At 42.9% G+C, this 144,179-nt stretch overlaps 2 protein-coding genes across 3 annotated transcripts; both read left to right on the forward strand.

Moving 5' to 3' along the window:
• The first annotated feature begins 3,974 nt into the window (after positions 1-3,974).
• On the forward strand, positions 3,975-62,092 carry LOC141131537 (proto-oncogene Mas-like). 2 transcript variants are annotated; one of them, XM_073618919.1, is made up of 3 exons: positions 3,975-4,337; positions 28,648-28,719; positions 46,846-62,092. In XM_073618919.1, exon 3 carries the CDS (start codon positions 46,919-46,921, stop codon positions 47,864-47,866), a length of 948 nt encoding a protein of 315 aa, XP_073475020.1. In that variant the 5' UTR covers positions 3,975-4,337; positions 28,648-28,719; positions 46,846-46,918; the 3' UTR covers positions 47,867-62,092. The 2 variants fall into 2 exon arrangements, with proteins under 2 accessions (XP_073475020.1, XP_073475021.1); XM_073618920.1 differs by lacking the exon at positions 28,648-28,719.
• A 36,935-nt stretch (positions 62,093-99,027) lies between these two features.
• LOC141131538 (cathepsin S-like) lies at positions 99,028-130,594 on the forward strand. The gene is made up of 8 exons (XM_073618921.1): positions 99,028-99,149; positions 102,322-102,425; positions 107,278-107,420; positions 110,568-110,747; positions 115,268-115,450; positions 125,558-125,717; positions 126,600-126,714; positions 130,341-130,594. Exons 2-8 carry the CDS (start codon positions 102,323-102,325, stop codon positions 130,441-130,443), a joined length of 987 nt encoding a protein of 328 aa, XP_073475022.1. The 5' UTR covers positions 99,028-99,149; position 102,322; the 3' UTR covers positions 130,444-130,594.
• Positions 130,595-144,179: the final 13,585 nt, after the last annotated feature.

Genomic DNA, 144,179 nt, shown 5'->3' on the forward strand with positions numbered 1-144,179 from the left:
GGCTTACTATTGGGGGCACTGATCAAGGGGGAGGAGCACCAGCAGGGGACCCGAGAAGAAGAGGATCAGGGTGGCTCTGTGCAAAACTACAGAACAGGTAAGTATGACGTGTTTGTTATTTAAAAAAAAAAAAGCCAAACTTTTAATACCACTTTAACCACTTGCCGACCGGCTCACGCCAATATATGTCGGCTGAATGGCACATACAGGCATATTAACGTAGCTTTAAGACGCGGCATTGTGGGCGCGTGCGCGTTGCGAGCTCCGTGAGTATGATCGGGGGTCCCGCGGACTTGATGTCTGCAGGGATACCCGCGATCGTCTCACGGAGAGGAAGAACGGGGAAATGCTGATGTAAACAAGCATTTCCCCATTCTGTCTAGTGACAGGACACTGATCACAACTCCCTGTGATCGGGAGCGATGATCAGTGTCGTGACACACGTAGCCCCTCCCCTCCTACAGTTAGAACACATCCCTAGGACACACTTAACCCCTTCAGCGCCCCCTAGTGGTTAACCCCTTCACTGCCAGTCACATTTACACAGTAATCAATGCATTTTTAATCGCATTGATCGCTGTATAAATGTGAATGGTCCCAAAATAGCACCAAAAGTGTCCGATCTGTCCGCCATAATATCGCAGTCTTTTTTTACCAAAGATATGTAGAAGAATACGTATCGGCCTAAACTGAGGAAAAAAACGTTTTTTATATATTTTTTGGGGATATTTACAAAAAGTAAAAAAAAATGCGTTTTTTTCAAAATTGTCGCTAATTTTTTTGTTTATAGCGCAAAAAATAAAAACCGTAGAGGTAATCAAATACCACCAAAAGAAAGCTCTATTTGTGGGAAAAAAAGGACATCAATTTTGTTTGGGAGCCACGCCGCACGACCGCGCAATTGTCAGCTAAAGCGACGCAGTGCCGAATCGCAAAAAGTGCTCTGGTCTTTGGCCAGCCAAATGGTCTGGGGCTTAAGTGGTTAAACCCAAAATGAAAAATGTAATCTATTGAAGCTTATCAATCATCAGATGTGGGGGCTCCACTAGTCTTCTTTTTTTAGAAAACCACAAAGTGTTAACTAAATAGCTTTCATTAACATCTACATATAAAAGTATGCATCATGCACACGTTTATATGTAGATGTTAATGAACTATATTTTCAAAATTGTATACTCTTTTGATAATAAATACTTTTTGACCTTTTAAAAAACAAGTATACTTGAACACTATTTGAGCCTCTAAGGTCCCATTGTTACAAGGGGGAAATTTCTTTTTCTATGATTCCAAAGGATGTGGCCACACTAAGCAGGTATATTAAACCTCCATTTTTCTTGTGCTTGTCTTCTTTTTTTAAGCTTTTTCCCCTCTGATTTCCACTGGTGATCTGGACAGTAACGCACTCCTTGTAATAGAATGCCTCCACTCCAGATGAAGGAGCCCAGGGAGTACCTTTGGGAGCCGCCTTGTCAGTATGGGGGAAAGGGAGTGTTAGATATACTAGCAGATTTAAATACACTAACAAATTGGGGCCAAACTCAAGCTAACACTTTTTTAAGAAGTTTCAGCAAACAGTTTTCTTTTCCTTTTGGGATAAAGGTTTTACATAAATAAATAAAAGCTGATCATTGCAAGCACCCCTGTCAGTGGTAAATTGTTTGTCTCAACACTGCTACATTTGCAGGACAGGTTGTTCTTTTGAAAAACAACTGACTTACTGACAGGATCACCAGATGAATATTGAAGATAGAAAGCCTAAACAAGAAAACTGATGTAGCCATTACATCTAAGAATCGGTAAACAGCAATATATTAAGTGTTTGCTTTTGGGTTTAAAGTGTGTTATGATTAAGCATATTTTATTCTGTGAGATGCGTTAACTGTCCTTTGTGCATTTTTTGATGTGAAAGAAGATTTCAATAAACTAAAAACTTCTTTAACTAGGACATTGTTGAAGTGCAGTTAACCTTTATCTCTTTAACCTCTTCCTGCCTGCGCTATAGCCGAAAGACGGTTACAGCACGGGCTGAAATTCCCAGGAGGGCGTCCGTGTACGTCCTCCCGTGCATGAGCAGCCTGCACATCCCCTGCGGGGCGCACGCGGCTCGCTCTGTGATCAGCGAGTCAATGAGACTCAGCTGATCACAGATCGAAATAAGGGCCCGATCTCAGCCCTTTACCACGTGATCAGCTGTCAGCCAATGTAAGCTGATCACAGGATGAAAACAGAGCTTGTAATTGGCTTTTTTCCCCCTCAGGCTGACAGCGTGATGGGAAAAAAAAGCTGATTACCGTGTGGAGTAAACGGGACAACGGTCCCATACACTCCACTGACCCACTGCTGCTAAGCAGTGCCACCTACCAGTGCCCACCAGTGCCACCTACCAGTGCATATCAGCACTGCTAAGCAGTGCCCACCAGTGCCACCTATCAATGCCCACCAGTGCCTCCTACCAGTGCATATCAGCACTGCTAAGCAATTCCCACCAGTGCCACCTATCATTGCCCACCAGTGCCACCTATCATTGCCCACCAGTGCCACCTATCAGTGCCCATCAGTGCTGCCAATCAATGCCCATCAGTGCCTCATCATCAGTGCCACCTACCAGTGCCCACCTATCAGTGCCCATTAGTGCAGCCCCATCAGCGCACATCAATGGAGGAGAAAAACAAACAATGAAAAATGTTTTTTTCTAAATTTTCTGTCTTTTTTTGTTTGTTTAGCAAAAGATAAAAACCCAGTAGTGATTAAATACCACCAAATGAAAGCTCTATTTGTGTGAAAAAAAGCTGAAAATTGGCCTGGGCAGGAAGGGGGTATAAGTGCCCAGTAAGCAAGTGGTTAAAGTATAACGAAAGGAAAAACTTTGTTTTAGTTTTAGATAGAATGGAGAGGGATTAGAACCCCTGTCATGTTTTAATTGTTGTCTGTGTCCCCATTAGGGAGATTCACCCTCTCTATTTGTCCTGCTTAAGTGCCCAGTAAGCAAGTGGTTAACTGGATGCTGTGGTCACGGATTGGACCAGCACCTGTTGATGTCCAGAGGGGTGGATGGGTCACACACTCACCTGGAGCAGTTTATCTGTTTCTTAAAGTGGTTGTGGACCTCAGACATGAAATCTGAACAAACCACATATTTCTATAGTGTTTATTCGCCTCTCTCAAAAGCATTAAGTATAATTTCTCTCTGCTGTCTCGTTCCTCTGCTATCTGTACGTGTCACTTCTGACAAGTTTTCCCGACACCAAGAGATAAAAAGTTGACAGGGGAGGGAGCTCCAGCACACAGCCTGTGACTGACAGCCTCAGCCCTGTCTCTGTGTGCTGTGTCCTTTCCCTCCAATCAGCTCTCAGAGCTCCTGTACAGTTTGTAACTGTGGCTCCCCATCCCTTGCTTTAGTCAATAGACGCCAAAAGGGCAGCTCAGGAGCGAGCCCGCACAGGTGCCCCCAGGGAAGGCAAAGAGGAGGAGCCTGGAGTGCCAATGGGAGACAAAGAAGAGGATTGGGACTGCTCTGTGTAAAACCATTGCACAGAGCAGGTAAGTATGACATGTTTGTTATTTACATTTTTAAAAAATTAAGGTTTATTGTCGGTTTAATCTGAAACGAGATAATACAAACTCAAGGAAGCACCTAACCTGTACATAAAGTTTTTATGGGATTTGTAATTTTCTTGGGACTGGTTCCACAAACCAGGGACAATGGACACCATTCTACCCTTTTAGAGTGTACAGTATTAGATTAATCGGGCATATTTTACAACTTTCATCAATACTCTCTAACCTGACATATCCCATGAGCCGTGCACTTTATACGTAATACTGAAGGAGTCAGACGCAGAGCTGATAATCCCCTCTAAGTCTTTCAGTGCTGTATCTATTGCATTAAATTGGGTGGAATTCCCTTTGTACATAAATGCATCTGCAGACTACATGTGATACAAACAAACAGATGTCGTAATAGTACTGAATATGAGATGAACGATTTAGAGTGAAAGGGTATAAGCCTCTACAGTAGACACAGGAAGGAGGGGACATGGAACACATGCTATGTCATTCCAGCCACAGGGGTTGTGTAATACCTGAATAGCATTAAGGGTATTAATTTTGTTTTAGTAAGAGTGGGCGTGATATAACTTTACCAACAGAGCACTGTGTACACCATTGTAAACTAAAAGCACTGATACATGGACTAAGCTACACTCAGGTCTGGAAGTTGATGGATTGATATCTGCTCCTGTATCTGGAAAACATAAACAGATCTAATACATTCCAGTTCACAAGATTTCAAGACAACCATAAGAGGGGAAAAATTAAACAAGGATCAGGACAGTAAGGTGAGTTATCCAAAATCTACAAATGTATAAATATATATTAGATATAGATATATAGATATCTATATATATAGATATTTATATATAGATCTATATATAGATCTATATATATCTATATAGATATATCTATATAGATATATCTATATAGATATATATATATCTATATATATATCTCGCTATATATATATCTCGCTATATATATATCTATCTCTCTCTCTCTCTCTCTCTCTCTATATCTATCTATCTATCTATCTATCTATCTATCTATCTATCTATCTATCTATCTATCTATCTATCTATCTATCTATCTATCTATCTATCTATAGATAGATATCTATATATACACACATTTTATTGATTTGCAGTGATCTACTCTTTTATGGAAGAATAAGTTAAACATTTTGTATTTTTTAACTAAACCAGAGTAACCAATCTAGCTATATATTTTTTTTCATTGTTGAAAACCTACCTATACATTTTATGGGGTTGATTTACTAAAGGCAATGGCAATTTGCAAAGCGCACAGTCTATTTGCCTTTAGTAAGTCAACCCTTGTGTATCGTTTAGGTCAGAAAAAAAGTATGTAGTAGCACTTGAGTATACATGTTGCTGTTGTCATTGAGAGGTTGACCTTCTAAAGGCAAATAGACTGTGCGCTCTGAAAGTGCAGTTGCTCCAGGACACAAGTAGTAAGGCTTCACTTTGCAAAGAATACCCAATCACGTGCAAGGAAAAAAAATACAAATGTATTTTTGCTTGCACGTGTTTGGATGATGAAGTCAGCAGAGCTTCTGCTCATTTACTAAGCTGTGGAGCAACAGCTGTCTTTTTGCCTTTAGTAAATCAATGCCTGAGTTTCAAAATGATTCTTTGAGAGCTTTGGTAGATTATCAAAAATTACCAAGACAATATTGGAGTTTAAAGGTGCAAACAAATCAATGGAAATTGATATTACAAAAATATAAATTTTAAAAAGTGAGAAATAATTTTATATATATATAAAAAGGAGCATAATAAAGCTCAGTGGTCACAATACAAAAGAATGGTTGCCTCTACATGTTTCACCACAATCGTCGCTTCATCTGGAGCTTTTGTATGACCTTAATACATTACCACCCTTTAAATGATCACAGTTCCAAAGAATCCTCAGGGCCAACCAAAAGGTCCAATGAGGTATCTGTGTGCCAAAAATGAGGGGGTACTAATAACCCTGTAATCACACCCTGTTATAGTGAGAAGTTAACACATTGATGGAGTGATACTAATATCCCCCCAAAGATGCAAACATCATGTGCTGGCAGCAAACTTCAAAGGTACTGTGCCATCTGAGCACTTCTTTCTTTGAGTGTACAAATGTTCCTTAACTTGGTATCAATATGATACCTTTAAACAAGGGTAGATCAAAATAGTTGGTCTATCCCAAGGGATTAACCCTTTTTAACTTGGTTTAAAAAATCTACAGGTAACAAGGTGATCAGCCACAGCCACCAATCCTGTCTTGGTAATTTTTTAACTTATTTAAAGGAGGTTGTGTATATAATGAACTCTTCAACCTGAAATACTAAATGTACCCTTTGGTAGATTATCCATTAGGGTTGATTTACCAAAGTCAAATAGGTTGTGTACTTTGCAAAGTTCAGTTGCACACTGCAACAGCAGTTACTCCACAGCTTAGTAAATGAGCTGAAGCTCTGCTACCTTCCATCATCCAATCATGTGCAAGCACAAATGCTGTTCTTTTTATCTTCCTTGCACATGATTGGGGTATTCTTTGCAAAGTGAAACTTTACCTCATTTACTAAGTTCTGGAGAAACTGCACATGGAGAGTGCAACTGCCTATTTACCTTTAGTAAATCAACCCCTATGATATTCAGCAGCCATCTAATAATAACTGTGGACGCATCAACTACCACAACATATATACAAACTATATTATAATCATTTCTTACTGAACTCTGCAGGGATGCCTAACATTTTTCAAAATTAATTTCTAAGTTAAAAATAATCTTTTAAATACTTTAAGGTAAACAAGTGAAAGTGATCCTCTTAAAGCGGATCTTGAGTGGCCCCCAAAAAACTAAAAGCCAAACTGCGCTTTGTGAATTCCACAGCTTTCTCTGAGAACTTCTATTCAGACTGCTTAGGCAATCTGAGCAGAAGTGAAAGCAGGTACCTATAAAAACTAGGAATGCCCCCCCAAAAAATTGTGTCCAAATGTGTTAGAGGAAGGGGGGGAGGCGGAAAAGCAGAACTTCCCCTTTTGGGTAAAGTTGCGCTTTAAGTAGAACTATGGCCATTATAAAGATCAGAGGAGAAGACTATGGGCTAATGTAATATAGAACGGTATCCAAGATATTGACAATATTATACACAACTATGGGCAATATAAAAAATTACATAAATGCTGTATTTTGTCACTATCAAGTTTTTTGTTTGTCTGAGTCCCTTGCAACATTTTTGTTTACTAGTTGGTCCTGCCAATTGATTCATTTAATATCCACTTCCTGTAACAGACTGACAACACAGTTTTTGACAATGGAATTTTGACCATGGTGCACCAAGTGGACAGGGTTGTTTTAGATGGACTAATCGTTTTAGATGGACTTTAAGTAAGTGACAAAGAAAACTAGGGATGCACCAATATAATTTTGGCTGACTGGAAGTGTTGTAAAGGAATGATTTCAGCTCCGAGGAGGAGGAGCAGTATAGACTGCTTGAATGGGAAAGGAGCTCAGCAGCCAGGCATAGCATCCAGAGCGGAGGGGGTGGTCAGGGGGCTTTGGGGCAGGTGCAACTTAGATCTGGGGAGGGCAAAGCCATGTGACACAAAATCTGGAGCCTGCAGCCCTTCAGGGGCCCCTCAGGAGATGTTAAGGGATTTGTTTTAGCAATTTCTGAGGGTTTCTTTGTCAGTGTTGGCAGGTGTTGGGGGAAGGTCACCTCCAAGAGGTGTGTGTCTTTTCCCCAATTGTTAGGGAAGTGGGGTATAAGTAAACATCCCTGGGTGGGGGGTTGTAGAGAATCCCAGCTGGTGACTAGGAGACACTGAGCAGTGTCATACCTCACCAGTAACATCGTCCCATTGTGGCTACAGGACGGCACTCTTCTCCTCTTAACTCGCTGAGCTCGGTTACCATTCCATGTTGCGAGCACACAGCACAGACACTTCCCCATCCTGGGCTGTTCTCACCTCATGCTCCTCTCCATTCAGGAAATGACTCACAGCTTCCTCCCCAGCCAATGAGAACAGAGGGGTGTGGACTGTGAAAGGCAAAGTAGAAGCCCAGTACTGGAGTATGGCTGTGGGGCCCTAGGGCAGAGCGGACCTGGACTTTGTGGAGGATATGATAATATGACGGGGAGGCTACAGGGGCCCCCTGGAGCTAGGGGCTGGGTTGCGATTGTGACCCCTGCAATTCCTTATGCTACGCCCATGCCAATTAGCGATACCTATTACCTAGGAAGAGTAGGTAGAGGGGAAGTTTGGGAGGTGAGTGTGGGCAGGTTGGGAGGGGGAAGTAGAGAGGTAAATGAGGGCAGGGTAGTTGAGGATGGGGTGAAATAGGGGTTGTGGTGTGGTAGAGTTGGGATGGAAAAGGCTGTGCTCACTGGGGGGAAGAGGAAGGGGATGGGAGGGTCATTGGGAGACTTGGGGGGAGAGGTGACAGCTGGTGGAGGGCAGGAGGATAAAACACAGGGAGGGCACAGTACAGGGGGTTAGGAGGACACAGTACAGAGGGTTAGGAGTTCATAGTACAGGGTGGGTAGGAAGTTACAGTACAGGGGATTAGGAGGGCACAGTCCAGGGAGGGTAGGAGGGCACAGTACAGGGGGTTAGGAGGGCATAGTACAGGGGGTTAGGAGGGGCATATTAAGGGAGTTTGGAGGGCACTGTACAGGGAGTTAGGGGGGCACAGTACAGGGGGTTAGGAGGGCACAGTAAGGGAGTTAGGAGGGCACAGTGAGAAAGTTAGGAGGGCACAGTGAGAAAGTTAGGAGGGCACAGTAAGGGAGTTAGGAGGGCACAGTACAGGGGTCACTGCTGGCAGAGCTCTGTTTACCATCCCTGCATTGTACACAGCCTGAAGATAGACCATAGCCATGCACAGCCCACTGCATTAGGGTGTGCACCCCAAAGCCGTGACTGGTGGGTGTGGCCAAATCGTGTTTACAGTGGGAGGGACTTAAAGGGGCAGAGTTAAATAAAGAAAAAGCCTTCCTGTACCCATAAAATGTTCTTCCCTCCTCCAATAGGTCACTTTCAAACTGATGCAGTGTAGAGTACCCACAGTTTTCATGTTAGTTAGCTACACTTTGCCATACACTTCTATTATGTCCCATGGTTTTGGTGAGCTTTCTGAAACCAACAATTGAAAGTGCAGTTTTGGTGCGCTTTTTGTAAAGCACATTAAAACCATGGGACATAATGAAAGTCTATGGCAAAGCGCAACTAACCACTCACAAAAAAAAAACGCACACTGCGCTGCATCCATGGTGTATAAAAACCACACCACTTTACCTGTCAGACGGTCATGTTAGGGCTGATTGGCATACAGTGCAGTGATTCACAGGTACTATAGCTGTATGACTTTAGACAGAGTTTGATAGGAGTAGTAACAGTATAGTAGCAGTTCATAGAGATACTGTTAGATATTTGTTTATCTTCCCAGAAAAAAAACTGTGCACAATTTTCTAATGATGCCAGCTGCATGCCAGCCCTCCGCCGCTTGATGGGATTACATTCGATCTGAGCATAGCCATTCTCAGCACAGCTCTGCCCCCAGGATTTACTGAGAGCATATTACTCTACTAGCCAGGGCTGCCAGTGGCTGCAGGTGGCAACGGCAGGGACTATAATTATTAGTATCAGCAAATGAAGCCCAGCCACTGCCTGTGCCCCAAAAATTAAGAAAAAATTCCATGGATGATGGTACCGCCACTCAAATGTGGTTGACTTATTGTGGTTTACTCTATGTGGGCAGTGTGTGTCGGGCACAGTGGGCCCCCTTTCCCTTGGGGCCCGTGTGCCCCCCACACACTGCATACTTGAGGTGTTTCAGAACTATTGTGGACTTCCTTGTACCTATATAATATACTTTAATTACTGTGCCACAAGCAAGAGTCTCAAATACACGTATAAACCTCACCACAATCATTGAAAAAAAAAAAAAAAAAGCTTCCATTACACGTTTTATGTCTATTGCACACACCGAAAAAAGACAGAGAGCTAATGCTTTGTCTGAGCCTACCTTAAAGAAGAACTTCATTAAAATAGGGATTGCTTAGCAACCAACAACTGTTAAAACAATGAACACTTTGTATGTAAAATTCTGCGCTCTGTGACCCAACAGCGGCACTCATATGTATGTACACACCATAAAACAGATAAAATAAGCAAAATGTTGCTCTGTCATTATTGTGATAATAAAATCAATATGAAAATAAACAGATATTTAAACAATGAAAGTTCATTCATGTGATCCACAAAACGTAGAAAGTGAAAAAGGAGATTCCAAAACACCAAAAAGTCCTTGTTGTGAAAGAAAAATAGTGATGTTCTTCCAAATCAACTGTAGGTGTTAAACCTCGTGCTCCCCAGGAGAGCGTTTGGGTCTGTACATCCACACGAATGTCAAATTGGGAGCAGCAACTGTGTCTTTGCGGCCCCTGCATGAATGCAACTGCCTGCACAGGGATACACTGAACAGGCAAACATGTGAACAAAGCCATAATTAATCCCCTTTTTTATAGTTTCTACCTTTATGTACAGGGAAAGCAGTGTGGCAAAAGTGACAGCTGAACAAAATATATCAAATCCTCTGTGGTACTTAAAATGTTCTGAATTTTTCATATGGTTTAAACTAGGGTCGCACTGATACCGGTATCAGTGCCGATACTAGGCATTTTCACGAGTATAGGTACTCGCGAAAATGCTCCAATACCCGAAACCAATACAGGAAGTGACGTCAGCTTGGGAATGGAACGCCTTCTCCTCCCCTCCGGCCAGCTGTCTCCTCTGGTCCAGGGCCATCTTAATGCACTGGCCAACCTGGGCACTGCCTATGTGGGCAGGATCTGTAGTGCTCCAATCACAGGGCATGGAGGTTTTAAGTAACTTTCTAGCAAAAAAAACTGTTTTTAACTTGTAAACAACAAATCTCTGAAAGAGGCTTGGTCCTTAAGTGGTTAATGTGACAGGCGGGGGTGCTTTAACACGGGCACTCCCTGTATCTCTCAGTTGACCTGAGCACTGAGTCCAGCGGTAACAGAGATGATTGGTGGGATTGCAGATATCTGACGTTCTTGGGCTGGCCTTGGCTGAGTCCCGGTGAAGTGGTTGGGCAGGACTGCAGGTGCTGGGACTGGGCGGAGTACGGCGCTTGTAACAGAGACACGCGGGGTCAGCTGGAGGAGAGGAGACCCGGAGACGGCTGATGTCATTTTGGAGATCAGATGAAAAGTTTAGCACTGGAACACTTTTTGAATGATACAAAGTGCATTTTATATACAAATTTATAGATCAGACCAAAATGAGAGACAAATGAGGGGGAAAGAGGGACAGAGGGACTTTATTCCAAATCAGGGAGAGTTGGGAGCTATGACAGAGTAATCGAGTAACAGCTTCGCGTAGCAGTGACGGTCTCCATACAGGAGCAGAGCGTGGGACTGATGTATATTCCGATATGTCTGTATACTAATCCTTGTTGTACAGCCCCAAATGCACATTGTCTGCCACAGATCACCTGTGCATCCCTGTGCTGGCAAACATGCTATAGTACGCCCGTGTGAATGAGGCCTTATTCAGTATTATAGTTAACAATAGTTTCCACTATTTGGGGTCTTTATTGTAAATCATCCATCATTGCATGTTTATGTGTTAAAATACTTGTTTCTTTGTATAGTTTCTAATTATATATTTGCATGGGGGCAGCCACGTTTTGCTTTCATTTCATGCAGGCTTTGTGTAATGCTTAGTAGTCCTACACAGTGATTGTAACTTGCTGATCTTTTCTCACAATGCAAATGTGCCAGTCAGGTCTTACCAGTTAAAAGCAATAGACTGGGGCTGAGGTTGATTTGCTAAAAGAGTTGATTATCTAATCACGAGAAAGCAAAATTCTGTTTATTTTATCTGCTCATGATTGGGTATTTAAAGAGAACATAGCTGCAATTTACTGAGCAAAGACTTTTAACTCCTTTACTACTTATGTGAGAAGAAGTTGGTGATCAGTGACTGCATTAAACTATGCATAGACACTAGGTAGAGAAAGCATAAGAATGTATAATCGATCAGTTACACCTTTATGACCATCTGCCTAATATTGAGTGGTTCCCCATTTGCCACCAAAAAAGCCCCTTTTTCCAACAAAATAGCCCTGACTCATTGAGATATGGACGCCACTAGACCTCTGAAGGTGTATTGTGGTATCTGGCACCAATCGGCCAGTGTATATGTACACAATAATTCTGCGCTACCTAGAAGGGGGGATAGAAAGCAGCTAACACAACCAACAAGTGTAAAGAATAACAAAGAGACAAAATAAGTGTAGCGCTAAGGGAAGGGATATAAAAAATGAAGTCTAAGAACTAGCAGTCCAAAGTTCGAGTGCTGAAAGAAACATCCTTGGAGAAAAGATGAAATAAAAAGTCCTCTGGAACGGGTCTCAACAAGGGTACAAATCCTCTGTAGAAGAAGCCCACACACCACCAATGAAAATGAAGAGGCTTACCAGACTTGGTGGACCCGACAAGGCATACGCCAGGTGGGGTCAATCAGGCTTAGGTGGTGCTGGGCTGGTGTAGGTCCAGAAGAGCAGGGATGGTGGAGTGACTTCCACGTGGCTGTGTTCCTCAAACGTGATCAGGCCCGAAGGTCGTGTCCCTCGAATCCGTGTTGGAACAAGCAATGACAACAGCAAATGGAGGAAGAGAAGGATTGGCCAGATAGTGTAAATCCGTTTAAATGAAGATTTATTAAATAATAGTATACACTCACATGAAAAGTATCTAAAAAACAGCGCTGTGAAGAAGTGGCGACAGTGGGGTCCTACCCGGCCCGTTTCGTCTGCATAGACGTCATCTGTCCCCCCAGATGACGTCTATGCAGACGAAACGCGTCGGGAAGGACCCCACTGTCGCCACTTATTTTTTAATAAATCTTCATTTAAATGGATTTACACTATCTGGCCAATCCTTCTCTTCCTCCATTTGCTGTTGTCATTGCTTGTTCCAACACGGATTCGAGGGACACGACCTTCGGGCCTGATCACGTTTGAGGAACACAGCCACGTGGAAGTCACTCCACCATCCCTGCTCTTCTGGACCTACACCAGCCCAGCACCACCTAAGCCTGATTGACCCCACCGGGCGTATGCCTTGTCGGGTCCACCAAGTCTGGTAAGCCTCTTCATTTTCATTGGTGGTGTGTGGGCTTCTTCTACAGAGGATTTGTACCCTTGTTGAGACCCGTTCCAGAGGACTTTTTATTTCATCTTTTCTCCAAGGATGTTTCTTTCAGCACTCGAACTTTGGACTGCTAGTTCTTAGACTTCATTTTTTATATCCCTTCCCTTAGCGCTACACTTATTTTGTCTCTTTACCAATCGGCCAGTGGCAGATCCTTTAAGTCTTGTAAGTTGCGAGGTGGGGTCTCCTTGGATCGGACTAGTTTTTCCAGAACATCCCATAATGCTTGATGAATTGAGATCTGGAGAATTTGGAGGCCAATCAACACCTCCAACTCGTTGTTGTGTTCCTAAAACCATTCTTGAATCATTTTTGCAGTGTGACAGTGCACATTATCCTGCTGAAAGAGGCCATTGCCATCAGGGAATACCATTTCAATGAAGGGGTGTACTTGATCAGCAACAATCAGGGCCGGGACAAGGGGTGGGCAGAAGGGATGGCTGCCCTGGGCGCTGTGGTATCATGTGAGGTGGGGGGGGCATTGAGAGTTCCTACCTACAAGCTGGCAGAAGTACTAGAAGAGGGAAAATTTTGTTTGGGGAGAATTTTGGTTTGCAAAGGGAATTTATGCTTGCGGGTAAACGTGCAGATTAGTGCTCAATGTAATTTGGAGGGAAGGGAGGGGATATTTGCTGACACACGATTTGCTCCTACATTTTGTGGAGGGGGTGCCTTTTGACATCTGTGCCCTGGGCGCTAGATGATCTTGTCCTGGCATTGGCAACAATGTTTAGGTAGGTAGTACGTGTCAAGTAATATCTGCATGAATGGCAGGACCAAAGGTTTTCCAGCCAAACATTGCCCCAAGCATCACACTGCCTCTGCTAGCTTGGCTTCTTCCCATAGTGTATGCTGGTGCAATCCATTCCCCTACACGCACGCGGCTATCTGCATGATGTATAAAAAACCTTGATTCCTCAGAGCAGGCCACCTTCTTCCACTGGGAAAGAAAACATGATTCCTCAGACCAGGCCACCTTCTTCCATTGCAAAAGAAAACATGATTCCTCAGACCAGGCCACCTTCTTCCATTGCGAAAAAAACCTGATTCCTCAGACTAGTCTGCCTTCTTCCATTGCGAAAGAAAACGTGATTCCTCAGACCAGGCCACCTTCTTCCATTGCGAAAGAAAACATGATTCCTCAGACCAGGCCACCTTCTTCCATTGCGAAAGAAAACATGATTCCTCAGACCAGGCCACCTTCTTCCATTGCGAAAGAAAACGTGATTCCTCAGACTAGTCTGCCTTCTTCCATTGCGAAAGAAAACGTGATGCCTCAGACCAGGCCACCTTCTTCCATTACTCCGTCATCCAGGTCTGATGTTCACGTGCCCATTGTAGACGCTTTTGGCTGTGAACATGGGTCAAGATGGGTACTCTGACCAGATGCATCTAAGCAGCTCTATACAAAACATACTGTGATGCCCAATTTTTCTTCTTTCAACACATCAACTTCAGAAACAACATGTTTACTTGCTGCCTAATATATCCCACTGACTTTCAGATGCCATTGTAAAAAGGTAATCAATGTTACTTTACCTGTTAGTGGTCATAAAGTTATGGCTGGTCAATGTATATGCAATATAAAAATGTAAATAACAAGAATTGAAAATCGAGAATTACAACACAATCACTCTATTGCCCTGTACACACGATAGGATTTTCCAACAACAAAACCGTGGATTTTTTTCTGAAGGATGTTGGCTCAAACTTGCGTTGCATATACACGGTCACACAAATGTTGTCAAAAATTCTGAACGTCAAGAACGCGGTGATGTACAACATGTACGACGAGCCAAGAAAAATGAAGTTCAATAGCCAAGTGTGGCTCTCCTGCTTGATTCCAAGCATGCGTGGACTTTTATGCGTCGGACTTATGTACACACGCTTTGTTTGAATTTGAGACAACAAGTTTTGTTGTTGGGAATTTTGAGAACCTGCTCTCAAACATTTGTTGGCAGAAATTCCGACAGCAAATGTTCTATGGAGCATACACACGGTCGGACTTTCCGACAACAAGCTCACATCCAAAATTTGTTGTCAGAAAATCCTATCGTGTGTACGGGGCATATATGTTCACCGAGAACACAGTGTGATACATCATCAGCCTCCTAATCACAGCCCGATTCATTTATTCTCAGGGAATACAATCATTGTTACTGAAAATGGGGATGTTTCAATAGCTAGAGCGTCCTATTTTATATCACATATACCTGTGTACTGTCTTCTGTTCTGCTTTGGAAGAATGTCTCTATACTCTGAAATTTTGTCAGCCACATTGCACAACTTTGTACAATATCTGTGACATTTTGTATGCAATCTGTGTGAACACCAATGAAATCATGTTTAATGGAGTGCAAGACAATAGAAAACTTACATTCGTGAACACAACACATACAAAGTCACGTGTGTCACGTGTGCATCTTCTGATCTGTTTAAAGCAGAGGCTGGCTGAGTGGGAGTACAATGTATTCCTTTATCTCCCTACTACTGAGTGGGTTGGCTGACACTTCTGCCTTGTCTAGTAAGCATATAGTAAATCTGGGCTGTAAGTTGGTTTTGGCAGCTGGTAGTTCTTGATGTGTAGATGCTGGGGAGGAAACAGGGGTGCTGCTGAAAATTAGCCCATCCTATACCTTCTTAGCCCTAACTTAAACTAAACCCCTAAAATATAACAATCACAAAACTTATTGTTTTCTCATAACTATACATGGTTAAATATAATAAACTAATAAATGTATGCAGTTTCATTATTATTTTTTCACTTACCTGCCTAAGCATTAGGATTTTTTTATAACTAACTTTACAGTGCCTTGAAAAAGTATTCATACCACCTGAAATTTTCCACATTTTATCATGTTACACCAAAAATGTAAATGTATTTTATTGGGATATTATGTGATAGACCAACACAAAGTGGCATATAATTGTGAATTGGAAGGAAAATGATAAATGTGTTTCAATTTTTTTTACAAATAAATATGTGAAATGTGTGGTGTACATTTGTATTCAGCCCCTCTGAGTCAATACTTTGAGGAACGACCTTTCGCTGCAAACTTTTTCAAGGCACTGTAAACTACTGAAATAACATGTGACCATTGTAGGATCCATCACCAATTTTGCTGGATGGCTTTGCCTGTATAAAAATGTGTTAATGTGTTTGCGGGTAACTCCACAGGGTTGCCTGAGAGTAGTTTGTGGGCGCAGCATGGTGCGGCGGCAATAACTCATACACAGTCCAAGTGCAATTAGTAGAACTTGTATCAGTGGGAGAAGGTACAAACGGGGAACACTCACGAAAGCCAACAGCATGTAGCAGAGCAGGCATCAGCCGATCTGACAGCGTCTGTCTGGAGAGGCAGAATGTGGCCTGGCCATCTCATACCCAAATTTGTCCCCATTCGCAAATGTGCACCAAACCTGGGAGCCAGCGCCTTAAATAGGCTCTGCCTGACCCAAGAGGGCTGCTAGAGTCACATGGGGCGGCAGCATCCAATTAGATAACTTCCCTAGTGACCCTGGAAACCATAGAGGAACCATGTTTCTCTTGACTTCCTCTCCCCCCTGCTATGCTCCTGCAGTTGACCTCCTGCAGTGTTGAAAGTAGACTGCATCTGCCATCTAGTGCTGAGGTTCCTGGGAGGGTCAAGGGAAAGAAAAAAGGACCCATCCCATCCAGCAGCTCCTACTAAGGTTGTACTACATTAGTGAGTAGGAATGATCACAAAATTTTACTGAACTTTCCTTCCAAAATAAAAGGGTAATTTGTAAAATTTTGGAATTTTGGAAGTTCATCTTGCAGTTGGAAAAAAAAAGAAATGGTAGTTTAAAGTTTCCTGTGTCCTACATTATGACTGCCTATCAAATTTCTTGAGGTACTAAAATGCCAAGGTAGTACAGCCCCCCCCCCCCCCCCCCCCCCCATGACCCATGACCATGACTTTTTGGAAAGTAGAAAGCCCAAGGAATTTGCTGAGAGGCATTTTGAGCCCACTGAAGACTGCTGGTGCTAATTATGGGCAATGGAGTCTTTCTCTGTGAAAAGCTATTGCTGGTGTTGTTTAGGATGGTGATTATAGCATTATTTTATAGATTATAGATTATAGTATCAGTTTACTATCTGGCATCAGGGATAAGCAGTGCTTCCTATTACAATCAGTAAATTGAGCTATTCTCCCTTCCTGGAACAGATACAGAGACATATTTTGTCAAAGTATACCTCTGTTTAAAAAAAAAAAAATGTAGCTTTTGCTATACTGGGGGGGATATATTGTCAGCTTTTTGAGCAATACTACAGTTTGGTTCTAAAATACTTCTGTATTGACCAGAGATAATGCAAACTCCCAGCTGTCTGGTTCTTGTTCCCTTACCCCCTCTGTTCCATCCACCTGTACATCCAGTGCCATCTTTGACCATTTTCTCCCCAGACAGAGCTGCACCTGCCCCATCTAGAGTCGGGCCGTGCGCGTCCTTTAATACCAGCTTATTTTTACCATAAGAATAAGATTGTCCAAACTGTTCAAATTGTTCAAACCTACTGATAAATCAGTAGGTGATCAGCATCCATCATCAGCTGCTACAGGCTAAAAACAGTACACATGTCTGGGGTTGCTGTTCTAGGGTCAGGTGGCCAAGCATTGCTAGGGTTGATCCTCTGATTCTTTCTAAAGCTTCCCTTGAAAAAAAAATGCCCATATATTGAGCACTTCTTCAAAAAATAACTCAATTTAAAATGAATGAGCCAAACATATGATATACACCATGTCTACTGGTGAGTTCTTTTATGGTTTTGTCGTAAAATAACATTTTTAATAATATGGTTATTTTTTTCAGTCACTACCTAAACAGTTTGTCTCATAACTGATAGAAAATAAGCATTTTATCTTTGCTAGATTGAGCTGTGTTCACTGGCTGCATCACAGATTTGTAGACAGAACACTGTACTGTGTGCAGAGACCACATTTTCTGGTAATCCATCCATGATTTTTGATAAGCAACTTAATTTGCGGTGAGTGATACAAAGTGCACTGGTAAATACAACCTTTTTATATGGCTAGGACAAGCCATTATTCATTTTCTGATATTGTACAGGGTAAGCTTCATTAAAGCGGTAGTAAACCACAGTTGATGAAGAATAAAAAAAAACCCCTGCAAGGCAATGGCATAATGTGCTAGTAAGCATTGCATACTAGCATATTATGAGAGACTTACCTTAGTACAAAGCCCTCCAGTGCACTGACACCGCCGAGAGGGCTGAAATCTTCTCCTGGTCTTCCTTCAGGGTGTCCTCCAGCTACATGAGCGGCCGGAAACGCGATGACGCATGTGCGCGGGAGCCGCCGTTTACGGCACAGGCTCTGAAGATCCGGCACTGTATGCCAGACCTTCAGGTCGCATACGCCGGTAACGTCACCAGCTGCATGTACTCTGAATATCTCTGAATATCTCCTAAACTGTGAAAGTTTAGGAGATATTCACAGTACCTACAAGTAAGCCTTATTATACGCTTGCCTGTAGGTACAAGTGGTAGGACAGACTTTACTACAGTGGAAACTTGGATTACGAGCATTCCGTAATCCGGTCCAGGATTCTGTTCCAGGAGAATGCTTGTAATCCAAAGTACTCGCATATCAAAGCGAGTTTCCCCATAGAAGTCAATGGAAACTCAGATAATTAGTTCCACATTGACTTCTATTGCATGCAATACTGCATGTGGCCAGAGGTGGGGGGCACCAGAGAGCCTCGGAAATACTCAGGGACAGCTCGGCTGGACTCAGAAACCCACGGAAAGGCTCGAAAACACTCTGGAACGGAGTAGTTTCCGAGTATTTCTGAGTGGTTCCGAGTATTTCCGAATGGCCCGAATGGTTCTGAACCATTCCGAGTGTCACCGGTGCCCCCGCACCTCTGGCCAAATGCGGTACTGCACACCCCATTGCTTGAATCCTGCTCATTTTGCGAGACAACACTCGCAAACCGAGTCAGGATTTTTTTTTAAAAGTTGCTCGTCTTTCAAATGCTCGTTAACAGCCTTACTCGTAAACCAAGGTTCCACTGTACCACTTTAAGAAGGCAATATCATGTACAATACTACCAGAGCCTCCAAACACATATATGGCATTGGAAATTGATAGGAATCCTAAAACTAAACTCCAGGTACAAAAATGTTTTTTGTTTTTTTTTTAACATCAACACTGAGTTTCACAGGGGGACGTCCCCCTGCCAGAACACAATAGCTCAGCAGGGAAGAGTGCTGTCCTAACATTGGATTGTTAGTACAGGGGTTCCTTCTGAGCTCTTCAGTTTTTTTCCGTTTAGCCCGCTGGATTGAACGAAAAAAAAAACTATTAGTGTGTGCTAGGCTTTAAAGTGTACTTCCACTTTTGAAGACAATTGGGATAACACCTACTTTATATTTGTTACATGTCCCCATTCACATAGCATGACTTAAAAAAAAAAAATAATATTGCAGCTTACCATTTTTTTAGATGCTCTACTATGGACCCTCCAAGCAAGGAAAAATCATAGGTAGCTTTCTTTGTTTATGAGGGGGCTGGGCATTTGTGTTTGCCCTAATTGACCCTGTCTGTACTGTGCAAGCAGATCATCATTATCAATTATAACTAAATTTGAAGATTGTCTCTCCAAATAAAGTGTTAAAGATGTAGAGGCTGGGCTTCTTGCATATTCTAACTAGGACAGACTTGGGACAGGCTCTCTCTACGATTGTTCAAAAAACCTTGCATTTGGTCATGACGCCTTGTCCCGAGAAACATCTAAAAGTAAAAAAAAATTGAAAAACAACAAACAAACACAAAAAAAATAGGCATGCTGTGTGAATGGGAACACATAAAAAACATATATCATACATATGTTGCTGCTCTAACATAGTGAAAAAAGATTGCTAAAAACAAGTCCATATCAAAATTAAATCTGGCAAAAATAATGAAAAAGTTAAAATCCAATATGTGTCTTGAGGAAAACACCATTGATATTGTGTGGAGGTCATGCTACTCCATAAATGTAGTCACCATGTGAGCCATCACCATTGTAAGAAATGCACTCTTACCAGACTGAAATGACCACACTAGTCTGATTTGCCTGTTGTAAACACTTTCACTGGGAACATTCATTTCACACCCATTGGTTCCAATATGTCAGGATGGTTTTCTCTCCAAGATTAGTAGAGACAATGATAACCATATACACTATATTACCAAAAATATTGGGATGCCTGCCTTTACACGCACATGAACTTTAATGGAATCCCAGTCTTAGTCCGTAGGGTTCAATATCGTGTTGGCCCACCCTTTGCACCTATAACAGTTTCAACTCTTCTGGGAAGGCTGTCCACAAGGTTTAGGAGTGTGTCTCACAGTCTCAGCTCTAATTCATCCCAAAGGTGTTCTATTGGGTTGAAGTCAGGGCCAGACAAGTTCCTCCACCCCAAATTTGTTCATCCATGTCTTTATGGACCTTGCTTTATGCACTGGTCCAAATCATTTGGTGGAGACGGGAATATGGTGTGGGGTTGTTTTTTAGGGGTTGGACAGCCTTCCCAGAAGAGTTGAAGCTGTTATGGCTGCAAAGGGTGGGTCTACTCAATATTGAACCCAACGGACTAAGACTGGGATGCCATTAAAGTCATGTGTGTAAAGGCAGGCATCCCAATACTTGGTAATATAGTGTATATAATCGAATATCCACATGTAATCAAAGCAAGGAGAGCCACATAGTGTAAATTGGCTAAAAACTTTAATGCAAACACATGATACACATTCTACTCACATGATAAAAAGCGGGTAAGCACATAAAATGTCACATTTTACAGCAAAGGTTCCAACTCGAAAAAAGTGTGTCAGTGTCACGTGCGTAGGCTCGGTCCAACGTGTTTCATCCCATATGACATCATCTTGGACATAAAAAACAGAGTGGGGCTTTCTCAACTTTGACTGCAAAACTGGAAATACATTTTACTGTTGTTGCAGAAAGTTTCAATCTTTTTAAAATGCAGCTCACATTAAAACAATACCTGGCGATCCTGCCATGTAGGTTCTACTGCAGGCACTTCCCGCTATGTGGTGACGATCGGTCTCCCAACTGTGCTCCTCCATTGTTACCATGTTCATGTCGCAAAAAGACAGGAAGAGGCTGAAAGAGACTAGAGGAGATCAGCAGCACTAAGATGCAAAAAAGATAAAAAATGGTTAAACAGTATTGCCTTCAAGGAAATACTATGGAAAAAATCTCGACAGTGTATGGCTGGCTACAAACCTCTTATGCCCCGTACACACGGTCAGATTTTCTGACGGAAAATGTGTGATAGGACCTTGTTGTGGGAAATTCCGACCGCGTGTAGGCTCCATCACACATTTTCCATCGGATTTTCCGACACGCAAAGTTTGAGAGCAGGCTATAAAATTTTCCGACAACAAAATCCGTTGTCGGAATTTCCGATCGTGTGCATACAAATCCGACGCACAAAGTGCCACGCATGCTCAGAATAAATAAAGAGATGAAAGCTATTGGCTACTGCCCCGTTTATAGTCCCGATGTACGTGTTTTACGTCACCGCGTTCAGAATGATCGGATTTTCCGACAACTTTGTGTGACCGTGTGTATGCAAGACAAGTTTGAGCCAACATCCGTCGGAAAAAATCCTAAGATTTTGTTGTCGGAATGTCCAATCAATGTCCGACCGTGTGTACGGGGCATAACACTTACAGCACGGTCAAATTTAAAGCACTCTGGGAATCAACTCTTAATACAACATTTCATGATGAACAATGGCAACATGCATGCATCTTTGCACACAAATGCACCATTAGCTCCCGTTTTCAGGAACTTTCATATAAACTACTATCACATTGGTATATAACTCCTGATAAGTTGAAACAATGGTTCCCACAGTCCTCTGATTTGTGTTGGCGTTGTAATCAAGAGATGGGTTCTCTGGTACACATTTGGTGGAAATGCCCTCTAATAACCCCATTTTGGCAAAGATTTTGTGCATTGATAAAAAGTATTACTGATACTAATATTAAATTGACACCAGCCTGTTGCTTACTTCATATTTCCAACTGCACTATGAAAAAATTAAAAAAATCTTGAACAAGATACCTGTTGATAGCAGCTAAAGTCCTAATACCACGATATTGGAAATCTACCTGCATTCCATCAATTAAACAATGGATTAATACAATTCAGGAACTTTACGACATGGAGGAATTAGTAGCAACAGCTAATGGATCAATAGCAGTGGCGGCTGGTGCTCAAAATTTTTGGGGGGGCGCAAACAAACTGAAATTTTTTTAAATTGCAGCCTTACTGTGCCCATCAATTGCAGCCACTGTGCCATCAAACGCAGCCACTGTGCCCATCAATTGCAGCCACTGTGCCATCAAACGCAGCCACTGTGCCCATCAATTGCCGCCACTGTGCCATCAAACGCAGCCACTGTGCCAATCAATTGCCGCCACTTTGCCCATCAAACGCAACCACTGTGCCATCAAATGCAGCCACTGTGCCCAAACGCAGCCACTGTGCCCATCAAATGCAGCCACCGTGCCCCATAAAATGCAGCCACTGTGCCCCATAAAGTGCAGCCACTGTGCCATCAAATGCAGCCAATGTGCCCCATCAATTGCCGCCACTATGCCTATCAATTTCTGCCACTGTGTCCATCAATTGCTCCCACTGTACCCATGAATTGCCGCCACTGTGTCCATCAATTGCTCCCACTGTGCCCAACAAATGCAGCCACTGTGCCATATCAAATGCTGCGTTTGTTGGGCACTCTTATTTAAACATTAATTTTAGAGTTTACACTACATCGCTTACGGTTATGCTTATTATTTTAACTCAGATCTTTTTTTTTTTTCTTTTTACTTCTATATCCTAAATGGTTCATATTAATATGCTTTTATATTATTAGTATTCACATTAATATACTTTGATTACTAAATGTTAATTTGGCATTAAATAATATGACAACAATGTCCAATCAGATGTATACATGTTATAAAATATTTGCGATTGTATGTGAAATACAAAACCTCAAGTATGTTTAATCAATTTAAAAAAAATTAATAAAAATGTATTGTACATAAAAAAAACTATGGCAGTTGTTTAAAATATCCAGAACTTTTGCAAACGAAATGTTGTCCAGTTTGGGTTTAGATTTAATTTAATTGAAATCTTTTTGACATAAGTAATATAATGTGCCAGCTAATAACAGTGTGGTATAATCTGTGCAATGCAGCAGCAATCCTAGAAGTACAGCTGGCTTCAAGCAGGAATTATTTGAATATTCCCCTTCATAAATCCAGATATTAGCAATAAATTCTTCATTTCAGCCTTTACACCATGGGATCCCAAGTTCTATAAATTTCTTGATGATTTTCATCAGCTTGATGAACCTAAATGAGAAGTGGATAAATGGCGGTATATTTTAGCCACATAGAACATATGAACCCCGCGCTCGGGATCCAAAGATAATTTGTTTATCACTTCTCTAAAATAAACATACTTATGAAGGAAGTGGCGAGGTATAAATATCTCTTATTTAAAAATGCCATTAGCTGTAGTTAGTCATAGTCCAATCTGTAACTTAGAGTGTGTTATTGTAAACAGGTAATAAACGTATCATCTCGGAGTAAACAAGGGTGAGATTATTGTGAATTGCCGGTAACTATCAGCTCACAGCCAACATAGCTAATTCCAACACGTTCTGACTTGATAGAAAGTAAATATGAGAGCGATCTGTGGCTTGAGGTTCAATGATCCCGTGGCTTGTTTCCCAATGAAAAATATTAATAATAAACTGAACTCCACATGCAGAATCCCTTGCTGCCCCTCTGAAAAGCACTGCGTGGTGGATCGCTTTTCAGAGAGCATTTGACAAGCAGAGAGGAAGCGCGTAGTGCCAAAGAGGAGGCAAAGTGGACCAGGACCCAGCGCTAGTGCCGGATTTAGACCTTGGGGCCCCCTCCCCCCCGGGTACTTCAAGTTTGGGGGCCCCTCAACATAGAAATTAACCACTTGCCGACCATATAACTTACATAAATGATGGCAAAGTGGCACTGCTGTGCAGGATCACGTACCTAGTACGTGATCCTGCACTTTGGGGTCTTGGGCGCTCATGGGCACTGCTAGTGGGCCGCCCTGGCTGTGAATATACACAGCGGGTATCGTGGACTCGATGTCCACCGGCGCCCGCCGATCCTTTGGTACTAAGTGATGGGGATATAAACAAGGCAGACCACTGTTCTGTCACTAGGTAAGGCATGGATCATGTGTTCCCTTAAGCACCTCCCATAGTACACAGCAACACCAGCTATGCACATAGTTAACCCTTTGATCCCCCTGATGTTAACCCCCTCCCAGTTAGTGTCATTAGTACAGTGACAGTACATATTTTTTAGCATTTAGTATTAGTGTCACTGGTCCCCAATTAGTGTCAGTTAGTGTCCGACTGTCCGCCGCAATATTGCAGTTCTGCTATAAGTCACTGATCGGCGCTAATTACTAGTAAAAAAATATATATCTTTTTTTTAAATAAATAAATATATCCCATAGTTTGTAGACGCTATAACTTTTGCACAAACCAATCAATATACACTTATTGGGATTTTTTTTTACCAAAAATATGTAGCAGAATACATATTGGCCTAAATGTATAAAAAAAAATTTGTTTTTTTTTTATTATTATTATTATTGGATGTGTTTTATAGCAGAAAGTAAAAAATTTTGTTTTTTTTTTCAAAATTGTCAGTCTTTTTTTTGTTTATAGCACAAAAAATAAAAACCACAGATTTGATCAAATACCATGAAACAGACAGCTCTCTTTGTGGGAAAAAATGAAATGTTATTTGGGTACAGTATCACACGACTGCGCAATTGACAGTTTAAGTAACGCAGTGCACTATCGCAAAAAATGCCCTGGTCAGAGGGAAAGTGGTTAAAATATATTAAAAATAAAAAAGTGAACTGAAATGACCCACCTGTGTCCCAAATTCGAACAAACTTGCTTACAAAATTCTACCCTATTTTTTACCCTATTAACCCAAGTTCGCAGTGTCAGATTCAGTCTTTGACCCAATCAGGGTAAAGCAGGGAGGAGTGAGCCTTTCTCTCATGTTTCTCACTACGATGAATCAATGCTGGTCATTAACTTCACTCCCATAACAATGGGGTTGGGGCTGTTGATGGCACTTACCAACAGTTTTCTAACTTTTACCTTGTCCCTCTCACTTGTCTCTCATAAACCAGCCACCAGTGACACAGTCATGTTACAACAAACATCTTAAATAGTAAAATAATATGAGAAGTTGAAATGTAAAACATCTGCCAGAAGTCCTCACCCCTTTCTTTGCTTCTGAAGTCAGGCTTAATTGCTTCGTATCCTGACACCCAAACACTTTGTTATTTTTTTTTTTAATAATGAAACTCATTTTATAATTACATTTTTCATAAAGAAAGTTTAGGGCCCCCTCTGGCAGTGTGGATCGGGACAATTGCCCCTTTTGCCCCCTTATAAATCCAGCATGCCAGCGCATCACATGGCTGGCATGTAGACTACTGAACAAGGTAGAAGCCTGCTGTCAGCTGACATCACAGAGCCAATCCAGGCCCTGCAGGAGTCCTAACAATAATGTTAAGGTCCACCCAGATGCCTGACCAGGACCTGGCTTAGCTAAACCAGCCAGTCCCGCCCCCTCCACAGCCCGGTGCTCCAGTGAGCACTGGAGGGGCACAGTACTGAGTGGTGACTGACAGTCACTGGCTCTCTGCTCACTGAAGACCGAGGACTGAGCGATCGGCGGTCTTTGATTGCTGAGTTCTTGGTGTACAGGTGGCAGGGGACAGATGTAGCATCATATTGATGCTGCATCTACATGAGTAAGTATGAATTAATTTTTTTAGAAACCCGCACTTCTCTTTTAAATCATTCTCCTGTTCTCGTCCTCTTCTCATGAAAGACTCTTCATTTCATAGGGAAGCAGAACCGCAGCCATGTGCACCAAAAGAGCTCTGCCCATACGTCGCCTTTAAATGACATCTTACAGTTTTTGAGAAGAAACTATACTATAAAATTTAACAAAGGCAGAAGAGTTAGCTTTTTGGGTTACATACTGAAGTGTAAATTAGTTGTGTCTGCATGATCTTGTCTCTTGTTGTACTTTTTTTTTTTTCTTTATTGGTTGTCCTCATGCCCCGGGGATTACCCAGTAGGTGTCATACTTACCTTCAGCCTATATGACTTTGAGGCTCTGCTTGGACCTGCTCAGCCTTTTTTCTCTGAAAATGGCCATTTAGTACTGTATAGGCACATTCATATGAGAAAGCTATACTCATGGCAACCTCAAGCAGTTGCTCAGAGTATGATTTTGGGCCCTTTCACATTAATGCGCTTTTAATGCGTTCCTATTAACTGGAAGGTGCCCTTTTGGTGCGCTTTTGAAAAACTTCACCAAAGATGCAGCATGCACGACTTTTTGAAGCACGGTGTACATACAGTGTGAATAGCTAAATAAGATTAAATGGGGAATAGTTTTCATGTGCTTTTGTTTTCCCGAAAAAGTGCAGCAAAACACCAGTGTGAAAGAGGCCTTTCTAATATGAATGAATGGGGCCATGACATGCATGTATATTATGGAGTGACTATTTATGAAGGAAAGGACTTGCAGCTCCAAGTGGGGCCACACAGCGCAGAACGCTGGATCAGGGCTGATGGTTTTTATAACATCTAAGAGGGTAGGGACAACTAATAAAGAAAAACAAAGGACCACAAAAGTCCAGTTGACCTTTAAGAGCATGGAGTTCTTTTAGGAACTAATGTAAAGAGAGTAACCTGAGTAGGAGCCAATTTTCAAGGACTGCTTTCCTACTTATAACTGATTGAGTGCCAATCTCTGAACATCTTTAGAGAATCTCTGGTTCTTTTAACCAGTTCAATACCGGGCACTTTCACCCCCTTCCTGCCCTGGCCAATTTTCAAGTGTCACACTTTCACCGCTGTCACACTTTGAATGACAATTGCGCAGTCATGTAACAATGTATCCATATGAAATTTAGATAATTTTTTTCACATTAATAGAGATTTCTTTCAGAGATATTTAATCACAGCTGTTTTTTTTTTGCCAAATAAAAAAAAGACAAACTTTTGAAACTTTTTTTCATTTCTATTATAACATTTTGCGAATAAATAATCTTTTTTCATAAATTTAGACATAAATGTTTTCTTTAGTGAAAATAACCGAAATCAGTATATATTATTTAGTCTGTAGGAAAGTTATAGAGTCCACAAACTATGGTATATATCTGAAATTCGATCATTCCTGATGTACCAATGGCCTGTCTCATTTCTTGAGGCCCACAAAATGCCAGGACAGTACAAATATCCCCCACACTACCTCATTTTGGAAAGTAGACAGTCGAGGGTATTTAGCAAGAGGCATGGCGATTTTTTAAAAATGTTTTTAAAGTTTTTGAAGTATATTTTTTGTCACAATTATTTTGAAAATGAAGAAATTCAAAAAAATGTTTTCTTACTATTTTGCATTTTTTACACATTGTCACCAGTGCAGTACAGTGTCATCATATAACCGGTGTGGTGGTGGTCAGAGACACTGGTGACAGTATGTAAAAATAATAAAAAGTGATAATTTTTTTCAATTTTCTAAAATATTTTTTTATTTTTTTACATACAGTTGTAAACAACCATTTTTTTTGAATGAAAACTATTCATTCATTGTTTACTATTGTGATTAGTTGTGATTGACCACAGTTAATCACATGGTACAGATGGGCTGATTGGCCTTGTCTATGCCATGTGATCACTGTAAGCAAACACAGAGCTCATCACAATAGTACACAATGAAAGGCATGAATCAAAGCCTTTCATTGTGTACAATTGTCATGTGATCTGCTGTGATTGGCCACAGCGATCACATGGTACTGACAGCGGGTTGGTACAGTGATCTGTCATTCACCATGTCCAGTAGACACAGCGGGTGACAGATTGCTTTAGAGCATGGGCCACGGGGCGTGCGCGAGGCGCGATCCTAGGAGAGCATCAAATGACATCCTCGTAGGACAATTGAGCTCCAGCCCCGTCCTAATGTAATATCATTAAGGGGTTAAAGTCCTTTAATAAACTTCCTACCCCTTACACAGCCATTCTCAGCCAGGGTTGCATGGAACCCTAGGGTTCCTCCAGAGGTTTCTAGGGGTTCCTTGAGCTGCGGCTGATGGACCTCCCATCTGATGGTGTCTGCATAATTCTGGGTCCAACAGCACTTGGTAGAGCCAGCAGCATGGCACCAATGATATTTTTAGCAATCTGTATGGATGGCAATTTTATTACCACTGTAAGGGGATCATTCTTTCCACTAACCACCAACCCAAGAGGCATTTTCCCAATGGCCACAGATGGATGCATTCATCTTAGCAGAGGTTCCCTGAAACCTGAACATTATTTAAAGACTTCTTCAGGGTTAAAAAGGTTAAGAAAAACCGCCTTAACAGATGGGAGAATAGTCATTAGTAGGATAAGTGGTAAATGACAGAGAGGAGTATAAAAGGATCAGGGAGAATCCATAAACTATGATAAGCTTTGACTTTGAACCTGTCACATTGCCCGCAACACACTTTTTCCAAGCATCACATATTTTTTCAAATTGAATGTATTTATTATACAAATCAATAAAACTCTGGCTTTACATTTATAAATATCCAAGTAATGTACTTTTTAACCAAGTTCTATCAGAATTTTATTTTCAAAAAAGAATGATGAATGTAGTAATATTTTTGTAAACGATATAATTATTTTCCTCTTGTTTTTAGTGAGTTTGCTTTTCCATGGACCTTGTCACAGTAAATTCATTCTAAAGAAGCATCAAGACATTCCCAGATTTGGTAAGACAATTTGTGGAAGAGAATAATCACAGTGGAGAGGACATTACAGGACATTTTCCAACATTACAGTGCTAGGTGAAAAATTGAAAGTGCAGATCACAGCACATAGTCTACAGCAAAGAGCTTGGGAGAAGATTGCAGCATAAAGCTAGGGAGAAGAGAAGCCATAGTGAAGGAAATGGAGCAATGTAGATGGCAATACATAGCTTGCAACACATAGGCGGGGCGGTGAAGGTATAGGACATTATAGATGACAGCAGGCCACCTGCACCACAATGAAAAGATTGAAAGGTGTTACAGAACAGTGCAATTTATTCAGACAGTGTACTCTAGAAATGCATATTTGGCTATGGAATTTATTGTTTTCTTTTATAAAGTAGCTTATATATAGTAGCAACACCCCATTATGATTAAAGTGGATGTAAACCCTCTCCTATACCCAGTGAAGTGAACAGCCTCAGATGATACACAGACATTAAACAAATCTCCCTACATAAGTTTTACATGTATATCTAGCTTGCTGTATTCTTTAGAAAGTGCACATTGTGTTAGAATATTTTCTTCCTGTTCAGCACTGGGAGTGGAGTCTTGGCATACACTGTGTGACAGCTGATTGGAGGAAAGGCACCCCCCCCCCTCCACATAGACAGAGAAAGGAAGGAATGTGCAGAGCTGTGCTGCGAATAGACCAGCTATCTGCTAATCTATAGCACCGGCCCCGACACAAATTTCAGGCTGGTTTTATCTCGGTTGTCAGAGAACTTGTTAGAATTTATCATACTGATAACAGAAGAACGGAGCAGCAAAAAGACACGGGACTTAAGGCTTTGGAGAGAGATAGGTAAACACTGCAGATATGTGTGCTTAGGTCAAATTTCATGAATCAGGTTTACATCCACTTTAATTTCAGTTAGAATTATGCTTTTTTCAGGTAGTGTTATCAGCCTACTGTTTTCAATATTATTATTAAGTTATTTTTTGAAATTATTATTATCATGGAAACACAAGTCATAAAGGGGAAGATTGCAACCAACTTCAAGCTATTTTTTAGGATCCTTGGTTCTTTTCAAGAGAGTGTAGCGTTTATTGAATCCCAGCAACAAATGACAAGTCCAACAGAGTACATACAAAATAATGCAGTAATCTGAAACCATCAGTCCCCTTTAAAATCCTTAGTCCTTCTATTCTTGTAGACACTCCACACAAACAGCATATATGTCCAATCTACAGTGCCTTGAAAAAGTATTCATACCCCTTGCAATTTTCCACATTTTGTCATGTTACAACCAAAAACATCAATGTATTTTATTGGGATTTTATGTGATAGACCAACACAAAGTGGCACATAATTGTGAAGTGGAAGGAAAACGTTAAATGGTTTTCAACATTTTTTTACAAATAAATACCTTATGTGAAAAGTGTGGTGCACATTTGTATTCAGCCCCCTTAGTCAATACTTTGTAGAACAACCTTTCACTGCAATTACAGCTGCAAGTCTTTTTGAGGATGTCTCTACCAGCTTTGCACATCTAGAGAGTGACATTTTTGCCCATTCTTCTTTGCAAAATAGCTCAAGCTCTGTCAGATTGGATGGAGAGCGTCTGAACAGCAACAGATTTTGCCACAGATTTTGGGTGAAATGTGCAGCGCTTATGTGATCATATAAACCATAACAAATAATATGAGTACAAAAAACTTGAATAATAAATGATGTGCTCAAAAATACTCCAAGCAGTCCTCTATTATGACATGTGATGTCTATAAACAGAGGAACTTGCACGTGTGATGTCCAAAAAAAAGTCAGTGACAAGCTTTAATCATGTGTGATGATAATCCTCAACCACATGTGGATATAATATAGTGACAGTCTTTAACTTCAAATATGTATGATGTAATAACAATTGATAGTAGATCCACCACCAAAGACAGCAGACGCTGCTTACCAGAGGGATTGACCAGAGGGCTTACCAGAGGGATAAAAGAAGACAGTGGTCTCAGTATATCCTACCGACGCGTTTCAACTTAGAAGTCATCTGATGTCTTCTTTTATACAAGCGCTTGATTTTACTGCTAAACACGTGAGTGTATTTCCTTTGCTTTTCATGTATTAAAATTTCCATACGGTGTTATGCTATATGCCTTCCTCTTTCTTTTAATGGTGGGGCTGACTGCCTATATCTACTGAGTCCATCCATACCTTACACCTGTTTGGAGGTCCATCTGGAGGTCATATCTGGATAGAGCATCTGATCCCCTTGGTATATTATATCACAAAGCTTGATTGACTCACTAGGTGTACACCTATTTGAGTTCAATCCCTCTGGTAAGCAGCTTCTGGTGTCTTTGGTGGTGGATCTACTATCAACTGTTATTACATCATACATATTTGAAGTTAAAGACTGTCACTATATTATATCCACATGTGGTTGAGGATTATCATGACACATGATTGAAGCTTGTCACTGACTTTTTTTTGGACATCACACGTCCAAGTTCCTCTGTTTATAGACATCACATGTCATAATAGAGGACTGCTTGGAGTATTTTTGAGCACATGATTTATTATTCACGTTTTTTGTACTCATATTATTTGTTATGGTTTATATGATCACATAAGCGCTGCACATTTCACCCAATTTGTCATTTTTGCAATTTTATCCACTGCTGTGCTGGCTGCTTTATTTTTTAAATTTTTTTTCAATTTTTGTTTGATTTCTTTTACAGGACAGCGCAGTATATGTTTATAATTGCCACAGATTTTCAATTGGACTTAGATCTGGACTTTGACTGGGCCATTCTAATGCCGCGTACACACGAGCGGACTTTTCCACCGGACTGGTCCGACAGACTATCTGACGGACTTCCAATGGACTTTCCTAACTAACGGACTTGCCTACACACGATCACACCAAAGTCCGACGGATTCGTATGTGATGACGTACGACCGGACTAAAATAAGGAAGTTGATAGCCAGTAGCCAATAGCTGCCCTAGCGTTGTTTTTTGTCCGTCGGACTAGCATACAGACGAACGGATTTTTCCATAGGAACTGGGTCCAGCAGAGTTCCGACGTAAAGATTTGAAACATGTTCCAAATCTAAAGTCCGTCAGATTTTCGACCGAATAAGTCCGCTGCAGGTCCGATGAAGCCCACACATGGTCGAATTGTCCACCGGACCAGTCCGGTCGAAAAGTCCGCTCATGTGTACGCGGCATAACACATGAATATGCATTGATCAAAACCATTCCATTGTAGCTCTGGCTGTATGTTTAGGGTCGTTGTCCTGCTGGAAGGTGAACCTCCACCCCAGTCTCAAGTATTTTGCAGACTTTAACAGGTTTTCTTCTAAGATTGCGCTGTATTTGGCTCCATCCATCTTCCCATCAGCTCTGACCAGCTTCCCTGTCCCCGCTGAAGAAAAGCATCCCCACAACATGATGCTGCCAACACCATGTTTCATGGTGGGGATGGTGTGTTCAGGGTGATGTGCAGTCCACAAGTTTGCTGTGTCCCAACAAGGCTTCTCGTAAACTGCAAACAGGACTTCTTTCGTCTTTCTTTTAACAATGGCTTTCTACTTGCCACTCTTCCATAAAGGCCAGATTTGTAAAGTGCACAACTACCGTATTTATTAGCATACAACACGCACTTTTCCCCCCTGAAAATCGGGGGCAAATCATGTGTGCGTATTATACGCCAATTCCTGGCTGCCTCAGAGTGGAAGGAGGGGGTGAGCGCCGTTGGATTACACAGAGCCACAATCTCCTGTGTACCAGGCACTCAGTCACACACAGCCCGGCCTCCTGGCCCAGCATTGGACCACTGTCATATAAGCTGGGCCAAGAGGCCGGACTGTGAGTGACTGTGAGCACTGGGTACACAGGAGATCGTGGCTCTGTGTAATCCGGCACTGGTGAGGCTGCAATGATGGGCAAAAGTGAGGCTGCAGATGGGCACTGAGCAGGTTTCGGATTGGCACTGAGCAGGCTGCAATGGAGAGGCTGCAGATGGGCACTGAGCATATTGCATTAATGGGCAATGGAGAGGCTGCAGATGGGCACTGCGCAGATTGCATTAATGGGCAATGGAGAGGCTGCAGATGGGCACTGAGCAGACTGCATTAATGGGCAATGGAGAGGCTGCAGATGGGCACAGAGCAGGCTGCATTAATGGGCAATGGTGAGGCTGCAAATGGGCACTGATCAGGCTGCAATGATGAGGCTGTAGATGGGCACTGAGCAGGCTGCAATGATGAGGCTGTAGATGGGCACTGAGCAGGCTGCATTGATGGACACTGCTCAGGCTACATTAATGGGCAATGGTGAGGCGGCATTGATGGGCAATGGTGAGACGGCATTTATGGGCACTGATAAGGCTGCATTGATGGGCTGTGACCTTTATTTTGCTTCAAAGTTCTTTATTCCCTCCTAAAATTAAGGTGCGTGTTATATGCCGATAAATACGATAATAGTTGTCCTGTGGACAGATTCTCCCACCTGAGCTGTGGATCTCTACAGCTCCTCCAGTATTATCATAGGCCTCTTGGCTGCTTCTCTGATTAATTCTCTTTTTGTCTGGCCTGTCAGTTTAGGTGAACGGCCATGTCTTGGTAGGTTTGCAATTGTGCCATTCTCTTTTCATTTTTCGGATGATGGATTGAACAGTGCTCCGTGAGATGTTCAAAGCTTGGGACATTTCTTATAACCTAACCCTGCTTTAAACTTCTCCACAACTTTATCCCTGACCTGTCTGGTGTGTTCCTTGGCCTTCATGATGCTGTTTGTTCACTAAGGCTCTCCAACAAACCTCTGAGGGCTTCACAGAACAGCTGTATTGCTAATGAGATTAAATTACACAAAGGTGGACTCTATTTACTAATTAGGAGACTTCTGAAGGCAATTGGTTTACTAGATTTTAGTTAGGGGTATCAGAGTAAAGGGAGCTGAATACAAATGCACACCACACTTTTCAGATATTTATTTGTAAAAAAAATTGAAAAACAATTTATCATTTTCCTTTCACTACACAATTATGTGCAACTTTGTGTTGGTTTATCACATAAAATCCCAATAAACTATATTTACGTTTTGGGTTGTAACATGACAAAATATGGAAAATTTCAAGGGGTATGAATACTTTTTCAAGGCACTGTGTATGTATATATATATATATATATATATATATATATACACACCTACTGTGTGTGTTTTACATGCATGTGCATGAATTCCTGTTCCCTCTATCGTAGGCATTGCCTTCCATCATACTCTTCTTTTGTAGTAGCGCTGCACGATTCTGGATAAAATGAGAGTCACAATTTTTTTGCTTAGAATAAAGATCACAATTCTCTCACAATTCTCAGGCTAACATCATCTTTCACATTATACAAAAATATTGGACTAACTTTACTGTTTAACAGAAAGAGCAATCAGCACAATAAATTGATAAAAACAATTGTTTGGCAGTTGAACACTTATAAGGTAATCACAACAGCTGAAGGTAAATCAAAGATAAAAAGAAGTGCAGCGCAAAAAATTAATCAAATTATAGAAATCAGATAAATAATAAAAGTCCAGATATTCAGTGAGATGAACTATAAAGCCCAGACAGCAGCAGCATGGACCATCCAAGTTTGGGAACAGACCGTTTAGTTTTTTTTAATTAATTGAAAGATTGCTGCACAAATATAATGTGACATAAAATATTGCAATGACCGCCATTTTATTCTCTATGGTCTCTAAAATAATATATATAATGTTTGGGGGTTTTAAGTAATTTTCTAGCAAAAAATACTGATTTTAACTTGTAAGCAACAAATGTCAGAAAAGGGCTTAGTCTTTAAGGCTCCGTTCACATCTCCGCATTCTTAATCGTGGGCGGAATTGGCGCAATTCCACCCGCGATTCAAAATAGCGGCAAATCGTGGGATGCCCGTGTGTCCCAATGGCACCCCAATCGTGGCGTGATTTTACAGCGACTTGGCGGGTGACAATCGTGCAAACAGAATTGCGGGATGCCTGTCGCCCAAAAAAACAAGAGCTTCTTTTGGGCGACAGGCATCCTGCGATTCTGTTTGCGCAATTTCACCACGATTGTTGCCTGCCGAATCGTGGTAAAATCACGCCGCGATTGGTTTGCCATTGGTAGTCACAGGCAACACACAGGCGTCCCGCGATTTGCTGCTATTTCAAATCAATTCCACCTGCAATTCAGAATGATGATGTGAGTGGAGCCTAAGTGGTTAAACTGACCTCATTTACAGACTGAAGTTCATCACTTTGATCTAAAAGAACCAAAAGATACCATTGTTTCTCTTTATCTTGCACTGAGCGATGTGGTGATAAACTTGGCAGGCTGCTTTTTTTTTTTTTGACAGCTGTCAGCTGTGAGCAGAGAACGGCTCTTCACTGAATCGTGGAAATGCCGGATTAAGATCGTGAGGGTGATTGAATTGAGATTGCGATTTTTTAATGATTAATTGTGCAGCTCAACTTTCTAGCAATCAAATCTTCCCTCTGTTTCTTCAATTCAGCCAAATCAACCTCCACTAATATACATCTACTCCTCATTGACTAGAATCGGATCAGTTAATCATACAGTCATTTTTAATCTTGTTGAGATAAGAGACCCTACCTGCAGTTACTGAAAATAAATGTAGTTAAGGCCAACTGTAGTGTTTACAAACCCTTGTCTCTTAGCACAGTAAACAATTAGCATAATGTACCTATTGAATAGTATTGGCAAAGGAAGAGGCAGCCAATTCCATTCTATCAGTCTTTAGGCTTATGTGAGGCAATGGGAACTAGGTTTGGGCAAAATAGTTATTCTAAAAGTCATTTGACCAAATATATGTAGAGCTCCCCCCCCCCCCAAAGCAGCCACTGGTGATTGGGTTCCCCACTCCTGCGCAGCCAGGCAACAAGTATTCTCCCCACTTTCTCCAGATACAAGGAACAGTCTTTGAGCTTGGTTGTTATGTTTCATTAGGGGTAATAATTTGGATGGGTAATGGGAATTATGGGATGTTCAAGTTGATAGCAACAAAACCAGGGGCAACTTCCTCCCTATGCACAGGAATAACTCTGATTTGTCTCCTCGTCTTCTCTATGTAAAACTCTAATTGATCTCACTCCTGACTGCTGCCAGTCTCTGATAGAAAAGCAAAAGGACTAGGTCCTCTGATTCCTACTGTATTAGAGTGTATTATATTGGTACTGTCTACCCTCAAGTTGTAAAGCGCTGCGTAAACTGTCAGCGCTAAATAAATAAAGTTGAAGGTTGCATACAGGAGTAACTCCAACTCCACTGTAGACACTGGTCCCAGTTCCACCAACTGCAGGAACTACTACCCCCCTGGCTGCTTCTTCATTAGCCCACCTGGCTGCTACTGAAGATTTCCCAGGCCATGGTAAAGATAATGCCAAAATCCTCCCAGACCAGCCTGAGCCCCAGGCCGAGGTAGAGCCCCCCCCCAAGAGGGGTTCTCCTCAAGGAGCACCGACAGTCTCCACAGCACTCCATCTTCTACCTGACTCCCTTCCAGCATGCATATTTAAGGGCTGGCTCAGACATCACACCAGACCCACTGCCTGGGTATTGGCTGAGCTCCCCTAAGTATGCAGATCAACCCTCCTGGCCTCCGCCCTCCAGTTTCCAGAAAGTTCTCCAACCTTCCAGATCCAGGGGTAGGCACGAGAGTCCAGCCCTTAACTGTAGTAATCTTTTGACCCAGATTCAGAGACTAATTTTACCATGAGCCAAAATATAAATTTGCCTGCACTGCCACTAATAGCACACTAGAGGGTGCTACATATGGATATACATTTCCAATGTTTCAGTTACTGGGCTAGGGTTATATGTACAGTATAACCTGAGTGAATGTAATTTTTTTTAAGCCTAATAATTGTTGGGTACATAAAGCATTTGTAGATTTGTAAGTTACTTTTTTAAAAAACAATCTTTATTTCCTTTCATCAAAAATACAAACATATCTCTTCAAGTCTGGGTGAGACATAGATGACAGTCAGCAAAAATTATCTACATTTATAGTGTATTCTTACATGAAGAACCCCTGTCAGATTTTTATTCGCCATCTGTGTCCCATTGTGGAGATTTCCTTTAACTTCCTGTCCTATAGCCAAACAGGACGTGAAAGGAAATCCCTGCAAATAAAGGGAATAATACCTTGGAGACCCCCAGGTCACCAGAACTAGGAATTTCACGGGAAGATTTCCCCTTTGTTGCTTTTCTGGGGACAACTTAAAATTTGTTATTTTCTTTTACTTTCATTTTTAGGGCTAGTTTACACTTGCTTCAAAACATGGCTTCAGACAGGCTTTGTTAAAGCTCTTTGAATGCCAATCAAAGCTCCTGTCACTAAATAAAATGGTTAGCTTATAGTCCTGTTTACACCTGCTATTGCTTGGTGCTTCGATGAGGCTTCGGTGGGGCTTTGGTGGAGCTTCAATGGGGCCTTCGATGAGGCCTTGTGGGGCTTCGATGAGGCTTCGGTGGGGCTTTGGTGGAGCTTCAATGGGGCCTTCGATGAGGCCTTGTGGGGCTTCGATGAGGCTTTGGTGGAGCTTCAATGGGGCCTTCGATGAGGCCTTGTGGGGCTTCGATGAGGCTTCAAGCCAGCTTTACCATAGACTTCAATAGAGGCTTTGAAGATGCTTTGAAGCACCACTGAAGTTACATGGGGTATAACTTTTGAAGCGAAGCTGAAGCACAGCAAAGCAAAAGCAGGTGTAAACAGGACTGTAAGCTAACCATTTTATTTAGTGACAGGAGCTTTAACTGGCGTTCAGAGAGCTTTAACAAAGCCTGTCAGAAGACTTGTTGAAGCCGAAGCAAGTTTAAATGAGCCCTTAATGATAAATGGTAAACAGGACAAATAGAGAGGATGAACTTTCTTAATGGGAGGTACAGACAGCAAAAAAAAAAAACTGGCAGTTTTTCTAATCCCTCTCCACTCAGAAAAGTTTTGCCTTTAGTTATACTTTTACATAAAAAGGAAAGGGATGAACAGAATTAACCAAAATGTCTGGGAACAAGGCTAGGTGAGTGTGGGACACTCCTACCAAATATGTAAGAAGGTGTTTGGCCACAGCCTCTCAAGGCTCCAGTGTAGGTCTGAATGTGGGCATATCTTCTTTATTTTAGTGGGGTCATTAATATATAACAAGATTGCTGAGTTCTTGTACTAATAAATCTATCCATTGAGGTTGTTAGATATGTATCAAGGTGTAATTTTCTACAACGTTCTTATTTTCCTGTATTTAAATGTTACTTACTTTTGCCAGCTCACAGCTGTTATATGTAGTGACAAAGACATACTTGTACTAAGGCTGGATATACATTATCCACTTCAGGCCCGGAAGATTTGGCTGCTCAATGACCAGGCCATTATTTGCGATATGGCACTGCATCGCTTTAACTGACAATTGCGCGGTCGTGTGACGCTGTACCCAAACAAAATTTACGTCCTTTTTTTCTCACAATTACAGCTTTCTTTTGGTGGTATTTGATCATCTCAAAAAAAGAGCGACAATTTTGAAAAAAAAAACAATATTTTGTACTTTTTGCTATAATAAATATCCCCAATTTTTTTTAAAAAAAAAGCTATTTTTTTTCTCAGTTTAGACTGATATGTATTCTTCTACATATTTTTGGTAATAAAAATCGCAATAAGTGTATATTGATTGGTTTGCGCAAAAGTTATGGCGTCTACAAAATAGGGGATAGATTTATGCCATTTTATTTATACTAGTAATTGCGGCGATCTGCGTTTTTTATCGAGACTGCGACATTATGGCGGACACATTGGACACTTTTGACACATTGTTGGGACCATTGACAATTATACAGCGATCATTGCTATAAAAATGCACTGATTACTGTATAAATGTCACTGGCAGGGAAGGGGTTAACACTAGGGGGCGATCAAGGGGTTAACTGTGACTGACTGTGCGTTCTAACTGTGGGGGGGGGGGGACTGACTATAGGAGATGACAGATCGTGGTTCCTAGCTATTAGGAACTTACGATCTGCATCTCCTCTCCTCACAGAACAAGGATTTGTGTGTTTACACACACACCTCCCTATTCTGCCTCTCATGCCCGCGATCGCGCATGGCAGGCGGTCATCGCAGCCGCCGGTCACGAGCATTGGCACCCCCGCAGTGCAGCGTGCGTGCGCGCATCTGCTATCCTGCTTAAAGGAGCTGACGTACAGCTACGACGGTGCGCGGGATCGTGGCGACCTGCCGTAGTATAATGACGCCGGCTGGTCGGCAAGGGGTTATACAATTTTCCTTTAGATTTACCAAAACCATATAATATGAGGTCAAACCTAAACACTTTCAATTGGTATGCACTCAGGCAGGCTTTTCAACTACATAGTTGAAGGTAAATGTAAAGGCAATTGAATAAGAAATGTGTATAATGTATGGCCAGCTCAAGTCAGCTTTTTGTCTTTCATATATGGACAAGAATTCATTGCTGTATAGCAGAATGAGACACTTTTCCTTTTTTTTTTCTTTTTTTTTTTTTTGTAATTTTTAAAGCTGAACTCTCAGCAGATATAAAAGACAAAAATAATGCATTTTTTAAATCATTAATACATCATGAAATGTATTTTCTTAAACACATGCAGTATAAGTACCTGAATTTCCTAGTACCTGAAATCTACCAGCGTCTACCAGTTCCCTGACTGTGTGTTCTAACTGTGGGGGGAAATGTACAGCAGGGATTTAGAAGTGGGAAGAACGAGCAAAAACAGGGAGTTAGTCAGTTCATGTGCAGACAAGAAGCATGCTAATAGGAAGATAAAGCAGAGTAATGGAGAGATAGGCTCTTCATAGCCTGATCACAGGCTGCAACTACCGATCATGAGGCCCCATAGCAAAATAGGGATCCTGGTCTCTTTCTGAAGCACCTGGCAAGATCAACTATAACAATTCTAAAACTTAAAGTATGCCTAAGGCTAGGTTTACACTTACGCAGTGCGGGAAACGATCCTTGCACATTTTCCCCACCGAATGCAAATTGCACTGGCCTTGCGCACTGCTGCGAGTGTCAATACAAAGTTAATGACACCCCAAACGCAGGCTGTAAGCGCAGTGTGTTTGCCTGCACTGGATGGCATGGTAAAAAACAACTTCTTTGGTGAAATGCAGTGCGATTTGGGTCCATTCAAAATGAATGGACTCAAATCGCACCGCACTGAATCGCATGTGAATCCTTTGCGATTCACACGTGGTTTATCCGAGCCTAAATAGAAAACGGTAGGAGAATTGTCAGGCTAGTCAGTACAAATGTGTGAAACAATCAGCATCACCCTAAATGAATCAAGTGCAAAGTTGCAGCCGCTATACACTTATAAGGCCCATAAACACGATAGGACTTTGTACAAACTTTCCTGTGGATTTTTGTACAAAGGGCGTTGGCCGTAAACTAATTAAGCATACACACGGCAGGACTTTTTCAGCCAACTTTCAGCAAATCACATGGTTTTTCAGCTCTTTACCGCCACCCTTTGGTCAACTTCTGTATTGTTGTCTGATCTTTTGCATTGGTTCTGAGCATGCGTGTTTGTACTTTGGACTAAAGTCCTATGGACTTGTGTACACACAATAGGATTTTGCACCATAGGACTTTTGTTGCCGGAAAGTTTGTCTGTTTGCACAGCCAACATTTGTCCGATGAAAACCGAAAAAGTTTGTCCAATGGAGCGTACACAAGGTAGGATGTTGCCTTAAAACAGCTAATTTGCGTATGGGCCTTAAGATACACACAGTGATAATTCAATGCTATACTTAGTGCTACGTATACATGCAATAACATTCAAATTCATTAAAAAATCATAATAAATGTCCCATAAATCAATATGAATCTTGATAGTAGTGCTTCAGTGTTATTATCATATCACCGCGCTTCTCGATGATTCTTATTGCTTGTGCATACTACCACCAGCTATTTAATCTGCTCACCTCAAGGATGAGTCAGGAAAACTCAAATGAACTCGTTATTTGCACTTCCCAAACGTCTTTTCTTTCTATCTGATTACATGATACATGAGTCTCTTGAAGTGGAGGAACAGCTGAAAAATCTTGGAGATCCACTCCCTATCTGTGGGGGACACATTGGGTGGAGGGGAGATTGTGAAAGGGAGAAATTGAACAGCTGAGTCCTGAGAGAAAGAAAAGACGTTTGGGAAGTGAAAATAACGAGTTCATTTGAGTCTTCCTGACTCATCCTTGAGGTGAGCAGATTAAATAGCTGGTGGTGGATTTCACAAGCAATAAGAATCATTGAGAAGCACGGTGATATTATAACACTGAAGCACTACTATCAAGAGATTGATATTGATTTATGGGACATTTATTATGAATTTTTTATGAACTTGAATTTTCTGCATGTAGTATACATAGCACTAAGTATAGCATTGAATTATCACTGTAGTAGCGCTGCACTATGAGTATGTCTTTTGGTACATACATATATATATATATATACATATACACAGTATCTCACAAAAGTGACACCTCTAACATTTTTGTTAATGTTTTATTATATCTTTTCATGTGACAACACTGAAGAAATGACACTTTGCTACAATGTAAAGTAGTGAGTGTACAGCTTGTATAACAGTGTAAATTTGCTGTCCCCTCAAAATAACTCAACACACAGCCATTAATGTCTACACCACTGGCAACAAAACGTGAGTAAACCCCTAAGTGAAAATGTCCAAAATGGGCCCAATTAGCCATTTTCCCTCCCTGGTGTCATGTGACTAGTTAGTGTTACAGGTGTGAATGGGGAGCAGGTGGGTTAAATTTGGTGCTATCGCTCTCACTCCCTCATACTGTTCACTGGAAGTTCAACATGGCACCTCATGGCAAAGAACTCTCTGAGGATCTGAAAAAAAGAATTGTTGCTCTACATAAAGATGGCCTAGGCTATAAGAAGATTGCCAAGACCCTGAAAATAAGCTGCAGCACAGTGGCCAAGACAATGAAGCAGTTTAACAGGACAGGTTCCACTTAGAACAGGCCTCGCCATGGTCAACCAAAGAGGTTGAGTGCACGTGCTCAGCGTCATATCCAGAGGTTGTCTTTGGGAAATATATGTATGAGTGCTGCCAGCATTACTGCAGAGGTTGAAGGGGTGGTGGGGGGTCAGCCTGTCAGTGCTCAGACCATACGCCGCACACTGCATCAAATTGGTCTGCATGGCTGTTGTCCCAGGAGGAAGCTTCTTCTAAAGATGATGCACAAGAAATGCCGCAAACAGTTTGCTGAAGACAAGCAGACTAAGAACATTGATTATGTGAACCATGTCCTGTGGTCTGATGAGATCAAGATAAACTTATTTGGTTCAGATGGTGTCAAGCGCGTGTGGTGGTAACCAGGTGAGGAGTACAAAGATAAGTTTGTCTTGCCTACAGTCAAGCATGGTGGTGGGAGTATCATGGTCTGGGGCTGCATGAGTGCTGCTAGCACTGGGGAGCTACAGTTCATTGACGGGACCATGAATGCCAACATGTACTGTGACATACTGAAGCAGAGCATGATCCCCTCCATTCAGAGACTGGGCCGCAGGGCAGTATTCCAACATGATAACGACCCCAAACACACATCTAAGATGACCACTGCCTTGCTAAAGAAGCTGAGGGTAAAGGTGATGGACTGGCCAAGCATGTCTCCAGACCTAAACCCTATTGATCATCTGTGGGGCATCCTCAAACGGAAAGGTGGAGGAGTGCAAGGTCTCTAACATCCACCAGCTCTGTGGTGTTGTCATGGAGGAGTGGAAGAGGATTACAGTTGCAAGCTCTTGTGAACTCCATGCCCAAGAGGGTTAAGGCAGTGCTGGAGAATAATGGTGGCCACACAAAATATTGACACTTTGGGCCCAATTTGGACATTTTCCCTTTCCCTGCTCACTTTTGTTGCCAGTGGTTTAGACATTAATGGCTGTGTGTTGAGTTATTTTGAGGGGACAGTAAATTTACACTGTTATACAAGCTGTACACTCACTACTTTACATTGTAGCGAAGTGTCATTTCTTCAGTGTTGTCACATGAAAAGATGTAATAAAATATTTACAAAAATGTGAGGGGTGTAGTCACTTTTGTAGATTATATATATATATATATATATATATATATATATATATATATATATATATATATATATATATATATGCTAGTCAGTACACTTCTAGGGACCAGTGCTGTGGATAAGATTTGCCAGCGAAGAGGAGGCAGCAGTGCAGGGAATTAAAGTGTTACTAAATCCAGGACTCGACATTCACTATTTTTGGTCTCCCACAGTACACAGAACATGGACATGCAATAGTTTTTGTAAAAAAATAAACTGCTAAATACCATTTCTCATCAGCAGTTGGAGATGTCTTGTGACTTATATCAGTGTCTGGGTAAAGCTTGTAGGAGGAGTTTTCATTCTGCTCTGACTGTCCTATAAGGCTGCAGGACCCAGTGGCGTCTCCAACTTTCATATTTAGGGGGGGCACATGGGGGGCAGGGACAAAAGTAGGGGGGCAACTATAAAATGCAATTATATATATATATCCTGGGGCCCTTTACTACGATCCCACAACAGGCCCTTTCACATGTTCTGCAGTGAGCTCCCTTCCTACTGTATTGGGGCCCCCCAGGGTGGCAGAAAACAAGAGATATATGTCACCAGCATACCAAGAAAATATAAGGGTCCAAAGCAGTGGGAGAACTATCAGGGTTGCAAATGTTGTCTTGCCACCAGGGCCCTGGTGTTCTGCTACTGTGGGGTTCCCCAGCCTCCTCTTGCCGTCCTGCATCTGCTATTGACAGCGCTGGTCTGGCATCTCTTGGAATTTATAGGCTGGTTCTCCTGTCCTAAGGACGGGAGAAATCAGTCTGTTTTTTCAGTAACTGAGAGTCCTGGTGGAGTCCTTCCTGCAACTCGCTTTTCTCCCTGCCAATGAGGATGCAGGAGAAGGAGCAGATCAAGAGGCCGTGGTTGTGTGAGCACTCACATTATGCAGTGTCAGCGAGCTGGGGCGGAGGAATCACCTGCAGGAGCTGACTGGGGACGCTCTCCCTCTCAATAGAGACTGTGTTACTCCAGCGGCAGCCCGAGTAAGATGTGGCGCATCTGCTACGAATGCATTGCCTTTTTGTAAAAAAAAAAATATATATATTTTTTTTAATTGGGGGGGGGGACACATGGTGGGGCACAGCATAATGTTGGGGGGGGTCAGGGCCCCCTCTGCTCCCCCCTAGGGATGCCATTGGCAGGACCCCTGACCCTCTATCTGGACAGTGCTGATTGGCCCTGTGCTGATCACATGCACCTTCCCAAGAAAATAAAAACTCTCTAGCAATACACACCAAACTGAGCACTGAGCATATGCAGTTGTCCCCAAGGCTCTGTTCTATAAGGAGATGGTTTTGGGACAGTGGAAGAAGGGGAGGATCAGAGAAGAAACGATCAAACAGTCTTTTTACACAATGTGCAGGATTAACCCCTTAGATTCCACAGTGAGTATAACAAGCATGCTTTACTGCATATACAGACTGATTTTACTGTTGTGGGTTTAGTAACACTTTAATGTGAGCCTTCATTTTCCATCTAACTGCTCTGTCCTCAGTAGCTGAACAGCCTTTTTTTTGTTTACCAAGCAACTGCTAAAGTAGATCACCTGGTAGTAAGTCAGTAAATGAGAAAACAAGATGACAAAAAGTTGGAGCAGCAATAATAACAATATTTTATATAATGAGATACTGTAATCGTTAATGCTCCTGCACATAATTACTCTATACCTTGATATACACATTTTTAAACAGTGGTATTATTTTGTAGAACTACAAACCTCAGCTGTGTTGTCAGTTTTAAGCTGGGATAAGGTGGATGCGCTGGGATTTTCTTTACAGCCAGAAAAAGACTGCATTAGGCATACAGGGTTCATTTCAGAATGAGGGCAATAAATCTACACTGCTAAGACAGCCACACAAATAGGTCTTTCTGCTCAGTAAAAGCAAGGGGAATTTTCATACTAGGTACTATCCTGCAGTCTTGAAGACTCCTATCACATCAGTGTTTCTTTTTACTTGTTGACTTCACAGTGGCTCCGGATCTGCTTTAACAGTAACCTCTGCAACTTTTAGGGGTCTGTTTATAAAAAAAATGTTGCTATTCAAATACATTCGTTATAGGGCTATTTCCTGTGCTGGCTGGATGTTTTTTTATTTAAAATGGAAAATACCACATTTGGCCACAAGATGGTGAGAAAAAGCCACAATGTGGTTGTTATGCGTTTTCATTCACACAACATACCTAAACCAAAATTTTTTAAAAAAATGTTTTTTACCTTTTGGACTTTTCTTAGGCGAATGGGATCATGGCTGTCTACAAGCATTTCTCAAAAAGTTCAAGGCAATTTGTCCCAATAGAAAGCATTAGGAGAGGATGACGTCCCCCTCATTACATTTAATGGAGAAGTCACATTTTAAAACTTTTAGGCCGGCCATAGATGGTGCGATTTTCTTTCCTGTAACCAATTTATATAGTATCGGATCCGTGTTTTCTTTTTATGCGCACATATTTGTGTTTACAGAAAATAACCTCCTTAACAGAGCTTCATTCACACCCCAAGGCTCCATAGTATCTGTGTAGATCCGTGTTATGTCCAGCTCAGCGGAAGTAGGCCAAATAATGATGGATGTCAAACTGAGGACATCTAGTGGCAGACATCTAGTGCGGGGAAAAAAAACCCAGACCTAGTGGGTTTTGAGAGGAGTTTTTCAGTGGTAAAAATGCTCTAACTCTGAAAAAAGCTGAAACAGCTTAAAAAAGCCAAAAAAACGCAGCTATTCAGCATTTATCAGCGTTTTTTGAGCCATAAGCTTTTGTGGAAGTATAATTTTGTTAAAAAACACTACAACGCTGAAAAACGCTACTGCAAAAGCGCTGAAAAACTCATTCTACAGCTACAGCTTTCGCTACTGGCTTTTTTATAACATCCAGTGTGCGTGAGGCCTAAAGCTGGTTTTGTTATGTTATCGTTTGATGAGCTATTTATTTTTATCATGTTATTTTTGACTGAATGTTTCCTTTAAATACTGTACCAGAAAATTTGTTAAGCTGCATTGAGTTGGGAACTTTGAACACATGTATGTTTCTACAAACTGCAGCTTGGCTTTAGCTAAACAAAAGGGTTAGAACTTTTGGCAAATTTTTATTGCTGGCACTTTCACCCTTTCTGTTACTTTGATGATCATTGTTACTGAGACAGAAAGTGAGGGGAACAAGAGGGGGTTGGGGGGGGTCCAAATGAGGACACGTCTTCCTGCTTGGGAAGTAGATTCTCTCACTTTTTAGAAATTACTTCTCACCATCTGGCCTCTCCAAGACAGGAAGTAAAGAAAAATCTTCCTACCAGGATACAACAGCAAAGTAAAATTGACTTCTGTTTTAAAGCAATATTAAACTCAAAAGCAAGCATTTATTACATTGCAGCTTACTAATTCTTAGATGTTATGGCTGCATTTGTTTTATTTTTTCAGGCTTTCTTTCTTCTATTGTCACTTGGTGATCCTGCCAGTATGTCTCTCAGTTTTCAAAAGAACAAGCTCTCTTGCAGATGTATCCATTTACTATGGACAAGGGTGCTTACAATGATCAGCTTTTATTTATTTATGTAAAACTTTCATTCGAAACGGAGAAAAAAAAACAGTTTGTTGTAACTGCTTATAAAATATTAGCTGGAGACTGGCTTCAGTTTGTTAGTGTATTTAAATTTGCTAGTGCACCTAACACTCCCCCCAGACTGACAATGCTGCTGTCCAAATGCGCCCCCTGTTCTCCTTCATCCAGAGTGGAGGCACTCTAATATAGGAGGTGTGTTACTGGCCAGATCACCAGGTGAAAACAGAGGGGGAAAAAAAAAGGAATGCAGCCACCACATCTAACGATTGATAAGCCGCAGTATATTATATTGTTGGCTGGGTGTTTGATACACTTTAACCCAAACCTACTCATCAAAATCTGATTAAAAATGTTTGTCTATACATGCACTTTAGGTGTGTCTTCTAATCAATAATTGAACCAACTTGTTTCTTTTATAGGAGTGACAACCTTGAAGCAGAGAAAAACATACGTGTTGCTTGTGGAAGAATTTCTTCTGTGAATCTAGCCATTATGGCCCAAGTGGAAAACAGCTCATCAAACAGCAGCAACTCACCTGATACAAGTATCCTAGTGACGTATTCCATTGTCGCCAGTTTTGCTGCTCTTTTCTGCTTGTTTGGATTGTTAGGAAATGCAGTTGTTATCTGGATCCTTTCATTTAAGATAAAGAGGACCAAGTACACTGTGTATATTCTCAACCTCGCCATTGCTGACTTCATTTACCTTCTCTTTGTTGCCGTTGTGATGCTCTTAATGGTTTCCCAAATGGTGAGTCGCCATTCCCAAAGTCCTACAGTGATCTTTGCTCTAGAAGTGATGTATGACTTTGGATATGCAGCAAGTATGCTCTTCCTGACCTCAATAAGTGTTGAGAGATGCCTTTCTGTCCTTTTCCCCATATGGTATAAATGTTACCGGCCCAAGCATTTATCATCCTTCACCTGTGGCTTTATCTGGCTATTGGGTGGCCTCTTCTCCCTTCTTGATAATTTTGTTTGTCCTCCAGATTCTTTTCAAAGCATGTCTAAGGAATGCATCGGAGTCCAAGTCTTTTCTACCGTTGTTACATTTGTTTTCATCATTCCTTTGATGCTCTTGTCTAGTTTTATCTTAATCTATATTGTCAAATCCACATCTAAAAAATCAAGACCTCCAAAAATTTACATCGCCATAATACTCACTGTTATGGTTTTTCTCATCTCTGTGGCACCAATCAGATTGCTATGGTCTTTACTCTTCTTTAAGTCATTTACAAACAAAATGTCTGCCTTGGCCTTCTTCTTCACTAGTACATACTGTACTGTTTTCAATAGCGGTGCCAATCCTTTCATATATTTTTTTGTGGGTAGGCACAAGAAAAAGAGGTTTGGGGGTTCAGTCAATGAAGCCCTTACTAGAGTGTTTAAGGATGATGACACTGAACAGTCATCTCTCGGGACTAGCACTAGCATGAAATAGAGCCATAACAAAGTCTATTTCTGGCCAATATTAGGAGGATTGTCCTCAACATTTTGGAATTTATCCTGCAAGAACTCAGAAATCCCTTATTTGTCTCGATTAACAAATATAAATGATATAAGAGATCTATGTAAGGGAGATATATGATCTTTTATAAAAATATTTTCCTTGGAACATGATTATTAACATAAGCTGGGCTGTTCATTAACTTGATCCTTTAAGAAATTCTTGTGGTTATTATCATTCTTTAAATCTAGATAATGACTGCAGCTTAGCAGTTTGCTCACAATAGTGGCACCTATGATACTTATAGACCTAAATCACATAACATAAAAAAAAGTTTGAGATACACAACGGCAGTGCCCCAGGTTGGAAACTCCACATGCCTCTCCAGTGTGCCTATTGCAAAACTCTGCTTTTTCTGACATTTTACTTGAAGAAAATAAGCCCAGCCAATCTAAAGCAAGACGGTACACTTCTCAGGCAACACTCTGCTTGGCTTCTACAAAGTTTTACATTTGTTGAAATGTTTGACTAAAGCTTTAAGAGCTGATCACAATTTACAACTCTGTGGATATTAAGGAGGGGACTAGATTAAAATACTCAAAGTAGGACTCTTCAGATCTCAACTGAGAATCTTTGTTATCTTATTCAAGTAAATAAGTTTGTTTTATAGGTTTGATGGACCTGAAATACAAATAATGGATAGCAGGAGTCCCAAGTCATCATAAAATGTCCAGCTATCAGTAAACGTTGAGTGGTCATGGAGTAGTGGAAGTAAATGGCATTATAGTACTGTACTAGAATACATAAAGTATGTACAGAAGTATATTTATGGTGCAAGAAATGGATTATAGACCCTGTTCACATATTTAGCCCCAGCAGTGCAAAGTCCAAGAATATACGGATCCACTTATTATATATCTCAAGTTCATAGAATTCCACAAATTAGTATAAGTAGTGCTTCAGTAGGCAGGTCCACCTGAGACAGGAACAAATCTCTAGAAACACAAGAAAAGTCACAAGGGGGCACCAACTAAGTGCAATATTAGACCTGGTCGGACAGGCTGCATGGAGCTGTAGAGAGGTCACCCGGGATAGTTTTTCAGTTTTACATGGACTGTAAGCTCTGAAACACGCTACCATGGCAAGCGGCCAGCCTGCCACGTGACGTCACATCTGGGTACTGTGCTCCAGGGTGGTTTTTCCTACCTCTAAGATCGCCATACGCCAGCTTCTCTATTGACAGACATGCTGTTGGATGTTACATCCAGGCAGACCAGCCACACTCCACCTATATGGTTCCAGATAAGCTTTTCTTGATTTTACCTTTTGTCTGTTCCTTTTTCTTAGAAATTATGTTTTTTATTAAAGTTTTACATCAAAATTAACACAAACACATCATTCACATAATCATGTAAAAAAAAACGAGTCTCTATTCCTGAGTACCCCAGCCCGCCTATATACTTAAAATCTCAAATAAAGAGATTTCTTGTGACAACTCTCCCTACTTAAAACAAACCCCTGACCAACCACCAGGGAGGGGGAAGAAAAAACCCAAAAGAAAAGATATCACTCTCTCTCTTTTCCCTCCCTCCCGACTTTTGAGGAAATATTCTGTGCAATCTAACTGGGTGTTGATACCATCTTGTTATTAGTTAAAAAAAAAATCTTGTGCCCTACTGGCTGTGGACATTTTATGTGTCCACATAAATGCTTTCATAATGTCTTTTGACTTTGACTGGAATTTGACTCCCCAACTTTCCCACATATAATATGGCACTCTTGGAGTTGAGGAAGACAGCAAAAGTAAGAGTATGGATCAGGGGTCTTCAAACTACGGCCCTCCAGTTGTTCAGGAACTACAATTCCCATCATGCCTAGTCATGTCTGTGAATGTCAAAGTTTTGCAATGCCTCATGGGACGTGGAGTTCAGCAACAGCTGGAGGGCTGGAGTTTGAGGATCCCTGGTATAGATGATTGAAATTAGACGAGATGGAGCATGCATCTTTAAACATAATTTTCCGAAAGGTGTAAAGGGTCTGTGTACTGGGCCTTTCTGTTCATTTTATTTTATTAAATACCCACTAATATTGCACTTAGTTGGCACCCCCTTGTATCTTTTCTTGTAGTACTAGAATACATACCTATGCTCAGGCAGAGATATGTCAGATGGTAGCTTTGTCTACACTATAAATCAGAAATGAACTGTCTACTTATGGCTCACAGGCCAATCACAACAAAGCAACTATGACATAGAAATATCACCTCCATTTTTACAATTAATAACAATATAGGAATGAATGAAGTGGTGACTAGACCTGCTAACATCTTCATTTTCTTTAAGGTTAGTTATATTTGTTTATTTCCTCTCCTAAAAAAAAAAAAACTACAGTACATAAGCCTTGGAAGTCAAATCAAGAACCATTGGGATGGTCTGTAAAGTCTGTATTGGCTGTTGGTAGCATTGAAGAGGCTTGTCCCCCCTGAGTACTGGTACACATTTGTATAACAAAGAAAGGCCCAAAGAAAGGTAGACATTTGTCCCTTGTAATCTACTGTATATTAGCAATCTTCTCAATATCTCTATTTATATCATAACACTGTCCCTAACATATGGAGTCCTACAGTCAGGGCACCAGATCTCCCAGACACACATGCCAGCTATGACCATTTGCTTCCTTGCTTGGACAGTATTCAAGAGCAACCAAAGTAGCACCAGAAGTTCTAATAATTCTACAAACCTCCCAACTTGAAGGATTTTTTTTTAACTAGGCATACTTTTTTGTCACACTCTCTTCTTATACCAAATCATTTCTTTGGTTGTACAATGTTATTTTTAAAAAATATTTTTTTTCTTTTATTATTTAATGTTTGTAATGAAGCAGATTTCTCTTGTATTTATGAATGTAAATATACTGTAAATGAAAATAAAGCCTCATATGCATACATGTTAAAGAAATAATCAACCAAATCTAAAAAGCATGGAATGGTTGCTGGTGAGCTCAGCCATGCTGGCTTCTTATATTTCTGAGCATAGAATTCCCAACCAAAAACGTAAATGTATTTTATTGGGATTCTATGTGATAGACCAACACAAAGTGGTACATAATTGTGAAGTGGAAGGAAAATGATAAATGGTTTTCAAAATTGTTTAGAAAAAAAAATGTGAAAAGTGTGGCGTGCATTTGTATTCAGCCCCCTTTACTCTGATACCCCTAACTAAAATCTAGAGGAACCAATTGCCTTCAGAAGTCACCTGATTAGTAAATAGAGTCCATCTGTGTGCAAATTAATCTCAGTATAAATACAGCTGTTCTGTGAAGCCCTCAGAGGTTTGTTAGAGAACATTAGTGAACAAACAGCATCATGAAGGCCAAGGAACACACCAGGCATGTCAGGGATAAAGTTGTGGAGAAGTTTAAAGCAGGGTTAGGTTATAAAATACTATCCCAAGCTTTGAACGTCTCACGGAGCACTGTTCAAGCCATCATTCGAAAATGGAAAGTGTATGATACAACTGCAAACTTACAATGACATGGCCGTCCACTGTCCACTGACAGGCTGGGCAAGAAGAGCATTAATCAGAGAAGCAGCCAAGAGGCCCATGGTAACTCTGGAGGAGCTGCAGAGATCCACAGCTCAGATGGGAGAATCTGTCCACAGGACAACTATTAATCATGCATTCCACAAATCTTGCCTTTATGAAAGAAAGCCATAAAAAGTCCCGTTTGCAGTTTGTGAGAAGCTATGTGGGGGTCGCAGCAAACATGTGGAATAAGGTGCTCTGGTCAGATGAGACCAAAATTTAACGTTTTGGCCTAAAAGCAAAGCGCTATGTGTGGCGGAAAACTAACACTGCACATCACCCTGAATACACCATCACCACCATGAAACATGGTGGTGTCAACATCATGTTGTGGGGATGCTTTTCTTCAGCAGGGACGGGAAAGCCGGTCAGAGTTGATGGGAAGATGGATGGAGCCAAATACAGGACAATCTTATGCCGTGTACACACGAGCGGACTTTACGGCAGACTTTGCCCGGCGGACGGGATTTCGTCGGACAATTCGATCGTGTGTGGGCTCCAGCAGACTTTGTTTTCTCAAAAGTTGGACGGACTTAGATTTGAAACATGTTTCAAATCTATCCCACGGACTCGAGTCCGGTCGAAAAGTCCGCTCGTCTGTATGCTAGTTAGACGGACAAAAAGCCACGCTAGGGCAGCTATTGGCTACTGGCTATGAACTTCCTTATTTTAGTCCGGTTGTACGTCATCACGTACAAATTCGACGGACGTTGATTGTGTGTAGGCAAGTCCGTTCATTCAGAAAGTCCGTCGTAAAGTCCGTCGGCCAAAGTCTGCCGTAAAGTCCGCTCGTGTGTACACGGCATTAGAAGAAAACCTGTTAAGAGTCTTCAAAAGACTTGAGACTGGGGCAGAGGTTCACCTTCCAGCAGGACAATGACCCTAAACGTACAACCAGAGCTACAATGGAATGGTTTAGAGCAAGGCATATTCATGTGTTAGAATGGCCCAGTCAAAGTCCAGACCTAAATCCAATTGAGAATCTGTGGCAAGACTAAAAAATTGCTGTGCACAGATGCTCTCCATCCAATCTGACAGAGCTTGAGCTATTTGGCAAAGAAGAATGGGCAAAAATTTCACTCTCTAGATGTGCAAAGCTGGTAGAGACATCCCCAAAAGGGGCTGAATACAAGTGCACACAACACTTTTCACATTTTTATTTATAAAAAGTTTTGAAAAACATTTATCATTTTCCTTCCACTTCACAATTATGTGCCACTTTGTGTTGGTCTATCAAATAAAATTCCAATAAAATAGATTTATGTTTTTGGTTGTAACAAAATGTAGAAAATTTCAAGGGGTGTGAATACTTTTTCAAGGCACTTTAAGCCTATTTTCCAGGGATATCTCATATCTAAACCCTGGTGTTATGTTCCCATGATAGATCCTTCATAACGTAGAATCAGTTACTGTGCAATCCAGGTGGTAGAGGGTGAAAAAGTCAATAAAGTGGCTGCAAACCTCTGAAATGAAAAATGAACAAAGCATATACCTGTATATTGTATACTTTCCTCCACCAAAAGCACATAGTGTGATTCCTCTCTGCTGTTTCTTTCCACTGCTATCTTCATGAAATAAGGGGTTTGGGAGCCTGGTCCCCAACCAGGGCTCAACAAAGAAAGAAGGGGAGCAAGTGGACTATCTTGGTACAATGCAAAAATGATACAATTGAATATGTAGACAATCATATAAAATTTAGAAAAGTTTATTAATACATAATACATGACAAAGAAAGTCAGTCGTAAATTAAAAACATAGGTGACTTGGTCATGGACAGTGTTTCAACTAGTTTTGCGGACTGGGCCGCCTCATCGGGAAAAACATCTGCAATTTAATCAACACAAGATCAATGGCAATATAGTCAATCATATACACACATTATATATATATATATATATATATACATACAGTTCAGCAAAATATATGTTTACACAAGGGGAGAAAATGGATGTAAGGCTGCTTACCCAAGTCCTGGTGTGCACACAGCACAAGGCGTCACCAGTAGAGTCTCCCGCTGCGAATGGGGGAGATTAATGCACTTTATTTCACCCAGACTCCAGCCCCTTGACTTGTTAATCTCCCCCTTATTTCAACCCCTCATTTCATTAAGTCTTGGATGATGGTACAACCCTCGTTTTAACATACATACTTATTGACACTGCTCTTAGAGGCCACCCATATTTTTCTGCTATCTTCATGAGTTTGACAGGTTGTGTCATATCTGGGGTATCCATGAGTATGGGGGAGGGGAGCTCCAGCCTACGTTGTTCATGTTTCTCTATCAGATTGTGATGATTGGGGGTGTCCATTCCCTCCACTCAGATATCAGATTACACTCAGCTCCCTGCTCTATACTGTGCAGTGTGTGACATCAGATCCCCAACCCCTGCCTTTTGACGATCAGAAATGCTGTGTAAACTGTACACTTGGAAAACATGTAGAGGAGGGATGGCTGCAGATAAACTTATATAGGTGGATTTGTTTTAGCTCTGTGTCTTGTTATTAGACCAGTTGCTTCACTGTGTATATGTAAGGGTTTACAACAGCTTTAAGATCTGGAAGGAAGGGATCGATGCATAAATGATTGCAGAATAATGTTTTATAGGTGTCTAAGAAGCCAGCAGACCATTGAGCGTACCAATACCCATTCAGAATTACAAATGTCGGGTTATGTTCACATTTTACAGTTGTCTGATCACAATGGGAATCACTTATCTCTGTACATTTAATGTTTAATATTTATGATATATTTTCTTTACTCTGTTAACTGAAGAAAATGATCACAAAATTATTTTTAGGTAACCTATACGGATAGAAAAGCTGCCATTACTCAGATATTTTCAAAGCTGCAGGCCCCGGCACTGTCCCCTGATCCTAGCAAACCTGCACTTACACTGCAAGAGACCTGAGACTTGTTCCTGGTTAGTGACTCACTGGATCGCAAAGCCGGGCTCAAGATCTCAGTGCCGAAGCTTGTAGCTTTAAAAATAACAAGTGAGGTTTGGTAGTAGCTCTCCTATTTTCCACTCTCAGGTTAAAGCTAAAGCTTAGTTAAAAACAAAATCTTTACAGCATTAGTTACAATACTTACTTGCAATGAAGTAGGTCTCAGAATTTACAGGCTGCTGAAGAAATCTTCACTGCAGGGCTGCCCTGTCCTCTTCCTGCTGCTGAAGTTCCAGCACTCTGGGGGTTACCAGCTTCGGGTCACCAGGTTCCAGCTTCAGGTCTCCAGGCTCTGCTGCACTAAAGAAGATGACAGGGACACATCCCCTCCTTCCTCCTCCACTGAGAAAAAAAAATGTGATCTGTGACCGGGAGAGAGTCAGAGCCCTGAGACCTGAAGCTGTTAACAATTGCAGGGCTGGAAGTTCAGCAGCAGGAAGAGGACAGGGCAGCCCTGCAGTGAAGATTTCTACAGAATCCAGCAACCTGCACACAGTGGGGCATACTTCATTATAGTGTGCAGCCTGCACACCATGACACATATTTCATTAGTTCATTACATAAGTAATGTAACTAAAGTGGTAGAGAATTTTTTTTTTTTGGCTAAACTTTAGCATTAAAGTGGATGTAAATCCAATGTTATCCTTTCTAAACTACTGCCATAGGGGTTATCTATAAGGATATACATGCCTCCTGCATGTATCTTTACCTGTCGAATGTCTCCCCTCTGTCTGTTATTAGACCCGAAAAACTGCATATTCTGTGGGCGGGTCTGTTGTCTGAAGCTCGGTGGGTGGAGTCGTGATATCAGTAGACTCCCCGCCCACCTCTAAACTCCCCTTGTCAATATTCATTTTCTCCTGTGTATTTCTTACACTGAACTTCTGCTGAACTTCTGCTATGATCTCTAACATCCAGTGAAAAGACAGGAAAGTAACCACATGACTTCAGCATGCCATCATGGTGAGGTGTGGAACAGCCAATCCTTGCAGAGCTGCTGTAGAAAGGAGTGGGGGAGAGAATTAAAAAATAATGCATGTGTCTTAGGCTGTCACTCACAGCAAGGGGGGGATTTGACAAAGTTTTTCTCATTTTGTCAAGATTTTTCTCACTGAACAATAAGAGGATTGCTCAGAGATGGATTAACTCTGTGTGGCAAGACTGGGCTCAAATGATAGGAAATCTTATACTCTACAGTATGATATATATATAAAAAAAAAAAGGTAGATAAATACTAACTGAATAGCTTTAAGTTTGCCAGAATACCAGGTATCATAAACACTTTGTTTATTTGTAAATTTTCAACTTTTCTCATAACTTTTTGCATCTATGTGCTGCTGATCCCCTGTAGCCTCTTTGCACGCACGTCCTGTCTACATGCATGCACCTCAGTAAAGACGCATGACTTTTCTCAGGTTTATTTATGGTGACATTGTACAATGTCTGCATAACGTGTATTAAAAAAGAGACTTTTAGCTTCCATTTGAAGCCTCTGTGACATGGTGGCAATGCAAGAACACAACAGGTAGAAAGAGACAGAGCACTGTCATCCTATAATAGAACGTGCCTGAACAAGGACCATTATGGCAGGATCACCAACTTTTATTTTGATGAAAGGTGTAATTTAAAAATATTGAAAATTACTACTGAAATGATATTAACATGTTAAACATGTGAGATTTTAACGATTGTGTTTACATATACTTAGGGGTTAATTAATAAAACAGTTGCAGTAACTTACAAGAACCAATCAGCTTTCGCATTTCATTATTCATTTGATTCAAAACAGCAAGAACAATAACAGATGATGGATGTTCGGTGTCATAGAATAATCGACAACTACGCACACTATTCTTTGTTTTTTAACTGTTGAAAAAGACTGTCTTGACAATAATGGTAAAACAATGCAATAAAACATGTTATTCCACAGGGTGGCGCACAAATCACCTTTCACTGGTGAGACATAGTGATAATGATCATGTTTCCTGTACATGACATTTTCTGTATCACTGAAGATATAACAATGAAATGCTAAACAGCTAAACATTTATTTGCAGTCATGGCAAATAAAACAAGTTGTTCATGTCAGATATACTCATTCAGGCCGGGGCGTTGCTAGGTCTACAAAAGATCTAGGGCTATAGCCCACAACAGTGAAGTAAAGAAAGTCATAAACTTGGATGGGCATACACAAGTATACATCAGGGTCCCCAGAGAACCCCCCACTTAAATCAGGGTCCCCAGAGCCCTCCTCATTACATCAGGGTCCCCAGAGAGCCTCCCTACTTACATCAGGGTCTCCAGAGAGCCCCCCCTTTAGATCAGGGTCCCCAGGAAGCCCCCCCACTTACATTAGGATCCACAGAGAACCTCCCCCTTACATGAGGATCCCCATAGAGCTCCCCCTACTTACATCAGGGTCCCCAGAGAGCTCCCCAACTTACATCAGGGTCCCCAGAGAGCCCCCCCCTTACATTGGGGTCCCCAGAGAGCCCCCCCTTACATCAGGTTCTACAGCAGCAGTTCCCAACCTTTTTGGCATGGCCCATGGTTGGTATCACGTCACCATGGTTGTTATAGTATCAGGATGATTAAAGTGCATTATTTCTATGAATACACTGTAATATAAAATGAAATAGTTCAACTCACCAATGGGAGCCCTGAGTGTGCCAATTTCCACTGTCACATGCCACCAAATGCAGCTTGTCACTTGCCATGTCACCTGCCACCAGATGCAGCTTGTCACTTGCCACTGTCACCTGCCACCAGATGCAGCTTGTCACTTGCCATGTTACTTGCCACAAGATGCGGATTGTCATTTGCCATGTCACCTGCCACCAGATGCGGATTGTAACTTGCCATGTCACCTGCCGCAACATGCGGATTGTCACTTGCCACAAGATGCAGAAAGTCACTTGTCACAGGATGCGGATTGTCACTTGCCACAAGATGCAGATTGTCACTTGCCATGTCACTTGCCACAAGATGCAGATTGTCACTTGCCACAAGATGCAGATTGTCACTTGCCACGTCACTTGCCACAAGAGGCAGATTGTCACTTGACACAAGATGCAGATTGTCACTTGCCAGCGATTGTGTCCCTGGTGTCCCAGAGTGATCTTCAGTTATTTATTCGTAAAGTGATTCTTAAAAAACTTTATCAAAAACAGGACACTACATCCAAATACACTCTCCAAGAAAATCAAGCTTTGGACCAATTAATCACCCTCCTTGAGGAGAGTGATACAACTGATCTAATCGATCGAATAGATCTTCCTCAAATTTTGGAATCAGTAGAAAAACTAGATATGGCCGATTGTTCCTATCCAATAATATCTAAACTTAAGAAAAAATCCGATATGTGTCCGCCACCGAGTACGTGCCCGAATGCAGCAGCCTTTCTGAAACTCGTCAATGGTGATTTAGATAAACTCAAAGTACAGATGAAGGGACCCCTTAATCTAAGGCCAGAAGAATCTGAGGCACTAATCTCCCTAGCTAACAATACTAAAATCACGATTAAATCATCAGACAAGGGAGGAAATATAGTTGTCCTAAATAATGACCACTATGTTAAGATTTGTAACAAAATCCTCAACAATGCAGACTGGTATCGTCGTATGCCGGCCTCCATTGCTGAGAAGTATAATAGAGAATTCTACACCTTAATAGACTCGGCGTATTTGAACAATACAATCAATAAATCCACCTGGACATTTATAAGAAATAATTTTCCCAGGATCCCAACATTTTACATACTCCCGAAAGTACATAAGAGCCTGACAGATCCACCTGGCAGGCCTATCATTTCAGGCATTGGTTCGATTAGCGACAATGCTAGTAAGCTGGTCGATGAATACCTGAGACCTTTCGTAGTTGCTCTAACATCATATATAAGGGACACGACTCATCTTCTACAAATTTTGGATCTCCTATATGTACCAGACCAAGCTCTCCTAGTTACAATCGACGTAGAAACTCTCTACAGTTCGATACCACATGAACGTGGACTCGCAGCAATCAGACACATACTACAACAAAATCCACAGTTAGACCCTATTTATAATGAATTCATTGTCGCACTGCTCGAGCACATCCTTACCCATAACATCTTCACCTTTAATGGCTCCCACTACCTCCAGGTGCAGGGGGTTGCGATGGGGACATGTTGTGCCCCGTCGTATGCCAACCTGTACCTGGGGGAGTGGGAGAAAGCCTTCCTCTCTGATGATGGCCTTACCCAATATACCAGCCACATTGTGGGCTGGTATCGATATATAGACGATATCTTGATCATTTGGGACGGCCCCCAGGATGTGCTCGAGCAGTGCTTGTTAAGAATGAATAAAAACGACTTCAATCTAACATTCACTATGTCCTTCGATCAAAATCAAATTACTTTTTTGGACATAGAAATCTATAGAAAAGAACAAGGGAAACTGTCCACTAAACTGTTTAGAAAAAGCACTGCAGGAAACACTATACTGCATGCTGCGAGTTTCCATCCACAGCCTCTCATAGACTCTATACCGTACTCACAATTTCTTCGAATCAAACGAAATTGTACTGATAATGATACATTCCTGAAAGAAGCGGCGAACTTACGAAATAGATTACTAGCAAGAGGATATACACATAAATCCCTGAAAAAATCTTTTAAAAGAGTAATGAGTAAACCCAGAGATACGCTCTTTCAGGCCCCTAGACAAAAAGATACCAATCCACTTCGTATTATAACCACATACAATCAACAACACCGTCAAGTACAAAAAATAGTTGAGAAATATTGGCACCTACTGACCCATGATCCATCTTTGGGCCACCTGGTGCCAAGTAAACCCCAGTTTACATTTAGGAGAGCGACATCTATTGGCGATAAGATAACAAACAGTGAGTTCAGAAATGAATCAACAAAGGTACACTGTAAATATAAAGGAACATTCATGTGCGGCTCTTGCCGTTATTGTACATATATGTTCACACAGAAGAACCCTATCCTCCCCAATGGAAGGAAATTATATCCGAAACATTTTGCTAACTGCAGAACCACTGGAGTGGTTTATCTACTCCAGTGCAACTGCGGTTGTTTTTATATAGGGAAAACAAAACAAGAATTTTGGAAAAGAGCATACAGACACATAGTGTCCATGCAAACTTCCGATCCTGAGCTTCCCCTGGGTCGCCATGTTGCCCTAGTACATGGGGGCAAATTTCCCAAAGTCAGATTTTTAATCTTAGATCGGGTGCACCCGAGCCCTAGGGGGGGCGACTGGAACAAGATCTTGCTCCAGAAAGAGCTTAAATGGATCTATTTATTAAAAGCTACCTCGCCTCCAGGCCTTAATGAGGCTATATGTTTTAAACCATTTCTAGAAGGGTTTAACTCCGGTGGAATGGAAAAATAAGATATAATTTACTCTAATAGAGGATTTCTCACAATCTTTTAGGAATGATATATGAAACATTTGATATGTATCGGGGTCTTGTTCTAGTCGTCCCCTCAGATGCTTAGGTCTCTCGTAATATGATTTCATGTGAGTACCATGTAATAATATGTATCTAACACCTATGCTGTAAACTCGTGAGATGACCCTTGAGCTGTATCAGTTTACTTACTAACATTAATTGTCTATTACTGTTATGTAGAATTCGAATTAGCAATTACATCTGTATCACTCATTATATACTGTTTAATATCTAATCAAGCATAGTCTGTTGCAATCAACAGAGATTTATGGAATGTATTTTCCTTCTATATCTATTACCTCATGTTCTTTTAGAAACAAATATCTGTAGTGCCAGTCTTTTGCCCACCTCATAATGTCACTTTATGAATATATGATGATTTCTAACTGAAAAATATGTGTCGTGCTGATATCTCTGTTGCTCCTTGTTTATTACATCGAAATATTTATACTTTATTTTATACCATAAGATACACATATTATTTTGGAAATGATGACAAATATGCCCCTTTATGTCTGCCCTCTACTGTCCGGCTTTGGGTGCGTGTTGCTTCGGCGGTCACCCGGCACGGAAAGCCGCCCAGAATGTTGGTCTGGGCGGCGCTTTGGGAGGTTATCAGGGCGACTTAACATCACGCCCTCTCTCCTCCATATTGCCACTCCGGCGGACATGCGCAGTCCGCCGGTGAGGCATTCCGTGCCGGTGGGATGGAGGTGCGTGACGCCGTCCCAACGTAGCTGCGCTCGCGCGTGCGCGGTAGGGGCAGCGCCGCGCATCCCTGTCCCAGGGAGCAATAGGAAGGCTCTCCAGCTGATGAGTTCCACTTATCAGCTGGGCGCGATTATCGCGCCAGCTGATGGGAGCTCATCTTACTTTAAAAGCCAGCTTCATTCATTCCCAGCCCAGACACCGTGTCTGTCGGATGCTGGGATCTGTGGCTGGCTAAAACTCTAAAACACTCAACTACAGGTATTATTATTTTTTACTATTCTACTGCAATGAATTATTTTATTTATTTTTCTTCATCTACAACCATATACTTAAGCTTTGCTTCCTACTAACATTGACTGCTCCCTGATTCATTTAGGTATATTTTTAGGTGCAATTTAGGTGCACATTGTGGAACGATATGTTAATTATCTCTACAAGCTATGCAAGGCAATCGTTTTGTCTATACTGCTTCTGCTATTGAACAATCTTTACATATGGATATACTTTATTACTATATTTACACATTGTTTTGCCCTAATTATAATTATGTAATAACGCCCTTAAAACATTTAGAAGACCTATGTGTAGGAATACCATAGGTAATACTACTATTTGTTTTTAGGACAATAAAAAAGACTTCAATGCAGCAACACTCTAGAGGTCTTTCCTCTTTATTAGTTCTTATTATTATCTTTTACATTTCCACTCCTAGGATGCAACAACAATGGCCCATTTGAATTTTTTGTGCGTATACGCCTTTGTGCATACTATGCATTCATGCATATATGTTCATACAATATTATATATTTTTTTATTTTTTTTTTTTTTTTTTTTCTCTTCACAATCAGCTACTCTGAATAAATTTTTATTTTTAAAGAGAATCTATATTTAAATTCTATCCATAGGTTTGCCTTCTTCCCTGTTTTTGCTCCAGTGTACCGCTGCGGCCAGCACGCATCCAGGACGGACAGGGTAGGTGTAAAGTTAACTTTGCATATCCACAATTTGAGGGATTGAAACATATCGATGAACTATCCAGAGAACAGCACTTCATATATATAAAAATCATAACCATCTGTTATCATATTTTCAAATACTTCCGTTCTTCCTTTTTATCATTGGTTCTAAAACAAGCAACGTCAACATCACAGGTAGGTGATCAATTGATCAACCTATACAGTTAGATATTGACACAAAAATATATATGGTAATTTACCTATTACATTTTCTTAATTAATTCAGATGAATTCCTCTTTCCAATTAAGCCCCTGAAGAAGGACTGAATTTTAATATATCCCGAAACGCGTTGGGCTGGCAAAGAGTTTCCATCGTCTAAATACCACCGTGTAGTGGAATATAATTAATGGGCCTAAAAAGCCCCGACTGTAGGAATATCATTGTCTAGTTGAATAGAATCAGTACTGTTTTTGAATTATATGTATTATATATGTTTCCGTTGCTTGGAATGTCTTGTTTTTATAATCTTTAAATAAAAATATTGTTTTTACTCTTATATGAGATCACAATCTATACAATTTCTTGTGCAAGTGCCGGAAAAATCCAATTAGGGGAATTTCCTTTTTTAATTAAGGTGTCCCAGAGTGAGGGCGGGCAGTGAGAGATGATGTAATCTCTCTGCTGCCCGCGGCTGCACAGTGAGGGTGGAACTGCAGTGATGCAGGGCAGGCGGTGAGAGATTATGTCATATCTGTCAGAAACCATGAAATCAGAACGAGACAGAAGTACAGTTAAATCACACTTGTTTAATAATAAAAGTAAAAAGAAGAAATGTAGTCAAAACATAGCCAGGTCAGGGATCAATGTAGTGGAACAGCAAGCAGGATCTGGAGCCAGAAGGGATGTCAGCAAAGACAGTCTTTAAACAGGAACGCAGGAGATAGTTTCTTGTGATGTGAAGGCGAAGGCAGAGCTCCTCTGGACTGGATGGCTTAAGTAGGTAGGACTGACGAGCAGGATCATCAACAGCTGAGTAACTGTGGAGAGAGATGGGAGCTGGCAATTAGTCGACAGCTGAGCGGCCAGCTCAGAGAAGGAAGGGCTGAGCCCAGCCCTGACAATATCTCTTCTCGCCTGCCAGTCTGCTCACTGGATTGCCCGCCCGCTGGGCCCGCTCACTGTCCTGCCCACATGCTACTTTCTTGGGTACCTAGACTGTCTGCCCATCTGCTCACCTGCCGAGCCCTCTCACCGTCCTGCTAATTTCAATTGCCCCATTCCCCCCCTGAATCCGCCCCCTGTAAGAGACTCTGGGCTATGGGCCCCAGATTCGGGGCTATAGTCCCAGAAGCCACCCCCTATGGACGCCACTGCATCCAGGCATATTTAATAAACAGTGCAAATCATAATATAGAAAGTGCGGTAACCAATTAGGTATCAGCTTATGGTAGTGAAATGCATGAAAGACACTGAGAATCCTGTAAATCAATTTACTTTATATCTGGTGATTTTGCTTTCTTAAGTATGTCTGTTAATGTGACAATAAATTCTGGTTCAAAAAGAACAAAATCTATTCAACTACACTATATTGTCAAAAGTATTGGGACACCTGCCTTTACATGCACATGAACTTTAATGGCATCCCAGTCTTAGTCCGTAGGGTTCAATATTGAGTTGGCCCACCCTTTGCAGCTATACCAGCTTCAACTCTTCTGGGTGTCTACAAGGTTTATGAGTGTGTCTATGGGAATGTTAGACCGTTCTTCCAGAAGAGCATTTGTGAGGTCAGGCACTTATGTTGGATGAGAAGGCCTGGCTCGCAGTCTCCGCTTTAATGCATCCCAAAGGTGTTCTATCTGGTTGAGGTCAGGACTCTGTGCAGGCCAGTCTAGTTCCTCCTTCCCAAACTCACTCATTCATGTCTTTATGGGCCTTGCTTTGTGCACTGGTCCAAATAATTTGGTGGATGGGGGATTATGGTGCGGGGGTTGGGCTTGGCCCCTTAGTTGTAGTGAAGGGAACTCTTAAGGCGTCAGTATACCAAGACATTTTGGACAATTTCATGCTCCCAACTTTGTGGGAACAGTTTGGGGATGACCCCTTCCTGTTTCAACATGACTGTGCACCAGTGCACAAAGCAAGGTCCATAAAGACATGGATGAGCGAGTTCACAAATGGGCTTTTGGAAGAATGGTCAAACATTTCCATAGACACACTCCTAAACCTTGTGGACAGCCTTCCCAGAAGAGTTGAAGCTGTTATAGCTGCAAAGGGTGGGCCTTCCATCCATCCTGACAGCATCCCACCACAGCAGCTGGCGGGAGAAGGGAGGGGAGAAACCGGCAGTGCTGCAGGGGGTGAGGGGGGCTGGGAGAGCACACAGGTGCCCAGGGACAGCATGACCTGGATAGAAGGGGGGCGGGGGGCGGCATATAGAAGAACTAAGTCCCTCCATTTTACTCCTGCAGCCGCTGAATGCCTATGGGAGGGAGAAAAGGAGAAGCAGACTTTCAGCGTCTGCAGGAGGAACATGGATGGGATCGGTTTCTCTATATGCTACCCCTACTTTCCAGGTGTACAGGGGGCAATTACGACTCCTATAGGTGCCCCCCTGCTATGTCAGATTCCTTTTGGTCAGCATCTAGAGTTCCAGAGACAAGGGATTTTCACAGAGGCTTGGAGCAATGACATCAAAATCAAATAATTGAGCTTTCATTCCATTTTTACACACAGTCAAATCTGAAAGGCTTAAGCTCTTGGCACTTACATTGGTGATGAGTTGTGAAATGCCACATTACATTGGTAGTCAGTAGAAATGTGTCCCCTTTAATCAGTAGTGTAGTGTCCGGTAACATTTCTGGTCATTTGAAACAATGCCTCATTTTTGTTGATCAGTGGGAAGAATGCCCCAGTACATTGGTAGTTAGTGGAAGAAATACCACTTACATTGGTGATCAACGGGAAGAACGATTCCCTCGCAGACAGCAAAAAAGATTATTGGTATTGATTGTTACTTACCTGAGAAACAAGATACGCCACTGCTCCTTCTTGCACCACTGCCTCTGCCAGAACTATTAAGGCAGCATTGGCAGAGAGATCCATCTACCCAAAATGGCCACATACAGAAGTCGCACTCTCCTATCGCCTGCACAGAGAAAATGTTTCTTATAATACGGTATGAACCAGCCTTGCCCATTGCTTTATAAAACAAACCATATAAAACGAAATGGTGTGCTCTTTTGACGGATTTTAACTAAAAAAAACTGATAGCTAATTTCTGATTGGTTACTATGCAATGCTACATTTCAACAAATATATATATATATATATATATGTCTATATTAAAAGAGGCTATATAATAAAAATATGTTTATTGATTTGTAAAAAGAAAGCATATTGAGAAAATTTTACTAAAAACCCAAAGTGGAACTAAACCCATCGATTTAACAGTTTCAAAAAAAGAGTTAGGGCTCTTTCACACGGGCGGATCAGTGATGATCCGCCCCGTGAACACCCGCTTGCTCAGCGGGGATCGCTCCGCCGATCCCCGCTGAGCAGGAAAATGACAGGTCGGTCTCTACACACTGTGCAGCGATGGACCTGTCAGAGCGCCTCTCTCCCCTATGGGGGATCGGATGATGACGGACCGTAGAGTCCGTCGTCACCCGATCCGATCTGAAAACGGATGGAAAAGTAGGGTTTTCCTCCGTTACACTTTTTGGATCGGAGCGGGTCGGATGTCAGCGGACATGTCACCGCTGACATCCGACGCTCCATAGGGATACATGTATGTCCGTTTTTCATCCGAAAACGGAAGGATGAAAAACGGACATACAGATCCCCCGTGTGAAAGAGCCCTTACTGTCACAAACCGTCAAATGGCCAGTGTCATAACTGATCACATGTGCAGCATCAAGGCAGTTGAAGATCAAAGAGGCCAAGCTTCCTTAGCTGAAACAATAGGAGGGTTTAGTTCCACCAAATCTGGAGCGCTGTACAAAGTAACCAATCAGCTTCTTAGTTAAGCTTTGAAAACGAAAACTAGAAGCTGATTGGTTGCCATGCACAGCTGCTTCAGTCTTAATAAATTCCCCTCATTGTTCTTACAGAAAAACATGAAACTAAAATTAAAAAAAAATTTTTTTAATGTTATCATCACTTCAAGCTGTGGTAATATTATGAATTTTCTATGTAAAGTATATCTTTTATGACAGTGAGTACTACAAATAGCCAGTGGACATGCCATTGATAATTTACAGCTACTTGAATATATAATGGTATCTTTCTCTCCCAGCACAGTAGCTTAAGGTACTGGAATTTAGTTTCTGCACTTCAGAAAACGAATGTCTCCCATGAAGAGGGGAAGTGTGATGCAGAAGGCTCACTTATTCTTAATGATTATTAGTGATCCTAATGATGATTCATTTTGGTTAAGGTGGGTACACCATGGACCAGACACATTTTGAGCTGTGTGTGGCCCTCCCTGTTTGACAGAAGTCGATCAGTAGATCTTACATAAGTGGTTGTAGTGTCAAGAGCTGAGGACACACTTTCGGTACAAGGTTATGCTTTGGGGTTTAGGGTTAAGGGATGTCAAATGCTAAGGGTCAGGTTAAGGGTTGTATGCCTGAAGGTGTTAAAGCCTAGTTTTAGAGGTTTAGGTGAACAAGTTAAGTGTTAGTAGGGTGCGATAGAGCAGGTAGAAATTTTATGACACTTTAGGCAGCACTGAACTGGACTTCTAGAAAGTGGCAGCTTTGAAACCAGGGGAACAGTATAACGCAAATAGCAACTTCCTACTTGAGAAAGCAACACTTGTGCCCCACTACTGATCATCCCTTTTAGCAGCCAATAGTGTGGATTAGGAGAGAGTAGCGGGTGCTTCAAAGTGCTAGCTTTCTAGTAAGGTGTCAATGATTACATATTAGAACCCCTGGGGTTTGATGTTCCCGGGGGCCCGTAACCGATTTCACATACAGACATAGGGATTGATCTTCTAAAACTGAAGAGTGCAAAATCTGGTGCAGCTCTGCATAGAAACCAATCAGTTTCCATTTTTATTTTTATTTTCAAAGCCTAATTGAACAAGCTGAAGTTAGAAGCTGATTGGCTATCATGCACACCTGCACCAGATTTTGCACCCTCCAGTTTTAAGTTTAGGACACAATTTATAATACTCATTTCAAATACAGGTTGCTTTAATCTCTGATAATCATGGCATTCCAGTACTTTCAAACTCATAAAAATAAAAATAAATTCTTTCTGAGAATATTTTTTTTCTCTTTCTATCATCTTATGCAGAAACATCAGTGCTTAGAATATCACATTTCCTGCAAATAATCTTATAATCATTGAGTATCTTAACGACTTTGTAATTATCTGAGTTACTGATTTATGATAAGGGCACACTGTTTGTTCAACTGAAATGAACAAAACATGATAAAGAATGTAAACCCAATAAAATTCTGATTTTATTTTCAAAAGATTCAAAAGTTGCAATTTATTCTATAATAAAGGGTCTTATTAAAATAAGCTGAACAACAAACCATTTCTCTTAGTCAGAGTTGGATACATGTATGAAATAATATTCCTACCAACTGAAGGCAAGACTGTCAGTTCTAATGTTTGCTTCACACATATGTTGTACAAGATAACCATATACACCTATCTCAACAAATTGGTAAGTGATAAGAATCTTCATGGAATATGAATGGGCTTCATAGATACTTCAATTTCAACACGTCATGTGTGCCAAGCAGTAAAGCTGTGCATGCATCCTTTGTACATGTTGGCCATTATAGCTAGTCACAGATGAACAGACATCTTATCAAAAATGACAAGAGGGTTGTCCTATAATTACTACACTCACCAGAACATGGAACCTTCCATCAATTTGTGAACCAGCACACATATAACAATATTTACTAATGAAAGTATTGCTATTTTTATCTATGAGGAATGAAATCAATCTTTTATTGATATCAGAGATTTTCATTTATTTCACAGAAAATAAATGGCACACCTCAATATTGATGCCCTTTAGTATAGGCTTCTTGTGTTATGTTATTATTTCTGATTGGACAGGGCCAATTATTTAAAATTAAAAACATTTGTTACCTTATTGGAAAAGTCTTTACGTGTCAAATTAAAAACATTAGCAGTGGACCCCTTCCCCAGCATTGGACCTCTCCCTTGTCATTATACACCCTTTCCCAGCATTAGGCTCTTCCCTAGCTATAGCCCACCTTCTCCAGCATTGGACCCCCAACATTACACTCCCTTCCCCAGCATTAGATCTCCCCTCATTGCTAGACCCCTTTTCCCAGTGTTGGGCTCTTCTCTTGCTTTAGCCCCCTTCTCCAGCATGGGACCCCTCAACATTATACTCCCTTCCTCAGCATTGGATCCCTGCCAGCACTAAACCCTTTACTCTGTAAAAGATCTCTTCCTCAGCATTAAACCATTTACCCAATATTATAACCCCTTATCTAATGCTGTCGTCCCCCCAGCATTATCCCACTTTCACAGCATTAGTATACAGCCCACACTTACCTGTGTGTCTTTCTCTGTATCCAGCACCTCTACTTGGATGACGTCACTGCCAGAAACTAAGATGGTAATGTGGGAAAGGAGATCACTCCACCTCCACCACTTCCTGCATAGAGGTTGTACCTGGTCCTCAAAGTTGTTTTTCAGCACCTGGCAGGAGCATAGTGCAGTGTTGTGCGGCTCTGGCAAAACCTCAGTACAGTACCTACAGTAGGTCTGCCAGCAGCAGAGGAGGGTTGGGTAAAATATCACAATATAATATTGTTAAAGGGTAATCAACCTTTACGGACTTACCAAAAACATCCCCAAGCATTACAGTGTGCTAAGTACATCAACATGCAGTGCCCAGCTGAGCCGTGCCCAGTACAGGAGGGCTGGTGATACCCCCTTATCAGCCGCCCTGATCAGAGGTCTCCAGGTAACCTATCATCCCCTTGGTAACAGTAATTAAAGGGTAACTCCACTTTAGTAGAAAAAACAAGTAAATAAAAAAATAAACAAATAATAATAATAAAAAAAATATTGCATGTACAGTACAAACCATATTGTGATTAAATGGTATTAAAAATTCTGAATTGGAGAGGAACGTTTCCCCGCTTCAGCCCCCTTCCTCCACCCCCCCCCCCCCCCCTCCGTGCTCTTGGCTCCTAATTTCTCTTTCTCAATTTTTAATAAATTCCCTGTTTTTTTTTTCTGATTTCCTTTCAGTATCCTAGTATAGTGAGCTGGGTGTTTATATTTATAGAGTACTTTTTTGGTGACAGGGCACTGGTGAATAAAATACACTCTTCAAATGTGCTTTAAAATGCATGGTTTGCTTTTAAGGTGGGCTCAGACAAAGTGACAGCTATTGTCTTGTCTGTTTTCAGTGTGAGCAAAACCATATGTAATGGAAGCTTGTTTCAATTTTTTTGTAATGATTGTGCTGAGGTTTATATGTGTCTGTGAGACTCTTGCTTGTGGCACAGCAATCAAAGCATATTTTGTAGGTACAAGGAGGACCAGGTTTTGTTCAACCATGCCCCATAAGCCCCTCCTACTGTTAACCTTTGTGGCGTTGTCTGGCCAAATCTACTCTGTTGGGTTGGTTTTTCCTCTGCCTCCTCAGCTCCTGAGCCAGACGCTCGTTACTGCCGCCTCTGGGTATTCTGCATTTGGTAGTCTGATCCAGCCCCCGGTGAGTATAGGGCCATGCGTTTTGGACACTCTTGACTAATTTTTACGATAGCATCTCTGTTGATACTTATTTGGTTCATTATACCCCCTACAGATGTACTATACACGCATCTACCCCTGATGAAGCGAGCATGGTCTTGTGAAACACGTTGGATTACTTTTCATGTTTGTGTACTTTGCAATTTACATTCTCTACCATGATACGTGTAATGACATTTTTTTACTGTATGTATAATTTCAGTGGCTTGGCTATGATTCATGTTGTTTATGTTTGCATGGCAATTTTAATAAATTTTGAGACTGCATTTACTCTGTCAATTGTTGGCTAACCGCATTCACCTCATTTAAAGTCCTGTATTTTGTTGCATATATTGGGATGAGGTGGTTTGCGGATAACATCAGACCTTTTCCTTTTTGTCTATTGAACCCGGGTGGAAGACACCCATTTAGCCCAAACCTGGTCTGTTGCCACCATTAGCCAATCATTCATTAAATACAATTATTCTACTCCATAGCACTTTCAGCCATTTCATCCAGCACTCAGGTACCATATCTCCCATGGGCTGATCTAGGTTCTTGGTGCTGTTTTATGTTGGTGGCGTTGGTCATCATCCGGCTGCGATGTGTACAAGGGAGGTTTTCTTACCTCCTGCTGTCCCCCCTGCCCTGTCCGGATGGGCGGGGCCACCCACACATCGGCGCCATGCAAACACGCCCACCAGGCGACTTCGGCTAGCTATTGTGTGATATGTCAGCATGTGTGACTGGGGGCGTCTGCGCAGGCACGTCGCTATCTGGCGGCGAATGTCATCCACATGCGCGTTAGGGTTGCCACATCATCACTTTAATCTAGGACACACATTAATTACACATGTTCTGTGGCTGATTAAGGTGGTAATTAAACTCACTTGGTGCCTTAATCAGCCTCAGAACTTGTGTAATTAATATGTGTCCTGGATTAAAGGGATGGTGTGGCAACCCTAGTTCGCATGCCTTGTCACCCATACATGGTGTTGGAGGCGGAGCTCACTGGGCCCTCTGGGATATAAATTGGGGCTAGCCATGGCTTGGATCTTTTTGTCACTTCCTATTTTCTGTTTCACTCACACGCGGCAGTATTACTTCATTCAAGGCGAGTCCACACTCCTTGATGGATGCTAATCATCCATTCACTCCCTTCACAATTGAGCACTTAATATTAGCATGGTTTGCCATATACATTGTCTCACACATCATTATATTCACTCACATGCAGGGCTTTTTTTCAGCAGGAACTAGGGGGAACTCTGTTCCACCACCTCTGGCTCAGGTCTTCTTCTCCCTGCTCACCACTATCACTTGGTAACACTGAAGTCCAGCTTCTGCATTTAGAAGTGATAGCTTATCTCCCAGTAGCTCCCACAGGTCAGATCTCCTGCGCAGATCCCACTGAGTGCCGGACAGGGACAAGGGAGATACAGAACAGGTGCCCAGGGTTCAGTGCAGTCATGAGCAGGAGAGGGTGCATGGTAGGCTGCACCCTCTGTGGTCTCCATTTTTTCCCTGGTGACCAGTTGTTGATGCTCCTACTGCATGTTCTCCCTTGCAAGTGACTGTAGTATAGTATAGTATGCTGGGAGGTACTACAGCCGGATAGGTGTTTCAGCTTAATATTGCAACAAAGGTATGACAGATGGTGGAGCTTTTAAGGGGGGGGAGATTAGGGCAGTGGAGGGAGGGGGTTGTATGCAGAGGGAAGAGCTACTATTTGTTGCCATTTGGCAGGTATGTGTGTGTGGCGGGCATGGTTGAGTTCCTGCACCTATTCTCTGAGAAAAAAATCCCTGCTCACATGGTTCATTCATGCACACACCATTACACTCCCATCTCATTTATTTCACTGCCTCCGAGTTTCCAAGTCCATCTAGCTTTGAACAACTTTGGTTCATATGTATATATATATATATATATATATATATATATATATATATATAATTTTTTTTTCATTACATTGCATACTTCATGGTTACTCTGTTGGTATAGTACCAACTGCTATATATATATATATATATATATATATATATATATATATATATATATATATTCTTATTTTAGCTGAAATTTACAGTGGACCAGGGACATGCAGTGTGGTCAGTGGCTGGTGAGGCACTGGCTAGTATAAGAGCCAAATACACACAGGTTACATACGTTGTGGTCATTAGAGCGAGAGCAAACGCGGTAAAACGCCGCTAAACCTGGCTAACCGCGGCATGCAAACGCCGCAAAACAGGCATTTCTAAACGACGGTTTCAAGTTCGTTCAGAGGAGTTTGCCCCAGCGTCCCGTGTACATGGAGCCTAAATCTTATACCATACACACATGTTTTTTTCCTTCTAGTTAAGAGGGCTGGGCTGGAAGGGAGCATTTGTCTTTTAGACACATGCCCCTTCTATGACACTGCAGTGAAAGGCATGCCTCCTCTGTAGCCTTTTTATTGGACAGATGGGACCAATGGTACTTTACCATTGGTCCAAGACTCCAAGCTGTTCATTGAGCTCAGTGCCTCTGACAAGAAGTGAGAGGCACTATGAGCTCATCCTCTCAGCCTGCTGAAAACAGAGTGTGTCAGCTTGTATTTAACCACTTTAGGTCCGGGCCATAGCTGAATGATGGCCACAGCGCGGACCTCAATTTCCAGGAGGCCGTCATGGGACGTCCTCCCCTGTGCACGCACACCGCGCGCACCCAGCAGGGCGCGCGGTGTGCATGCTGTGATCACAGATCCAGATGATCACAGATCCAATTAAGGGGCCAGTCCCGGCCCCTTACCATGTGATCAGCTGTCAGCCAATGACAGCTGATCACATGATGTAAACAAAAGCTCGGTGATCGGTTTAGTTTTCTCCTCGCGCTAACAGCGTGAGGAGCAAAAAAAAGCCGCTCACCAGCTTATGTCAAAGGGACATCGGTCCCAAAGAGGAAGGAGGCACATATGCCTCATCTGTGCCTGCAAGTGCCATCTGTCATTGCCACCTGCCAGTGCCCAGCAGTGCCACCTATCAATGCCCACAAGTGCCACCTATCAATGCCCACAAGTGCCACCTATCAATGCCCACCAGTGGTGCCAATCAGTGCCACCTAACAGTGCTGCCATCAATCAGTGCCCAATCAGTGCCCATCACTGCCACCCACCAGTGCCCATCACTACCACCTATCGGTGCCCATCAGTGCCGCCTCATCAGCGTACATCAACGAAGGAGAAAAATTACCTATTTGAAAAATTTTATAACAAAATATAAAAAAAAATATAATTTAAAAAAAAAAAAAAAAATTCTGTCTTTTTCAATTTTTTTAACAAAAACTAAAAACCGCAGAGGTGATCAAATACCATCAAAAAAAAGCTCTATTTGTGGGGAAAAAATGATAAAAATTTCATTAGGGTACAGTGTTGTATGCCATTCAAAATGCGACAGCGCTAAAAGCTAAAACTTGGTCTGGACAGGAGGGGGGTTTAAGTGCCCAGTAAGCAAGTGGTTAAAGTGGCTGCTCTGTATTTTGCTTCTTACAGGCTGCGCAAGGAGCCCCATATCTCTGGAACCATAGGAAGTAGAAGCCCCACATTTTTACCAGTGGTGGGGTAGGACTTAGGCTACATATCCCAGGTCGCTGAGCTATGACCCTCGAAGCTCAATTTTTTATTTTTTTGTGCTCTTTTGGGATGGTTTTTCCTCTGCCTCCTCAGCTCCTGAGCCGAACGCTCATTACTGCCGCCTCTGGGTATTCAGCATTTGGTAGTCTGATCCAGCCTTTGGTGAGTATAGGGCCATGTGTTTTGGACCCTCTTGACTAGGGATGAGCCGAACACCCCCCCCCCCCCCCCCCCCCGGTTCGGTTCGCGCCAGAACCTGCGAACGGACCGAAAATTCGCATGAACGTTAGAACCCCATTGACGTCTATGGGACTCGAACGTTCGAAATCAAAAGTGCTCATTTTAAAGGTTAATTTGCATGGTATTGTCCTAAAAAGGGTTTTAATGATGCTTAAAGTAAAATAAGTGAAATATTCCTTTAAATATCGTACCTGGGGGATGTCTATAGTATGCCTGTAAATTGGCGCGTGTTTCCCGTGCTTAGAACAGTCCCTGCACAAAATGTAATTTTTAAAGGAAAAAAAGTCATTTAAAACTGCTTGCGGCTTTAATGTAATGTCGGGTCCTGGCAATATGAATGAAAATCAGTGAGACAAACGGCATGGGTACCCCCCAGTCCATTACCAGGCCATTTGGGTCTTGTATGGATATTAAGGGGAACCCCGCACCCAAATTATAAAAGGAAATAGCAGTATACAGGCTCTGTACTCTGAGTGCAAACAAGACAGATTTGTTGTTAAGTAGAATCTGTTTGTAATTTTGAACTGGTACATTTTTAACGTGTTTAGTTCCAGCCAAAAAATCTATTTTAAGCTTTTTGGAAAACATAGGGAAGGGTTATCACCCCTGTGACATTTGTTTTGCTGTCTGTGCTCCTCTTCAGAAGATTTCATCTCACTTTTTGTCCCAATGACAAATGTTTTTTGAAAATTTGGGTTTTTTTGTGAAACAAGGATTGGTGATAAAGCATCAGTGGAAAGGAGAAATGTTTTTCCCATATTAACTCTTCCAGGAGAGAATTTTCCTTCCTAGGGGTAGATTTCATCTCACTTCCTGTTGTCTCCTTCCGTTTGCAAGTAGGAGTCATTTGTAAGTTGGATGTTTGAAAGTAGGGGCCTGCCCTATATACTCACCAGAAATTTGGGCCTTAGGTGTTGTTGTGGCCACAACACTGTAAGCCCTCACAGGGCCCTGCTGTGAAATATTAGATCAAGAATTGTAATTACATGCCCCTGTTAAACAGGGGCTGAAAAATTGGGCCTTAGGCACTGGTGCTGGTGCCACAACACTGCAACCCCTCACAGATACTCTAGTTGGAACGCAGAAATGAGTCCTGCTGCAAAGTATTGCATCAAAAATTGTAATTACACTCCCCTGTTAAACAGGGGCTGAAAAATTAGGCCTAATGCCGCGTACACACGAGCGGACTTTACGGCAGACTTTGCCCGGCGGACGGGATTTCGGCGGACAATTCGATCGTGTGTGGGCTCCAGCGGACTTTGTTTTCTCAAAAGTTGGACGGACTTAGATTTGAAACATGTTTTAAATCTATCCGTCGAACTCGAGTCCGGTTGAAAAGTCTGCTCGTCTGTATGCTAGTTCTACGGACAAAAAGCCACGCTAGGGCAGCTATTGGCTACTGTCTATGAACTTCCTTGTTTTAGTCCGGTCGTACGTTATCACGTACGAATTTGACAGACTTTGGTGGATTGTGTGTAGGCAAGTCCGTCCATTCGGAAAGTCCGTCATAAAGTCCGTTGAAAAGTCTGCCGGGCAAAATCTGCCATAAAGTCCACTCGTGTGTATGCGGCATTAGGCACTAGTGCTGGTGCCACAACACTGCAACCCCTCACAGATACTCTAGTTGGAATGCAGGAACGAGCCCTGCTGCAAAGTATTGCATCAAAAATTGTAATTACACGCCCCTGTTAAACAGGGGCTGAAAAATTGGGCCTTAGGCACTGGTGGCGGCGCCCAGAACCAAAAATGTTCTTACAAGCTATCAGCGTGATCATTGAGGAGCAAGAGGATAATTACTCAGGATAGTCACTCAGCATCAGCATAGGCAATCTTTGAAGGGATCTGAGATTTCAAAAAAAATTATTCGGTTACATCAGCATCAGGTGCTTGGTAGCTGGTGGTGATCCAAGACTGATTGATTTTTATGGAGGTCAGTCAATCGACCGAGTCGGTGGACAGCACCCTGTGATCCGTATACAAAGCCTCCAGCAGCACTGAATGTGCGTTCCGAAAGAATGCTGGATGCAGGACAGGCCAGTAGCTCAATTGCATGCTGTGCAAGCTCTGGCCAGTGATCCATCCTCAAGACCCAGTAACCCAGAGGATTTTCGGTGGGAAAGGTGTCCAAGTCAGATCTTGCCCCTAGGTATTCCTGCACCATGTAAAACGGACGCTGGCGATGGTTGCTGGAACAGATCATACCTTGGGGCTGCGGACTAAAAAACTGTCTGAACGCATCGGTCAGACGGCCACCTTCTCCACGGCTCCTTCTTTGACTGACCGAAGCCTCAGCAACACGTTGTCCAGAAACAGGAGTTTGTTTCATCCTCTGCTCCCTCTGCGACGGCAAGATAAGGTCCGCAACCTTACCCTTGTAACGTGGATCAAGGAGGGTTGCCAGCCAGTATTGGTCCTTCTCCTTGATACCATGAATACGAGGATCCTTACGCAGGCTTTGCAGGATCAAGGAGGCCATGCAGCGTAGGTTTGCTGAGGCATTCGGTCCGGAGTCCTCTGGGTCACTAAGGACGACATGGTCCGCAGCCACCTCCTTCCAGCCACGTACAAGTCCATGTGTTTCTTGGGACTGATCCCTTAAAGACTGCTGCTGATGCTGAGTGCCAGGCTCCACCTCCATACTGACACAATCCTCTTCCTCCTCCTCGTCCTCTTCCTGTGTTTGATCGGCGAGCACGCAGGAACACTGTCTGGATAAAGGGGGCCTTGAAAGCTAAGGAAGTCCTCCTCTTCCTGCCTCTGTTCTGCCTCAAGTGCCCTGTCCATTATTCCACGCAGCGTGTGCTCCAACAGGTGGACAAGGGGGACAGTGTCACTGATGCATGCACTGTCACTGCTCACCATCCTCGTGGTCTCCTCAAATGGTGACAGGACAGTGCATGCATCCCTGATCATGGCCCACTGGCGTGGGGAAAAAAAAACAAGCTCCCCTTACCCTGTCCTGGTGCCATAGTCACACAGGTACTCATTGATGGCCCTCTGCTGCGTGTGCAGCCGCTGCAGCTTGGCCAACGTTGAGTTCCACCTGGTGGGCATGTCACAGATTAGGCGGTTCTTGGGCAGGTTAAAATCCTTTTGGAGGTCAGCCAGCTGAGCACTGGCATTATATAACCAGCGGAAATGCACACAGACTTTCCTGGCCTGCCTCAGGACATCCTGTAAGCCCGGGTACCTGCCCAAGAACCGCTGCACCACCAAGTTAAGGACGTGAGCCAAACAGGGCACATGGGTCATTTGTCCCTGTCGGAGGGCAGAGAGGAGGTTGGTGCCATTGTCGCAAACCACCATTCGTGCCTTAAGTTGGCATGGCGTCAACCACCTCTGAACCTGCCCCTGCAGAGCTGACAGAACCTCTGCCCCAGTGTGGCTCCTGTCCCCCAAGCACACCAGCTCAAGCACCGCATGGCATCTTTTGGCCTGCATACTTGCGTAGCCCCTTGAATGGCTACGGAGCACCGCTGGTTCCGAGGACAAAGCACAGGAAGAGGCCATGGAGGAAGAAGAAGAGGAGGGGGTGGAGGAGAGAGGTGTGTCACAATCATTAGTAGTGGCATTTTGGAGGCGTGGTGGCGGAACAACCTCCAACACTACTGCACCTTGTCCTGCATCCTTCCCAGCTGCCAGCAGAGTCAACCAATGCGCGGTGAAACTTAGGTAACGTCCCTGTCCATGCCTGCTGGACCATGAGTCAGCGGCAATATGCACCTTACCGCTGACCACCCTGTCCAGCGAGGCATGGACATTGCCTTCCACATGCCGGTAGAGAATCACCTTCCGTGAGAAAAAGTGGCGTTTGGGTACCTGCCACTGAGGAACTGCACATTCCACAAACTCACGGAAGGGGGCAGAGTCTACCAACTGAAAAGGCAGCAGTTGAAGTGCTAGCAATTTTGCCAAGCTAGCATTCAACCGCTGGGCATGTGGATGGCTGGGAGCGAACTTCTTTCGGCGGCGCAGCAGCTGGGGCAGGGAAATTTGCCTGGTACAATCTGACGTCGGTGTACCGAAAGCAGATTGCCCACAAGTACTTGGCTGTGACACACCTAATTCTACACCTTCATTCCTCTCAGTGCAGGTCTCAGAGAGGACTGAAGGTATAGTGGGGTTGGAGATCTCAGCTGATGAGGAGCAAGGAGAGGTCCACTTTGTTCTTTGGTGTGGGTCTTTTAGATACGCTTGCCAACGAACTGCATGGCAGGTCAACATATATCTGGTCAAGCATGTGGTGCCCAAGCAGGAGATGTTTTGGCCACGCGAGATACGCTTGAGACATATGTTGCAAATAGCAGCGGTGCGATCTGATGCACTCATCTCAAAAAAGGCCCACACCAAAGAACTTTTGGAATAATGCGCAGAGACAGCAGCTCCCTGCACATGCGGAGCTTTGGGGTGTGATGCAGTCAGTGTGCTGCCCTTAGGCTGGCCCTTGGAGGGCATCCTGCCTCGTTGGTGATGTGCCTCCTCCTCCTCCTCCTCTCTCCTATCAGGCACCCACGTTGAGTCAGTGACCTCATCATCCCCTCCCTCCTCATCACTGGAGCAAACCTGGCAGTATGCTGCAGCAGGGGGAGCATGACTGCCAGATTGCTGTCCTTCTTGGGCACCCCCTCTGTCTGTGCTCATGTTACTGCCTTCATCTAGCTCAGTATCATCATCAGAGCCATCTAAACGCTGGGCATCCTCCTGGAGCATGTACCCAACACTGTGGTCAAACAGTTCGAGGGACTCCTCAGGAGGATGTGGTGGGGCTAGGGAAGGAGTCACTGATGCCATTGAGCCGAGGGAAGAGGCTGCGTTGGCAGCTGCTTTGCCAGACAAAGTACCCTGAGCATGGGTGAGAGAGGGTGAGGAGGATGAGGACGGCTTGGTCATCCACTCGACCAAGTCTTCCGCATGTTGCTGCTCAACACGGCCAGCTGACGAAAAAAGGCCAAGCATGTCCCACCGCCACGTGCTAATGAGGATGCACCGTCTCCACGACCAGCACTGTTGCCTCTAGACACAGAGCCTGCTTGCCCTCTTTTATTGGCTTGTGACTGTCTGCCTCTCCTTGTTGGCCTTCCAGACATACTAATGGCCTGTAGCTGCACTAAGCTGGGAGATATATATATATATATATATATATATATATATATATATATATATATATATATATATATATATTATGGCAGCTAGCAAAATCAACTGCCTGCCTGTAGTATGAGAACACCACCAACTTTCTACAGGTAGCTTTAGCTGAACACTGTGCAGAGCTCACAAAAAACTAACTTGTAGCTTATTTAGCTGCCTGCGGTAGTGATAGGATCAGGAAAACACCACCAACCTTCTACAGGTAGCTTTAGCTGAACACTGTGCAGAGCTCGCACTACACTAACTTGTAGTTTTAGCTGAACACTGTGCAGAGCTCGCAAAAAACTAACTTGTAGCTTATTTAGCTGCCTGCGGTAGTGATAGGATCAGGAAAACACCACCAACCTTCTACAGGTAGCTTTAGGTGAACACTGTGCAGAGCTTGCAAAAAAATAACTTGTAGCTTATTTAGCTGCCTGCGGTAGTGATAGGATCAGGAAAACACCACCAACCTTCGACAGGTAGCTTTAGGTGAACACTGTGCAGAGCTCGCAAAAAACAAACTTGTAGCTTATTTAGCTGCCTGCGGTAGTGATAGGATCAGGAAAACACCACCAACCTTCTACAGGTAGCTTTAGGTGAACACTGTGCAGAGCTCGCAAAAAAATAACTTGTAGCTTATTTAGCTGCCTGCGGTAGTGATAGGATCAGGAAAACACCACCAACCTTCGACAGGTAGCTTTAGGTGAATACTGTGCAGAGCTCGCAAAAAACTAACTTGTAGCTTATTTAGCTGCCTGCGCTAGTGATAGGATCAGGAAAACACCCCCAACCTTCTTACAGGTAGCTTTAGCTGAACACTGTGCAGAGCTTGCAAAAAACGAACTTGTAGTTTTAGCTGAACACTGTTCAGAGGATGCACTACACTAACTTGTAGCTTTAGCTGAACACTGTGCAGAGGTCGCACTACACTAACTTGTAGTTTTAGCTGAACACTGTTCAGAGGATGCACTACACTAACTTGTAGCTTTAGCTGAACACTGTGAGGAGGACGCACTACCCTAACTTGTAGCTTTAGCTGAACACTGTGCAGAGGTCACACTAAACTAACTTGTAGCTTTAGCTGAACACTGTGAGGAGGACGCACTACACTAACTTGTAGCTTTAGCTGAACACTGTGCAGAGGTCGTACTACACTAACTTGTAGTTTTAGCTGAACACTGTGAGGAGGACGCACTACACTAACTTGTAGCTTTAGCTGAACACTGTGCAGAGGTCACACTACATTAACTTGTAGTTTTAGCTGAACACTGTGAGGAGGACGCACTACCCTAACTTGTAGTTTTAGCTGAACACTGTGCAGAGGTCACACTAAACTAACTTGTAGCTTTAGCTGAACACTGTGAGGAGGACGCACTACACTAACTGTAAATAGTCTAGCTACCTGACTGTGGTACTAATAGGATCAAAAGAACACCAGCAATTTTCTTCAGATAGCTGTAAATACTGTAACAAGACAAGCCTGCCTGTCAGTAGGAAGATAACAGGAACGGATATAGCTAAACTGAATACAGTGTATATATATATATATATATATATATATATATATATACACAACACCTGGGGTGCATATATATACACAATACACTGTAAGTGCAGCTAACTCACTGACTGTCCTGTATAATCTAGCTAACTCAAATGAAATGACACTGTCTCTCTCTCTCTCTAAGCACGCCGGAACACACTACACAGGGTCGCCGTGTAGGCGGCCCTATATAGTGTGGGGCGTGTTCTAAACCCCCTGAGCCATAATTGGCCAAAGCCACCCTGGCTTTGGCCAATTACAGCTCTCTCTACTGACGGCGCTGTGATTGGCCAAGCATGCGGGTCATAGTGCATGCTTGGCCAATCATCAGCCAGCAATGCACTGCGATGCTGCAGTGAATTATGGGCCGTGACACGCCACACGAATTTGGCGCGTATGGCCCATATGGTTCGCAATTCGGCGAACGGGCGAACAGACGATGTTCGAGTCGAACATGGGTTCGACTCGAACACGAAGCTCATCCCTACTCTTGACTAATTGTCATGATAGCATCTCTGTGTTGATACTTATTTGGTACATTATAACCCCTACAGATTTACTACACACGCATCTACACGCATTCACGATAAAGCGAGCATGGTCTTGCGAAACGCGTTGGGTTACTTTTCATGCCTGTGTACTTTGCAATTTACATTTTCTACCATAATACATGTAAATGACATTTTTTACTGTATGTATCGTTTCAGTGGCTTGGCTATGATTCATGAAAAGAGAGGATTTTCCCCCATTTTTAGCAGCCAACAATATTAGAAAAAATACATGCTGAATACGTAGTAAATCATTTTTATTTTTCCAAATATCAAAAATTGTTATATTGCTCTGAATGTGAACAGTCAAAGCATGAACTGTGGTACAAAAGGTAATAGATAATAAAAACAGCACCAATGACATAACAATATACAGTTACCATATAGACTGGAGTATAAGTCGAGTTTTTCAGCACATTTTTTTGTGCTGAAAGTGCCCCCCTCGACTTATAGAGTCAAGCACTTTTCTGCAGCAAAAAATTTCATTTTCCGAACCGACTTTGAGGCCCCGTATCTCAGGGCCACTTGGTGCTAGGAACCCCATATTTGGCGTGCAAACCCAGTACCACAACATATCCAAAGCTGGAGTTCCTAGCACCAAGTGGCCCCGAGATACGGGGCCCCAAAATCGGTTCGGAAAATGTCATTCTCTGCTGCAGAAAAGTGCTTGACGTTTTCTGAACCGAATTTGGGGCCCCGTATCTCAGGGCCCCTTGGTGCTAGGAACCCCAAATTTGGTGTGCAAACCCAGTGGAACTGGTACCATAACTTACCCAAAGCTGGGGTTCCTAGCACCAAGTGGTCCCGAGATACGGGGCCCAAAGTCGGTCAACTGTGTCCATCTGCAGCAATGTCATTTCGGGACCCTTTGGGTTCAGAGACCCCAAATTTTGGCTGCTTCGGAAAATGTCATTCTCTGCTGCAGAAAAGTGCTTGACATTTTCTGAACCGATTTTTGGGGCCCTGTATCTCGGGGCCACTTGGTGCTAGAAACCCCATATTTTATATGATATTTTATGGTGCTAGTTCCACTGAGTTTGCACACCAAATTTGGGGTTCCTAGCACTAAGTGGCCCCGAGATACGGGGCCCAAAGTCGGTCAACTATGTCCATCTGCAGCAATGTCATTTCGGGACCCTTTGGGTTCAGAGACCCCAAATTTTGGCTGCTGCTACGGGGCATCTAGGAACCCTCAACTACCGAGTTTGAAGTTCGGGGGACCTATGGCTGCAAATGGGCACAGTGAGGCTGAAAATGGGCATTGATGACCCTCTTTTCCACTTACAGTAGCTGTGCATTTCTCACCCTTGTCTTATACTCGGGTCAATAAGTTTTTCCCATTTTTTTGTGGTAAATTAGGGCCTCGACTTATACTAGGATCGACTTATACTCGAGTATACGGTATATTATTATATTGTTATGTAATTGGTGCTGTTTTTATTATCTATTACCTTTTGTACCACAGTACAATATAACAATTTTTAATATTTTGTAAAAATAAAAATTATTTACTACATATTCAGCATGTATTTTTTCTAATATTGTTGGCTGCTAAAAAACTCTCTATGGGGGAAAATCCTCTCTTTTGATAATATACTGGGGTGTGCAGCTATTTTTTGTCTTCTCTTCCATGAGTGTTTTTCTTTCCTGGCTATGATTAATGTTGTTTATGTTTGCATGACAATTTTAATACAGTTTGAGACTGTATTTACTCGGTCAATTGTTGGCTAACTGCATTCACCTCATTTAAAGACCCGGGCGATTTCCTGTATTTTTTTTAACCAAACTGATAAGAGGCATGGAGGAGCTCAGCTATGAAGATAGATTAGAGGAACTGAAGTTATTCTCTCTTGAGAAGAGGAGATTAAAGTGTAACTAAAGGTAAAACTTTTTTTTAGTTTTGGATAGTGCGGAGATGGATTAAAACACCTGTCAATTTTTATTGCTGTCTGTACCCCAATTAGGGAGATTTACCCTCTCTGTTTGTCCTGTTTACCATTATCATTGAAAGTGAAAGTAAAAGAAAATCGCAAATTTTGGGTTGTCCCCAGAAAATTAATAGAGGGTAAATCTTCTAATAGAGACACTAGTTCTGGTGACCTGGGGGTCCCCAAGGAATTCCCTTTATTTTCACCGATTTTCTCTCACTTCCTGTTTGGCTATGGGACAGGAAGGGAAGGGAAATCTCCGCAGTGGGACCCAGAGAAAAAATCTGAGAGGGGTTATATTTAGGGTTAAACCGAAACCATTTTTTTGACACCGAGTACAAGTACCGATACTTTTTTTTAAGTACTTGCCGATACCGATTACCGATACCCAGGGGCGTTGCTAGGTCTACAAAAGATCTGGGGCTAGAGCCCAAAGTAGTGAAGTAAAGAAAGTCATACACATGTATATAATATACGTGTGGGTGTACAGTATATGTATCACTGAGTGTGGATTCCCCTTTACATCAGGGTCCCCAGAGAGCCCCCCCCACTTACATCAGGGTTCCTAGAGAGCCCATCCCCCTTACATCAGTGTCCCCAGAGCCCCCCCTTACATCAGGGTCTCTAGAGAGCCTTCCTACTTACACCAGGGTCCCAAGAGCCCCCCCTCATTACATCAGGGTCCCCAGAGCCCCCCTCATTACATCAGGGTCCCCAGAGAGCCCACCCCCTCTTACATCAGGGTCCCCAGAGCCCCCCTTACATCAGGGTCCCTAGAGAGCCTCCCTACTTACATCAGGGTCCCCAGAACCCCCCTCATTACATCAGGGTCCCGAGAGAGCCCACCCCCCTTACATCAGGGTCCCTAGAGAGCCCTCCTACTTACATCAGGGTCCCCAAAGCCCCCCATTACATCAGGGTCCCCAGAGATCCCACCCCCCCTTACATCAGGGTCCCCAGAGCCCCCCTTACATCAGGGTCCCCAGAGAGCCCCAGGGCTCAGAAGTTGGCTACATAAACAATGCAGGGCTCAGCTGTGCCCATCTATGCAGCCTCACCAGTGCCCAGCAATGCAGCCTCACCAGTGCCGAGCAATGCACCCCCCCCCCCCCCCCCACTGCAGTGCCCTCTGTCCTCTGCATCCCACCACACACACTGTGTAAGTAGAACTTTTACCTTACACAGGTGTACAGCAAGCAGAGCATCTGAGATCGGCATCACAGAGCTGGATGGGGGCGGGAACTACAGAAGTTAACTTTTCACATTAACAGGCTGGTGATTGGTTGCTAGGATTGTCCAGCAACCAATCACCTGCTGTTTAATGAAAAAGTTAACTCCTGCGGTTCCCGCCCCCATCCAGCCCTGTGATACTGGGCGCACGCCACTGTCCAATGAAGGGGACAGCAGCGAAAATTTCCACTGGCCAGTTGCCCGCATTCAGCCAACCCCTGCCCTAGAGACTCGGGGCTATGGGCCCCAGATTAGGGACTATAGCCTCAATAGCCACCCCCTAGCAACGCCTCTGCCGATACCTATAAAAGAATAGGTAAAGGGGTGGTTTGGGAGGTAGGGGGAGTTGGGTGAGGCTGGGGTGAAGATGTGCTAAATGAGAAAGGAGGGCTGATAAAGTGGGGAGGGGAGTCACAATCCTGGCTACTGCTGTCTATTCAAATAAAACAAAAACAAAAAACATATGTGCTGCCACTTACTGTAAATGAACATGATTGAATACATTCAGCTGGTGCAAACAACCACGCTGCTGTCTCAAATTCTAATTATCTATATAGTGTTAATAACATAAAACAAAAATTACTGGCAAAGAAAAGCGAACTCCAATATCAATGCCTAAATATATCTTGGTGTATTAATAATCTGAAAATTAGCATATATAGTGTCCATGCATAAAAGAAAATTCATACATAATACATATTGTTTAAACCCAACTTCCCACTGGTTGGTGAAACCAAAACTCCAGTACAAACAGTCCTATTTGCTGAAATTACATGGACACTATAGATGTAAATTTTCAGATTATAACACACCAAGATATATTTAGGCAACAAGGCTGAGCACGGACACACAGGGCACAGGGAGAAGCCTCTCTATGTGCAGAGCTGTGCAGCTGCCGAGGAAAGGACAGATCTGTGCGGGGGGCCACACGGGACTCACTCCTGCTCCCGACCAGACTGACAGAAATAGTGGAGCCGCGATGAGCAGATCTAAATGTGAGCGCTGCAACTGGCAGGAGGGGGAGGACAGTGGGATGGGGGGAGCCGGGCTTGCTCCCCTCTAATGCAGGCAGTTTACACGGACATGCGGCCCCGAGCCTGATGACAGCTGGCGAGAGGGGAGGAGGAGGCAGGGAGGGAAATTCCCAGGACATGTGATTGGTTGTTAAAGACGTGGCTGCCTCGTTCCTTAACAACCAATAATTACCATAATTTTTTTCTTTACATTTCAACTGTTAGCACAGAATTTCAGCTGAAAGTACCGAGCCCGAAGGTTTTGAGTATCGGGGCATTTGCACGAGTACTGATACTCGTGCAAATGCTTAGTATCGGCACTAGGTGCAACCCTAGTTATAACCCTTTCTTGCACTATCCAAAATGAAAAAAAAAGTTTTTCCTATAGTTCTACTTTAAGGGGGGATATGATCAGCATGTATAAATACATAAGGGGTCCATATAGTGAACTTGGTGTAGAGTTAATCACTTTAAAGGAGTTGTAAAGGCAAAAGGTTTTTTTTATCTTAATGCATTCTATGCATTAAGATAAAAAGCCTTCTGTGTGCAGCAGCCTCCCTCAGACCCTCTAATACTTATCTGAGCCCCATCTCTTTTCAGCGATGTCCACGGATGTCTAAGCCGCCTGGGATACTCCTCCTAATTGGCTGAGACACAGCAGCAGCGCCATTGGCTCCCGCAGCTGTCAATCAAAGCCAGTCAGCCAATCAGGGGAGTAAGGGGGCGGGGCCAGGTCTGGGCTCCGTGTGTGAATGGATACATGGAGCTCTGGCTCGGGTGCCCCCATAGAAAGCTTCTGGCTGAGGGGGCACTCGATAGAGGGGCCAGGAGCAGCAAAGAGGAACCCGAGAAGAGATGGATCCAGGCTGCTCTGTGCAAAACCAACTGCACAGAGGAGGTAAGTATAACATGAATCTTATTTTTTTTTAAAGTAGACTTTACAATCACTTTAAGGTCATCACATGGGATAAGGGGGCACTCTTTACATCTAGAGGAAAAGAGATTTACTCTCCGAATATGGAAAGGCTTTTTCAGTAAGAGCTGTGAAAATGTGGAATAGACTCCCTCAAGAGCTGGTTCTGTCTAGTTCATTATATTGTTTTAAAAAAGGCCTGGATTTTTTCTTAAATGCATATAATATAACTGGTTACTTATATTTATAGGTAAAGTTGATCCAGGGAACATCCATTTGCCTCTTGGGGGAATCAGGAAGGAATTTTTTTCCCTGTTGGAGCAATTTGGAACATGTTTTATTGGGGGTTTTTTCTGCTTTCCTCTTGATCAACTGCGTGTAAAGAATAGTGCATATGGAGGTTTTCTATTTGTGTGTGTTTTGTTTGTTTTGTTTGTTTTTTTTATATGTTGGTTGAACTGGATGGACTAGTGTCTTTTTTTCAACCAAATTAACTATGTAACTACACTCACTGGTTACTTTATTAGGTACACCTGTTCAATTGCTTTGTAACAAGAATTACTAATCAGCCAATAACATGGTGTGACAGACTCACCTGGGATAGAGGCTTTTGGAGGGGACTGAATGTGAGCCTCTTGCCTACAGATTATGGGCCTTGGCATTTGGGGTACCCTTGAGGTGTTGTTACTTTGGCTTCGGGTCCTTGTCCCCCAGGACACACAGACTCTGGGGACCCTGTATTTGCCATAGTAGCAATAGTGACTGAGTCATACTGTTGGGACTAATACTGTGAGAAGATGCTAGTGTCATCAACTTCACTCACCTGTCTGATGTCAGCTATAATGTGTTTAATGTAAATTAGTTTAGTCTGGCTTACCACAGGTTCTAAGGGTATTCAACCCATTGTTGTTTGTTCTAATTAACCCTGTGTTGATGTTTATGGTAATCTGTGTTGAATAGTCAATGAGCTAGGAGACGTAGTCATCTAGGCCAGTGTTTTTCAACTCCAGTCCTCAAGGCGCCCCAACAGGTCATGTTTTCAGGATTTCCCTCAGATGAAACGGCTGTGGTAATTACTAAGGCAGTGAAACTGGTCAAATCACCTGTGCAAAATAATGGTAAGCCTGAAAACATGACCTGTTGGGGCACCTTGAGGACTGGAGTTGAGAAACACTGATCTAGGCTGTATAAAGAATTAGATAATTAGCTCATGTTAATTAGATTACAGTTGTATTGTTAGAGGAGGTTCCAACGGCATATAAAGTCTTGTAATTTTGATTCTAAATAAAACAGTTCATGTTAGCATCTAAGCAAGTGTCACCTTGTTTTGTGCTTGGAAGCATTTGGAATATCTGATATCTTTATCCAGACTACAAGGAAGTGGTATACTGACGGAAGCACTCAAGTGGAGTGTGGGACGTTCCGTGACATTGGTGGCAAGCAGCGGGAAGCTTCCGGCAGTCTAGGAAATCTAAACCTCCACCTGGATCCAAGATCAGGATAGCAGACTTCAGTCACCCCAGCGGAGATATGGACCTGGCATCAGAGTTCCCGGGGCTGCTGCGGATCATCCTTTCAACATACACCAGGACTGTGTCTGAGGATGAATACCTGGAGCTCAGGCAACAGATTCGGGTGGAGCTCTGGATTGGAGCCCTCCAGCTTGCTGGTATAAAACAGGGCAAGTGCTTTCCGACCCAAGAGCAACGGGCCAGTGACCAACGGGCATTGCAGATGGCATTCCTGGGAAAGCAGCCCCAGGAGCAATGGGTGACTGAGTTGGACAGGCTGGTCCAGCAGGAGATAGAGCTGGACAATCGTTATCAGGCTCTGCAATGGCACGCAGAGCAGGGATATCTAGGGGAGACAACAGAATGCTCTCCGGAGGGATATGACTTTGGAGGCCCTGGATTGCTGTGGGAGAGCCTTACAGATCGTTTTGTGTTTGGCGATGAAGGGGAACCTACCCTTGAGGACCAGTGAGATTATAGAGAGGCTATGCTCGGTCTTGCAGGGGTTTCAGAGCTTAAACCTGATCTGGACCATTTGCTAAGGAAGGAACAGCATCTGGAAAGGGCATACAGGAAACTGATAGAACACGTTCAGCAGCATGCCAGAGAATCGGCAGTGGAAACTCTGGAGATTGCCATCCCCAAACCTGAAGTGCTGACAACAGGGCAGAGCTCTGCAAACCTCTGCCCAGCACTGATAGCATCTTCTGGGTTCAATGGACAGGAGATGGGGAACCTCTATCCCCAGACATCAGTTGCAGAGACAGGGGATTTGATAGACTTTTATGCTGAGGAAGAACAACCTGATGAGCCTCCAGCAGAAGAGCTGCTTTCAGGGCCAAAGTTCACTGTGCTCTGCCCAGCACCAACAGTGGCTTCGGCCTTCTTGAGAGAAGAGGTAGTCGGCCTTTCTCCCACAACACTGACAGGGACATGTGATTTTCTGACAGCAGTATCTATGGAGTTACAACAAACTTCTTCAGCTGAAGATCTGGTAACGGAAGAGAGGGTCCAAGACCTCTGTCCCACACTTTTAGAAATTCCAGAGACTGGGGATTTAATAAACGTTTCTGTAGAGGAGAAGCCACCTAGCAAACCCCCAGCAGAAGTGCTGGCAACCGGACAGAGGGTCCAAGACCTCTGCCCCACACCTGTGGCAGTGTCGGAGGCTCAGGGTGAGAAGGTGGCAATCACTTCCCAGCAGCAGATACAGGGGGAGACGGGAGAGGAGGTGTGTGTTGTCCCTCCCCAACAGTTGGCCAGGGTGGAGGAAGCGGCCTTTTCTCCCCAGCAAAGATCAGTGCACCTGGGAGACAATACCATAGATATGTCATCCCAGCAGCCAGATGAGGGAATGGAAAAGGAAGCAACCGACTCACCTCCCCAATGGCAGCTACACAGTTTGGGAGTGGAGGAAGCCAGCCTCCTGCCCCAACGGTTAGCCGGAGCGGAGGATGCTGAGTCCCCAGCAGAAGTGCTGGCAACAGGGCAGAGTGCTACCAACCTCTGCCCAGCACGGGCAACAACTGTGGAGATCCAGGGAGCCGGGGCAGTCGGCCCCTCTCTCCAGCGACAAGCTGATGTAGTGGAGATGCTACTCCCAGCTGAATCGCTGGCAACAGGGCAGAGCACTGCTGGCCTCTGCCTAGCACCTACAGTTTCTTCTCAGCTTCAGGGAACTGGGACAGTGGGCCCCTCTGCCCAGCAACAGGCCAAGCCATGGAATGGTAAACACCACCGAGATGAAGCGCTGACAGACGGACAGAGAGTCAGTGACCTCTGTCTCACACCTACTGAGGTCAACTATTCCTTGCAGCCAAGAAAGGAGATCATGCGGGCAGACTTTGTGAGTTCACTGTGCCTGACTAGCGCATGTCCAGACCAGGTGGAGGTCTGGGACCTTGTTAGTCAACTTTTGATGGGGGAGAAATATGACAGACTCACCCGGGATAGAGGCTTTTGGAGGGGACTGAATGTGAGCCTCTTGCCTACAGATTATGGGCCTTGGCATTTGGGGTACCCTTGAGGTGTTGTTACTTTGGCTTCGGGTCCTTGTCCCCCAGGACACACAGACTCTGGGGACCCTGTATTTGCCATAGTAGCAATAGTGACTGAGTCATACTGTTGGGACTAATACTGTGATAAGATGCTAATGTCATCAACTCCACTCACCTGTCTGATGTCAGCTATAATGTGTTTAATGTAAATGAGTTTAGTCTGGCTTACCACAGGTTCTAAGGGTATTCAACCCATTGTTGTTTGTTCTAATTAACCCTGTGTTGATGTTTATGGTAATGTGTGTTGAATAGTCAATGAGCTAGGAGACGTAGTCACCTAGGCTGTATAACGAATTAGATAATTAGCTCATGTTAATTAGGTTACAGTTGTATTGTTAGAGGAGGTTCCAACGGCATATAAAGTCTTGTAATTTTGATTCTAAATAAAACAGTTCATGTTAGCATCTAAGCAAGTGTCGCCTTGTTTTGTGCTTGGAAGCATTTGGAATATCTGATATCTGTATCCAGACTACAAGGAAGTGGTATACTGACGGAAGCACTCAAGTGGAGTGTGGGACGTTCCGCGACACATGGCAGCAACTTAATGCATTTAGGCATCTAGATGTGGTGAAGACGACTTGCTAAAGTTCAAACTGAGCAACAGAATGGGGAAGAAAGGGGATTTAAGTGACTTTGAACGTGGCATGGTTGTTGGGGCCAGACAGACTGGTCTGAGTATTTCAAAAACTGCTGATCTACTGGGATTTTCACACACAACCATCTCTCGGTTTTACAGAGAATGGTCTGAAAAAGAGAAAACATCCAGTGAGCAGCAGTTGTGTGGATAGAAATGCCTTGTTGATGTCAGAGGAAAATGGACAGACAGGTTTAAAATGATAGAAAGGCAACAGTAACTCAAATAACCACTTGTTACAACCAATGTATGTAGAATACCATCTCTCAATGCACAACACATTAAACCTTAAAGCAGATGGGCTACAGCAGCAGAAGACCACACCGGGTGCCACTCCTGTCAGCCAAGAAACTGAGGCTACAATTCACACAGGCTCACCAAAATTGGACAGTAGAAGATTGGAAATATGCTGCCTGGTCTGATGAGCCTTGATTTCAGCTGTGACATTCAGCTGTGGGACCGGGACGGGAGCCGCACAGTCACAATTTTGCTGAGTATAATAAAGGTGAGTTCTGGCCTGTTAGTGTATTGTGCGGGCAGGCCGGGACTTGGTATAGTGCAGGGAGATGTCAGTCGGAGGAACTGAGACAGCTTAAGCTACCCATTGGCTGAGGAAGCAGCAGGGGGCGGTGCAGGCTTGCGTTCCAACTCCAGGCTGACTTCGCTCCGGCCAGCGCGACTTCCGAGTGGATGACGTCACACTTGGGGTGCCGGCATTCGGATACAGGCTGCACGCTGTCCCTGGTATTGTTCCTGTGGGATTTTTACTTCACCGATCCAGGTCCCCACACCTTTGGGTTTATCACCACCTGCACCTGCCATGGTTGTGCATCACCATCTGCACAACTGGCATCGGGTTCATCACCACATGCATTTGGCATGGCTTTCTCCTGGTCACTGAAGAAGCTGAGGATAAAGGTGATGAACTGGCCAAGTATGTCTCCAGACCTAATGCCTATTGAGCATCTGTGGGGCATCTTCAAATGGAAGGTGGAGGAGCGCAAGGTCTCTAACATCCACCAGCTCCGTGATGTCATCATGAAGGAGTGGAAGAGTACTCTAGTAGCAACCTGTGAAGCTCTGGTGAACTCCATGACCAAGAGGGTTAAGGCAGTGCTGGAAAATAATGGTGGCCACACAACATATTGACACTTTGGGTCCAATTTAGACATTTTCACTTAGGGGTGTACTCACTTTTGTTGCCAGGGGTTTAGACATTAATGGCTGTGTGTTGAGTTATTTTAACGGGAAAGCAAATTTACACTGTTATACAAGCTGTACACTCACTACTTTACATTGTAGCAAAGTGTCATTTCTTCAGTGTTGTCACATGAAAAGATATAATAAAATATTTGCAAAAATGTGAGGGGTGTACTCACTTTTGTGAGATACTGTATATATAAGAATGATCCTGCTGACCCCTGTACCCTGCCCTACTGACCCCCTGCCTTCCGTCCTGCTGACCGCTGTACCCTGACCTACTGACCTCTGTACCCTGCCCTACTGACCCCCTGCCTTCCACCCTACTGACCCCTGTACCCTACCCTACTGACCTCCGTACCCTACCTGACTGACCCCCTGCTTTCCGTTCTCCTAACCCCTGTACCCTGCCCTACTGACCCCTCGTCTGCTGTCCTGCTGACCCCTGTACCCTGCCCTACTGACCTCAGTACCCTGCCCTACTGACCCCCTGCCTTCCATTCTCCTGACCCCTGTACCCTGCCCTACTGACCCCCTGTCTTCCATCCTGCTGACCCCTGTACCCTACCCTACTGACCCCCTGTCTTCCATCCTGCTGACCCCTGTACCCTACCCTACTGTCCCCCTGTCTTCCATCCTGCTGACTCCTTTACTGTGCCCTACTGACCACCTATCCTCTCTCCTGCTGACCCCTGTCTCCTACCCTTGTGACCCCTCTTCTCTGCTGTGATGACCCCTGTACACTGCCCTGCAGACCCTTCTCCTTTGCCATGCTGATTCCTGTCATACACCCAGCTGATCCCTGTCTTCTGCCCTGATAACCCCTACTCTCCACCCAGATGACCCCAGTCTTCTGCCCTGAAAACCCCTGCTCTCCACCCAGCTGACCCCTGTCTTCTGCCTTGATAACCTCTGCTCTCCACTCAGCTGACCCCTGTCCGGGTTTTGTTTGACCCCTGTCCGGGTTTTGTTTAACCACATGCCTTAAGCCCCTCCCACTGTTAAGAGTTTGGTCAGAGCCACATTTTTCCGCTACGTGCGCCGCAAATCACTTTCTCCCTCATGTGCGCCTCATTCTGAAGTCCAAAAGTTGGGGGTATTAGTGTGGAGGGAGAGGAGAATTCTGATTCAATGCATCAGCAGCCACCCACTGACAAGGAGAAAGTGCAGGAGGGGCAGGCAGTTTGAGAAAGTAGAGGTTATTAATGGGCCAGCAGGAACTGGCCCATTTGGCCTTCATTACAGAAGAAGTTGGGTGGGAGAGAGGACCTGAGTAGAGAGTAGAGAGATTTTGTCACAGCGTGGCAGGCTCGCTAATTATTACCCTCTTGGTACCCAAGGTTGAACACCCCCCCCCCCCCCGCAGGAAAAAAAATTATCTATGGCCCTGCAACCTTGTACTAGCAAGGTGTACCTAATAAAGTGGTTGTGAGTATATGAAACTAAACTTATATAAAAAAATAGATATATAGGACTGTTTCTCTTCTGTTTTGAGGCTGGCTACGCTAGCCCTTCATGGTCCTACTGTCACTCAAATGTAGCCACCCTTCTTGGGCACATTTCTGTCGTGTCGTGGACTATAATATTACATACTGATGCAACCAGCACATACGGCCTCTTCCCACTTGTAAGAAGGCACAAGTGATCCTAGGATGTGTAGTCTGAGGTGAGCCGTGCACGTGATCGTGATTATATTTGCACTGCTGAAATATTAGGCTGGAAGTTTGGGTCCAGCTCTTACTTTCTAAGTATTGAAGGAGTAGATCAAATTATCTGCTAGGGTAAAATCCATTTTAAAAGCTTGCTCCAGAAAACAAATCATGAGGCGAGGTGAGGGTCTATATATCACATTTAACTGGCACATTTTTTATAACATTTAACTACACTTTAATTAGCCTGACAACAGACAACTCTGGATGTGCAATAGTGTGTGTTCCTAGTTCTCAGACCTGATAGCAAGGTAGCATTTTTTCAACATTTTAAATCATTTTTAAGCTGGCTGTATAAATACACATATATTGTACACATACATGCCGTTATGACACACATGTATACACTGAACACGTCCCCAAACATGACAGAGGTTTATAAACAATATGGGCTTAATTTTACTATAACTTTAAATATGGTAAGCAGTAAAATATTTTCATGTAGAGAGCCTATTTATAGTTTTATGTACCGGCAATTTTTACTATTTCACAAAAAGCACAATTTTCAATTTAAAATGGTTTATTTTATTATATTATTATATGTTTCCCCTTCATCCTATGAGTGGAGATCGGTATGTTCAGAGGATCAGAGGAATAATACCTGCAATTGAGTATATTACACCCATCTTCTGTGGCACTTGGTGGGTCCAGAGGAGAGGAGGAATCCAATTTATGTGATTAACCACTTAACGCCCGGCCTATCACAGACAAATGACAGGGCCAATCACAGCCCATCTGTACCATGTGATTATCGTTGACCAATCACAGCTAAGCACAACAAAACAGACTGAATGAATCAGTAACATGCTTGCTTATAGCAATGTACTATGTTTTGTAAAGCAAATATAGCGTTACATAGTTACATAGTAGGTGAGGTTGAAAAAAGACACAAGTCCATCAAGTCCAACCTATGTGTGTGATTATATGTCAGTATTACATTGTATATCTCTGTATGTTGTGGTCGTTCAGCGTCTTATCTAATAGTTTTTTGAAACTATCGATGCTCCCCGCTGAGACCACCGCCTGTGGAAGGGAATTCCACATACTTGCTGCTCTTACAGTAAAGAACCCTCTACGTAGTTTAACTCTTTTCTTCTAATTTTAATGAGTGACCATGTTAAACTCTCTTCTGCGAAAAAGTTTTATCCCTATTGTGGGGTCACCAGTACGGTATTTGTATATTGAAATCATATCCCCTCTCAAGCGTCTCTTCTCTAGAAAGAATAAGTTCAGTGCTCGCAACCTTTCCTCATAACTAAGATCCTCCAGACCCTTTATTAGCTTTGTTGCCCTTCTTTGTAGTCGCTCCATTTCCAGTACATCCTTCCTGAGGACTGGTGCCCAGAACTGGACAGCATACTCCAGGTGCGGCCGGACCAGAGTCTTGTAGAGTGGGAGAATTATCGTTTTATCTCTGGAGTTGACCCCCTTTTTAATGCATGCCAATATTCTGTTTGCTTTGTTAGAAGCAGCTTGGCATTGCATGCCATTGCTGAGCCTATCATCAACTAGGACCCCCAGGTCCTTTTCCATCCTCGATTCCCCCAGAGCTTCTACCCCCAGTATATAGATTGCATTCATACGTGTAAAGAAAAAAAAAAGGTATAAAAAATGTAAAACGAATTATAACTTTTTTTTCAGTTATTTGATGATGCTGTACTGCACCGGTGAAAGTTTGTAAAAAAAAAAAAAAAAAATGTTAATTTTTTTTTTTTTTACATTTCTTAATTTTCCCAAAAATTCTGACAAAAAATTGCAACTTCAAAAAACCCACCATGCCTCCTACTAAATACTTGGACTGTCTACTTTCCAAAAAGGGGTTGAGGGGTATTTCTACTGTCTTCTATTTCTACTGTCCTGGATTTTAGGAAATGAGATCTCATTTAGAAATTAAATAGGCCGTCTCTACATCAGGATTGATCAATTTTCAGATATACAGTATCTCACAAAAGTGAGTACACCCCTCCCATTTTTGTAAATATTTTATTTGACCTTTTCATGTGACAACACTGAAGAAATGACACTTTGCTACAATGTAAAGTAGTGAGTGTACAGCTTGTATAACAGTGTAAATATGCTTTCCCGTTAAAATAACTCAACACAGCCATTAATGTCTAAACCGCTGGCAACAAAAGTGAGTACACCCCTAAGTGAAAATGTCTAAATTGGACCCAAAGTGTCAATATTTTGTGTGGCCACCATTATTTTCCAGCACTGCCTTAACCCACTTGGGCATGGAGTTCACCAGAGCTTCACAGGTTGCCACTGGAGTCCTCTTCCACTCCTCCATAATGACATCACGGAGCTGGTGGATGTTAGAGACCTTGCGCTCCTCCACCTTCCGTTTGAGGATGCCCCACAGATGCTCAATAGAGTTTAGGTCTGGAGACATGCTTGGCCAGTCCATTACATTTACACTCAACTTCTTTAGCAAGGCAGTGGTCATCTTGGAGGTGTATGTGGTGTCGTTATGTTGGAATACTGCCCTGTGGCCCAGTCTCCGAAGGGACGGGATCATGCTCTGCTTCAGTATGTCACAGTACATATTGGCATTCATGGTTCCCTCAATGAACTGTAGCTCCCCAGTGCCGGAAGCACTCATGCAGCCCCAGACCATGACACTCCCACCACTATGCTTGACTGTAGGCAAGACACACTTGTCTTTGTACTTCTCACCTGGTTGCCGCCACACACGCTTGACACCATCTGAACCAAATAAGTTTATCTTGATCTCATCAGACTACATGACATGGTTCCAGTAATCCATGTCCTTAGTCTGCTTGCCTTCAGCAAACTGTTTGCGGGCTTTCTTGTGCATCATCTTTAGAAGAGGCTTCCTACTGGAATGACAGCCATGCAGACCAATTTGATGCAGTGTGCGGCATATGGTCTGAGCGCTGATAGACTCACCCCCCACACCCCTTCAACCTCTGCAGCAATGCTGGCAGCACTCATAGTGTATTTCCCAAAGACAACCTCTGGATATGACACTGAGCATGTGCACTCAACTTCTTTGGTCGAACATGGCGAGGCCTGTTCTGAGTGGAACCTGTCCTGTTAAACCGCTGTATGGTCTTGGCCACTGTGCTGCAGCTCAGTTTCAGGGTCTTGGCAATCTTCTTATAGCCTAAGCCCTAGACCATCTTTATGTAGAACAACAATTCTTTTTTTCAGATCCTCAGAGTTCTTTGCCATGAGGTGCCATGTTGAACTTCCAGTGACCAGTAGGGATGAGCTCCGGCGTGTTCGCATGGCGCACGTGCCGAGCCCGCCAGGAAGTCGGCACGGGGCAGCGCTAATCACAAGCAGTGAGACATTTCCCGATGTGCGGCTGCAGAGATCGGGAAATGTCTCCCTGCCTGTGATTAGCGCTGCGCCGTGCCGACTTCCTGGCGGGCTCGGCACGTGCGCCATGCGAACACGCCGGAGCTCATCCTTAGTGACCAGTATGAAAGAGTGAGTGATAACAGCAAATTTAACACACCTGCTCCCCATTCACACCTGAGACCTTGTAACACTAACAGTTCACATGACACCGGGGAGGGAAAATGGCTAATTGGGCCCAACCTGGACATTTGCACTTAGGGGTGTACTCACTTTTGTTGCCAGCGGTTTAGACATTAATGGCTGTGTGTTGAGTTATTTTGAGGGGACAGCAAATTTACACTGTTATACAAGCTGTACCCTCACTACTTTACATTGTAGCAAAGTGTCATTTCTTCAGTGTTGTCACATGAAAAGATATAATAAAATATTTACAAAAATGGGAGGGGTGTACTCACTTTTTTGAGATACTGTATACTATAGCGGGTGGACGCTATAACTTTCACATAGACTAAATAATATACACTGATTTGGGTTATTTTCACCAAAGCAATGTAGCAGAATACATTTGGGCTAAATTTATAAAGAACAATTATTTATTTGCAACATTTTTCAGTCTTTTTTTGGTTCATTTAGCAAAAAATAAAAAACTAATAAAGAGGTGATTAAATACCACCAAAAGAAAGCTCTATTTCTGTGAACAAAATGATAAAAATTTAAATTGGCCTGGGCAGGAAGGGGGGTAAAAGTGCCCGGTGTTGAAGTGGTTAAGCAAATTTCATCTATGTTCGGTGAGTTTATGCTGTCCAAAGGGGTTTGCTGAGGAACATTTCTCACTTTTTCTGTCTGGAGCACCACTGAATTCTCCATGTGGAGTGGAGCACCGAATGGTTTATTTAATTATTCAAGCACATTAGTGGGACTTTCTATTTGAATTTTTTTTATGGATGGGGAAATGCACATTATATTTATTAGATTCTTTTATTTTGTTTTTTGTTTTGTTTTCCATAATTTTTATTGTTTTCTGGATGATTTGTACAAGCAAAAAGTTATCATACAGAATGTGTCAAACAACACTTATATTGGAAGAATGGTAAATACAGTATGTGTGGTTCATCTGATAATAAATTGTACTCGTAACCTAGTAATTGTTAACCTCCCTGGCGGTATTCCCGAGTGTGGCTCGGGGTTAAAATTCAGTACCATTAGCGGTAACCCCGAGCCACACTCGGGATCGCATTGCAGGATCCTGGGGCGGCTTTACTTACCTTGTCCCCGGGATCCTGCGATGTCACCCGCAGTGCCCGAGGACTCCGTCCTCCTCTGAAGCCTCTCCGTGCCAGGCTCCGTTCCCTGCGAGCGGCGCGACGCACGGGGGCGGAGCCTGGCGGCAAATTAAAAAAAAAGTAAAAATCATAACACATACAGTACTGTAATCTTACAGATTACAGTACTGTATGAAATGATTTCACATCCCTTTTGTCCCCAGTGCTTTGTCCTATGCCCTGCATGCAGTTTTACATGATATATACTGTTCTTTCTGCCTGGAAACTGGAGATTGTCCATAGCAACCAAAAAGTGTCCCTTTACGTCAAAAGTGGCTTTAGACCAGCTAGAAAACAGCGATAGTAAATCAGAACACTTGCAGAATTGAGCGATAGTGAATTGTGGGGAAATTTATTTTATTACTATTTTTTTTTTTTTTTTTTAATTATTTATTTTTATTTATTATATTATAATTTATGTTTTTGTGTTTCAAACTTTATCATACCCGGGATATCTACTAGACTCTGGTTTGGACAGATTTAAGTGTGTTATTGTTAAGATTTACAGACCTACAATATAAAACGCCAAATTTCCATGCAAAATAATTGTACCGCTTTCAGCACCTAAAATCCGAAATAATCATACCGCCAGGGAGGTTAAGCATGGATGAACAGAATGGATGAACAGTTGGACCATTTTACAGTTTAACATTTTAACAAAAATGTAACAAAACAAAAATATAAAAATAAAGAATAAAAAACAAAAAATATAAAAATAAAGAATAAAAAACAAAAAATATAAAAATAAAGAGGGAAGGAAAAGTAATGACTGAAACTGTTGTACATATGTGTAAGAAAAAAATCATTTTATTTTGTTTTACACATTATTTTTAGATTCACTCATTTGATGTTATTTATATTTATATTTTTTACTTGTGTTTTTAGCATTGCCTTGGGAAAATATTTTTTACTTTTAGGCCTCATGCACACTGTACGTTATAATAACGTTATAATAACGTTATAAAAACGCCAGTAGCTTTACAATGATTTTTTTAAACGCTTTTCAACGTTTTTGCAGTAGCGTTTTTTTTTTCAATCAAAAACGTTAAAAACCGCTGCTGAGCCGCGTTTGAGCGTTTATCTGAGTTTTTCTGCGTTCTTTTACATTAGAGCGTTTTTACAGCTGAAAACTGCCTCTCAGAACCCACTAGCTGTGGGGGTTTTTTTTTACAGCCAAAAACAGTTGATAACAGCCTATGTGTGCACAGACACATAGGATAACATGCTGGAGAGTTTATTGACTGTAAAAAAAAAACTTCTGATGCAGCAGCTTTAAAACAGCCCAAAAACATCCTATGTACATGAGGCCTTACACATCATTTTTTGTGTTTACAGTAGCAGCTGAAAATTTGTCCACTAAAAAGTTATCGCAGATTTTTTTGGTTTTTAGTGCAGCCTGTTTTAAAATAAATGTATTTCATTAACTCAACATAGTTTTGACTTTTAGAATTAATAGAAATTTGGAGATTTTGTTGTGTATGCATACACTAATAATATATATATTTTTTTAATTGAAAATATTGTTTTGATAAGCACTTGTGTAGCTATCATTGGATGTAGAAAATCCAGAGCACCATATTTTGGTTATACACATCCTGCAGAAAATATATGTTTTGGTGGGACTTTCACAAACTATCAAAGCTATGGTGTGCATGGGAAAATAATATAAACTGAAGAAACGGTCCAGCCAACTGACATGCAATATGGGAGGCATGGCCAAGCAGAGAAAGGGTTAAAGGATTGTGTAGTAAAAGAGGAATATTGGTCTTGGTATTTGATGGGTTGTCATTCATAACAGTAGCAGTCTTATCATTTCCTGTTGATTAGATTGTAAGATGCCCAAACAGAGCTCAGAAAATGACAACTATCAAATTAAATGGAAACAGAAAATCTGTATAAATAGGGGGATTAGGTAGATCAGGGGATCCACTGGATACAAGAAGCAAATCTTTCAGGTCAGTGGTACAATTGTATCTATTACAGCACTGCTTGTCACCTTCTTCACAAGTGTGTGTGTGTATCTACCGAAATTATGTCAGAATGGGTGGGGCATAAGTGTGCAATTTCTATATTTCAGCTGTACATTTTGACTTTTAAAACAATTATGTGACATTTAAAATTAGAAACTAAAAACATGTATGCGTTTGCTTTGGACGTTCATTCCCCAGTAAGGTGCAGAATTACTTCAGTAGTATAAATTTTGCTTTTAAAAATAAAAGATGTACTCTTTGGTTATTTTAGTTTTTTTTTATTTTTGTGTTTTGCGAGGGGGGTATATTTAGGGTTGTTTTGTTTATTTCATTTAGTGTTCTTTTTATTAGTGCTTTTTCCTTTTTTATGCATTTTATTCTTAAATAAAAATTGAAATAAATAAATAAAATAACAAGGCAGTTTTTGACACAAGAAAAGTTCCAATATAGGTGAAAGGAGCTACCTTCAGGATTGCACCCTTAGAAGCCACTAAAAGAAAAACTTGCTTTGACTTTTCCCAAGACTACAATGCATTTGGCCAAAATGGTGGATTTTTGTTAAACTCTCCAGATTTGCTATTACATTTCAGGAAAATTAAAGTGGTTCTAAAGCCTGGAAATTTTTACCATAATGCATTCCCTGCATTAAAGTGAGTGTAAAGCTATATATATATATATATATATATATATATATATATATTTTTTTTTTTTTTTTTTAAATAACAAACATGTTATACTTACCTGCTCTGTGCAATGGTTTTGCATTGAGCATCCCCGATCCTCCTCCTCTTGGGTCTCCCGACGGTTCTCCTGGCTCCACACCCGCCGAATGCCCACCATAGCTGAATGTCCACACCCGCCTTTCTGCCAAGCCAGCTCTGTGTGTTTGTAGACACACAGAGCGCCAGCTCGGCGCCGCCTTCTACTCCCTCCTCACTGGCTCTGATTCACAGCAGCAGGAGCCAATGGCTGCTGTCAGTCAAATCCTGTAAGAGAGTGGGGGGTGGGCAGGGCTGAGCTGTGCTGTGTGTGTCAATACATACACACAGCCTGGCTCAGGATCAAGCCAGCAGGTGTGACACCATAGGAAGTGGCTTCCTATAGAGGCACACCAAGTAGAGGAGGAGCATGGAGAGCCGGCGGGGGACCCCAGAAGAGGAAGTGTGAGACCGCACTGTGCAAAACCAGAACAGGTAAGTATAAATTACTTTTGGAAAAAATAAGTTTACAAATGCTATAAAACTTTCAAAATCATGCAGTCCTTCAAATTTCAGCTCCGATCCCCCTTTTCTAGGGTCGCTCCTGGTTCCTCTTGGCCTTTGGTGTGCCACCATAGGAAGCCGCTTTCTATGGTGGCACACCTGCGGGCTCAATCCTGAGCTGTGCTGCCTGCGTGAATAGGCACAAGCAGCGAAACAGGTCCCTCACCACTGGATTTGACTGACAGCAGCAGGAACTAATGGCTTCCCCTGCTCTCAGCAAAGCCTGTGAGAGTGGGGAGAAGAGGAGAGAGCTGCCATAGATGGACACAGCTCTGGATTGAGATAAGGTTTAGGTAAGTATAAAGGGGGTGCGAGGCGATACACATATTAAAACATTTTTTACCTTAATGCAGGGAATGCATTAAGGTAACAAAATGTTTAGGCTTTATAACCACTTTAAAAGCGGAGCTCCAGCCACTCCACCAAATACTGTAGCTGCTGACTTTTACTATTGGGGCACCTGTCCAAGGATCCCACGGCGTCCTCACCCAAGCCGATTCTTGAAATCGGCTCTCGGGTGCTGGCACCGCCATCTTGGGTAAGGGAAACTGGCAAAACCAGGTACCCGATTCCCCCCCACAAGGTGCCAAATGTGGCACCGAAGGGAGGGGGTGCAGAAAAGCAGAGTCTCCCCTTTTGTGTGGAGCTACGCTTTAACTGCTTGCCGACCAGCCGACGTCATCATACTGCAGCAGGTTGGAAGGGCTGTGCGAATCACCATAAGTGGACGTCAGCCACTTTAAGAGCTCTAGGGGGCACGTGCCAGAGTCGATGCGTGTGGCTGGCGGCCGCAATGTCCGCCGGACACCTGCGATTGCTCCTCAGGGAGCCAGAACAGGGCTCTGTCAATGTAAACAAATCAATCCCCGTTCTGTCAGGGAAGTAGAAAGAAATCTGATGTTCCCAATGATCAGGAACAGCGATCTCTCGCTACTCCCTGTCAGTCCACTCCCCCCACAGTTATAGACACCTCCCTAGGGAACACTTAACCCCTTGATTGCCCCCTAGTGTTAACCCCTTCCCTGCCAGTGACATTTCTACAGTAATCATTTCCTATTTTTAGCTCCCTGCAATGTCGTAGTCCACCTAAAAATCACTGATCACCACCATTACTAGTAAATAAAAAAAATTATAATAAAAATGCCATAAATCTATCCCCTATTTTGCAGACGCTATAACTTTTGCGCAAACCAATCAATGTATGTTTATTGTGATTTTTTTACCAAAAATATGTAGAAGAATACATATTGGCCTAAACTGCTGAAGAAATTTGTTTTTTGGGATATTTATTATAGCAAAAAGTAAAAAAAAATTATTTTTTTTTTTAAAAATCTTTTTTGTTTATAGCGCAAAAAATAAAAAGTGCAGAGGTGATCAAATACCACCAAAAGAAAGCTCTATATTTGGGGAAAAAGAAGGACGTCAATTTTGTTTGTGTACAACATCGAACAACTGCGCAATTGTCAGTTAAAGCGACGCAGTGCTGTATCGCAAAAAATTGCCCGATCATTAAGGGGGCAAATCCTTCCAGTCCTTAAGTGGTTAAGTAACATATTTTCATGGTGTTTGTTAGCACATACTAAATTTGCTCTGGGTACAGATATGCAGTGTGCCAAGAGCTCTGACATTATGCAGCTTTAATACAGCTTTCTGTCAGAAATATAAATTTAAATAAAAGCTAAATATACTTTCTAAAAGCACTGTATGAATTTTCAACAAAACCGTGATCCTCATATGTAAAAGATTAGCTTGAAGTGGAATTAAATGATCCTTTATGTTGCGTTTTCTATTCAGTGTGTTTTATTAGAATTTGCATTATAATGAATTAGAAAGTGTCTAACTCACCATATGGTGATGGATATATTGTTGACTTTTAAACTCACCTTGTCCTGTAGAATGCATTTCAACAAAATCTTGGCCATACTATCCGTTCTGGTCGTCTGTACCTGGGGTTCCAGTTTCTTTGATGAAGAGTGGCATGCTTGGAAGTTGAAATATGGTAAACAGTTATTTATATAAACATCATGAAGATTATAATTTAATGTTTAGATATTCATTTGTTTATAGGGTAGCTTGAATTTCTATTCCCTGCAGGAACTTACAATTGAACGTCTATTTTTTACTGATATACACTCCAGTCCTGGATCAGGTTGATCTGATGCATATTTAGCTAGAAATATCATTAGGAGGATGCAGGAGCACCTAGAGAACATCCACACTAACAAAAGAGGAACTATACTATACTATAACAGCCACTTGCCGACTGTAATGCGTGCTGTATATATACGTTGCAGTTTGCAAGTGGTTTACCGGGGTTATGTCTGAAGCTATCAGCCATAACCCGGTATTTTTTTTTCACTGGCAGCTGGCTCTCTCATGAAAGCAATGCAATCGGCTCATTAGCCGCTGGATCACTTTCAGAAGCGGCGGGAGGGGACATCCCCCCCCTCCCGCTGCTCGCCGGTGTTTTTTATCATTTTTACCAGCTTACCACTTGCTGTTTTTACCAGCGCACCCGACAAAGGATCCGAGGGTGCGGCTGGCTGGTCACAGAGCGAACAGAGACCAGATTGTCTTTGATCATCTCTATGGCCTTGGAGGACTAGGGCAGAAGTAAACACTTTTATTTATTTATTTTTAAACAACAGATTTAATTTTTTCTTTTTTGATCTTTTGCTTTTAAAGATAAAGGAGAGATTTGGGGTCTTTTTGACCCCAGATCCCTCCATAAGGAATACCTGTCATTCTTATTTCTATTTCAAGGGATGTTTACATTCCTTGTAATAGGAATAAAAGTGATAAAAAAAAAAAAAAGTTAAAGGGACAGTTTAAGAAAAAAAAAAGTAAAATAAAAAATAAATGTAAAAATTGAAAGCGCCCCCATTCTGCGCGTGTGGTCACGCGCAGAAGCGAATGCATAAGTAAGTCATGTGTTCGCACCACACATTTGAGGTATCGCCTCGAACGTTAGTGAGAGCAATAATTCTAGCGCTAGACCTCTTCTATAACTCTAAACAGATAACCTGTAGAAATTTTTAAAGCACCGTTATGGAGATTTTTAGGTACCGTAGTTTGTCGCCATTCCACGACCATGTGCAATTTTATATATACAGTATATATACTGTTTGGGGGTTATAAGTAATTTTCTAGCAAAAAAATGCTGATTTAAACTTGTAAACAAAACGTACCAGAAAAAGCCTATTGGACAGTGCAGCTATACAATATATTATTATTAAAAAAACAAATATAATACTGTACTGTATAACAGGACTGACCACTAGGGATGAGTTTCAGGTTCGGGATGAACATGAGTTTGACCTGAATCCAGACTGTTCACAATCTGGTGAAGGGGCAAAAAATTGCCCATATTTGGCCAGTTCACCTGCCCATGCTGATGTTGACAGAAGTCTGTCAATTAACGTTGGGATCACTACCAGCTTTAAGGACAGATGGCCAGCTCTGTTGGAATGTAACCAGTATTGAGGATCTTGGGTGGTTATTGACCACATTTGGTGATAGTTCAACTAGACGTGTAATGTCGGGGATGTTTTGTAGCTTGTTCAAGCCAATTTCTAATGTGTATCAGGAAAATACTCTGCATTTATATCCAAACAGGTAGCACCAGCACATTGATCCAATTATCATGGAAAGGCAGATATATTGTTTTGAAACAGAATGGGAGGTGTTAAAATTGCAGAACCACACTGTTCTGTTTACATAATTCAACCTTTGGTGTTAGGAAGGCGTTATAACTGTTAATCCTTCGATTTACATGACTGAAGGTGTGAACGGTTTTCAGAGAGATGTTAATAATGGTGCTACATTTGGAAGATAGATGGTGTCAAGGGTCTTTAAGACCTCAGCCATGTTCAATGAGGGGGTATTTTCCTGTCACTCATTAGAACTGAAGAAGTAGCTTGGATAAGCTATGAAATGTCTTCCACATCACAGAATAAGGCCAATTGAATGTGACTAACTACTACTAGTTATACCATGACCTGGATTAATGAGAACCTTTACACACATACAGTACTTGCTTATAATTCTTTTTTATTATTATAATTTAAAAAAAAGGAAAAAAATATGTTTAAAAACTCCCCAAAGGTCCAGTTACATCTAGTTTGTTGCATTAAAGTGTGTTGTACCACATGCTTTCCTGCAACACAGTGCAATATGAGGTGCATGTTTGTTGCCATTTATTTTGCACTACACTACACCATATCACACCACAACAAATGATGTAGGTTGTGGTGTTCTACATTTTTTTAAAAATATGGCAGGTGCCATTTCTTTTCTGTATTGGGGCCCATTTCCTACATCACAGTACAATGTGAATGGGCCCTAAAGATGGGAATGGTCCCATTATAAAAGAACGTTTTTGCACCAAGCCTTTATTTATTAAAGTTTTAGAACCCTTGTTAGGTTTGCTGTTTGTTACCCTGTTTGGAAAATTCCCCCTGTAACTAGGACATAAAGTAAGAGAAGATCTACCATTTTGAAGGGAATATATTTAAAGAGGGCACTTTTGCCTATTGATAACTAATGCCGCATACACACGGTCGGACTTGCCAACAGGACAAGCTCCGTCGGCACTTCCGACAGAAAAATTTAGAGCATGTTCTCTATCTAAGTCCATCGGAAATGCCGACAGAAAAAGTCCGATGGGGCAGACACACGGTCGGAATTTCCGACAGAAAAAGTCCAATGGGAGCTTTTGGTCGGATAATCAGACCGTGTACACGGCATAAAAGGGCAATTTTGGAGAGGTTTCCCCTCACTTCTTGATGTATAGCTGGGACACAGATGGAAAAAAAAAAAAGCTATCGCAGGCTTTAATCCGCCCCTACTCTATCCAAAATGAATTGAAAAAGTTTTGTCTTTAGGAATATTTTAATAGTGATATTTTAACCGCTTGCCAGCCGTAAAACTCACTGTACATATACGGCAGCACCAGATAATGTAACTAGTACGTGATCTGACACTTCTGGGTAGGGGTCACACGCACCGCCGCCGGCGACCCAGCCGTCCTGTGATTAAACACAGCAGATGTTGATCACCAGGTGGCAGCCAATGGATTAGCGCCAGCACCCAACGATCGTCATAAATGTACAGAGGACAGAGCCCTGCCTATGTAAACAAGGTAGAGCCCTGTCCTGTGAGCGAGGAAGTAATAGATTTTTACTCCCCGAAAAGAAGGGAATAAAATCTATTACTTCCCTTAGTAAAAGCACCTAACACAGTACACCAAAACACTGGCTAGGTACATATTTAACCCTTTGATCACCCCTGACCCCTTCCCAGCCAGTGTCATTAGTACAGTGACAGTGCATATTTTTAGCACCGATCACTGTATTAGTGTCACTGGTTCCCAAAAAGTGTCAAAAGTGTCAGTTAGTGTCTGAATGTCCACCACAATATTGCAGTCCCGCTATAAGTCGCTGATTGCCAACATTACTAGTAAAATAAAAAACAAATAAATGAATACAAATTCCAGTATATATATCCCATAGTTTGTAAACGCTATAACTTTTGCACAAACCAATCAATCTACGCTTAATGGTATTTTTTTTACCAAAGATTTTAGATTAGATTTTTTGCATTTTTCTGTTGGATGTGTTTTATACCAAAAAGTAAAAAATATTGGTTTCTTTTCAAAATTGGCGGTCTTTTTTTGTATATAGTGCAAAAAATAAAAAAACGCAGTGATGATCAAATACCACTAAAAGAAAGCTCCTTTTGTAGTCCTTCCCCTCTCACAGGGTACTAGGTGTAATCCTAAACTCTGACTTGTCATTTCAGCCCAAATCCAATCGTTGTCAAAGTTTGTAGAATTCACCTCTGTAACATCTCTAAAATTCGTCCCTTTTTAACAAATGAAACCACCAAGCTCCTCATTCACTCCCTTGTTATCTCTCGCCTTGACTATTGCAACTCCCTTCTCATTGGCCTGCCTCTCCATAGGCTCCTCCCCTCTTCAGTCTATCATGAATGCTGCTGTCAGACTTATCCACCTTACCAACCGCTCAGTGTCTGCCAACCCTATACTCCAATCCCTACACTGGCTCCCAATCACCCAGCGAATTAAATTCCAAATACTAACCACAACATACAAAGCCATTCACAACTCTGCCCCGAGCTACATCACTAATCTTGTCTCCAAATATCACCCAAATCGACCTCTCCGCTCTTCTCAATACCTCCTACTCTCAGCCTCTCTCGTCTCCTCCTCTCATGTTCGTCTCCAGGATTTCTCCAGAGCCTCTCCCATCCTCTGGAACTCGCTACCTCCACTGGTCCGGCTATCCCCTACTCTTGCTACCTTCAGGTGATCCCTGAAAACTCATCTCTTCAGGAAAGCCTATCACATCTCTAACTAATCTTTTACCACTTCCATCAGCTCATTCCCCACAGTTACAACCTTTTGTACCACATGCCCAAACCCTATTAGATTGTAAGCTCTTCTGAGCAGGGCCCTCTTAATCCTCTTGTATTTTATTATATTATAACTGTATTGTCTCCATTTTATATTGTAAAGTGCTGCGTAAACTGTTGGCGCTATATAAATCCTGTATAATAATAATAATAATAATTTGTGAGAAAAAAAGGACATAAATTGTATTTAGGTACAGTGTCGCACGTCTGCGCAATTGTCAGTTAAAGTAATGCAGTACCATTTAGTAAAAAATGGCCTGGTCATGAAGGGGGGTAAATCATCTCCAGGTCAAGGTCAACCGGTTAATATTGATAGTTTCTGCTATCTACATTTTTAATGTGTAAAATTACTTTTAATGTTTAATGGCTTTGTCACCCTTTAATGTTCATACCAATCATTTGAACCTATAACATAACAGGCAAAACATATGTCTCTGTGGAGGAAGAAGAGTCACGGAGGATAGCTTGGGAAGATAACTTGCACATGGTCCAGAAACATAATGCCCTGGCTGACCAAGGCCTCAGTACCTTCAGAATGGCAATGAATCATTTTGCAGATTTGGTAAGAGAACACGTTATATTGTTAGTTTCCAGAATCTTCTCTCCTCATAGTCATCTGTTCTATGAGACCTCATCGATGAAGAGAAGCACTGACTCTTCTTAGGCTGCTTTCACACTGGGGCAGTAGGGGGCGTCGGCGGTAAAACAGCTCTATCTATAGCACTGCTTTACCGCGGTATTCGGCCGCTAGCAGTGCGGTTTTAACCCCCCGCTGGCGGCTGAAAAAGGGTTAAAACCGCTCGTATAGCGCGGCTATAGCCGCGGTATAGCCGCGCTGTCCCATTGATTTCAATGGGCAGGAGCGGTTTAGGAGCGGTGAATACACCGCTCCTTCACCGCTCCAAAGATGCGGCTGGCAGGAGTTTTTTTCTTCTCCTGCCAGCGCACCGCTTCAGTGTGAAAGCCCTCGGACTTTCACACTGAACAAACAGCAGCGGCTGTTTTGGGTCGGTTTGCAAGCGCTATTTTTAGCGCAATAACGCCTGCAAACCGCCCCAGTGTGAAAGGGGTCTTAAAGACAAGGCTTGTTTAGTGAAAAAGTAGCTGTTGGGCTCAACAGTCACAGGCTTCCAGATAAAATCGTTACTTGCCATTTAGATCAGATTTTGTACCATGTAATGTTCAGAATTTAGAACTAAAAGATCTTTCAAAAATATTATGAATGTTGACAAAGAAATGGATGTAGACTGTAGAGAAGGGCACAAAAAAAGAGAAAAAGAACAGTACTAAAGAGACAAGAGTAGAAGGAACAAGGTGGACAAATGAGACACATGGGGTAAAATGGAAAGCAGACAACGTATCACATAAAGTAGGTTAGTTATATAAAAAGGCAAATAGGAAACAAAGGTGCAAACAACAGGCCTAGTCACAGGCACATAATGACTCTGCAAGCCAGACTGCACGTCTTAAAGCTGGACTCCAGGTATGATCTTTATTGCATACTTATATTGGTCCAGTTTGGATCAATGTAAGTATATATTTCTCATACCTGATGGACCTCTGGGAAAGCTTACAATCACCATAGTAGTCAGTGCTACTACAGAGATAGCCGTGATCTTCTGGGTCCTGTGCCAAAGAGGTTCAACTCTGCAAACTGACCACAGGAGTCACTTACTTGGCACTGCCAATATTAAAAGAACACCTTGTATTTTTTTGGACAAGATGGAGAGGATGGGTAGTGATGTCACTATGCGATTCACTGTGGTCAGTGGGGACAGGAGGAGTTGCTCAGCACAAGACCCGGTAAATCGTGGCCATCACTGTAGTAGTGCTGACTTCTACTGTGATTTCAGCTTCTACTGTGGTCCGTCAGGTATGAGATATGAGGTATGAGACATTGTAAGTATACACATCGCATACCTAGACTTCAGCCTTAAGAGTACTCTCGCATTAGGTGCACACACCTATAACAGCAAATATATAGGTAACTGACTAACATACACTATATTACGAAAAGTATTGGGACACCTGCCTTTACACGCACATGAATAATGGCATCCCAGTCTTAGTCCGTAGGGTTCAATATTGAATTGGCCCACCCTTTGCAGTTATAACAGCTTCAACTCTTCTGGGAAGACTGTCCACAAGGTTTAGGAGTGTGTCTATGGGAATGTTTGACCATTCTTCCAGAAGTGCATTTGTGAGGTCAGGCACTGATGTGGACAAGAAGGTCTGGCTTGCAGTCTCCACTCAAATTCATCCCAAAGTTCTGTCAGGTTGAGGTCGGGACTCTGTGCAGGCCAGTCAAGTTCCTCCACCCCAAACTTGCTCATCCATGTCTTTATGGACCTTGCTTTGTGCACTGGTCCAAATCATTTGTTGGAGGGCGGATTATAGTATGTGGTTGTTTTTCAGGGGTTGGGCTTGATCCCTTAATTCCAGTGAAGGGAACTCTTTAGTTGTCAGCATACCAAGACATTTTAGACAAATTCATGCTCCCAACTTTGTGGAAAAAGTTTGGGGGTGGCCACTTCCTGTTTCAACATGACTGCACACCAGTGCACAAACAAGGTTCATAAAGACATGGATGAGCAAGTTTGGGGTGAAGAAACTTGACTGGCCTGCACAGAGTCCTGACCTCAACTCAATAGAAAACCCTTGGGATGAATAAGAGTGGAGACTGCGAGCCAGGCCTTCTTGTCCACATCAGTGCCTGACCTCACAAATGCACTTCTGGAAGAATGGTCAAACATTCCCATTGACACTCCTAAACCTTGTGGACGGCCTTCCCAGAAGAGTTAAAGCTGTTATAGCTGTAAAGGGTGGGCCAACTCAATATTGAACCCTACAGACTAAGACTAGGATGCCAATTAAGTTTTAATTTTAAGTTTTGGTAATATAGTGGTTTGCTAAGCATCACGCATTCCAGAATGTCCTAATGTGGGCCAGCTAACTGATGGCATATTTAGGGCCATAATAGAACTTTCTCTAAGTGCACATGGATATACCTAAAGGAGACTGTAAAGAAACACTAAAAGTGAAAAACCCATAGTACAAGATTTGAAGAGGGTATTGCAGTCCACATGCAAAGAAGTGCAAGCTGTGGCTGATACTTCCAAATGCTTATTGTACTGATAGGTAGATGTACTTATGCTTCATTGTACCTATAGCATGGCAAACAAGCTTATTTAATCTTCTCCATTGGTTGGTTTTTTAAATCATAAAGAACGGTTGTGGTGGTTGTACATTACAGGTTTTCCATGTGTTTTATTTTTTTTAGACAAGCACTTAACTATTATAATGGTATCATTGCTGTAATAGAGTCCACAGGAATAGATAGGCTCATTTAAATACCGTACATTACTTTAAAGCCTAACTCCAGTAAGGAAGACTTAAAATTTCAGTTGTGTCTTTATTTCTGTATGTGATCACATTGAGGGGGGATTTTTTTGTTACTTCCTGTCCCTCTGACCCCCATACAAGAAAATGGGAGACACGGTAGTCAGTGGGACAAGAAAACATGGAGTGCAATTAAACCATTAGTTCTAGCCCAGGGACTTTTCTCAACAGGGAAGCAGGTGGCATTCACTATTTTATTCAAAGCCAAATTAAATGATTTGATTGGGGATGGGCTTTAGTGGTCCAATTTATATTTGCAGAATACATAGGGACAAAACGTTATTTGTTATGTTGACACTTTTTGTTTTAGACAAGCGAAAAAATGAAGTCAAGGAGCTGCCTGTTTCCGACTGAACACCCAGTGAATCTTCCAAAACAGACATATAGCTCACATAGTAACCTACCTGAGCATGTTGACTGGAGAGAATTGAAATGTGTGACTCCTGCTAAACAACAAGGCATCTGTGGGTCCTGCTGGGCTTTTGCTACGGTAAAAAAAACTACTTTTTTTTTTACAAGCTACTACAAAACATATCAAATTATTATTATTATTATTATTATTATTATAAATTAAGAATAAATAGCAACACATATTAAACCCACATGTAGCACTACCCCCCCAGGACGTGTCCTCTGCACCAGCCTCCACAGTGAAGCCGCGGTTGACAGCTCAGCGTGGGATCAGAGCTTCTGCTGCTTGAGATCGGGTCTGAGCGGCTTCCAAAAAGGTATGTATACTGATTTTTTCTTTTCAGGGCTACAGAGGTTATTGTTAGAATGTTGGTGGCTATAGATGTAGGGATTTTAGTTTTAGCATGGACTTCCACTTTAAATCAAAGTACAAAAACCCAGGGACAAATTCCTCCCTATGTACAAGGTCTTGAACTGTCCACCTTTCCTGGACACTGACAGTCTCTTAAGATGAAAAATGCAAAAGCCTAAAAACTCTCAGTCCCTTAGAAAGTAGCAACCAATGATACACTTCTCCAACATTCAGAAAGAAACTGAACTTCCTCTGCAGAGCTTCTCCTGGCCTCATCTCCCACCCTGCTGCCTCACTGTAAGATATCACTTGGACCCACAGTGACGGATTCCTGGAAGCAGTTTGATAATCCAAAGGCTGTTATGATCTTTGTAATAGGGATCATCTCCATCTGGTGAGTAGGATGTTTGCTCTGTGTTGGTGGAGGATTTCTCTATTCACTCAAGCATTGGAAAAGTCACCTTTAAAACTTGAAATATATTGGACTACCTTTTTCGGTTTTTGGACTGGAGCATTTTTTGTTAAAGAGTTTTTAATAAGGACTTTTATTAATTCACTCATACATATTTTCTCACTTTACACAGTTGATGATATGTTTGATCACTACCTGAATATTGTTGTGTATGTCCCATTGGAGTGATTCCGGCGGTCCTGCAGTTTTCACTTTTTATTTTAATTTATTTTGTACTGTTTGCACTTTATTATTAGATAATCATCCGATTTTTAAATCATAAACCTTTACCTTAGAAAGTAGTACTTAGTGTGGTAACCAACATCCAGGAGTATCTCCCACTTCTCTGTAGACACTGATCCCAGTTCTACCGACTGCAGGAACTACCAGCCCACCTGGCTGCTTCTTCACCAGCCCACCCGACTGCCTCTTAACCAGCCTACCCGGCTGCTCTCAAGAGCTCCCAGGGCAAGGGAAAGGAAAGATTAAGCACAAAGCTATCTTCCAGAAAGGCTTGCTACATGTGGCAGTCTTTCTCCTTGTAAGTCCCTGACCGTGCTGATGTACTCACACTGTTCTACTTGCTCCCGCTGCCTCTAAGGTAAGATACCTTTCAAACTGCAATACTGTCAGGATCCTCCCAGGCCAGCCCAAGCTCCAGCCCGAAGCAGAGTCCACCCTACCAGGTGTTCTCTTCTAGGGCCACTGACAGTCTCAGCACTCCATCTCCAATCTTTCACCCGTCTCCCCTGCCAGCATGACTCATCCATATTGAAGGGCTGGCTTAGCCACCCTGCCAGGCCCACTGCATGAGGATTGGCTAAGCTCCCCTAAGTTTGCAGAATAACCCTCCTCTCCTCTACCCTCCAGCTTCTAGAAATTTCTCAAGATTTCCCGCCTGACCTGTAATAAACTCTTGATTAACTCCAGATTAACTGCTTCAGCCCTGGAAGATTTTACCCCCTTTCTGACCAGAGTACTTTTTGCGATTCGACACTGCATCAATTTAACTGACAATTGCGCGGTCGTGCGACGTTGCACCCAAACAAAATTGATGTCCTTTTTTTCCCACAAATAGAGCTTTCTTTTGGTGGTATTTGATCACCTCTGCGGTTTTTATTTTTTGCGCTATAAATAAAAAAAGAGCGACAATTTTGAAAAAAACGCATTTTTTTTACTTTTTGCTATAATAAATATCCCCCAAAAATATATAAAAAACTATTTTTTTCTTCAGTTTAGGTTGATATGTATTCTTCTACAAATTTTTTGGTTAAAAAAAAAACGCAATAAGCATATATTGATTGGTTTGCGCAAAAGTTATAGCGTCTACAAAATAGGGGATAGTTTATGGCATTTTTATTAATTATTTTTTACTAGTAATGGCGGCGATCTGCAATTTTTATCGGGACTGCGATATTGTGGCGGACACATTGGACATTTTTGACACTATTTTGGGACCATTGTCATTTATACAGCGATCAGTACTATGAAAATGCATTGATTACTGTGTAAATGACACTGGCAGTGAAGGGGTTAACCACTAGGGGGCGATGAAGGGGCTAGGTGTGTCCTAGGGAGTGATTCTAACTGTGGGAGGGATGGGCTTCAAGTCACTTGACAGCAATCACTGCTCTCGATGACAGAGAGCAGTGATCTCTGTCATGACACAAGCCAGAACGGGGAAATGCCTAGTTTACATAGGCACTTTCCCGTTCTGAGGCTCCGTGACATGATCGCTGCTATCCCCAGCTCTTAAAGGGGATGTACAGGTACGCCCATTTGCCCACCGCTGCCATTGTGCCGACATATATCGGCGTGCGGTGGTTGGCAAGTGGTTAAAGACTCATTTTACCATGAGCCATTAAATTTGCCTGCACTATTCTAGTAGCACATTAGTGGGTGCTACACACAGAATGCATAAGACATTGGGGTTAATTTACCTATGCTCTGCATAGAAAACAATCAGCTTCCGTTTTTTTTTTTTTTAAGTTTAATTGAACGAGCTGTTAGAAGTTGATTGGCTACCATGTACAGCTGCACCAGATTTTGCACTCTCCAGTTTTAGTAAATCAACCCCAATGTGTTGTAAGTCAGTATACACATAGAGAACTGATACATAGCCATGGACTTTTTGAGGAACATATAGAGAAACAAAAACACTGATATAAAAGCAGAAATTCGTATTGTTTAACAACATTAAGATTCAAATATATGGCTCTACAAAAATCATTAAAAAATAGTCTGCCTTTAGGTCCACATAGATGTAATTATTAAAAAGAAAATTCCTCATTTACATATCTGCCCCCTCTGCCCCAAAGCACCCCCCCATGTTGAGGGCATGTGACCTGGTATAGCTCGGGGGGGGGGGGGGGGCACTCGCTCGCCACCCCCCCTTTCCTGGCCTGCCGGGATGCATGCTCAGGTTAAGGGTCTGGTATGGATTTTGGGGGAAACCCCAACGTCGTATTTTTAAAAAATGTTCTATTGCCGGCTTTGTTTTGTTTACATTTCAGCTGTCAGTGGGGAAGCCCGCTGACAGCTGATGACTCATCGGTTGTTAAGGATGCTGCGGCCGGCTTCTTGGCCTGCTGCTTAACCACCAGCTATTCTTCACACAGAATTTGAATCGGTCAATCGTTTTTCGACCTATCTAAATTCTAATCGTTCTAAAAATTTGGAATTCGTTAGAAAATGAATAAATGTAACCTATTCCAAAGTATTTCAACAAAATTTGTTACTATTAGTTACTATTTAATTCCAAAAGTTCGTCTGAATTTGTCTACTTTTTTACTAATGTCTAACTTTTAGTAACCCAGTTTAAGGTTCCTGTAGAGCAGTTGGTAAATATATGAATTGCAGTCTTCAGCCGGCTAATCGGTGGAGCCTAGTCTTTAAGATTGAGCACATAAAGGCTGCTCTGCATGCAGTGATTTAATGTTATTAGATGGATGGTAAGCCCCTTTCTTAGTCTGCTAGCAGCGGTAAAATCAAGCATGGCAAGTGGCCACTCACCAGTCCCAGACACATTGCAAACTCCGATTTGGACACTGTCAGCAATCCTTCTTGATCTGTACTTAAGGTAGCTCGGGTCCTCAGTAATTTAGGCCTCAGGCTACAGACGATGAGTACACACATAGACACAGAGATGGGCACTCTGCAGTCCCCTCCAGCAAGAGGAAGTTCTCTCCTCTAAACCTTTTGAGAAAATTGTTCATTTCCCCTCCTCTTAACAGTGTATATCTGGAAGTTGTAGTCCATTACTCCATTTACTCTCATGGCAAGGTCCTTTCCCGGACTAAATCTCCAACAGGTCAATGCAGCCTGCATTGAGTCCTTTCAGATTCTCACGTCCCTCAGTCTCCCCCTGATAAGTGAAGGATGAACGGCATAAAAGCCAGCATATAGCCATCATGTATAGACACACACAGCTGTGCATAGTAACCAATCAGCTTCTAGATTGTATTGTCAAAACTTAATTGAATAAGCTTAAGTTAGAAGATGATTGGTTAATATGCACAGCTGCACCAAATTCTGGGTGCACCAGTTTTAGTAAATCTCACTCTGTGTCTTTATATATAGCGTCTCTCTCTTTCTCTCTAGCCAAGCACCTGGTCATTGGCTGCATGTGCTGATTGAATGCCGATCTTCCAGAAAGGCTGTTCAACAAAAGCTGGTTATTAGACCGACTTCTGTTGAACAGACAATGGTAGAATCAGAGTGAAATTTGTCAGTTTCCTGCTGGCCCGGCCCATATTTGGTTCGTATATACCAGCCTTAAGTCTCTGTTTTGTTTCAGGTGGGTGCTGTTGAATCACGGTTATGTATAAAGAGCAAGGAACTTGTGGAACTCAGTGAGCAGCAGCTGGTAGACTGTGACTCTGAAGACGGTGGATGCTGTGGAGGGTTTCCAGCCTATGCACTTTTGTATGCAGAGATGAACGGAGTCATGAAGGCTGAAGATTATGAATACACAGGAAAGGTTTACTTATTTATTTCAATTTTTTCTGATTTTCACTGAGTTGGAACTCACATCCTAAATGGAAAGCAAGATACCTCTTCCTCAAACAGCTATCATGAGTGCATAACATCAGTGCAGATATATTTTTTCTTAAAGCCTAAGTTTATCCAAAAAAACCCAGAAAAATCACAAATAGAATTGACTGTGACAGTGACTGCCACAGGCTCTCATCAAGAGATCCAACTACAGGTATGTCCACCCTTTCCACCCAGCTCCACCATTCATAGAAGCCATACAACAGCTTCTATTAAAGAAACATAATCTTTAAATGGAGGATGGGCGGCAGTGGTGGCCCGTCCATTAGGGGCCGCCCCCTCTATCCACGGCCGTAACCCCCTACTCATGACTTCCGACCCTTTTCAGGACGCCAGGCGCATGAATTACAGCGGCAGGGTTTTTTTTAAGCATCTGATTAGAGCCAGAGGCTACAATAGGCTTCAAAATAGAATGAGCTCCAGGCGCAGAGCATTGAGCTACGAGCCCACACAGGTGTTACAACAGCGAATTATTATTCATTATTAAAAAACTGGTCCTCAATCTGGCCAATCAGAAGTGGGTCTGAGACCCGTTTTCTAATTGGCCGAAAAGGGAAGAGTCCCGATTGGCTGCCAAGGTGGAGGAAACGGAAGCCGCCGCCACCATGATGCTTGTGGAGAGCAGGGGAAGGGGAAGCCGCCAAGCAGGGGCAGGTAAGGAGCGCTGCCCACCATAGATGGGGTAAGTGCTCCAGGCCTGACTGACCGGAGGGGGGGTGGGGGGTGGTAGTACTATTTGCTACGCCCCCCAAAAAAATTACCACCCGCCACCATTGATGGGTGGATGATTGAAAAGGTCCACCCCAATCATTCATAGAAGCTGTAGTGCCAGCTTCTATGGATAGAGCAACTGAGAAGAAAGGGTGGGCCTAGTTGGACAGAGGAGGATTTCACCTACAAGAAGAAGCCTAAGCCCAAGGGACACATCCTACTGACTGTAAGTTATGTCCCTTGTGCTGCTTTTTCTGTTTTCTTCATCATACCATAGGAAAGCCTAGTGTAAGTGGCACATTTTGAATTAGAATTTTGATATATTTGCTACACATCATTACTTTCTGGATTTATCGCCCTGTGTCAAGATTTGCCGTGTGACTTGGTGATGTCACCCTGTGACACTTTTTTAGATATATTTTTATATATAAATTCTTCTGCACTTGGCACTTTTTTACAATATTGCACTTTTTGTATTATTGCATTGAATATTAGTATTGTATGATGCAAATAATATTTATATGGTTTATGTTAGCGCAGCATGTTTATTTTATAGCAATGCATACTTGAATTGAATATTTTTTAGTGTTACTTTAAACACAGAAATCTTACACTGTCTCTGGTACTCCATTTTCACTGACCAGCAAATGCAATCCAGCAGGCGCCTGAACAGTATGTGTAAAACTCCTAAAAATTATGATGTTTGCCAGTCAGAGAAAACTGCACAGTGAGCCAACTGAAGTGTCAAATAAATATATACTAAGGAGGGCAGTTAAACTAACAAGACCAGGACTAAAGAGAAAAAGCTTGTTATATTGTATTCACTGTATTAGTGTTACTTTTCAACATGCCCAAGAAAATGTTTGCCTTTCCATATTTTTTGTATCTAATGTCAGCAAAACTAGAGAAACAGGGATGACACCTTAATGGTAATATTGTCAAGAACATTTAAGGCCCATTTAGACTTGCATTAGTTTTGGTAGAGGACTGTGCTTTGCTTCCTTGTGTCGGACCTGCCTCCCTGATGACCGGTGATTTGTTTGGTGGGGTGATAATGAAGATACCACAGAAGTGGTGGTGTAAGCATAGATCCACAGAATTAATGTAACAAACTAGAGTGACAATTAAGAAAGAAGAGACCCGGCCTTATCGTTGAGGTGGCAGGCCTTGGAAGTTGCTTTATGACCATCCTTCTGGTGATATACATCTATGTCAGCCTGTTTAACTCATTGCCGTTGAGTCCTTGATTTCTGGTAAGTGCATTTACCTTTAGTGGTGGTGGCTACACATATTGCGGTGTTTGGCACATGGTCATTCTTGGTTGCTATTCACAACTATCAAAACAACAATAGGACTGAACAATTGGACTTTTCTATACCATTCATTTGGACTGTGACACTTATTTGTATATATTTTATATATTTTTTATATATAAATTCTTATGCACTTGGCACTTTTTTACAATATTGCACTGTTTGCATTATGCAAATGATATTCATAGTTTATACACTAAAGCAATTTATATTACCGCAGCATGTTTATTTTATATTATTTTGCACAATGTTTTGTCATTTGTGGTGCTAGGAGCTTTAATTCCAGAGAGAAACAGTGTGGTATCCCTTACAATAACAGATGTATGTATTGCTAACTCCAAAAAAAATCAATCATTCTATTGCTCTCATCCTCTTTCAAATCTCCAAATTCCTTTTTTTTTGCTGTTGTAATCTGACTTCCTGTAGTGCAGTCGCTCTCTATGGTCCCGCTGTATATAGCAGTGGTCTCCAAACTGCGGCCAGATGCGGTCCTTTGCTTGCTTTTATCGGGCCCTTGGAGCACTATTTCATCCATTGATACCAATAATGGGGTATAATTCCCCCAGACTGACACAAAATGAAGGGGACGCATTTCCTCCCAATGACACCATCGATAGGGCACAATTCCTCCCACTGACACCAACAATGGGGCACAATGAAATCAATGATGGGGCACAATCCCCTCAATAACACAAACGATGGGGCCAAATGACATCAATAATGGGGAAATAATTCCCCCCATTTACACCAATAATGGAGAGCAATTATTCTCACTAAATCAAAAAAAAAAAACAATGGAGCATTATTTTTTCCCACTAACACCAGGACCTTTTCTACTCCCACTGGCCACAGTCTGGCCCTCCTGAAGTCTGAAGGACAGAAAACTGGTCCTTTGTTTAAAAAGTTTAAAGACCCCTGGTATATAGGAACATAAAAAAACAGAGTTGCTAAGGCACTGGATCAGTAAATTGTATCAAAGTTTGTTTACACAGCATATCCAAACTTAGGGGAGAGCAGCTCTGAGGTAAAGGGTGAAAGACTTCTACTCAACAGCAGCAAGAACCAGCGGATCAATGAGCTGGGTGATGGAGAGCCAGACCTGCCAAAACACTTTGCCACTGTCGGCGTCTGTACCAGCCTCCCTCTGACAAACAACCAATGCCGGGGAAGAGTGGGCGGGCACATTGCGTTTCGGGCCTCCATTATTCACCTCTTAGCTCCTGAGATAACTAGGGACGATAGACTATGGGCTTTGTAGGGTGCATAAAGCAATGCACATGACCACAACTAATGCATACTGCTCACTTCAAACAAAAGGAAGTGAGGGGTAAATGGGAGAGGTTTGGGAGCCCACAGAGGACATTACAAGGAGACAGAAAATCACAGTGAGAAATTATTTTATGAAAAATAGATTACATGGCTATTAAGTAGTAGATGTGTAGAGATTATTTTCGGGGGAATATAGATATAATTTATTTCAATGTAAAGTGGTGTCAAATGTTTAAGTTTGCCCTACAGGTAAGCTTATAAAAAGTCTTACTTGTAGGTGCCTTTGAAACGGCCTAAATTTTTGCTGTTTAGTAGATAATGACACTGGCTCCAGCCAATGACATCACTGGGACATGTGCAGTATGCTCTGCATTCAGAGTACACTGAGTGTGCCCTGAATGCAGAGAGCACCATGCTGCGAGGATGACTCCTGTGTGCATGCATGGGAAGAACATCATTGCAGCCTGGTCCTTTTAATGGCTATAGAGCGTGGCCCCAAAAGGAAGACTGAGTGAGGATGAAATCGCCAGGAGCAGTTACACCTCAGCACTCTGTTTGAAAGGTAAATCTGTCATAATGTGTTAGTATATCATATGTTAGTTAGTATTAACCTACAAGGGGGCATGTAATATTTTATTTTTTGTTTTGTTTTTTTTTTAGGTTTTTTTTTTTGTAGGAATGTGTAATGGTGTGTATCTAATTAACTGCAGGTGTGTGCTTCTGATAAAAATCTTCTATTCTGTGACTCCTTAACTACTTGCCGACCGGCAGCCGCAGATTTACTGCGGCAAGGCTGCGCAAATCGACGTACCTGTACGTCGTTTTTCGTGCACTAGCCTGATTGGCCAGAGGGGGAGCCAATCAGCAGGTCCGGCGGACGCAATGTCCACCGGCTACCCACAATCATTCCCCACACAGGCAGAATGAGGATTTGTAAACAAGGCAGAGCGCCGTTCTGACAGGGGAGGACATAGAGATCTTGTGTTCCTGCTAAGCAGGAACACGGATCTCTGTGTTTTCCCAGTCATTCCATCCCCACACAGTTAGAAAACACTCCCAGGGAACACCCTTAACACCTTTGATCGCCACTGGTGTTAACCCCCTCCCTGCCAGTGTCATTATTACAGTAACAGTGCATATTTCTAGCACTGATCACTGTAATAATGTCACTGGTTCCCAAAAAAGTGTCAGTTAGTGTCCGATTTATTTGCTGCAATGTCGCAGTCCCCCTAAAAATTTGCTGAGTCTGCCGTTGCTAAGTCTGCCGTAAAGTCCGCTTGTGTGTACACGGCATAAGAGTTGGTCAAAGTATAACTGAAGGCAAAACGTTTTTTTTTAGTTATGGATAAATTGGAGAGGGATTAGAACACCTGTCAGGTTTTTATTGTTGTCTGTGTCCCCATTAGGAAGATTTGCCCTCTTTCACTGTCCAGGTGACCACTATCACTAAAAGTGAAAGAAAATACCACATATTGAGCGGTCACCAGAACAGGAAAAGAGGGGAGATTACTTCAGGCGACCCTCCTGATGACTATCAGGAATTTTCCTCAGTTCTCACCTTCTGTTGTGGCTATGTGACAGGAAGTGTAGGAAAATCCCCCGAGTGGGACACATATGGCGAAAAAAATCCTGACAAGGATTATACTCTATAGCTACTGTACTTTCACACTGGGTGTGTTTTGCACCTGTAAAAAAAGGATGCGTAACTTAAAAATCGCACCAAAAATGCAACTGCAGGTGCAGTTTTTATGCATTTTCCATTCATTTCAGTGGGGAGGTATATTATCGGTGCATTTTTTTACCGCACCAAACATTCATAAAAAAAATGGTAACACATTTTCCTTGCACTTTATCTTAACGCAAAAACTGAACAAAAACTGATCAGTGTGAAAGTAGCCCTCTATCCAAAATTTAAAAAAAAAAATTGTGTTGCCCGATGCACTTCGAGATCACACAGGTTTGAATCTGCATGTTCCCTACTATTCCCAACAGCTCCTGTGTGGTGCATTTTGACAATCCTTTCATTTGAATGATCTACAAAATGCACTGGACCTAGAGAAAAGCAGTGCTTACAATACTTTTAAAAACACACTTCGATCTTCTTTCTTTTATTAGCAGCTACATTAGCAGTTGCAAAATGTTGGAGATCCTCTTCCATCCCATTCAATTTGATCAAAACAAAATTGTCATGGATTATGATAAATTAAAAATTAACAGATGTATTAAATAACATAACTTTATTCATTGAAACATGGAAGCCTTAGTTACAGTATCTTGCAAATAACAATTAATTAAAAATATTGGAATATCGTGCACTTATTATCGTCTTCTCTTCTTTCTTGGGGTGGTTGTAGACCTTGGACATGAAGTCTGGACAGGACATGCCACTCTGTGGTGTGTCCCTTTCTCAATCCAGAGCTCAAGATGTCATTTCTGTCTGCTGCCTCGATCCTCTGCTATCTGCATCAGGGATGTGCAGTCAGGGGAGGCCATGAACATAAAAAAAAAACTGTTTAAGCTTCGAGACCCCAGATTTGTAGCTGAAGTCCTACCCCACCACTGGTCAAACCTATAGTTCCAGACATACAGGGCTTCCTCCGCAGCCTGTCAGAAGCTACATACAGAGCATCCAGTTTAAATACAAGCTGGCACACTCTGTTTGGAGCAGACTGAGAGGATGAGCTCACAGTGCCTCTCCTCACTTCTTGTCAGAGGCACTGAGCTCAATGGACAGCTTGGAGTCTTGGACCAATGATAAAGTACCATTGGAACAAGCTGTCCAATAAAAATGTTGCAGTGGAGGCTGTTCTCTCACTGTAGTGTCATAGAAGAGGGCACGTGTCTAAAAGACAAAAGCTCCCTTCCAGCCCAGCCCTCTTAAAGTGGAGGTCCGCTGAAAAAAAATATTAAAAGCCAGTAGCTACAAATACTGCAGCTGCTGACTTTTAATATATGGACACTTACCTATCCAGGGAGCCCGAGATGTCGGCAGCCGAAGCTGATCCGTCCTTCGGCTCTCAGCTGCTGCCGCCGCCATCCTTGGTAAGGGAATAAGGAAGTGAAGCCATGCGGCTTCACTTCCTGGTTCCCTACTGCGCATGCAGGAGTCGCGCTGCGCGTCCTCTCAGGTCCCTGCTGTGTTCTGTGTCTCACAGAATACAGCGGGGGAGGATGGGGGAGGCGCCGGAAGTGGCATAGGTCAGCGCAAGCGCCGCGGTGATCTATGCCAGGAAGTGGGAGCAAATACCTGTATTAGACAGGTATCTGCTCCCTCCTCCCCTCTGAAAGGTGCCAAATGTGACACCGGAGGGGGGGAGGATTCCAAAAAGTGGAAGTTCCATTTTTGGGTGGAACTCCACTTTAACTAAAAGGAAATAACATGGGTTTATGTGTATAAGATTTACCCACAATCCCAAGTTTTTCTCACACAGTTAAGAGGGAGAATGAGAATCTGCTGCCTGCTGAAAAGGTACTGTTATATCCAAGCTAAATCATATATTTATATGCTATATGTTATAACATAATAATTTATTTTTTATCTATTTACTGTGAAATTACTGGTTGAAAGTTATAACTTCAAACTTCAGTAATTTGTCCGTTAAGCCACCTGCTTGAGTACAAGTTTTTGAAAATATAGTAAATTACCTTAAAAACAATATATAATAATTATTTGTATATTACTTACTTATGGTAATTAACCCCTTGCCACTCAGGCCAATTCTGACACTTCTCTCCTACATGTAAAAATCTTCATTTTTTTGCTAGAAAATTACTCCCAAACATTATATATGTTGTTTTAGCAGACACTCTAGGGAATTCAATGGTGGTCATTGCAACTTTTTATGCTACACGGAATTTGCGCAACAATTTTTCAAATGTGTTTTTTTTTGGAAATAAACTGTTTCATGAATATAAAAAAAACACTAAAATAGCCCTTTTCTGTGTACATTGTGAAAGATGATGTTATGCCAAATACATAGATATCTAACATGTCACGCTTTAAAATTGCACACACTTGTGGAATGGCACCAAACTTCGGTACTTAAAAATCTCTATAGGAGACGCTTCCAAATTTATTACAGGTTACATGTTTAGAGTTACAGAGGAGATCTAGTGCTAGAATTATTGCAATCGCTCTAACGTTCGCAGCGTATGTAACCTGTGTGTATCAGGCTCTGATACTATCCAGTGCCTCACCAGCCACTGACCTCACCGCACGCCCCTCATCTACATGAGTCACTTCTGGCGTTTTTTCCTGACACCAAGAGGTGAAAGGGTGACAGGGGAGGTAACTCTGTTGCACAGCCTGTGATTGGCAGCCTTGATTCTGTTCATGTACATATGTGCTGTCTAGGGTAGGGGGATATATCCCTTCCCTCTGGTCGGCTCTCGGAGCTCTTATCCCTTGGATCTGAGGAGTGTGGCTTTAGCTCCCCGCCCCCTACTTTCTGAAAGCTCAGACAGGCTGTGTAAATTATGTACTTTAAGCAGGTGTGGCGACTACAGATGGGCGGTGCAGCTTGTATGGGAGGATTTATTTCACTTTCACTTATGCCTCGTACACACGAGCGGACTTTCCAGCAGACTTGGTCCGACGGTCTTTCCGCCAGACTTTCCGGCGGACTACCTGAATGGACGGACTTGCCTACACACGACTGGACACGAGCAGACTTTCCGGCAGGCTAGGTCCGCCCGTCTCTCCGACGGACTTTCGCCGCAGTTACGGCGGACTTTCAGAATGAACGGACTTGCCCACACACGGACAAGTCCGTTCATTTTGAACGTGACTCAGGCACGATGGGACTAAAAAAGGAAGTCAATCTCGCCGCTGTTATCGGCGAGATTGACACCTTGCGAGCCCCGTCGCGGGGCATACCAGGCCCTTAAGTCTGGTATGGATTTTAAAGGGAACCCCCTACGCCGAAAAAACGGCGTGGGGTCGCCCCTAGAATCCATACCAGACCCCAATCCGAGCACGCAGCCCGGTCGGTCAGGAAAGGGGGTGGGAACGAGCGAGCGCCCCCCCCTTCTGAACCGTGCCAGGCCGCATGCCCTCAACATGGGGGGTGTGCTTTGGGGGAGGGGGCGCCCTGCGGGGGCCCCCCCACCACAAAGCACCTTGTCCCCATGTTGATGAGGACAAGGGCCTCTTCCCGACAACTCTGGCCGTTGGTTGTCGGGGTCTGTGGGCGGGGGGCTTATCGGAATCCTGGAGCCCCCTATAATAAGAGGGCCCCCAGATCCCGGCCCCCCACCCTATGTGAATGAGTATGGGGTACATGGTACCCCTACCCATTTACCTAGGGAACAAATGTCAATAATAAAACACACTACACAGGTTTTAAAAGTAATTTATTAGACAGCTCCGGGGGGGGTCTTCTTCCGGCTTCGGGGGTCTTCTTCCGACTTTGGGGGTCCCTCCAGTTCCTCTTCTCCCGGCGTCCGGTTGGTTCTTCTCCGCTCTCTCTGGCCTCTTCTCCCGGTGATCCAGTTCTTCTGCTGGCTTCTCCGCTGTCTTCATGCCGCTCTTTTGCCAGCGGAGGCCCGGACTTCTGGGCCTCTGGGCTTCTTGGCTTCTTCTCTTTTCCGATGTTGACACGACGGTCTCTGTGGCTGGAATGCTCTCTGAGTGCTCCGATGTGACTTATATAGGCGAAGACCCCGCCCCCTTATGCTGTCACAGTCCCTGGGCATGCAGACTGCCCTGCCTGCATCTACTGCGGCGGGATGGCTGCTGTGTGCTGGATCATCTGGTATCTGGTATCTGGTACGTGATCAGCACTTCCGGGTAAGGCATGCGTGAGCTCGCACGCCTCTCCAGCTGTGCTGGTTGTTACAGCACAACCAGATCAGTGGGTCCCGGCCAACGGGACAGCACAGCAGCAGTAAAAGCAGCACATATTACACACATTACCCATTGTTAGACACAAAGTTAACCCCTTGATCGCACCTAGATGTTAACCCCTTCCTAGCCATTGTCATTAGTACAGTGGCAGTGCATAGTATTTGCACTGATTACTGTATTAGTGTCATTATTGATGTCAGTGTCAGTTAGTGTACCCCCAAACCAGCATCAGCTAGTGTCAGATTTCCCACCACATTTATCACAGTTCCACTTTAAGTCGCTGGTCAATGCCATTACCAATACAAAAAAAATTTATAAAAATTCCAGTATACAGTATATACCATAGTTTGTAGACATTATACCTTTTAGGCTGGGTTCACACCATCACCACATGCGGCTCCCAGCGGGAGTCCGGTGCATCCCCGTTCACCATTTCAAGTCCGATTTGAGCCCGAATTTTTGGCTGAATTCGGACCTGAAAACGGCCCAAAAGACATACAGGGCTCCTGTGCAAATTTTCGCCGGAGCAGCAGCAGAGATATGTGAACCGTCTATATAGAGAGCGGGTCAAAATATCCTGCTATTGTGAATTGGATGCGGGAAAACCACATCCAAATCACAATGGTGTGAACCCAGCCGAATGCAAACCAATCACTTACTAAATACATTTATTGGGATTTTTTCCACCTCCTCCATCCACATGCTGTAACAAATAAATCAATACTCAACAGGGACATTTTCCACTGAATAGCAAGCATGAAGTGTTTCCTATAGCCCAGGTCACTGCTCCATAACTCCACATAGTTCTACAATTTTGTTTGGAGCAGTCAAAGTAATGGTAAAATTAGAGATACAAATCCATATACTGAACTGAATTTCATTTTATTTTTTTAAGAAAATGGCCTGTTCCTATAATTCTGATAAAGCATTATTTCTGAATGCAAGCAAATCCTATATTATGACTGGAGAACAGAACATGGCATCTTCAGTAGCACTTGAAGGTCCAATTACTGTTGGATTTGGAGTGAACCATGAATTCATGTTATATCATGAAGGTAATGTATCATCCTTTAAAGTGGAACTATGGACAAAATAAATTTTAAAAATGACATATATGGTGCAGCGACAGCCTGTCACTTGCATTAACACAGCATTTTTTTTCTTTCTAAGCCCCTCTAACAGAGATTTATTAGCTGTTGATCCTGCCAAGATGGCCCAAATTAACTATTTCCATTAAATAATTTTGCAACCCCTGTGTGTGTGCTGTAATTTATTATAGTAGTAACTAGCTACATACAGAAAGTTTAACTGAGTACTGGCAGCAGTACGGTGACTTAAAAATAAAGAAGGTTACTGTGTGCGCAACGAAAATATAAATGTGTGTGGACAGCCAACTGACACTTACAGGTACCAAGGAATTCCCATCTGCCGGGCTAAGTGCTTCTTCGCTATTTGGGAGAAGCCTTTTATTTTTAACAGTGAATACAAGGCTTTCTCTGACTGGCCGAGGTGGAAATTGTGATGTCATCTGCCCACCTCTCCACCTCAGCCAATCGCAGGAAGCCTTGTATTGATTGATAAAAAAGATTTCTTCTGATTGGTGGAAGAGCAATCAGCCCGACTCTTTTTAATTCCGGAAGCAGACAGGAAGTGAAAGTAGCTAAAGCTGCTACAGTATATTACAGCGCACATAGCGGCCACGCCATTCCCTAGTAGAAATAGTTTAGAGAGACATTAAAGCTGGAATTCTACTCTAGCAATTATATTAGTACTAAAGTACTATTTCATTTTATACTTTATACTTTACACTGTTTAATTGTTTCAGTCATGCTCTTTTTTTATATACACAAGTAATATTTTAATAATGTGAAACATTCAGAAAATATTTTTATAATGTGATATTGCTCTTAGGTGTTTTTGTGTGATTTTGCTCTTAGGTGTTTTTGATGGATCATGTGCTCCGAATATGAATCACGCAATAATTATTGTGGGTTATGGGACAGAAACTGATGATGAAAATGGTAGGCAGGACTACTGGATAATAAAGAATAGGTATGTACCTATCTACCTTCTACAGCAACTAGTTTATTCTGTAAGACAGGGGTGTCCAATCTGCGGCCCACGCAGCCCAAGATGGCTATGAATGCGGCCCAACAAAAAAACCCTAAATTTATCAAGAACATTTTTTTCGGGGGGGGGGGGTATTTTTTCGTAAAAATGTGTTTACACTTAGCGAACACATGCGGCTGAAAATAATTTGTTAGTGTCTCTTTACTGGACTTTTATAAGTTTGAAAAAAAATCCCACTCTTCACAATCACGCCTTATTCATGTCATCAGTTTTCGGGCAAGGATGAGGCACACAAATTAGAACCAAAATATCCGCTGAGCACCTTGAGAATAAATTGAGAATTGCTACTACATCCACCAAACCAGATATTGATGGGTTCGTTTATCAAAAACAGTATCAAATCGCCCTAGTTTTATGTTGCCCTCTTTTACTTTAAAAAAAAAAAGAAAATTACAAAAAATAAATAAATGAGGTTATATTACACAGATAGGTAAATTATCTAGATAAGTGATCTGCCTGACTTTTTTTTGCTCATCACCTTTCCTTATTGTTAGTGTATTTTATGGATGGCCCAAGACAATTCCTCTTCTTGTGGCCCAGAAAGATCAGAAGGTTGGACACCCCTGCTAAAGGGCAAAAAGAGTGTTGCACTTAATAAAAACCATTCAGACATTAATTTTCGTCAACCTGCTAATGATAAATGAAAATGAGTTATGGATTATTGTACAGCAAATGTCATCGCAGATCTTTGTGCTGCTTTATGAACTGCCGGCCTGTCTCAATCGACTTCGATGGATAAATGCAGTGTGATTTTGACAATTGTTCAAGATGATTCTGAAATCATTCAGATTCACAGGTGCAGTTAACCTGCACGACCTACAATTGATCTTCTTCGGCTGCTTTTGCATCCCCGTAGACTTTTATGGAGACAAAAGCAGTTCAGTAGTCAACAAAAGCTTGTTGATACTGGCCTGTCGAATTGTTTGCATAACTTGGATTTGGTGCAAAAACTTAAGTATAAACCTAAGGCTACTTTCACACTGAGACGCTTTACAGGCGCTATAGCGCTAAAAATAGTACCTGCATACAGTGGCGTAGCGTGGGGGGTGCAGAGGGGGCCGTGGCCCCGGGCGCAACATTTAGGGGGGCGAAATTTTGGCTGCCTCCTCCTAAATTCACTTTCCTGTGTCCCCACGCTCTGACTGCCATGTTCAGTCTCTGACGCCCTGTGATTGGGCGTATGGAGTCATGTGCGGTGGCAGGGCTGGCCTGTCCACGATCGTGGTAGATCCTGGAGTCCCGCCTCTGCACATGTTCGGTCTCCGGCAACCTGTCGATCATTAACAGGCCAGCCCCACCGCCGCACATACGCCCATATGCCCAATCACAGGGCGCCGCAGTCTGCCATGCAGCAACCAGCAAGTGAGCTTACTCCCCCCTCCTGCTGCACAACCCCCACCCCCCCGGTGCCGGGCTCGGACTTTGGGCTGAAGCCCCTGGTCTTTTTCCCACCTAGCAACACCCCTGGTGGTCAGTATAGTGGACAGTATAGTGACTAGTGTAGTGTAGTGGTCAGTGTAGTATAGTGGTTAGTGTAGTGGACAGTATAGTGGTCAGTATAGTGCAGTGGACAGTGTAGAGGACAGTATAGTGTAGTGGTCAGTATAGGAAACAGGTTGGTTAGTACTATTGTAGGACGGGAAGGGACAGGACTCAGGGAGTGCTAAAAGTCCGCAAGTTAGGGGGCACAGATGACTTGCCTTGCCCCGGGAGCTGACGACCCACGCTACACCACTGCCTGCATAGCACCTGTAAAGCGCCACTCTTGTCACTCCAATATGAAAGCCCGAGGGCATTCACACCGGAGCGGTGCGCTGGCAAGACGCTAAAAAAAGTCCTGCAAGCAGCATCTTTGAGGCGCTTTAGGAGTAGTGTATATACCGCTCCTAAAGCGCCCCTGCCCATTGAAATCAATGGGCAACGCAGGCAAAGCATCGCTGCAGCTGTGCTTTGCGGGCACTTTTAACCCTTTTTCGGCTGCTAGCGGTGGTTAAAAGTGCCCCACTAGCGGCCAAAAGGCGCAGCAAAAACGATGGTCAAGCGCCGATATTAATAGCAGCGCTTTAATGCCAATGCCCCCAACGTCCAAGTGTGAAAGTGCCCTTAGTGTGTGCTTCCTTTCTCTGAATCCAAATGAGCACTGCAATGAATGTTTAACCACATTTGTACTGCTGTACGTTTAAAAATGTAGAAGTGGTAGACAGTTATTTACCCGCTGCCATTTATAAACAGTACTGAATGAAAGAACCATCCTTGGACAACTCTGCACACAGGCACTGTGTATAGAGCCAGTCCAAGCGGCTCTGTAGATTGTGATCGCTGTGTGTGTGTGTTTACATCTGAGAACCCTGACCTTCTTCTTACAATGGAGGAAGGGGGGACATAAACTAATAAATTAATCGTTCATTCATTTTTGAACTGTAGAGATTACAGCAGAAGCATATTCAAGTAAAATTTAAGCACATTTCCCGCATCCCATGGGAGCGCACTGCCCTTACTAGACGTGAGCGGGTGCCATTATTTGGGAATAACATCCCAAACACATCAAGCAAACACAGCGCCTTTGGAGCAGCATGATTTTTAATAGTCGCTCCTACCCTACTCTTTGCGTGTTTGGCAGCCCATTGAAATGAATGGGCTGTCAGAAATGGAATGCATGGGACACGCAAAAATGCACATGTTCTGGTCTGAGCCGGCCTTAACCCTTTCAACCCCCCTTCCTCTCCTACACATCTGATCTGCACACTGCATCTCTGTGTAAACAGTGGGAAAAATACCGCACTACTAAGAACCTCTAATAGTGAAAATAAAAAAATAAAATAAAAAGAATAAAAATAAGCAGCAGCTAAAGTGGGATACACACTAGATAAAATTGGAAAAGATGTACCAGCACTAAACCATATGAATAAACACAAACAAAAAATGTATATAAAAAAAATAAATAAATAAACACAACAAAATATAAAAAAATGATGTGTGGTTACACCGTAGGATATCACAGTAATTGATACTAAAAATGTCCCAAAGTAGAGATCATAAGTGAATTATAGAAAACGTCCAACAATGTTAATATTGTTAAATAGTTCCACCACCACAATGTGCCGACAGGACAAAAATTGCACGTTTACCACAAGGCAAGCTAGATGAGCTTGCGGCTTAATACCCAGCCAGAGCCTTTATCCAGAGGGTTCTAAAATCGTAACGTCAGATGGTCGATATGGTGGAAGAGATATAACCAGCAGATGGCCAAGATAACTCGATCAATCAGGAACCATGGGAAGTAGTCAAACGTTTACCCTAGTCATGTTCCTCCAGCTATTCGGATGGTGCCAATGCCGGCAATTGCCGCTAATTTGGCATGCGATTTGACATGTCAAATTTCATGCCAATTCGCTCCAATGTGAACCTAGGCTAAAACCCAGGGGTTATGCAGCATACATATAGCCAAGATGCCAAAACGTGTTTTTCAAGCTTCAGTAGTTAAATGCATTGTATGTGTTATTGATTGCTCCCATCCAAGCTTTATTTTTACTTCTTACTCCTTACAGCTGGGGAGAGGAGTGGGGAGACAGCGGATTTGGAAAAATCAAACGCAACGTCAATCAGTGCAGCATATCAGAGATGGCCGCAACAATCGATATTCTTGGGTGAATGTTTATTATCAGGACATACTCAAGTTATGATTGTCATAAAAATGATGTAAACCTTCCCAATGGTAATGTAAAACGTGGACTCTGTATATAGATGTTGATGCAGCAAAAGTGCCTTTCCAAAGTTCATTAAATGATTTTAAGCAACCAAAGTCTAATTGTTTCATTATTAAGTATACATTTTAGCTAATAACAATGTTTAAATATTTATCTATTACAGGTATTTATATAGGGTTGACAGCAAGGACTGGTCAAATTTTGATTCACGTGTGTCTGCTCCAACTTGTAGTTGATCTAACAATTGTCTTGCTTGCTGAAAAATGTTTCTCCTTTAGCAGCTGCAGCCAATAGGCTTGATCAGTGTATTCTGATAGAGGAGAGAGTACAATGACACAGTAGGGAGGATCCCTCCATCCACCTTACTTATGTGGACAGGGGAATGCAGCAAGTACAAATCATCTGTCTGTGGCCAACATAAGGTTCCTTATCTCACATGAATACATACTAGAGGCAATTTAGACCGGAGTACCTGGAGGTAACATATAGTTGAAATAAATATTTTCCAAAAGCTGGGGCACACATTGTAACATACACTATATTACCAAAAGTATTGGGACACCTGCCTTTACACACACATGAACTTTAGTGGCTTCCCAGTCTTAGTCCGTAGAGTTCAGTTGGCCCACCCTTTGCAGCGATACCAGCTTCAACTCTTCTGGGAAGGCTGTCCACAAGGTTTCAGAGTGTCTATTGTAATGTTTGACCTTTCTTCCAGAACCGCATTTGTGAGGTCAGGCACTGATATGATAAGGCCTGGCTCGCAGTCTCCGCTCTAATTCATCCCAAAGATGTACTATGGGGTTAAGGTCAGGACTCTGTGCAAGCCAGTCAAGTTCCTCCACCCCAAACTTGCTCATCCATGTCTTTATGGACCTTGCTTTGTGCACTGGTGTGCAGTCATGTTGGAACATGAAGGGGCCATCCCCAAACTTCTCCCACAAAGTTGGGAGCATGAAATTGTCCACGTATGCTGACTCCTTAGGAGTTCCCTTCACTGGAACCAAGGAGAAAAAGCCCAACCCCTGAAAAACAACCCCACACCATAATCCCCCCTCCACCAAATGATTTGGACCAGTGCACAAAGCAAGGTCCATAAAGGCATGGATGAGCCAGTTTGGGGTGGAGGAACTTGATGGCTTCTGATGGCATCTTTCAGCAGGATAATGCACCATGTCACAAATAAGGATGAGCTCAGGCATGTTTGCAAACCGCACATGGAGAGCCCACCAGGAAGTCAGCACTGCACATCGCTAATCACAGGCATTGAGACATTTCTCAATCTCTGCAGCTGCGGATTGAGTAAATGTCTCACTGCCTGTGATTAGCGATGTGCAGTGCTGACTTCCTGGCGGGCTCTCCACGTGTGGGTTGCGAACATGCCTGAGCTCATCCTTAGTCACAAAGCTCAAATCATCTCAAACTAGTTTCTTGAACATGACAATGAGGTCACTGTACTCCATTGGCCTCCATAGTCACCACATCTCAATCCAATAGAGCACCTTTGGGATGTGGTGGAATAGGAGATTTGCATCATGGATGTGCAGCTGACAAAACTGCAGCAACTGTGTGATACTATAATTTTAATATATACCAAAATCTCTGAGAAATGTTTCCAATTTTTGTTGAATCTATGCCATGAAGAGGCAGTTCTGAAGGCAAAATGGGGTCCAACCTAGTACTAGCAAGGTGTACCTAATAAAGTGGCTGGTGAGTGTAGTGTATGGTGACTTTATGGAAAGTCAGCACAGAGGCTCAGTTTCACAGTAGTGCGACTTGCAACACATACAAAAAGAAACAAGATATACCTGTGCTCAAATCCCAATAGCTTGTAAATGTATTTAAACTATCAGGTGCTAAAGGGATGTGACCACATGTCATGGCTGGACTAGGACAAAAATGTGGCCCTGGACTTCACCTAGACCAGCCCACTTTAATTGTGAGTGTCCCCATCAGCACCCCCCTTCACATCAGAGTGTCCCCATCAGCATCCCCCTTCATATCAGAGTGTCCCCATCAGCACCCCCTTCACAGCATTGTCCCCATCAGCACCCCCTTACATCAGAGTGTCCCCCATCAGCACCCCCCTACATTAGAGTGTCCCCCATCAGCACCCCCCTTCACATCAGAGTGTCCCCATCAGCACCCCCTTCACAGCAGTGTCCCCATCAGCACTCCCTTACATCAGTGTCTCCCATCAGCACTCCCTTACATCAGAGTGTCCCCCATCAGCACCCCCCTACATCAGAGTGTCCCCCATCAGCACCCCCCTACATCAGAGTGTCCTCCATCAGCACTCCTCTTCACATCAGAGTGTCCCCATCAGCACCCCCTTCACAGCATTGTCCCCATCATCACCCCCTACATCAGAGTGTCCCCAATCAGCATCCCCCTACATCAGAGTGTCCCCATCAGAACCCCCTTCACATCAGTGTCCCCATCAGCACCCCCTTCACATCAGTGTCCCCATCAGCACCCCCCTTCACAGCAGTGTCCCCATCAGCACTCCCTTACATCAGTGTCTCCCATCAGCACCCCCTTCACATCAGAGTATCCCCATCAGCACCCCCTTCACAGCAGTGTCCCCATCAGCACCCCCCTACATCAGAGTGTCCCCCATCAGCACCCCCCTACATCAGAGTGTCCCCATAAGCACCCCCCTTCACATCAGTGTCCCCATTAGCACCTCCTTACATCAGAGTGTTCCCATCAGCACCCCCTTCACATCAGAGTGTCCCCATCAGCACCCCTCTTCCCATCAGAATGTCCCCATCAGCACCCCCCTTCAGATCAGAGTGTCCCTATCAGCCCCCCTCTCCACAGCAGTGTCCCCATCAGCACTCCTTTACATCAGTGTCCTCCATCAGCACCCCCCTTCACATCAGAGTGTCCCCATCAGCACCCCCTTCACAGCAGAGTGTCCCCATCAGCACCCCCTACATCAGAGTGTCCCCTATCAGCACCCCCTACATCAGAGTGTCCCCCATCAGCACCCCCTACATCAGAGTGTCCCCCATCAGCACCCCCCCTTATATCAGAGTGTCCCCATCAGCACCCCCCTTATATCAGGGTGTCCCCCAAAAGCACCCCCTTACATCAGAGTGTCCCAAACAGCACCCCTTCACATCAGAGTTTCCCTATCAGCACCCCCTTCACAGCAGAGTGTCCCCATCAGCACCCCCTTCACATCAGTGTCCCCATCAGCACTCCCTTACATCAGAGTGTTCCCATCAGCACTTCTTCACAGCAGAGTGTCCCCATCAGCACCCCCTTCACATCAGTGTCCCCATCAGCACCCCCTTACATCAGAGTGTCCCCATCAGCACCCCCCTTCACATCAGAGTGTCCCCATCAGCACCCCCTTCACATTAGAGTGTCCCCATCAGCACCCCCCTTCACATCAGAGTGTCCCCATCAGCACCTCCCTTCACATCAGTTTCCCCATCAGTACCCCCCTTCACATCAGTGTCCCCAACAGCACCCTCTTACATCAGAGTGTCCCCAACAGCACCCCCCTTCACATCAGTGTCCCCCATCAGCACCCCCCTTAGATCAGAGTGTCCCCATCAGCACCCTCCTTACATCAGAATGTCCCCATCAGCACCCCCCTTCACATCAGTGTCCCCATCAGCACCCCCTTACATCAGAGTGTCCCCATCAACACCCCCTTAAATCAGAGTGTCCCCATCAGCACCCCCCTTCACATCAGTGTTTCCCATCAGCACCCCCTTACATCAGAGTGTCCCCCCTCTCCCCCCCCTCCCACGTGTACTCACAGTTCTGAAGGCAGCTTCTTGTTCCTCTCTCCAGTAAGGATGAGCTCCTGCATGTTCGCACACTCCACGTGCCGAGCCCGCCAGGAAGTCGGCAGGGCGCTGTGCTAATCACAGGCATTGAGACGTTTTCCTGATGTGCGGCTGCAGAGATTGGGAAATGTCTCACTGCCTGTGATTAGCGTTGTAGCGTTGTAGCGCCGTGATCGGCTTCCTGGCGGGCTCGGCACGGGGAGTGTGCGAACACCATAGTTGCCAACATTGCAAAAAAATTTATAGGGATACTTTTTTGTCTGTAGGCAGGGTCTTGCTATAATTAGGAGGCTGGGCATTGTTTTGAAGGCGGGATATATCGAGGAAAGAAAAATGCGTTGTGTGTTGTGACAAAAAATGGGTGTGGTTTAAACTGAAAATGGGTGTGGCTTAAATGGGGCATGACTCAAAGGGGGTATGGTTAGAGTCTGAGATGAACGAGGGATGGAGGGAGAAAGTAAGGGAGAAAGAAATAGGGAGGGAAGGACAGAGAAAGAAGGAAAGAAAGAGGGACGGAAGGACAGCAGGCCCAGATCCTACACCAATAAAAATGTGTATTCCAGAAAGTTTAACAATCAGCAGATAAAGATACTCCAAACACCTGGTGTTAGCGCTTTAATCATCATAGCACCATGGTTGGTATGGTGTCCCCAGCCAGCGGAGTCCCACCTTACATCAGGTGTCACCAGCCAGCGGAGTCCCACCTTACATCAGGTGTCCCCAGCCAGCAGAGTCCCTCCTTACATCAGGTGTTCCCTCGGGTGCGGGCCGCAGGTGATTTGGCCTGCGCGCCATTACAGAAGACCAGCCAAAGGGAAGAACCAAGAGGCGGAGCCTGGGTTCCGCCTCTTCTTTCTTCCTCATGATAGCTGGTCTTCAGTAAAATGGCGGCCACGGCCTCTAGCGGCGGCAAAAAACTGGGAAAACCATTGATTTCCCGGGACATTTCCCGGGAAATGGTAAGACTGGGACAAAGGTCTAAATCCCAGGAATGTCCCAGAAAATTCGGGACAGTTGGCAAGTATGGAACACGCCGGAGCTCATCCTTACTCTCCAGTCATATGATGTGACAAGTGATAAGGGGAGAGAGGAAGGAAAGTCTGCCGGCTGTCTATCTCCCCCTGCAGGCTGGAGGGAGCAGAAAGCCTAATCCTCACTCCAGCAAGTGTTGGCAGCTGCTCCTTAGTGACAGGAGTGAAATCGCGATCACACATACTCAGTGAGGAGCAAAATGCACAAAAGGAAGTACCTGTACATCGTTTTGTGTAATAGAAAATGTGGGCACGCACCCGATGTGCACCGTGGGAGCGCGTGCGTGGGTCAGGCAGACTCAATGTCTGCCGGCACCCGTGATCGCTCTACAGAGAGGCAGAACGGGAATCTGCCTATGTAAACAAGGCGGATCCCCGTTCTGACAGGGGACAAAATGGAGATCTGCTGTTCCTAGTGATCAGGAACAGGGATCTCTGTGTTGTCCCAGTGAGCTCATCCCCCACACAGTTAAAACACACCCAGGGAACACAGTTAATCCCTTGATCTCCCCCTAGTGTTAACCCCTTCGCTGCCAGTGTCATTTATACATTGATCAGTGCATTTTTTTAACACTGATCCCTGTAATAATGTCACTGGTCCCCAAAACGTGTCACTTGGGGTCAAATTTGTCCTCCGCAATGTCGCAGTCCCGCTAAAATTCGTAGATTGCCGCCATTACCAGTGAATGCATAAAGGAAAAAAAAAGTCCATAAATCTATCGCCTATTTTGTAGACACTATAACGTTTGCACAAACCAATCAATATACGCTTATCGCGATTTTTTTACCAAAAATATATAGAAGAAAACATATTGGCCTAAACTTATGAATAAATTTGTTTGCTTACATTTTTTTTTTGGATCTGTATATATATATGTAAATATATATATATATTTTCAAAATTGTCACTCTTTTTTTGTTTATAGCGCAAAAAATTGAAACCGCAGAGGTGATCAAATACCACCAAAAGAAAGCTCTATTTGTGGGAAAAAAAGGACCTCAATTTATTTGGGTACAGCGTTACTTGTCAATTAATGTAACGCAGTGCACTATCGAAAAAAAATGGCCTGGTCATTAACCACTTCAGCCCTGGAAGATTTTACCCCCTTCCTGACCAGAGCATTTTTTGCGATTCGGCACTGTGTCACTTTAGCTGACAATTGCACAGTCGTGCGACACTGTACCCAAACAAAATTGACATCCTTTTTTCCCACAAATAGAGCTTTCTTTTGGTGGTATTTGATCACCTCTGTGGATTTTATTTTTTGCGCTATAAACAAAAAATAGCGGCAATTTTGAAAGAAATAGAAAGAAATTTGCTATACTAAATATCCCCAAAAAATATATAAAAAAACAAATTTTTTCTCAGTTCCTCTACATATTATTGGTAAACAAAAAATCGCAATAAGCGTATATTGATTGGTTTGCGCAAAAGTTATAGCGTCTACAAAATAGGGGATAGATTTATGGGATTTTTATTTATTTATTTATTTATTTTTTAGTAGTAATGGCAGCAATCTGTGATTTTTATTGTGACTGCGACATTATGGCGGACACATCGGACACTTTTGACACTATTTTGGGACCATTGTCATTTATACAGCGATCAGTGCTATAAAAATGCACTGATTACTATGTAAATGACACTTGAGGGGAAGGGGTTAAACACTAGGGGGCGATCAAGGGGTTAAGTGTGTCTTAGGGAGGTGTTCTAACTGTGGGGGAGGGATGGGCTACCACTGACATGACAGCGATCACTGCTCCCAATGACAATGCATACTGTTGGACAGGTCATTTCGTTGGTAAGCAGACTGGTTGGTGAATTGAGCTGGGAATTTTCTATGGTTTTGTCTATTGAGAGAAACCTGCACTGCATAATTTTATTATTACTATTATTTGTTAAGCGGGCTTAACATAAAAACTAAAAGAATCCTGAATTCACACAAGTGAGGCTTGTAGAAGAATACGTATCGGCTGAAACTGAGGAAAAAATTTGTTGTTTTTTTTTTTTTAAATTGGGATATTTATTATAGCAACAAGTAAAAAATATTGTGTTTTTTTCAAAATTGTCGCTCTTCTTTTGTTTATAGTGCAAAAAATAAAAACCACAGAGGTGATCAAATACCACCAAAAGAAAGCTCTATTTGTGGGAAAAAAAGGACGTCAATTTTGTTTGGGTACAACGTCGCAGGACCGCGCAATTGTCGTTTAAAGTGTGACAGCGCTGAAAACTAAAAATTGGTCTGGGAAGGAAGGGGGTGAAAATACCCTGTATTGAACCGGTTAAACATATGAGGCACTATCTGACCTACTATACAGGGGAAGAGGGGCCGCCTATCCCATGATGGGGTCAATGCACTCAGTTATCAGAGCATGGGACCTGACTAGAAGGGGCGGCACTTCAAGACGAGGTAGTGTCACCTTATACTCCTCTGTGGCGCAATCCAAGCTTATCCCATTTTTTTACCTATCTAGATCCAATAGTCTGGACCAGATATGGGACTAAAACAGTGGGTGCAGTGGTTGGAAATGGGGTGTTATTGACGTTTGATGTGCTCAGAACTAAGCACCAGCTCCCTAGCTCGCACCTGTTCCGTTTTCTGCTGTTCAGGCATGCTTTTTCAGCTCAGTTTGGGTCCTCCACCCTAAATGTGCGGGCTGGTGACCTGGAATCACTACTCAGGGACAAGGAACTACCCAAAGCCTTATCTACTATATATAAGGAACTGTTCACTGACACTACAAAGCTTCTCAAATCCTGTTGTGCTGCCTGGACGTTGGATTTCCCGCAGCTTGACAATGATGACTGGGATGATGTCTGGAGCACCACGTTTACCAGACTGGTGTCGGCCCGTGATCACCTGATACAGTTCAAGTTTCTTCATAGGATATACTACACCCCCGCTAAATTAGCAAGGATTTTTCCTGCGCACCCCTCGAACTGCTGGAGGTGTGATGCACCTGGAGCAGATTTTTTGCATATTTTTTGGCTCTGCCCGCACATCCGGCGGTTCTGGGTGGGTGTGATGGACTGTGTTAGATCGGTAACTACAATTGCTATTGCACCATCTATTGAAATTTGTTTCTTGGGCTTGGTGGACACATTAGCACCCAAAAATGTGATCCGTACTTTACTCACATTGCTCCTGTACTATGCTCGCAAAGTGATTATTTTATCGTGAAAGAAACCACTGGCTCCTACCATCATGGCCTGGAAGGTATTGATTAACAAGGCTCTACAGCTGTATGAAGCTACATATCTCAGTAGAGGGGTACCTGATAAGTTTAAAAAGGTGGAGGGTGGCTGGATAGATGACAATTCAACTGCATCAGATTAACTGCCTCTTGGTGAATAGATGAACTATGTGGCGGGTAGTGAGGCTTGTGTAAGCCTAGATGGGAACCTATAACCTCTCTTACTATTGCTATTTGGGGATAATGATTGTACATTGTATATGTCCTCCCCCTTCCCCCCTTTTTTTCCCCCCTTTACTAGGGTTTAATATGGAAGGATTTCTGATGTCTGTTATTATTTGGTATGGGAGTTGCATTGTACACTGGTGCTGGGAATTGTAGTGCTGAATGTTTATTATGTTCAATGTCTGTATGTATCTTTCTCATATGTTTTAAAAACCTTTAATAAAAAGAATTTACAAAACCCTGCTTAACCGCTTGCCACACATCAGCTGTCATATGACGGCCAGGCGGCGCGGCTCTCGTTCTGGGAGGGCGTCATATGACGCTCCCTCGCCTTCCCGGCCCACCAGGGGGCGCGCACGTGCTATTTCACTGGGGAACCGATGCGCGTGCCTCAAAAATGTGTCAAAAGTATCTAATATGTCCGCCGCAATATCGCAGTCACGATAAAAATCGCAGATCGCTGCCATTACTAGTTAAAAATATAAATAAATAATAAAAATGCTATAAATCTATCCCCTATTTTGTAGACGCTATAACTTTTGCGCAAAACAATCAATATATGCTTATTGCGATTTTTTTTACCAAAAATATGTAGAAGAATATGTATCGGCCTAAACTGAGGGAAAAAATTTAGTGCCCTGATGAAGTTTTTAAAAAATTGGATATTTATTATCGCAAAAAGTAAAATATATTGTGTTTTTTTCAAACTTGTCTCTCTTCTTTTGTTTATAGCGCAAAAAATAAAAACCGCAGAGGTGATCAAATACCACCAAAAGAAAGCTCTATTTGTGGGGAAAAAATGATAACAATTTTATTTGGGTAAAGTGTAGCATGACCACGCAATTGTCATTCAAAATGTGACAGTGCTGAAAGCTGAAAAATGGCCTGGGCAGGAAGGGGGTGAAAGTACACTGTATTGAGGTGGTTAAACATCAGGGTGCTACATAGAGATGGCTACAGATAAACTTTTAGTTACATAAAAGTCACCATGTTAAAACATGTGCATAAGAGTTTCCAGGAGCTCTTAAAAAAGCAGTTTAGTATTAAGCACACAAGATTGAGGATCTGAATCTGAACCCATATATCCCCCTAAAAGGACTTTTATTTGCTTTAGAAATTGTGTCAAGCATCTCCAGAATGGAGTTGATTCTACTATTTAATTCTTAAAATAACAAAAATCAACGTACCGGGAATTTCTTTACATTATTTGCATAGCATTTGTGATTACATTTCATTACACAATTGTGAACAGTAACTAGAATATCACACATTTGCATTTCTGGTTTGCATAATGGGATATGTTGCCTTTTTATGAGACTACCTACATACCAGCTTCTTTACCACATAAACATTAGAAATGTACGACAATTGATTCTAAATCTTCGCAAACAAAATATTTGGCAGAGAAACAAATATGTAAAACGAATTGAAGAAGAATAACGTACAATGCAGCATATGTGTCAGAATGGAAAATATGAAGGATGGGAAAATTGAAATGTAATGTCTTGGACCTCAGTGAATAATAATGAACTTCGATCAGGGGGCAAATGTTAACTTAAAGGGGTTGTAAACCCTCATGGTTTTTCACCTTAACCACTTCAGCCCCGGAAGAATTTACCCCCTTCCTAACCAGTGGGTTTTTTTTCGATTCGGCACTGCGTTGCTTTAACGGACAATTGCACGGTTGTGCGACGTTGCTCCCAAACAAAATTGACGTCCTTTTTTTCCCACAAATAGAGCTTTTTTTGGTGGTAGTTGATCACCTCTGCGGTTTTTATTTTTTGCGCTATAAACAAAGAAAATAGCGACAATTTTGAAAAAAACACATTGTTTTTTACCTTTTGCTATAATAAGTATCCTCAAAAAATAATTTAAAAACATTTTTTTTTCCTCAGTTTAGGCCAATACGTATTCTTCTACATATTTTGGTAAAAAAAAAAATCGCAATAAGCGTTTATTGATTGGTTTACGCAAAAGTTATAGCATTTACAAAACAGGGGATAGTTTATGGCATTTTTATTAATATTTTTACTAGTAATGGCGGCGATCAGCGACAGTATGGCGGACACATCGGACATTTTTGACACATTTTTGGGACCATTGTCATTTATACAGCAATCAGTGCTATAAAAATGTACTGATTCCTGTGTAAATGACACTGGCAGTGAAGGGGTTAACCACTAGGGGGCAGGGAGGGGTTAAGTCAGTACTAGGGATATGTTCTAACTGTAGAGGGGATGGGCTAGCTGTGACACGTCACTGATCTCTGCTCCCGATGACAGGGAGCAGAGATTAGTGACACTGTCACTAGGCAGAACGGGGAGATGCTGTTTACATCAGCATCTTCCCGTTCGCCCTCTCCGTGAGGCGATCGCCGGTATCCCCGCGGTGATCGAGTCTGCGGGACCCGCGACCCGACTCACGGAGCTCCTGGCCGGCGCGCACGCAATGGCACGGCAGGAAATTCAATTGGAAATTACATGTACGTCCATTTGCCCAGCCATGCCATTCTGCCGACGTACATCGGCGTGCATCGGTCGGGAAGTGGTTAATGCATTCTATGCGGTAAGGTGAAAAACCTTTTGTGTTGCAGCAGCCCTCCAGAGCCCCCCTTTTACTTACCTGAACCCAATCGTTCCAGTGATGGGACGAGCACAGCAGCTCCAGCTGCTGTCTCGGGTCCTCATTGGATAGATTGATAACAGTGGGAGCCATTGTCTCCCGCTGCTGTCAATCAAATCCAGTGACACGGGAGATGGGGGGCGGGGCCAAGTCCTGCTGTCTGTGTCAATGGACGCAGCAGCAGGACTTGTGAGCACACCCGCACGAGGGGGCATTCGAGAAGAGGAGGAGCCAGGAGCGCCATGGGGGGACCCCAGAAAAGGAAGATCATGGCCACTGTGTGCAAAACCCTTGCACAGAGCAGGTAAGTATAACATGTTTGCTATTTAGAGAAAAAAAGCTTTACAATTACGTTAAGGTCAATATTCATTCAGACCTACATGTTTGCTGCAGAGGCCACAGATAAAACTCATCACCTTTGCAAGAGGGTAAATAGGTAGTCCGAAGCTAGGTTTGGATCTAATTTTGGCTGTTTGGGCATTCCAACAAACACCCAGACTTGCCCATTTGGCCCCCTGTTTAGCAGGAACCAAAAATTTGATATAGAAATGGTATTTCTACTGCTTCTATGCAGAGGCGTAACTAGAATCTTCAGGGCCCCGGTGCAAGAAACCATGAAGGGCCCCCACCAGGGGCGTTGCTGGGTCTACAAAAGATCTCGGGCTAGAGCCCATAGCAGCTATTTAAGGAAAGTCATACACTTTGGCGGGCATACACATGTATATAATATATATGTGTGTGTGTATGTGTATGTATATATATATATATATATATATATATATATATATATATATATATATATATAGTTACATATCTGAATGCGGATCCCCCACTTACATCAGGGTCCCCCGGGATCCACCACCTACATCAGGGTCCCCAGAGAGCCCCCCCTTACATCAGGGTCCTTAGAGAGCCTCCCCCCTATATTAGGGTCCCCAGAGAGCCTCCCTCCTTACATCAGGGTCCCCAGGGATCTCCCCCTTACATCAGGGTTCCCAGAGAGCCCCTCCTTACATCAGGGTCCCCAGAGAGCCTCCCCTTACATCAGGGTCCTTAGAGAGCCTCCCCCTATATTATGGTCCCCAGAGATCCTCCCCTTACATCAGGGTCCCCAGACAGCTGACCCCCCCCCCCTTCAAGAGGTTCCCCATGTACCTGGCTGGTGGAGGTGGGAGGCGGCGATCGGCAGCTCTGGTGTCCACAGGCAGGGAATCTCCATGAGGCTTGTAGTTCTTCTCCCGAGTGTATACAGTTGAGAGGGGAGGGGCCTCTGACCCGGGCATGTATCAGCAGCAGTGTACAAGCAGAGCGACTCACTGAAAGTGAAACTGATACCTGCCCGGGTCAGGGGCCCCTCCCCTCTTCTCTTCACTGTATACACTGACACTCGGGAAGAGAGAACTACAATTCTCCAGGGAGAGCCCACCACCCACAGGCACAATAGAGCTGCCGATCGCTGCCTCCCACCTCCCCCTACTGCATTCTAAACGGCAAGCCAGAGGTGCAGGGGGAGATGCCGGGTCTTGGGCCCCCCCACAGCAGCAGAATGGCAGGGCCCAGTCGCAAGTGCGACTGCAGCGACCCCTATAGTTCCGCCACTGCTTCTATGTGTGAAAGCTTCCCACTATAATTGGTTCCTGTGACGTTATATGAATGCTCATGTGTGACCCTCCTCTTTTGTTAGATGGATTTGCTACTGTTTATACCATACCTTCTGGCTGTTATATGTAAACATCTTTGAAAATAAAGGAATTACAAAAAATGAAGCTGGCAGTGAATGTTATTTACCGGCAATTTAACTGTACCATTCTTATTCTTTGTAAATGTAATTTTTCTATATCAAAAATTAAAAAAATTGCATAGGATCTCCTCCAAAATACATACCAGAGTGGGGTACCTCCTGCAGGTTCCCAAGGAAATCCATAGCAGACCCTAGTTCAGGTATGTAGCCTGGCTAGCCAGGGAAGGAGTACAAATACCCCCCAAATTACACCTTTTTGGAAAGTAAACATTCCAAGGTATTTAGTAAGAGGCATGGTGAGTTTTTTTACATTGTAATTTTTCCCCACAATTATTCGCAAAATTAAGATTTTTTTTTTATTTCCACAAAATTGTCATATTATTTCTCTCACATGGCACATACATACTTACAATGACACCCCAAAATACATTCTGCTACTCCTCCCAAGTATGGTGATACCACATGTGTGAGACTTTTACACAGCCTGGCCACATACAGAGGCCCAACATACAGGGAGCACCATCAGGTGTTCTAGGGACGTAAATTACACATTTAGGTTCCTGACAACCCATCACACTTTTGAAGGCCCTGGAGCACCAGGACAGTGAAAACGCCCAACAAATGACCCAATTTTGGAAAGAAAACACCCCGACATATATTCTATGAGGCATAATGAGTCTTTTGAACGAGGCCTTTTTTTCACGTTTTTGGAAAATGTGTAAAGAAAATGAAAACATTTTTACAGCACTGATGGGCGCTGATAAGGATCCACTGATGGGGTGGCACTGATGAGCACTTACTGATGGGCACTGTATTGGCACTATTGGGCCTTTTAGTGGCACTGTAAAGCCCAGATGTGGCACTGTAGGTCACTGATGTGGCACTGTAGAGCACAGATGGGGCACAGATGGGGCACAGATGTGCACACATGGGGCACTGCTGGGCACAGATGTGCACTGATGGGGCACTGACGTGGCATTGTAGAGCACTGATGGGGCACAGATGTGGTAGTGTTGGGCACAGATGTGCACTGTTGGGGCACTGATGTGGCATGGATGGG

This window comes from Aquarana catesbeiana, linkage group LG03, assembly GCF_042186555.1.
Source record: "Aquarana catesbeiana isolate 2022-GZ linkage group LG03, ASM4218655v1, whole genome shotgun sequence".
Lineage (NCBI taxonomy): Eukaryota > Metazoa > Chordata > Amphibia > Anura > Ranidae > Aquarana > Aquarana catesbeiana.

What these genes read in the sequence shown, in the direction of transcription:
- LOC141131537 (XM_073618919.1), top strand. Translation starts at nt 46,919, where the DNA reads ATGGCCCAAGTGGAAAACAGCTCATCAAACAGCAGCAACTCACCTGAT.
- LOC141131538 (XM_073618921.1), top strand. Translation starts at nt 102,323, where the DNA reads ATGCATTTCAACAAAATCTTGGCCATACTATCCGTTCTGGTCGTCTGT. An exon ending in TGCTTGGAAGTTGAAATATG is followed by an intron (nt 102,426 to 107,277) that starts GTAAACAGTTAT and finishes ATAACATAACAG; the next exon opens with GCAAAACATATGTCTCTGTG. An exon ending in TACTGGATAATAAAGAATAG is followed by an intron (nt 126,715 to 130,340) that starts GTATGTACCTAT and finishes TACTCCTTACAG; the next exon opens with CTGGGGAGAGGAGTGGGGAG.